We start from the raw sequence: 119,169 nt of genomic DNA, 5'->3' as shown, positions 1-119,169 counted from the left end.
CAAAGAGAAGTCACCAATACACATGCGCAGACAACAGAACAGACATCACCATTTAAACACACAATGGGACAACGGCACAATAGAAACACACCCAGCATTTCCTCCCAAGCTGACGAGTTACACTTATTATAAATTGTTACAACTTTGTGAGTTTACATTGGCCATACATATAACTTACATCAATTTAAACAGTATAACTTGGGGACAAACCTATCCAAAATTCACTTGAATAGGTTCAGGGGTTTAAAAGTTAGTATATGGCCCATAATCCAGGGGCAAGAGGCCAGCAGCCAGTCCTCTCCAAAACCCAGTGGCGAGGTTGGTTTCGCCACACATCTCCCCCCCCCCCCAGGGAAGACTAACCAGGTACCTGACCTCACGCCGGTCGGTACCTGAGTTAGTCTGGCAGCCCACCCACAACCCAATACTGGACCTGTTGCATTTGGTAGCCTGTCTCTGTCCAGTGAGTCCACCAAGGTTATGTTGGAAGCTGGTACTCCCGGTCTCTGTGTTGCTCCCTGGCTTGGAGTGGAGGTTGCTTTGTGGGCAGGTGTCAGCGGTACTCTGCCCTGGTGCCAGCGCTACCACGGAAGAAGCCTGGTTGGAGCCTGGTTGTTGGAGGGGGAGACCGACTGTCTCTACCCCCTGTGCTGTAAGTGCAGAGACCACGGTCCCATCTGCACTGTTGTGGGGCTTACTGTCTCCCCCTGGTGCGTTAAGCTGCCGCTGGGGAGAGGGGGTAACGAGCTCCTCTCCCATACATCCTTCCAGCCGCTGGGGAGGGCGACCGACCGTCTCCGCTCCCAATACAGTGTCCTGCTGCTGGGGAATGGAGACTGGGCTCCCAATTCCCAAAAAATCATGCTGCTGCTGGGGGGCAGGAACAACTACCTCTGCCCCCTGTAACTCAGCCTGCCGCTAGGGAGGGAGGACGCTGCTCTCCTCTCCCTGCATTTCACACTGCCTTCCCGGCATATCACTCTGCTGCTGGGGGGCAGGAACTACTACCTCTGCCCCCTGTAACTCAGCCTGCTGCTGGGGAGGGAGGACGCTGCTCTCCTCTCCCTGCATTTCACACTGCCTTCCCGGCATATCACTCTGCTGCTGGGGGGCAGGAACAACTACCTCTGCCCCCTGTAACTCAGCCTGCCGCTGGGGAGGGAGGACGCTGCTCTCCTCTCCCTGCACTTCACACTGCCGCTGGGGAATGGAGACTGGGCTCCCAATTCCCTGCAGGACCGGCGGAGAGACCTCGGTCCCATCTCTACCGGCCACCTGGGGTCCTTCCCAGTAACACTCTACAATATCTGCCCAGCTGAATGGGTCTGGATCTGGGTCTGTCACCCTACCGTCCTGCTGAGCCTTCTCAATGGAGTGGAAGAGATCTTGATAGTCCTGCTCCAGTTCCCACTCCAGGGTTGCTAGGTGAGCCAGGTCTTGCTCTACTTCATGGGGGTCATCCCACTCATGCCTAGCCTCCCTCTCATAAAAAATGTCCTGAAGTCTGGACTGTGCAGGGCTCCCGAAGTCAGGCTCTGCAAAGGACTCCCATAACAAGCCAGGACCATAAAACTCCTCTCCCTCTGGCTTGTCATGTTCGGCTGTCCAGGGTATATACTGTGCCATATACCACCAAAGCGCCTGGTAGGCATCCTACAGCCATAGCTCCTGCCATACCCGGTGCTCTAGTTCCTTCACCCATTCCTCCAGGGGCTGCTCTCCCAGGAAGGGCATCCGCAGGGCCACTTGCTTCTGCAACCGCTGCTCTTCACTGGGGAGACTCTCACCCCGCTGGTACTGTAGATTATCCAGGGCCTGGTACCAGATGCCTTTCCTTAATGCATCCCGGCCATCCAGGTCCTCCTCCTCGTATAACACTGCTGGTTCCATCCTGCTGCTGTCAGGGATGCTGTACTGGGACATGCGTTGTCCTTAAATTGTAGAGTCCACAGAAATGGTGTCTCCTGTAGCTGTCCTTCTGGCTGTAGGAACGATTCCGCTGCTTGCCACCAATGTAACGGACCGTTTCCGCAGACAAGGGGTTAAAATCTGTTTAGGCGATATGCCCCTTTCTGAGAGACAGGCACAGCTACTGCAGAACACCAACTCCCGAACTGGATACAAATTAGCACTCCAAACTGGAACCTCACGAATAGCTGCTAGCAGACGAACAGGGATCAGCTTACACTTCTGGCAATCGGTCTTCTAACAGCATACAGTGAATCCCCCCAATAACGAGACAAGGCTCCGTGTTGAGGGTCAAGCAGTGGTCTGACTGTACTTCACGTACAGCCTCTTTTATTCATAAACCACAAACATAGTACTGCCCACAGGGGTTTGAAATACAACCAATCAGTAATTTACAACACATACAATGTAAGTACAGCCCATCTGGTGTACACGCCCCTAGGGGACCAGAATGAAGACTGTGACATAGGACAGATAAACAGCACTTAGGACACACAGACACAACACATCCCCACAATGCATCATGGTTTCCTCCTCTCTGCCCTCGAGACACCCGAGGCGTAATCCAATTATCTCTCAAGACAAAGAGAAGTCACCAATACACATGTAGATACAACAGAACAGACATCACCCTTTAAACACACAATGGGACAATGGCACAATAGAAACACCCACAGCATTTCCTCCCAAGCTGACAAGTTACACTTATTATAAATTGTTACAACTTTGTGAGTTTACATTGGCCATACAAATAACTTACATCAATTTAAACAGTATAACTTGGGGACAAACCCATCCAAAATTCACTTGAATAGGTTCAGGGGTTTAAAAGTTAGTATATGGCCCATAATCCAGGGGCAAGAGGCGGATAAACAGGCCTCTCCAAAACCCAGTGGCGAGGTTGGTTTCGCCACAACCTGTCACTATGGAATCCATACAACCCTTCATTGTGTGTACCTGTCACAATAAACTCCATACACCTCATCACTGTGTGCACCTGTCACTACAGACTCCATACACCTCATCACTGTCTGTACCTGTCACATACACCCCAGCAGTGTGTGTACCTGTCACATACACCCCAGCACTGTGTGTACCTATCACAATAGACTCCATACACCTCATCACTGTGTGTACCTGTCACTACAGACTCCATACACCTCATCACTGTGTGTACTTGTCATTATAGACTCCATGCACCTCATCACTGTGTGTATTTGTCACTACAGACTCCATACACCTCATCACTGCGTGTATCTGTCACTATAGACTCCATACACCTCATCACTGCGTGTATCTGTCACTATAGACTCCATACACCTCATCACTGTCTGTACCTGTCACTATAGACTCCATACACCTCATCACTGTGTGCACCTGTCACTACAGACTCCATACACCTCATCACTGTGTGTACTTGTCACTATAGACTCCATACACCTCATCACTGTGTGTACCTGTCACTATAGACTCCATACACCTCATCACTGTCTGTACCTATCACATACACCTCATCACTGTGTGTACCTGTCACTATAAACTCCATACACCTCAGCACTGTGTGTACCTGTCACTACAGACTCCATACACCTCATCAATGTGTGTACCTGTCACTATAGACTCCATACACCTCATCACTGTCTGTACCTGTCACTACAGACTCCATACACGTCATCAATGTGTGTACCTGTCACTACAGACTCTATACACCTCATCACTGTGTGTACCTGTCACTATAGACTCTATACACCTCATCACTGTGTGTACCTGTCACTATAGACTCCATACACCTCAGCACTGTGTGTACCTGTAACTATAGACTCCATACACCTCATCACTGTGTGTACCTGTCACTATAGACTCCATACACCTCATCACTGTGTGTACCTGTCACTATAGACTCCATACACCTCATCACTGTCTGTACCTGTCCATACACCTCATCACTGAGTGTACCTGTAACTATAGACTCCATACACCTCATCACTGTGTGTACCTGTCACTATAGACTCCATACACCTTATCACTGTGTGTACCTGTCACTATAGACTCCATACACCTCATCAATGTGTGTACCTGTCACTATAGACTCCATACACCTCATCAATGTGTGTACCTGTCACTATTGACTCCATACACCTCATCACTGTCTGTACCTGTCACTACAGACTCCATACACGTCATCAATGTGTGTACCTGTCACTATATACTCCATACACCTCATCACTGTGTGTACCTGTCACTATAGACTCCATACACCTCATCACTGTGTGTACCTGTCACTACAGACTCCATACACCTCATCACTGTGTGTACCTGTCACTATAGACTCCATACACCTCATCACTGTCTGTACCTGTCCATACACCTCATCACTGAGTGTACCTGTAACTATAGACTCCATACACCTCATCACTGTGTGTACCTGTCACTATAGACTCCATACACCTCATCACTTTGTGTACCTGTCACTATAGACTCCATACACCTCATCACTGAGTGTACCTGTAACTATAGACTCCATACACCTCATCACTGTGTGTACCTGTCACTATAGACTCCATACACCTTATCACTGTGTGTACCTGTAACTATAGACTCCATACACCTCATCACTGTGTGTACCTGTCACTATAGACTCCATACACCTTATCACTGTGTGTACCTGTCACTATAGACTCCATACACCTCATTACTGTGTGTACCTGTCACTATAGACTCCATACACCTCATCACTGTGTGTACCTGTCACTATAGACTCCATACACCTTATCACTGTGTGTACCTGTCACTATAGACTCCATACACCTCATCACTGTGTGTACCTGTCACTATAGACTCCATACACCTCATCACTGTGTGTACCTGTCACTACAGACTCCATACACCTCATCACTGTGTGTACCTGTCACTACAGACTCCATACACCTCATCACTGTCTGTACCTGTCACTACAGACTCCATACACCTCATCACTGTGTGTACCTGTCACTATAGACTCCATACACCTCATCACTGTGTGTACCTGTCACTATAGACTCTATACACCTCATCACTGTGTGTACCTGTCACTACAGACTCCATACACCTCATCACTGTGTGTACCTGTCACTATAGACTCCATACACCTTGTCACTGTGTGTACCTGTCTCTACAGACTCCATACACCTCATCACTGTCTGTACCTGTCACTATAGACTCCATACACCTCTTCACTGTGTGTACCTGTCACTATAGACTCTATACACCTCGTCACTGTGTGTACCTGTAACTACAGACTCCATACACCTCATCACTGTCTGTACCTGTCACTATAGACTCCATACACCTCGTCACTGTGTGTACCTGTCACTACAGACTCCATACACCTCCTCACTGTGTGTACCTGTCACTACAGACTCCATACACCTCATCAATGTGTGTACCTGTCACTGGAGACTCCATACACCTCCTCACTGTGTGTACCTGTCACTATAGACTCCATACACCTCATCACTGTGTGTACCTGTCACTATAGACTCCATACACCTCATCACTGTCTGTACCTGTCACATACACCCCAGCAGTGTGTGTACCTGTCACATACACCCCAGCACTGTGTGTACCTATCAAAATAGACTCCATACACCTCATCACTGTGTGTACCTGTCACTACAGACTCCATACACCTCATCACTGTGTGTACCTGTCACTACAGACTCCATACACCTCAGTACTGTGTGTACCTGTCACTATAGACTCCATACACCTCATCACTGTGTGTACCTGTCACTATAGAATCCATACACCTCATCACTGTGTGTACCTGTCACTATAGACTCCATACACCTCATCACTGTGTGTACCTGTCACTATAGTCTCCATACACCTCATCACTGTGTGTACCTTTCACATACACCCCAGCACTGTGTGTACCTGTCACTAAAGACTCCATACACCTTATCACTGTGTGTACCTGTCACTATAGACTCCATACACCCCAGCACTGTGTGTACTTGTCACTACAGACTCCATACACCTCATCACTATGTGTACCTGTCACTATAGACTCCATACACCCCAGCACTGTGTGTACCTGTCACTATAGACTCTATACACCTCATCACTGTGTGTACCTGTCACTATAGACTCCATACACCTCATCACTGTGTGTACCTGTCACTATAGACTCCATACACCTTGTCACTGTGTGTACCTGTCTCTACAGACTCCATACACCTCATCACTGTCTGTACCTGTCACTATAGACTCCATACACCTCGTCACTGTGTGTACCTGTCACTACAGACTCCATACACCTCATCACCGTCAGTACCTGTCACTATAGACTCCATACACCTCGTCACTGTGTGTACCTGTCACTATAGACTCTATACACCTCGTCACTGTGTGTACCTGTCACTACAGACTCCATACACCTCATCAATGTGTGTACCTGTCACTGGAGACTCCATACACCTCCTCACTGTGTGTACCTGTCACTATAGACTCCATACACCTCATCACTGTGTGTACCTGTCACTATAGACTCCATACACCTCATCACTGTCTGTACCTGTCACATACACCCCAGCAGTGTGTGTACCTGTCACATACACCCCAGCACTGTGTGTACCTATCAAAAGGGATCAGCTTACACTTCTGGCAATCGGTCTTCTAACAGCATACAGTGAATCCCCCCAATAACGAGACAAGGCTCCGTGTTGAGGGTCAAGCAGTGGTCTGACTGTACTTCACGTACAGCCTCTTTTATTCATAAACCACAAACATAGTACTGCCCACAGGGGTTTGAAATACAACCAATCAGTAATTTACAACACATACAATGTAAGTACAGCCCATCTGGTGTACACGCCCCTAGGGGACCAGAATGAAGACTGTGACATAGGACAGATAAACAGCACTTAGGACACACAGACACAACACATCCCCACAATGCATCATGGTTTCCTCCTCTCTGCCCTCGAGACACCCGAGGCGTAATCCAATTATCTCTCAAGACAAAGAGAAGTCACCAATACACATGCGCAGACAACAGAACAGACATCACCCTTTAAACACACAATGGGACAATGGCACAATAGAAACACCCCCAGCATTTCCTCCCAAGCTGACAAGTTACACTTATTATAAATTGTTACAACTTTGTGAGTTTACATTGGCCATACAAATAACTTACATCAATTTAAACAGTATAACTTGGGGACAAACCCATCCAAAATTCACTTGAATAGGTTCAGGGGTTTAAAAGTTAGTATATGGCCCATAATCCAGGGGCAAGAGGCTGATAAACAGGCCTCTCCAAAACCCAGTGGCGAGGTTGGTTTCGCCACAACCTGTCACTATGGAATCCATACAACCCTTCATTGTGTGTACCTGTCACAATAAACTCCATACACCTCATCACTGTGTGCACCTGTCACTACAGACTCCATACACCTCATCAATGTGTGTACCTGTCACTATAGACTCCATACACCTCATCACTGTGTGTACCTGTCACTATAGACTCCATACACCTCATCACTGTGTGTACCTGTCACTATAGACTCCATACACCTCATCACTGTGTGTACCTGTCACATACACCCCAGCAGTGTGTGTACCTGTCACATACACCCCAGCACTGTGTGTACCTATCACAATAGACTCCATACACCTCATCACTGTGTGTACCTGTCACTACAGACTCCATACACCTCATCACTGTCTGTACCTGTCACTATAGACTCCATACACCTCATCACTGTGTGTACCTGTCACTATAGAATCCATACACCTCATCACTGTGTGTACCTGTCACTATAGACAACATGCACCTCATCACTGTGTGTATTTGTCACTACAGACTCCATACACCTCATCACTGCGTGTATCTGTCACTATAGACTCCATACACCTCATCACTGTCTGTACCTGTCACTATAGACTCCATACACCTCAGCACTGTGTGCACCTGTCACTAGACTCCATACACCTCATCACTGTGTGTACTTGTCACTATAGACTCCATACACCTCATCACTGTGTGTACCTGTCACTATAGACTCCATACACCTCATCACTGTCTGTACCTATCACATACACCTCATCACTGTGTGTACCTGTCACTATGGAATCCATACAACCCTTCATTGTGTGTACCTGTCACTACAGACTCCATACACCTCATCACTGTGTGTACCTGTCACTATAGACTCCATACACCTCATCACTGTGTGTACCTGTCACTATAGTCTCCATACACCTCATCACTGTGTGTACCTGTCACTACAGACTCCATACACCCCAGCACTGTGTGTACCTGTCACTACAGACTCCATACACCCCAGCACTGTGTGTACCTGTCACTATAGACTCCATACACCTCATCACTGTGTGTACTTGTCACTTCAGACTCCATACACCCCAGCACTGTGTGTACCTGTCACTATAGACTCCATACACCTCATCACTGTGTGTACATGTCACTACAGACTCCATACACCCCAGCACTGTGTGTACCTGTCACTATAGACTCCATACACCTCATCACTGTGTGTACCTGTCACTACAGACTCCATACACCTCATCACTGTGTGTACCTGTCACTATAGACTCCATACACCCCAGCACTGTGTGTACCTGTCACTACAGACTCCATACACCTCATCAATGTGTGTACCTGTCACGACAGACTCCATTCACCCCAGCACTGTGTGTACCTGTCACTATAGACTCCATACACCTCATCACTGTGTGTACCTGTCACTACAGACTCCATACACCTCATCACCGTCTGTACCTGTCACTATAGACTCCATACACCTCGTCACTGTGTGTACCTGTCACTATAGACTCTATACACCTCGTCACTGTGTGTACCTGTCACTACAGACTCCATACACCTCATCAATGTGTGTACCTGTCACTGGAGACTCCATACACCTCCTCACTGTGTGTACCTGTCACTATAGACTCCATACACCTCATCACTGTGTGTACCTGTCACTATAGACTCCATACACCTCATCACTGTCTGTACCTGTCACATACACCCCAGCAGTGTGTGTACCTGTCACATACACCCCAGCACTGTGTGTACCTATCAAAAGGGATCAGCTTACACTTCTGGCAATCGGTCTTCTAACAGCATACAGTGAATCCCCCCAATAACGAGACAAGGCTCCGTGTTGAGGGTCAAGCAGTGGTCTGACTGTACTTCACGTACAGCCTCTTTTATTCATAAACCACAAACATAGTACTGCCCACAGGGGTTTGAAATACAACCAATCAGTAATTTACAACACATACAATGTAAGTACAGCCCATCTGGTGTACACGCCCCTAGGGGACCAGAATGAAGACTGTGACATAGGACAGATAAACAGCACTTAGGACACACAGACACAACACATCCCCACAATGCATCATGGTTTCCTCCTCTCTGCCCTCGAGACACCCGAGGCGTAATCCAATTATCTCTCAAGACAAAGAGAAGTCACCAATACACATGCGCAGACAACAGAACAGACATCACCCTTTAAACACACAATGGGACAATGGCACAATAGAAACACCCCCAGCATTTCCTCCCAAGCTGACAAGTTACACTTATTATAAATTGTTACAACTTTGTGAGTTTACATTGGCCATACAAATAACTTACATCAATTTAAACAGTATAACTTGGGGACAAACCCATCCAAAATTCACTTGAATAGGTTCAGGGGTTTAAAAGTTAGTATATGGCCCATAATCCAGGGGCAAGAGGCTGATAAACAGGCCTCTCCAAAACCCAGTGGCGAGGTTGGTTTCGCCACAACCTGTCACTATGGAATCCATACAACCCTTCATTGTGTGTACCTGTCACAATAAACTCCATACACCTCATCACTGTGTGCACCTGTCACTACAGACTCCATACACCTCATCAATGTGTGTACCTGTCACTATAGACTCCATACACCTCATCACTGTGTGTACCTGTCACTATAGACTCCATACACCTCATCACTGTGTGTACCTGTCACTATAGACTCCATACACCTCATCACTGTGTGTACCTGTCACATACACCCCAGCAGTGTGTGTACCTGTCACATACACCCCAGCACTGTGTGTACCTATCACAATAGACTCCATACACCTCATCACTGTGTGCACATGTCACTACAGACTCCATACACCTCATCAATGTGTGTACCTGTCACTATAGACTCCATACACCTCATCACTGTGTGTACCTATCACAATAGACTCCATACACCTCATCACTGTGTGTACCTGTCACTACAGACTCCATACACCTCATCACTGTCTGTACCTGTCACTATAGACTCCATACACCTCATCACTGTGTGTACCTGTCACTATAGACTCCATACACCTCATCACTGTGTGTACCTGTCACTATAGAATCCATACACCTCATCACTGTGTGTACCTGTCACTATAGACACCATGCACCTCATCACTGTGTGTATTTGTCACTACAGACTCCATACACCTCATCACTGCGTGTATCTGTCACTATAGACTCCATACACCTCATCACTGTCTGTACCTGTCACTATAGACTCCATACACCTCATCACTGTCTGTACCTGTCACTATAGACTCCATACACCTCATCACTGTGTGTACTTGTCACTATAGACTCCATACACCTCATCACTGTGTGTACCTGTCACTATAGACTCCATACACCTCATCACTGTGTGTACCTGTCACTATAGAATCCATACACCTCATCACTGTGTGTACCTGTCACTATAGACACCATGCACCTCATCACTGTGTGTATTTGTCACTACAGACTCCATACACCTCATCACTGCGTGTATCTGTCACTATAGACTCCATACACCTCATCACTGTCTGTACCTGTCACTATAGACTCCATACACCTCATCACTGTCTGTACCTGTCACTATAGACTCCATACACCTCATCACTGTGTGCACCTGTCACTAGACTCCATACACCTCATCACTGTGTGTACTTGTCACTATAGACTCCATACACCTCATCACTGTGTGTACCTATCACATACACCTCATCACTGTGTGTACCTGTCACTATGGAATCCATACAACCCTTCATTGTGTGTACCTGTCACTACAGACTCCATACACCTCATCACTGTGTGTACCTGTCACTATAGACTCCATACACCTCATCACTGTGTGTACCTGTCACTATAGACTCTATACACCTCAGCACTGTGTGTACCTGTCACTATAGTCTCCATACACCTCATCACTGTGTGTACCTGTCACTACAGACTCCATACACCCCAGCACTGTGTGTACCTGTCACTATAGACTCCATACACCCCAGCACTGTGTGTACCTGTCACTATAGACTCCATACACCCCAGCACTGTGTGTACCTGTCACTACAGACTCCATACACCCCAGCACTGTGTGTACCTGTCACTATAGACTCCATACACCTCATCACTGTGTGTACTTGTCACTTCAGACTCCATACACCCCAGCACTGTGTGTACCTGTCACTATAGACTCCATACACCTCATCACTGTGTGTACCTGTCACTACAGACTCCATACACCTCATCACTGTGTGTACCTGTCACTATAGACTCCATACACCCCAGCACTGTGTGTACCTGTCACTACAGACTCCATACACCTCATCAATGTGTGTACCTGTCACAACAGACTCCATACACACCAGCACTGTGTGTACCTGTCACTATAGACTCCATACACCCCATCACTGTGTGTACCTGTCACTATAGACTCCATACACCCCAGCACTGTGTGTACCTGTCACTATAGACTCCATACACCCCAGCACTGTGTGTACCTGTCACTATAGACTCCATACACCTCATCACTGTGTGTACCTGTCACTATAGACTCCATACACCCCAGCACTGTGTGTACCTGTCACGACAGACTCCATACACCCCAGCACTGTGTGTACCTGTCACTATAGACTCCATACACCCCAGCACTGTGTGTACCTGTCAGCCCACACAGCTGATGCTCTGTATGTGTGTACTGGACGCTCCTCTGCCTGCCGGTCCGGGTTCTGCGCAGGGAATGGTTAATATTTAGCCCGGCCCTTGGGTTTATTTCCATCTCTGGAGCCAAGACTGAATTCAGGGCAGTCCGTCCCAGCAGAGTGCACGGCGCACTCCTCAACCAGCAGAGCTAGCACTCTACCGACTGCACAACCTGAATGAACCTCCAGGTCCTGACAGCCCCAGCTATAAGAGACGGTCTACAGCAGAACTTACCAAGTGGACAGCTGTGAGAGGTAACGAGACAGCACCTCAATCCCGAACTCTCTCCTGTAATGCTGCGGTCTTATTACTGACCCTGAACTCTCTCCTGTAATGCTGCGCTCTCATCACTGACCCTGAACTCTCTCCTGTAATGCTGCGCTCTTATCACTGACCCTGAACTCTCTCCTGTAATGCTGCGGTCTCATCCCTGACCCTGAACTCTCTCCTGTAATGCTGCAGTCTCATCCCTGACCCTGAACTCTCTCCTGTAATGCTGCGCTCTCATCACTGACCCTGAACTCTCTCCTGTAATGCTGCGCTCTCATCACTGACCCTGAACTCTCTCCTGTAATGCTGCGCTCTCATCACTGACCCTGAACTCTCTCCTTTAATGCTGCGCTCTCATCACTGACCCTGAACTCTCTCCTGTAATGCTGCACTCTCATCACTGACCCTGAACTCTCTCCTGTAATGCTGCGCTCTCATCACTGACCCTGAACTCTCTCCTGTAATGCTGCGCTCTCATCACTGACCCTGAACTCTCTCCTGTAATGCTGCGCTCTCATCACTGACCCTGAACTCTCTCCTGTAATGCTGCGCTCTCATCACTGACCCTGAACTCTCTCCTGTAATGCTGCGCTCTCATCACTGACCCTGAACTCTCTCCTGTAATGCTGCGCTCTCATCACTGACCCTGAACTCTCTCCTGTAATGCTGCGCTCTCATCACTGACCCTGAACTCTCTCCTTTAATGCTGCGCTCTCATCACTGACCCTGAACTCTCTCCTGTAATGCTGCGCTCTCATCCCTGACCCTGAACTCTCTCCTGTAATGCTGCGCTCTCATCCCTGACCCTGAACTCTCTCCTGTAATGCTGCGCTCTCATCACTGACCCTGAACTCTCTCCTGTAATGCTGCGCTCTCATCACTGACCCTGAACTCTCTCCTGTAATGCTGCGCTCTCATCCCTGACCCTGAACTCTCTCCTGTAATGCTGCGCTCTCATCACTGACCCTGAACTCTCTCCTTTAATGCTGCGCTCTCATCACTGACCCTGAACTCTCTCCTGTAATGCTGCGCTCTCATCCCTGACCCTGAACTCTCTCCTGTAATGCTGCGCTCTCATCCCTGACCCTGAACTCTCTCCTGTAATGCTGCGCTCTCATCACTGACCCTGAACTCTCTCCTGTAATGCTGCGCTCTCATCACTGACCCTGAACTCTCCCTTGTAATGCTGCGCTCTCATCACTGACCCTGAACTCTCTCCTGTAATGCTGCGCTCTCATCAATGACCCTGAACTCTCTCCTGTAATGCTGCGCTCTCATCACTGACCCTGAACTCTCTCCTGTAATGCTGCGCTCTCATCACTGACCCTGAACTCTTTCCTGTAATGCTGCGCTCTCATCACTGACCCTGAACTCTCTCCTGTAATGCTGCGCTCTCATCCCTGACCCTGAACTCTCTCCTGTAATGCTGCGCTCTCATCACTGACCATGAACTCTTTCCTGTAATGCTGCGCTCTCATCACTGACCCTGAACTCTCTCCTGTAATGCTGCGCTCTCATCCCTGACCCTGATCTTCTTCCAATATGTGTCCTAACAATCTCTCTCGTGCTGTCTTATCTGTGTTCCTGGTGTCTCTGTAACACCTTCACAGTGCTGTCTCTTTTTATTTACTCTGACAGTCCTGTTTTACATCTGCAGTCTCTCTTGTTTTCCATCCTGTCCGGTGCTCTCTGCATTGCTTTCCTCTGCGCTCTCATTCATTTCTCACACATTTCACAACATCCAGCTCTGTATAAACCCTTCTAGAACGTGGCTGCAGTCTGCGCTGTCTGATACCACTCGTCTGTCTCTGATACCACTCGCCTGTCTCCTGCGCTGTCTGATACCACTCGCCTGTCTCCTGCGCTGTCTCCGATACCTGTCCACTGTCTCCTGCGCTGTCTCTGATACCACTCGCCTGTCTCCTGCGCTGTCTCTGATACCTGTCCACTGTCTCCTGCGCTGTCTCTGATACCTGTCCACTGTCTCCTATGCTGTCTCTGATACCACTCGCCTGTCTCCTGCGCTGTCTCTGATACCTGTCCACTGTCTCCTGCACTGTCTCTGATACCACTCGTCTGTCTTCTGCGCTGTCTCTGATACCTGTCCACTGTCTCCTATGCTGTCTCTGATACCACTCGTCTGTCTCTGATACCACTCGTCTGTCTCTGATACCACTCGTCTGTCTCCTGCGCTGTCTCTGATACCTGTCCACTGTCTCCTATGCTGTCTCTGATACCACTCGTCTGTCTCTGATACCACTCGTCTGTCTCTGATACCACTCGCCTGTCTCCTGCGCTGTCTCCGATACCTTTCCACTGTCTCCTGCGCTGTCTCTGATACCTGTCCACTGTCTCCTATGCTGTCTCTGATACCACTCGCCTGTCTCCTGCGCTGTCTCTGATACCTGTCCACTGTCTCCTGCGCTGTCTCTGATACCTGTCCACTGTCTCCTATGCTGTCTCTGATACCACTCTCCTGTCTCTGATACCACTCGCCTGTCTCCTGCGCTGTCTCTGATACCTGTCCACTGTCTCTGATACCACTCGCCTGTCTCCTGCGCTGTCTCTGATACCTGTCTACTGTCTCCTGCGCTGTCTCTGATACCTGTCCACTGTCTCCTGCGCTGTCTCTGATACCACTCGTCTGTCTTCTGCGCTGTCTCTGATACCTGTCCACTGTCTCCTATGCTGTCTCTGATACCACTCGTCTGTCTCTGATACCACTCGTCTGTCTCTGATACCACTTGTCTGTCTCTGATACCACTCATCTGTCTCTGATACCACTCGTCTGTCTCTGATACCACTCGTCTGTCTCTGATACCACTCGTCTGTCTCTGATACCACTCGTCTGTCTCTGATACCACTCTTCTGTCTCTGATACCACTCTTCTGTCTCTGAAACCACTCTTCTGTCTCTGATACCACTCTTCTGTCTCTGATACCACTCTTCTGTCTCTGATACCACTCGTCTGTCTCTGATACAACTCGTCTGTCTCTGAAACCACTCTTCTGTCTCTGAAACCACTCTTCTGTCTCTGATACCACTCGCCTGTCTCTGATACCACTCGCCTGTCTCCTGCGCTGTCTCCGATACCTGTCCACTGTCTCCTGCGCTGTCTCTGATACCACTCGCCTGTCTCCTGCGCTGTCTCTGATACCACTCGCCTGTCTCCTGCGCTGTCTCTGATACCTGTCCACTGTCTCCTGCGCTGTCTCTGATACCTGTCCACTGTCTCCTATGCTGTCTCTGATACCACTCTCATGTCTCTGATACCACTCGCCTGTCTCCTGCGCTGTCTCTGATACCTGTCCACTGTCTCTGATACCACTCGCCTGTCTCCTGCGCTGTCTCTGATACCTGTCCACTGTCTCTGATACCACTCGCCTGTCTCCTGCGCTGTCTCTGATACCTGTCCACTGTCTCCTGCGCTGTCTCTGATACCTGTCCACTGTCTCCTATGCTGTCTCTGATACCTGTCCACTGTCTCCTATGCTGTCTCTGATACCACTCGTCTGTCTCCTGCGCTGTCTCTGATACCTGTCCACTGTCTCCTGCGCTGTCTCTGATACCTGTCCACTGTCTCCTGCGCTGTCTCTGATACCTGTCCACTGTCTCCTATGCTGTCTCTGATACCACTCGTCTGTCTCTGATACCACTCGTCTGTCTCTGATACCACTCTTCTGTCTCTGATACCACTCGTCTGTCTCTGATACCACTCGTCTGTCTCTGAAACCACTCTTCTGTCTCTGAAACCACTCTTCTGTCTCTGAAACCACTCTTCTGTCTCTGAAACCACTCTTCTGTCTCTGATACCACTCGTCTGTCTCTGAAACCACTCGTCTGTCTCTGATACCACTCGTCTGTCTCTGAAACCACTCTCCTGTCTCTGATACCACTCTCCTGTCTCTGATACCACTCTCCTGTCTCTGATACCACTCTTCTGTCTCTGATACCACTCTTCTGTCTCTGATACCACTCTTCTGTCTCTGATACCACTCTCCTGTCTCTGATACCACTCTCCTGTCTCTGATACCACTCTCCTGTCTCTGATACCACTCTTCTGTCTCTGATACCACTCTCCTGTCTCTGATACCACTCTTCTGTCTCTGATACCACTCTTCTGTCTCTGATACCACTCTCCTGTCTCTGATACCACTCTCCTGTCTCTGATACCACTCGTCTGTCTCTGATACCACTCTTCTGTCTCCTGCGCTGTCTCTGATACCACTCTCCTGTCTCTGATACCACTCTTCTGTCTCTGATACCACTCTCCTGTCTCTGATACCACTCGTCTGTCTCTGATACCACTCTTCTGTCTCTGATACCACTCTTCTGTCTCTGATACCTCTCGTCTGTCTCTGATACCACTCTCCTGTCTCTGATACCACTCTTCTGTCTCTGATACCACTCTTCTGTCTCTGATACCACTCTTCTGTCTCTGATACCACTCTTCTGTCTCCTGCGCTGTCTCTGATACAAGTCTGTCTCTGATACCACTCTTCTGTCTCTGATACCACTCTTCTGTCTCTGATACCACTCGTCTGTCTCTGATACCACTCGTCTGTCTCTGATACCACTCGTCTGTCTCTGATACCACTCGTCTGTCTCTGATACCACTCTTCTGTCTCCTGCGCTGTCTCTGATTCCACTCACCTGTCTCCTGCACTGTCTCTGATTCCACTCACCTGTCTCCTGCGCTGTCTCTGATTCCACTCGTCTGTCTCTGATACCACTCGTCTGTCTCCGATACCACTCTTCTGTCTCTGATACCACTCTTCTGTCTCTGATACCACTCTCCTGTCTCTGATACCACTCGTCTGTCTCTGATACCACTCGTCTGTCTCTGATACCACTCTTCTGTCTCTGATACCACTCTCCTGTCTCTGATACCAGTCGTCTGTCTCTGATACCACTCTCCTGTCTCTGATACCACTCTCCTGTCTCTGATACCACTCTTCTGTCTCTGATACCACTCTTCTGTCTCTGATACCACTCTTCTGTCTCTGATACCACTCTCCTGTCTCTGATACCACTCTTCTGTCTCTGATACCACTCTCCTGTCTCTGATACCACTCTCCTGTCTCTGATACCACTCTCCTGTCTCTGATACCACTCGCCTGTCTCTGATACCTCTCTTCTGTCTCTGATACCACTCGCCTGTCTCTGATACCACTCTTCTGTCTCTGATACCACTCTCCTGTCTCTGATACCACTCTTCTGTCTCTGATACCACTCGTCTGTCTCTGATACCACTCTTCTGTCTCCTGCGCTGTCTCTGATACCACTCTCCTGTCTCTGATACCACTCTCCTGTCTCTGATACCACTCTCCTGTCTCTGATACCACTCTCCTGTCTCTGATACCACTCTTCTGTCTCTGATACCACTCTCCTGTCTCTGATACCACTCTCCTGTCTCTGATACCACTCTCCTGTCTCTGATACCACTCTTCTGTCTCTGATACCACTCTTCTGTCTCTGATACCACTCGTCTGTCTCTGATACCACTCTCCTGTCTCTGATACCACTCTCCTGTCTCTGATACCACTCTCCTGTCTCTGATACCACTCTCCTGTCTCTGATACCACTCTCCTGTCTCTGATACCACTCTTCTGTCTCTGATACCACTCTCCTGTCTCTGATACCACTCTCCTGTCTCTGATACCACTCTCCTGTCTCTGATACCACTCTCCTGTCTCTGATACCACTCTTCTGTCTCTGATACCACTCTTCTGTCTCTGATACCACTCTTCTGTCTATGATACCACTCTCCTGTCTCTGATACCAGTCGTCTGTCTCTGATACCACTCTCCTGTCTCTGATACCACTCTTCTGTCTCTGATACCACTCTCCTGTCTCTGATACCACTCTCCTGTCTCTGATACCAGTCGTCTGTCTCTGATACCACTCTCCTGTCTCTGATACCACTCTCCTGTCTCTGATACCACTCTTCTGTCTCTGATACCACTCTTCTGTCTCTGATACCACTCTTCTGTCTCTGATACCACTCTCCTGTCTCTGATACCACTCTCCTGTCTCTGATACCACTCGCCTGTCTCTGATACCACTCTTCTGTCTCTGATACCACTCTTCTGTCTCTGATACCACTCTCCTGTCTCTGATACCACTCGCCTGTCTCTGATACCACTCTTCTGTCTCTGATACCACTCTCCTGTCTCTGATACCACTCTTCTGTCTCTGATACCACTCGTCTGTCTCTGATACCACTCTTCTGTCTCCTGCGCTGTCTCTGATACCACTCTCCTGTCTCTGATACCACTCTCCTGTCTCTGATACCACTCTTCTGTCTCTGATACCACTCTCCTGTCTCTGATACCACTCTCCTGTCTCTGATACCACTCTCCTGTCTCTGAAACCACTCTTCTGTCTCTGAAACCACTCTTCTGTCTCTGATACCACTCGCCTGTCTCTGATACCACTCGCCTGTCTCCTGCGCTGTCTCTGATACCACTCGCCTGTCTCCTGCGCTGTCTCTGATACCTGTCCACTGTCTCCTGCGCTGTCTCTGATACCTGTCCACTGTCTCCTATGCTGTCTCTGATACCACTCTCCTGTCTCTGATACCACTCGCCTGTCTCCTGCGCTGTCTCTGATACCTGTCCACTGTCTCTGATACCACTCGCCTGTCTCCTGCGCTGTCTCTGATACCTGTCCACTGTCTCTGATACCACTCGCCTGTCTCCTGCGCTGTCTCTGATACCTGTCCACTGTCTCCTGCGCTGTCTCTGATACCTGTCCACTGTCTCCTATGCTGTCTCTGATACCTGTCCACTGTCTCCTATGCTGTCTCTGATACCACTCGTCTGTCTCCTGCGCTGTCTCTGATACCTGTCCACTGTCTCCTGCGCTGTCTCTGATACCTGTCCACTGTCTCCTGCGCTGTCTCTGATACCTGTCCACTGTCTCCTATGCTGTCTCTGATACCACTCGTCTGTCTCTGATACCACTCGTCTGTCTCTGATACCACTCGTCTGTCTGATACCACTTTTCTGTCTCTGATACCACTCGTCTGTCTCTGATACCACTCTTCTGTCTCTGATACCACTCGTCTGTCTCTGATACCACTCGTCTGTCTCTGAAACCACTCTTCTGTCTCTGAAACCACTCTTCTGTCTCTGAAACCACTCTTCTGTCTCTGAAACCACTCTTCTGTCTCTGATACCACTCGTCTGTCTCTGAAACCACTCGTCTGTCTCTGATACCACTCTTCTGTCTCTGATACCACTCTTTTGTCTCTGAAACCACTCTTCTGTCTCTGAAACCACTCTTCTGTCTCTGATACCACTCTTCTGTCTCTGATACCACTCTTTTGTCTCTGAAACCACTCTTCTGTCTCTGATACCACTCGTCTGTCTCTGAAACCACTCTCCTGTCTCTGATACCACTCTCCTGTCTCTGATACCACTCTTCTGTCTCTGATACCACTCTCCTGTCTCTGATACCACTCTCCTGTCTCTGATACCACTCGTCTGTCTCTGATACCACTCTTCTGTCTCCTGCGCTGTCTCTGATACCACTCTCCTGTCTCTGATACCACTCTCCTGTCTCTGATACCACTCTCCTGTCTCTGATACCACTCGTCTGTCTCTGATACCACTCTTCTGTCTCTGATACCACTGTTCTGTCTCTGATACCACTCTTCTGTCTCTGATACCACTCTTCTGTCTCTGATACCACTCGTCTGTCTCTGATACCACTCTTCTGTCTCTGATACCACTCTTCTGTCTCTGATACCACTCTTCTGTCTCCTGCGCTGTCTCTGATACAAGTCTGTCTCTGATACCACTCTTCTGTCTCTGATACCACTCTTCTGTCTCTGATACCACTCGTCTGTCTCTGATACCACTCTTCTGTCTCTGATACCACTCTTCTGTCTCTGATACCACTCTTCTGTCTCTGATACCACTCGTCTGTCTCTGATACCACTCGTCTGTCTCTGATACCACTCGTCTGTCTCTGATACCACTCGTCTGTCTCTGATACCACTCTTCTGTCTCCTGCGCTGTCTCTGATACAAGTCTGTCTCTGATACCACTCTCCTGTCTCTGATACCACTCTCCTGTCTCTGATACCACTCTTCTGTCTCCTGCGCTGTCTCTGATTCCACTCACCTGTCTCCTGCACTGTCTCTGATTCCACTCACCTGTCTCCTGCGCTGTCTCTGATTCCACTCGTCTGTCTCTGATACCACTCGTCTGTCTCTGATACCACTCGTCTGTCTCTGATACCACTCTTCTGTCTCTGATACCACTCTTCTGTCTCTGATACCACTCCCCTGTCTCTGATACCACTCGTCTGTCTCTGATACCACTCGTCTGTCTCTGATACCACTCTTCTGTCTCTGATACCACTCTCCTGTCTCTGATACCAGTCGTCTGTCTCTGATACCACTCTCCTGTCTCTGATACCACTCTCCTGTCTCTGATACCACTCTTCTGTCTCTGATACCACTCTTCTGTCTCTGATACCACTCTTCTGTCTCTGATACCACTCTCCTGTCTCTGATACCACTCTCCTGTCTCTGATACCACTCTTCTGTCTCTGATACCACTCTCCTGTCTCTGATACCACTCTCCTGTCTCTGATACCACTCTCCTGTCTCTGATACCACTCTCCTGTCTCTGATACCACTCGCCTGTCTCTGATACCACTCTTCTGTCTCTGATACCACTCGCCTGTCTCTGATACCACTCTTCTGTCTCTGATACCACTCTCCTGTCTCTGATACCACTCTTCTGTCTCTGATACCACTCGTCTGTCTCTGATACCACTCTTCTGTCTCCTGCGCTGTCTCTGATACCACTCTCCTGTCTCTGATACCACTCTCCTGTCTCTGATACCACTCTCCTGTCTCTGATACCACTCTCCTGTCTCTGATACCACTCTTCTGTCTCTGATACCACTCTCCTGTCTCTGATACCACTCTCCTGTCTCTGATACCACTCTCCTGTCTCTGATACCACTCGTCTGTCTCTGATACCACTCTTCTGTCTCTGATACCACTCTTCTGTCTCTGATACCACTCGTCTGTCTCTGATACCACTCTCCTGTCTCTGATACCACTCTTCTGTCTCTGATACCACTCTTCTGTCTCTGATACCACTCTCCTGTCTCTGATACCACTCTCCTGTCTCTGATACCACTCTCCTGTCTCTGATACCACTCTCCTGTCTCTGATACCACTCTTCTGTCTCCTGCGCTGTCTCTGATACCACTCTCCTGTCTCTGATACCACTCTCCTGTCTCTGATACCACTCTTCTGTCTCTGATACCACTCTTCTGTCTCTGATACCACTCTTCTGTCTCTGATACCACTCTCCTGTCTCTGATACCACTCTCCTGTCTCTGATACCAGTCGTCTGTCTCTGATACCACTCTCCTGTCTCTGATACCACTCTCCTGTCTCTGATACCACTCTTCTGTCTCTGATACCACTCTCCTGTCTCTGATACCACTCTTCTGTCTCTGATACCACTCTCCTGTCTCTGATACCACTCTCCTGTCTCTGATACCACTCTCCTGTCTCTGATACCACTCTTCTGTCTCTGATACCACTCTTCTGTCTCTGATACCACTCTCCTGTCTCTGATACCACTCTTCTGTCTCTGATACCACTCTTCTGTCTCTGATACCACTCTCCTGTCTCTGATACCACTCTCCTGTCTCTGATACCACTCGCCTGTCTCTGATACCACTCTCCTGTCTCTGATACCACTCGCCTGTCTCTGATACCACTCTTCTGTCTCTGATACCACTCTCCTGTCTCTGATACCACTCTTCTGTCTCTGATACCACTCTTCTGTCTCTGATACCACTCTCCTGTCTCTGATACCACTCTTCTGTCTCTGATACCACTCGTCTGTCTCTGATACCACTCTTCTGTCTCCTGCGCTGTCTCTGATACCACTCTCCTGTCTCTGATACCACTCTCCTGTCTCTGATACCACTCTTCTGTCTCTGATACCACTCTCCTGTCTCTGATACCACTCTTCTGTCTCTGATACCACTCTCCTGTCTCTGATACCACTCTCCTGTCTCTGATACCACTCTCCTGTCTCTGATACCACTCGTCTGTCTCTGATACCACTCTTCTGTCTCTGATACCACTCTTCTGTCTCTGATACCACTCGTCTGTCTCTGATACCACTCTCCTGTCTCTGATACCACTCTTCTGTCTCTGATACCACTCTTCTGTCTCTGATACCACTCTTCTGTCTCTGATACCACTCTTCTGTCTCTGATACCACTCTCCTGTCTCTGATACCACTCGTCTGTCTCTGATACCACTCTCCTGTCTCTGATACCACTCTTCTGTCTCTGATACCACTCTTCTGTCTCTGATACCACTCTCCTGTCTCTGATACCACTCTCCTGTCTCTGATACCACTCTCCTGTCTCTGATACCACTCTCCTGTCTCTGATACCACTCTCCTGTCTCTGATACCACTCGTCTGTCTCTGATACCACTCTTCTGTCTCTGATACCACTCTTCTGTCTCCTGCGCTGTCTCTGATACCACTCTCCTGTCTCTGATACCACTCTCCTGTCTCTGATACCACTCGCCTGTCTCTGATACCACTCTCCTGTCTCTGATACCACTCTCCTGTCTCTGATACCACTCGTCTGTCTCTGATACCACTCTTCTGTCTCCTGCGCTGTCTCTGATACAAGTCTGTCTCTGATACCACTCTCCTGTCTCTGATACCACTCTTCTGTCTCTGATACCACTCTTCTGTCTCCTGCGCAGTCTCTGATTCCACTCACCTGTCTCCTGCGCTGTCTCTGATTCCACTCACCTGTCTCCTGCGCTGTCTCTGATTCCACTCACCTGTCTCCTGCGCTGTCTCTGATTCCACTCACCTGTCTCCTGCGCTGTCTCTGATTCCACTCACCTGTCTCCTGCGCTGTCTCTGATTCCACTCACCTGTCTCCTGCGCTGTCTCTGATACCACTTGTCTGTCTCCTGCGCTGTCTCTGATACCACTTGTCTGTCTCCTGTGCTGTCTCTCTCAGGTGTTCTCTTGTTGGCTCCTGAACTCTGTCCTGCTGGTTCTCATTATAAGTGCACTCTCCTATCAGTTGTCTCTTCTCTCCTCATGCTGTCTACCCCTGTGCACACTCTCTGGTGTTTTGCAGCACTCTCGTGCCATGTCTCACTTCCTAATCGCTTACAGTATGTAAATATTTCTATGTAAAGTAGACAGCGCATTAATCACTATTACCCCCATCTGCCTCTGTCTCTCTCCCATGACCAATTCTAATGATCTGTCACAAAATGAGACAGACGCAGGAGCTGTCTCATTTGAAAAAGTGACTAGACAAAGAAATAAAGACTGCAAGGCAACTGACACCACAGTCCTGCCGCCCGTCTCGCCTCTCGACCAGGGCCCTGGACAAGTCTACCGAACATTACTTCCCCCATGCCCCCCAACCCTATCTGCACCTAACAGTACTGCCCCAATCCCTATCTGCACCTAGAAGTACTGCCCCCATCCCTATCTGCACCTAACAGTACTGCCGCTATGTCTTCAACCATATCTGCACCTAGAAGTACTGCCCCCATGTCCCCCAACCCTATCTGCACCTAACAGTACTGCCGCCATGCCCCCCAACCCTATCTGCACCTAACAGTACTGCCCCAATCCCTATCTGCACCTAACAGTACTGCCCCCATCCCTAACTGCACCTAACAGTACTACCCCCATCCCTAACTGCACCTAACAGTACTGCCCCCATCCCCCCAACCCTATCTGCACCTAACAGTACTGCCCTAATTCCTATCTTCACCTAACAGTACTGGCCCCATACCTATCTGCACCTAACAGTACTGCCCCAATCCCTATCTGCACCTAGAAGTACTGCCCCCATCCCTATCTGCACCTAACAGTACTGCCGCCATGTCCCCAACCCTATCTGCACCTAACAGTACTGCCGCCATGCCCCCCAACCCTATCTGCACCTAACAGTACTGCCCCAATCCCTATCTGCACCTAACAGTACTGCCCCATCCCTAACTGCACCTAGCAGTACTGCCTCCATGCCCCCAACCCTATCCGCACCTAACAGTACTGCCCCAATCCCTATCTGCACCTAGAAGTACTGCCCCCTTGCCCCCCAACCCTATCTGCACCCAACAGTACTGCCCCATCCCTATCTGCACCTAGAAGTACTGCCCCCATGTCCCCCAACCCTTTGTGCACCTATCAGTAATGCTACCATGCCCCTCAACCCTTTCTGCACCTATTAGTACTGCCCCCATGTCCCCAACCCTTTCTTACCTAGCAGTACTGCCCCATGCCCTCCAACCCTATCTGCACCTAGCAGTACTGCCCCCATGCCCTCCAACCCTATCTGCACTTAGCAGTACTGCCCCCATGCCCTCCAACACTACCTGCACCCAGCAGTACTGCCCTATGGATAGACTGGGCTTGTAAATCTCAGCATCTTTTTTATATAATTGCACTCAGTGCAGGGCTACAGGTGAGAGACATGCCCTCCAGCTCGGGCGGGAGACACGCCCTCAAGCAGGGGCACAAGGCAACGGGCACGCCCTCTAGTCGGGGCGTGAGGCACACCCTCAAGTGGGGCCGCGAGGCGAGAGGCACGCCCTCGAACCTGGGCAATACTGTTGGGCATTTAGGCATACATGTTCCCTATGGTATCCTGCGGCACATTTGCCCACAGATGTTGCAGCTGGGTCTGTAGATCCTGCACATTCGTAGGTTAGTGAAGGAAGTTGGAGGAAATATTTCTGGGAAACCCTTGTGTGTGGGCGAGCATTATCCTGCTGAAAAATGGAAGCCCTGCCAAGAGAGGAACACATGTGGCGGCAGGAAGTCCTGCACATATCACTGAGCTGTGAGTGTCCTCGTATCACTACTAGGGGTGACCGACTGTCGTATGCGATGGCTCCCCCGATCATCACACCAGCAGTTGTCAGCTCTGCCAAGAGAGGAACACATGTGGTGTCAGGATGTCCTGCACATATCACTGAGCTGTTAGTGTCCTCATATCACTACTAGGGGTGACCGACTGTCGTATGTGATGGCTCTCCCGATCATCACACCAGCAGTTGTCAGCCCTGCCATGAGGGGGACATGTGGCGGCAGGATGTCCTCTACATATCACTGAGCTGTCAGTGTCCTCGTATCTCTACTAGGGGTGACCGACTGTCATATGCGATGGCTCCCCCGATCATCACACCAGCAGTTGTCAGCTCTGCCATGAGAGGACCACATGTGGTGTCAGGATGTCCTGCAGATATCACTGAGCTGTCAGTGTCCTCGTATCTCTACTAGGGGTGACCGACTGTCATATGCGATGGCTCCCCCGATCATCACACCAGCAGTTGTCAGCTCTGCCATGAGAGGACCACATGTGGTGTCAGGATGTCCTGCACATATCACTGAGCTGTCAGTGTCCTCGTATCACTACTAGGGGTGACTGACTGTCGTATGCGATGGCTCCCCCGATCATCACACCAGCAGTTGTCAACCCTGCTATGACGAGGACATGTGGTGGCAGGATGTCCTGCACATATCACTGAGCTGTGAGTGTCCTCGTATCACTACTAGGGGTGACTGACTGACGTATGCGATGGCTCCCCCGATCATCACACCAGCAGTTGTCGGCCCTGCTATGACGAGGACATGTGGTGGCAGGATGTCCTGCACATATCACTGAGCTGTGAGTTTCCTCGTATCACTACTAGGGGTGACTGACTGCCGTATGCGATGGCTCCCCCGATCATCACACCAGCAGTTGTCGGCCCTGCCATGATGGGGACATGTGGTGGCAGGATTTCCTGCACATATCACTGAGCTGTGAGTGTCCTCGTATTACTACTAGGGGTGACCGGCTGTCGTATGCGATGGCTCCCCCGATCATCACACCAGCAGTTGTCAACCCTGCCATGAGGGGGACATGTGGCGGCAGGATGTCCTCTACATATCACTGAGCTGTGAGTGTCCTCGTATTACTACTAGGGGTGACTGACTGACGTATGCGATGGCTCCCCCGATCATCACACCAGCAGTTGTCAACCCTGCCATGAGGGGGACATGTGGCGGCAGGATGTCCTCTACATATCACTGAGCTGTGAGTGTCCTCGTATTACTACTAGGGGTGACTGACTGACGTATGCGATGGCTCCCCCGATCATCACACCAGCAGTTGTCGGCCCTGCTATGATGAGGACATGTGGTGGCAGGATGTCCTGCACATATCACTGAGCTGTGAGTGTCCTCGTATCACTACTAGGGGTGACTGACTGACGTATGCGATGGCTCCCCCGATCATCACACCAGCAGTTGTCGGCCCTGCTATGACGAGGACATGTGGCGGCAGGATGTCCTCTACATATCACTGAGCTGGGAGTGTCCTCTTATTACTACTAGGGGTGACCGACTGTCGTATGCGATGGCTCCCCCGATCATCACACCAGCAGTTGTCGGCCCTGCTATGACGAGGACATGTGGTGGCAGGATGTCCTCTACATATCACTGAGCTGTTAGTGTCCTCATATCACTACTAGGGGTGACTGACTGCCGTATGCGATGGCTCCCCCGATCATCACACCAGCAGTTGTCGGCCCTGCTATGACGAGGACATGTGGTGGCAGGATGTCCTGCACATATCACTGAGCTGTGAGTTTCCTCGTATCACTACTAGGGGTGACCGACTGTCGTATGCGATGGCTCCCCCGATCATCACACCAGCAGTTGTCGGCCCTGCTATGACGAGGACATGTGGCGGCAGGATGTCCTCTACATATCACTGAGCTGGGAGTGTCCTCTTATTACTACTAGGGGTGACCGACTGTCGTATGCGATGGCTCCCCCGATCATCACACCAGCAGTTGTCGGCCCTGCTATGACGAGGACATGTGGTGGCAGGATGTCCTCTACATATCACTGAGCTGTTAGTGTCCTCATATCACTACTAGCGGTGACTGACTGCCGTATGCGATGGCTCCCCCGATCATCACACCAGCAGTTGTCGGCCCTGCTATGACGAGGACATGTGGTGGCAGGATGTCCTGCACATATCACTGAGCTGTGAGTTTCCTCGTATCACTACTAGGGGTGACCGACTGTCGTATGCGATGGCTCCCCCGATCATCACACCAGCAGTTGTCGGCCCTGCTATGACGAGGACATGTGGCGGCAGGATGTCCTCTACATATCACTGAGTTGGGAGTGTCCTCTTATTACTACTAGGGGTGACCGACTGTCGTATGCGATGGCTCCCCCGATCATCACACCAGCAGTTGTCGGCCCTGCTATGACGAGGACATGTGGTGGCAGGATGTCCTCTACATATCACTGAGCTGTGAGTGTCCTCGTATCACTACTAGTGGTGACACACCAGCAGTTAGGGGTAGTGTGTTGCTCCACAGTAGGATAGAAGCTCTCTCCTCAAGGCCTCCAAACTACAACTCGACCATCGTGGGAACCCAAACAGAACCTGGATTCATGACTAAAGACAATATGGTTCCAGTTCAAGTTTCTCCTTCACGATTCCACGGCAAAAGAAGCCAATAGTGGCTGGCTGTCAATGGCAGGACACATAATGGGTGCTGTGACACCAATTTTCTCTCTGCTAAGTACCTGGAAATGGTCCGGGCAGAGAGAGGGGTGTAATGGATGGTGGACAGTGAAACTGTGGAGCTGCTGGCTGGCATTTCTATCTGGGATGGATTTTTGTCAGTGAGTGTAATATGTCCAGCTGGTTATACATCTTCTTGTATGTACTCTCATACATCGGCAACAACATGCTTAATATATGGCTTCTGTGAACCAATTATTGTAAATACATATTTTTATAGATTTCAAGAAACAAGAGAAAAAATTATGAATAAATAAAGTAATTAATACAATTGGTCCATTTATCAATTCTTAAATGATGATGGAGGCATCATGTTTATAAGATAACACATATTACTGGTGTCTGTACAATCATACATTGTGCCTGTAAATAAAGCAGTGATATGTAGATGAGCTTTCTAAGCAGATCTCAGTGTGGTGAAGCTATAGTACATAGAGTATATGATATGTAGATGCTAGGACACAGCTCTGCCCTCAGCATGTCTTTCCTATACTTATAAGATAACACATATTACTGGTGTCTATATAATCATACATTGTGCTTGTGAATAAAGCAGTTATATGTAGATGAGCTTTCTGAGCAGATGTCAGTGTGGTGAAGCTATAGTACATAGAGTATATGAGATATATATATATCAGCTTTCTGAGCAGATCTCAGTGTGGTGAAGCTATAGTACATAGTGTATATGATATGTAGATGAGCTTTCTGAGCAGATGTCAGTGTGGTGAAGCTATAGTACATAGAGTATATGAGATATATATATATCAGCTTTCTGAGCAGATCTCAGTGTGGTGAAGCTATAGTACATAGTGTATATGATATGTAGATGAGCTTTCTGAGCAGATGTCAGTGTGGTGAAGCTATAGTACATAGTGTATATGATATGTAGATGCTAGGACACAGCTCTGCCCTCAACATGTCTTTCCTATACTTATAAGATAACACATATTACTGGTGTCTGTATGATCATACATTGTGCCTGTGAATAAAGCAGTGATATGTAGATGAGCTTCTGAGCAGTTCTCAGTGTGGTGAAGCTATAGTACATAGTGATATGATATTGCTAGCACACAGCTCCAGGATAGATCTCTGCCCTCAGCCTGTCTAGTCAATCAAGGGAAGGGGGGAGTGTGCAAAGCACAGGGGGTGTTACAACGCAGTGCTCAAATGATTCAGCCCCGCCTCCTGGTGCTCCAATTGCTCATTTGCAGTGTGAACCCTGCACATAGGGGGAGGCGGTAAGACGATATATATTTTTAATTCCTCATTTTATACTGCACTATAACGCAATGGACTGATCGATACAATGCTGCGAGGGCCCCGCAAATAATACAAGGGAATTGCACATTAATCTCTATTTTGATAATGTATGAACGGACTAATTGTATTAATTACTCTTTATTATTTATTTATTCTTGTTTCTTGAATTCTATAGAAAATATGTATTTACTATAAATGGTGCACAGAAGCCAAATATTATCCATGTTGTTGCCGATGAATGAGAGCACCAACTGTATGTTCTAGAGCAGGGATGCCCAACCTGTGGCACTCCAGCTGTAGCAAAGCTACAATTCCCAGTGTGCCCGGACAGCCTACAGCGATTAGCCTACAGCAGGGCATGGTGGGAGTTGTAGTTTTACAACAGCTGAAGGGCCGCAGGTTGAGCATCCCTGTTCTAGAAAGTACATACACTTTAATTGATATTGGGCAATCCATCGGTTAAAGCACCTTTTTCCCCCTTTAATGTGACATATAAACTGTACAACTCAATTGAAAAACAAACTGAAATCTTTTAGGTGGAGGGAAAAAAAATAATAATAATAATCTGGTTGCATAAGTGTACACACCCTTAAACTAATACTTTGTTGAAGCCCCTTTTGATGTTATTGCAGCACTCAGTCTTTTTGGGTCTGAGTCTATCAGCATGGGCATATTTTGACTCTTCTTTGTAAAAACCCCAAATCTGTCAGATTGCGAGGGCATCTCCTGGGCACAGCCCTCTTCACATCACCGCACAGATTGCGAGGGCATCTCCTGGGCACAGCCCTCTTCACATCACCCCACAGATTGTGAGGGCATCTCCTGGGCACAGCCCTCTTCAGATCACCCCACAGATTGCGAGGGCATCTCCTGGGCACAGCCCTCTTCAGATCACCCCACAGATTGCGAGGGCATCTCCTGGGCACAGCCCTCTTCAGATCACCCCACAGATTGTAAAGGGCATCTCCTGGGCACGGCCCTCTTCAGATCACCCCACAGATTGTGAGGGCATCTCCTGGGCACAGCCCTCTTCAGATCACCCCACAGATTGTGAGGGCATCTCCTGGGCACGGCCCTCTTCAGATCACCCCTCAGATTGCGAGGGCATCTCCTGGGCACAGCCCTCTTCAGATCACCCCACAGATTTTTAATCAGATTCAGGTCTGGGCTCTGGCTGGGCCATTCTAAAACTGTAATCTTCTTCTGGTGAAGCCATCCCTTGGTGATTTGGATGTATGCGTTGGGTCGTTGTCATGCTGAGAGATGAAGTTCCTCTTCATGTTCAGCTTTCTAGCAGAAGCCTGAAGGTTTTGGGCCAATATTGACCGGTATTTGGAACTGTTCAGAATTCCCTCCAGCTTAACTAAGGCCCCAGTTCCAGCTGAAGAAGAACAGCCCCTTGGCATGATGCTGCCCCCACCATGCTTCACTGTGGGGATGGGGTTATTTTGGGGATGGGCAGGGTTGTTTTTGGGCCAAACATATCTTTTGGAATTATGGCCAAAAAGTTCCACCTTGGTTTCATCAGAACATAACACCTTTTCCCACATGCTTTTGGGAGACTTCAGATGTGTTTTTGCAAAATGTCGCCCGGCTTGGATGTTTTTCTTGGTAAGAAGAGGCTTTTGTCTTGCCGCTCTACCCCATAGCCCAGACATATGAAGAATACGGGAGATTCTTGTCACATGGACCACACAGCCAGGACTGGCCAGATATTCCTCCCTCTATAATGTTGCTGTAGGCCTCTTGGTCGCCTCCCAGACCAGTTTTCTTCTCGTCTTTTCATCAGTTTTGGAGGGACGTCCAGTTCTTGGTGATGTCACTGTTGGGCCATATCTTCTCCACTTGATGATGACGGTCTCCACTGTGTTCCATGGTAGATCTAATGCCTTGGACATTCTCTTGTCCCCTTCTCCTGACTGATACCTTCTAACAATGAGACCCCTCTGATGCTTTGGAAGCTCTCTGTGGACCGTGGCTTCTGCTGTGGGATGTGACTAAGAAAACTTCAGGAAAGACCAACTAGAGCAGCTGAGCTTTATCTGGGGTTAGTCAGAGGCCCTTTACATGACGGCCGGTGTATGCCGACTGCGATCTAACAGGATTGTGAATGTGATTGTTTAATTCTGAACACAGCTACATCCCCAGTTATAAGAGGGTGTGCACACTTATGCAACCACATTATTATTATTTTGTTTTGTTTTCTTCCTTCCACCTAAAAGATTTCAGTTTGTTTTTCAATTGAGTTGTACAGTTTATAGGTCACATTAAAGGTGGAAAAAGTTCAGAAATGATTTATCTTTGTCTCATTTTTTTACATCACAGAAACCTGACATTATAACAGGGGCGTGTAGACTTTTTATATCCAGTTATACATCTTCTTGTATACAGTGATATGGACCATGCTGGTATAACCTGGGCTTCTCCTGTATATATTATATATAGGTTTTACATGCTCTGGTATATTGTAGGTTCCCGGATCTTGGTCCTGAGTATTGATTCCACTTTCTCTCCATAAATACAGTGGTTGATACTATAATTACTCCTCTGATCAATGGTGCTTCCTGCTCTTCACACGTCATTATCTCATTGGAGATTCTCGCTGTAATTAGTGCTGTTCTGAACACTTTTTAATTAATAATTGAGGAGATAAACCATTATCTGTCATCTTCTCGGAGCTCCTGCAAATTTCAAGTAGGGCTCAGAATGGCAGTGTGATGCCGGACTGTCATGTCCCTCCATATGCTCCTCCTGTCACTGCATCATAACGACTGAGGCTCCAGACTTGCCCTATACAATCATCATCCACAAGTGTGAACTCGTGCCCCTACACATCACATATGATTAGATGCACACATATACACGCGTGTGACCATCTCCAGCGGTCACTCAGGTGGGAGTCCGTCACAACCGGCAGTCACTCAGGTGGGAGTCCATCACAACCGGCAGTCAATCAGGTGGGAGTCCGTCACAACCGGCAGTCACTCAGGTGGGAGTCCGTCACACCCGGCGGTCACTCAGGTCGGGCTCCCATACACCGAGCAGTCACTCAGGTGGGAGTCCGTCACAACCGGCAGTCCCTCATGTGGGAGTCCATCACACCCGGAAGTCACTCAGGTCGGGCTCCCATACACTGAACCGTCACTCAGGTGGGAGTCCGTCACAACCGGCAGTCACTCAGGTGGGAGTCCGTCACAACCGGCAGTCACTCAGGTGGGAGTCCGTCACAACCGGCAGTCACTCAGGTGGGAGTCCATCACAACCGGCAGTCACTCAAGTGGGAGTCCATCACAACCGGCGGTCCCTCAGGTGGGAGTCCGTCACACCCGGCGGTCACTCAGGTCAAGCTCCCATACAAAAAGCCGTCACTCAGGTGGGAGTCCGTCACACCCAGCGTTCGCTCAGGTGGGAGTCCGTCACACCCGGAGGTCGCTAAGGTGGGAGTCCGTCACACCCGGCAGTCACTCAGGTGGGAGTCCATCACAACCAGCGGTCCTTCAGGGGGGAGTCTGTCACACCTGGCGGTCACTCAGGTCAGGCTCCCATACACCGAGCCGTCACTCAGGTGGGAGTCCGTCACACCCGGCGGTCACTCAGGTGGGAGTCCATCACACCCGGCAGTCACTCAGGTGGGAGTCCATCACACCTGGCAGTCACTCAGGTGGGGGTCTATCACACACGGCAGTCACTCAGGTCGGACTCCCATATACCGAACTGTCACTCAGGTGGGAGTCCGTCACAACCGGCAGTTACTCAGGTGGGTGTCCATCACAACCGGCGGTCCTTCAGGTGGGAGTCCATCACACCCGGCGGTCACTCAGGTCAGGCTTCCATACACCGAGCCGTCACTCAGGTGGGAGTATGTCACACCCGGCGGTCCCTTAGGTGGGAGTCCATCACACCCGGCGGTCACTCAGGTCAGGCTCCCATACACCGAGCCGTCACTCAGGTGGGAGTCCGTCACACCCGGCGGTCCCTCAGGTGGGAGTCCGTCACAACCGGCAGTCACTCAGGTGGGAGTCCATCACAACCGGCGGTCCCTCAGGTGGGAGTCCATCACACCCGGCGGTCACTCAGGTCAAGCTCCCATACACCGAGCCATCACTCAGGTGGGAGTCTGTCACACTCGGCGGTCGCTCAGGTGGGAGGCCGTCACACCCGGCGGTCACTCAGGTCAAGCTCCCAAACACAGAGCCGTCACTCAGGTGGGAGTCCATCTAGGGTCGTTGCGGGTATCGAAATTTCGATACCCAATCGATACTTTTGTCCCGGTATCGATACGATACAGGGATTTCCATATTTTCAATACTGGGCAGCGCTTCTGCGGGAGTCCGTCACAACCGGCAGTCACTCAGGTGGGAGTCCATCACAACCGGCGGTCCCTCAGGTGGGAGTCCGTCACACCCGGCGGTCCCTCAGGTGGGAGTCCGTCACACCCGGCAGTCACTCAGGTGGGAGTCCGTCACACCCGGCAGTCACTCAGGTCAGGCTCCCATACACGAGCCGTCACTCAGGTGGGAGTCCGTCACATCTGGCAGTCACTCAGGTCAGGCTCCCATACACCGAGCCGTCACTCAGGTGGCGGTCCGTCACACCCGGCAGTCACTCAGGTTGGACTCCGTTACTTGATCAGTCCTTGGCCTTCACATCCAGTATTTACACGCGCATATCCCTTGTTTTGTAAGTCTGCCCCACAGCAGCAGAAATCGGGAGAAGTATTAGGCATACTGGATTTCATTTAAACATGGAGGCGTAGCAGCCACTGATGCCCTTTCCGCACTGAACTAAGCACGCACATGTATGGACTGAAAACTGTAAGTGGCCCTAGAAAGACACTCTAAGAGGGTCTGCATATTGCCATTGGGTCTAAACTGGCAGCAGATGGGGCCAATACGAGTAGGCGTGGTAAGCAAACCATCAGCCAAAGAGACACTGCTGGTAGGTGGGGAAATGCAAAAACAAAGTGGAACACCCCTTTAAATTGGCTCAGTCAGCAGGATGAACGCTATTAAACATGGCATACTGCCTGGTAGGGCTGCTCATGCTGATTAAAATAATATCTTTCTTTTGTCTCTACGCTAAACAGCTGAAGAGATATCTGCATTTTTAGTCATATGCAAATGATCAAGTTGGAGCACCAGTGGACGGGGCTGAATCCTTGGAGTACCAGTGGGCGGGGCTGAATCATTGGAGCACCAGTGGGTGGGGCTGAATCCTTGGAGCACCAGTTGGTGGGGCTCAATCCTTGGAGTACCAGTGGGCGGGGCTGAATCCGTGGAGTACCAGTGGGCGGGGCTGAATCATTGGAGCACCAGTGGGTGGGGCTGAATCCTTGGAGCACTGCTCTTGTGCTCTGCACACTTCTTCTTCCCCTTGGACTTGGTCTCTACATACAAGGCTGACCACTTACTAAGAAAGCAAATACATATTACTGGTATCGTTCTCATTGTATATTGTGCTTGTGAATAAACCAGTAATGTGGAGATTAGCTTTCTGAGCGCTGCCCTTCTCATTATGGTAAGGCTATAGTAGGTAATGTATATGAGATGTATATGCTAGGATGTACATGCTGATGTCTGGCCCTGTCAATCAAGAGGAAGGGGAGTGTGCAGAGTACAGGGGGGCTCCAACATAATCATCTGCAGCTGTTCAGTAAACAGCCAAAATAATTTGTTTTCATCAGCATGATCAACCCTACCAGGCAGTACGTATAGCTGGATAGGGCTGACCGTTCCCGACCCTAAGGCCTCATGCACACGACGTTGTTTTATTCCGTGTCCGTTGCGCCGTTTTTGTGATTTTCTGCGGACCCATTGATTTTTAATGGGTCCGTTGAAAACTCGGCTAATGCACCGTTTGCCGTCCGTGATCCGTGGTTCCAGTCCGTCAAAAAAATATAACCTGTCCTATTATTTTCGGGGAAAACGGTTCGCAGACTCATTCAAGTCAATTAGACCGCTAAAAAACGTGGAGGCACACAAGATTGTCATCCGCGTCCGTTTTTTCCCTATCATTTGCATGGCAAACCTGTCTATATATACAGTCCTGTAGTGATATATGGAGCGCCGGTATCATATATACAGTCCTGTAGTGATATATGGAGCGCCGGTATCATATATACAGTCCTGTAGTGATATATGGAGCACCGGTATTATATATACATACAGTCCTGTAGTGATATATGGAGCACCGGTATCATATATACAGTCCTGTAGTGATATATGGAGCGCCGGTATCATATATACAGTCCTGTAGTGATATATGGAGCGCCGGTATCATATATACAGTCCTGTAGGGATATATGGAGCGCCGGTATCATATATACAGTCCTGTAGTGATATATGGAGCGCCGGTATCATATATACAGTCCTGTAGTGATATATGGAATGCCGGTATCATATATACAGTCCTGTAGTGATATATGGAATGCCGGTATCATATATACAGTCCTGTAGTGATATATGGAGCGCCGGTATCATATATATATATATACAGTCCTGTAGTGATATATGGAGCGCCGGTATTATATATATATACAGTCCTGTAGTGATATATGGAGCACCGGTATCATATATACAGTCCTGTAGTGATATATGGAATGCCGGTATCATATATACAGTCCTGTAGTGATATATGGAATGGCGGTATCATATATACAGTCCTGTAGTGATATATGGAATGGCGGTATCATATATACAGTCCTGTAGTGATATATGGAGCGCCGGTATCATATATACAGTCCTGTAGTGATATATGGAGCGCCGGTATCATATATACAGTCCTGTAGTGATATATGGAGCGCCGGTATCATATATACAGTCCTGTAGTGATATATGGAGCGCCGGTATCATATATACAGTCCTGTAGTGATATATGGAGCACCGGTATCATCTATACAGTCCTGTAGTGATATATGGAATGCCGGTATCATATATACAGTCCTGTAGTGATATATGGAGCACCGGTATCATATATACAGTCCTGTAGTGATATATGGAATGCCGGTATCATATATACAGTCCTGTAGTGATATATGGAGCGCCGGTATTATATATATACAGTGGGGGAAATAATTATTTGACCCCTCACTGATTTTGTAAGTTTGTCCAATGACAAAGAAATGAAAAGTCTCAGAACAGTATCATTTCAATGGTAGGTTTATTGTAACAGTGGCAGATAGCACATCAAAAGGAAAATCGAAAAAATAACTTTAAATAAAAGATAGCAACTGATTTGCATTTCATTGAGTGAAATAAGTATTTGAACCCCTACCAACCATTAAGAGTTCTGGCTCCCACAGAGTGGTTAGACACTTCTACTCAATTAGTCACCCTCATTAAGGACACCTGTCTTAACTAGTCACCTGTATAAAAGACACCTGTCCACAGAATCAATCAATCAAGCAGACTCCAAACTCTCCAACATGGGAAAGACCAAAGAGCTGTCCAAGGATGTCAGAGACAAAATTGTAGACCTGCACAAGGCTGGAATGGGCTACAAAACCATTAGCAAGAAGCTGGGAGAGAAGGTGACAACTGTTGGTGCGATTGTTCGAAAATGGAAGGAGCACAAAATGACCATCAATCGACCTCGCTCTGGGGCTCCACGCAAGATCTCACCTCGTGGGGTGTCAATGGTTCTGAGAAAGGTGAAAAAGCATCCTAGAACTACACGGGAGGAGTTAGTTAATGACCTCAAATTAGCAGGGACCACAGTCACCAAGAAAACCATTGGAAACACATTACACCGCAATGGATTAAAATCCTGCAGGGCTCGCAAGGTCCCCCTGCTCAGGAAGGCACATGTGCAGGCCCGTCTGAAGTTTGCCAATGAACACCTGAATGATTCAGAGAGTGACTGGGAGAAGGTGCTGTGGTCTGATGAGACCAAAATAGAGCTCTTTGGCATTAACTCAACTCGCTGTGTTTGGAGGAAGAAAAATGCTGCCTATGACCCCCAAAACACCGTCCCCACCGTCAAGCATGGGGGTGGAAACATTTTGCTTTGGGGGTGTTTTTCTGCTAAGGGCACAGGACAACTTATTCGCATAAACGGGAAAATGGACGGAGCCATGTATCGTGAAATCCTGAGCGACAACCTCCTTCCCTCTGCCAGGAAACTGAAAATGGGTCGTGGATGGGTGTTCCAGCACGACAATGACCCAAAACATACAGCAAAGGCAACAAAGGAGTGGCTCAAGAAGAAGCACATTAAGGTCATGGAGTGGCCTAGTCAGTCTCCGGACCTTAATCCAATCGAAAACCTATGGAGGGAGCTCAAGCTCAGAGTTGCACAGAGACAGCCTCGAAACCTTAGGGATTTAGAGATGATCTGCAAAGAGGAGTGGACCAACATTCCTCCTAAAATGTGCGCAAACTTGGTCATCAATTACAAGAAACGTTTGACCTCTGTGCTTGCAAACAAGGGTTTTTCCACCAAGTATTAAGTCTTTTTTTGTTAGAGGGTTCAAATACTTATTTCACTCAATGAAATGCAAATCAGTTGCTATCTTTTATTTAAAGTTATTTTTTCGATTTTCCTTTTGATGTGCTATCTGCCACTGTTACAATAAACCTACCATTGAAATGATACTGTTCTGAGACTTTTCATTTCTTTGTCATTGGACAAACTTACAAAATCAGTGAGGGGTCAAATAATTATTTCCCCCACTGTATATATATATATATATATACAGTCCTGTAGTGATATATGGAGCACCGGTATTATATATATATACAGTCCTGTAGTGATATATGGAGCACCGGTATCATATATACAGTCCTGTAGTGATATATGGAGTGCTGGTATTATATATATACACAGTACAGACCAAAAGTTTGGACACACCTTCTCATTCAAAGAGTTTTCTTTATTTTCATGACTATGAAGGCATCAAAACTATGAATTAACACATGTGGAATTATATACATAACAAACAAGTGTGAAACAACTGAAAATATGTCATATTCTAGGTTCTTCAAAGTAGCCACCTTTTGCTTTGATTACTGCTTTGCACACTCTTGGCATTCTCTTGATGAGCTTCAAGAGGTAGTCCCCTGAAATGGTCTTCACTTCACAGGTGTGCCCTGTCAGGTTTAATAAGTGGGATTTCTTGCCTTATAAATGGGGTTGGGACCATCAGTGGCGTTGAGGAGAAGTCAGGTGGATGCACAGCTGATAGTCCTACTGAATAGACTGTTAGAATTTGTATTATGGCAAGAAAAAAGCAGCTAAGTAAAGAAAAACGAGTGGCCATCATTACTTTAAGAAATGAAGGTCAGTCAGTCAGCCGAAAAATTGGGAAAACTTTGAAAGTAAGGGCTATTTGACCATGAAGGAGAGTGATGGGGTTCTGCGCCAGATGACCTGGCCTCCACAGTCACCGGACCTGAACCCTATCGAGATAGTTTGGGGTGAGCTGGACCGCAGAGTGAAGCCAAAAGGGCCAACAAGTGCTAAGCATCTCTGGGAACTCCTTCAAGACTGTTGGAAGACCATTTCAGGGGACTACCTCTTGAAGCTCATCAAGAGAATGCCAAGAGTGTGCAAAGCAGTAATCAAAGCAAAAGGTGGCTACTTTGAAGAACCTAGAATATGACATATTTTCAGTTGTTTCACACTTGTTTGTTATGTATATAATTCCACATGTGTTAATTCATAGTTTTGATGCCTTCATAGTCATGAAAATAAAGAAAACTCTTTGAATGAGAAGGTGTGTCCAAACTTTTGTTCTGTACTGTATATATATATATATATATATATATATAGTGACAGGACCAGGGGGAAAGTGGTAGAAGGAGTCTACATTTCACCTAGGTTCCTGTCCTATATGTTCTAAAAAGCAGCCAGGGAATTGACAGCAAGGAAAGCTAGGTTTTCTCTTTGCAAGGGTTTTGTTAAAAAACCTGGTTAGAAGGGCCTGGCTGCTCGGAGCAGGGAGAGTCGGGTGGGTCCCTGCTCTAATTAGCCACTCCAGGTATTCAGGGTAACTGTGGCTAATCACCTTGGAACCTGAGGGTGCTATAAAAGGGCAGACGGCTCACGAGCCGAGGTCTCTGCTCCTGGGAAGAACCTGCTGGGTGAGTGGAAAACAACCGTGTGTTTGGGTGATGGCGCTGGGCACAAGGCTCAGTTTCATGTAGTTACGGACTACTGCCTGTCTAGACGTAGTTCACACGGCCGGGTATTTCATTTGTTTTGAACTGTTTTGTTTAATATTTATTTTTCTGCAAAAGTCAATAAAACTGGCTGAGGCCAGTGGCACCATACTTGCTTGGACTGGACTGTGTTTTATGTGCCTATAGCGCCCGTCTATCCCAGGAGACGGCGGTCCTGTGAGCTAATCCCGCTACATATGGTGGAGGATGCGGGCATAAAAATCCAGCAAGTTTTATGTCCTGGGTTAAGTCTGCTGTTCTGAAAAAAACAAACAGTGCAGATATGGAGTAAGTTCTGAAACAGCTGGTCCAGGCTAACATACATCTCCAAAAGGCGAATGCTAACCAGCAGGAAACCAATCGGTGGTTCATGGAGACTACGCAAGCTGGTTTCAGAGAACAGCAATCACTTAATAAAAGTCTGGTGGAGCAGATAGCGGTGCTGGCTGAAAGGCCCCATGTCCAGGAGGAATCCATCTCTGTGGGGAGGAGAGTGCAAGCTTCCCTTCAAAAAATGGTAGCAGGGGATGATGTGGAGACCTACCTCACCATTTCTGAAAGAGCCGCTGAAAGAGAGAAACTCCCAGCCGAACAGTGGGCAGCCACCCTTGCTCCATTTCTGAGTGGGGAGCCACAGAAAGCCTACTATGATTTGAGTGAGCAGGATGCCAGACAGTACCCAAAACTGAAAGCAGAAATTCTCGCTCGCTTAGGTGTAACATCTGCGGTCAGAGCCCAGCGAGTGCACAACTGGACTTTCCAATTGGATAAACCAGCGAGGTCGCAAATGTATGATCTTTTTCACCTGGCTAAAAAATGGCTACAGCCAGAGGTATCTACAGCCACTCAGGTGGTGGAAAGAGTGGTCCTGGACCGGTTTGTTCGTGCTCTACCAGTTCGGATACAGCGCTGTGTGGGACAAGCGGACCCCAGGGATGTGGATCAGCTCGTCGCCCTAGTGGAGCGGTATCTGAACACCGAGGAGTATCTCCAAGACCTCTCTCCTACTTGGCCGGCCCCAGGGAGCCAGAAGTCTACTGATCGCGGTAAGACTGTTCCTAATCTAAAGGGGGCGAGGGAGGGCCGTAAAGTAGGAACTGAGACTGACCTATTAGCCAGACCTCTTAAGCCAGTTAGCCCTAGACAGCCTTGGGCGGTCAAAAACATTGTTTGCTGGCGATGTCAAGGACTGGGCCACGTGGCTGACAACTGTCCTTTGGCTGATGAGCCTATGGAGTGTGACAGTGGGCGGAGGAGGTCATTGTTTGCAGGATCTGCCTACTCTGCCTTGCCGACCCCAGATATGGAGCGACAAACTTGCAGCTTGGTGATTGAAGGACACTCAGTTCAAGCTCTGTTGGACTCTGGTAGTCTAGTGACTCTTGTGCATGGCAGCCTGGTGGACACTAGGAAGCTGCAAAAGAGACAGATGGGGGTCCTCTGCATACATGGGGATACAAAAAAGTACCCCACTGCTATAGTCTCTTTTGAAACCCTGTGCGGGAAACTAACCCATGAAGTGGGGGTTGTAAACAGTCTATTGCATGGTGTGATTTTCCTCTGTTTTGGCAAATGTGGAATATGCTTGATAAGTGTTTAAGTGGGTCTGCTGTAGATCCCATTCCCCTGGCTGAACCTGAAAATGTGCAAACAGTAGGGGTGACCCAGAGTGAAACCGAGAATTTTCCCTTAGCAGTGCTTGCAGGTGATACTGATGATGTCCCGGAAATTGGTCTCCCTGACTTGCCAGTCTCCAATGATAACTTTGGGACAGCTCAACTCAGGGACCCTACATTAACCCACGCATGGCAAAGTGTGAAAGTAGTCAATGGGGTGCCTCAAGAAACTGGGGTAGAGAAAATATTTCCCCATTTTTCTATAGAGAATGAACTCTTATATAGAGTTGATGAGCAAAATGGACAAGTTGTCGAGCAACTTGTGGTCCCAAAATCGCATCGCCAAAAAGTGATGGATCTAGCCCATTCACATGTGCTAGGGGGGCACTTGGCTTATGAAAAAACCAAAGACCGGATTTTGCAGAGGTTTTATTGGCCCGGGGTACATAAAGAGATAAAAGAATACTGTGATTCATGCCCAGAGTGTCAATTACACAACCCGGTAGCGACCTTTAGGAGTCTGTTAGTGCCACTCCCGATTATTGAAACTCCCTTTGAGAGGATTGCAATGGATTTGGTGGGACCTCTTGTTAAGTCTGCCAGAGGTCACCAATACATTTTGGTTGTCCTTGATTATGCTACCCGCTATCCTGAAGCAATACCTCTAAGGAAAACCTCTGCAAAAGTGATAGCCAAGGAGTTGTTCCAGATGTTTACTAGAGTGGGCATACCTAAAGAAGTACTCACTGACCAGGGGACGCCCTTTATGTCAAAGGTTACAAAAGAGTTGTGTAAACTGTTGAAAATAACTCACTTGCGTACCTCAGTTTATCACCCCCAAACGGATGGACTAGTCGAAAGGTTCAACAAAACCTTAAAAGGGATGCTTAGAAAAGTGGTGGCACAGGATGGGAAAGACTGGGATTGTCTTTTACCATACCTTATGTTTTCTGTACGGGAGGTGCCTCAAGCATCTACCGGATTTTCTCCCTTCGAGCTAGTGTATGGTCGGCACCCTCGGGGTCTTTTGGATATTGCCAAAGAGACCTGGGAGAGTGAGGCTACACCCTACAAAAGTGTCATTGAACACTTGTCCCAAATGCCCATTGTAAAAGAACACTTGCTGCAGGCCCAGGAGAGTCAGTCCCGGGTGTACAACAGGTCGGCTAAAGTAAGAAACTTCAACCCTGGGATAGGGTATTATTCCTTGTCCCCACAGTAGAAAGTACATTTTTGGCCAAATGGCAAGGACCTTATGAAATAGTTGAGAAGGTCGGAGAGGTGAATTACCGGGTTCACCAACCAGGTAGACGTAAGCCCTACCAAATTTATAATTTGAACCTAATCAAGAGGTGTTAGCAGCTTATAGCAGTAGAAAAAAGGGATGTAGCCTTGAGATACCAGAGGTAAAAATTGCAGACACTTTGGCGGTATCTCAAACCCAAGAGGCAAAGGAGTTTGTACAGAAAAATAAAGATGTCTTTTCTGAGCTACCTGGTCGAACAGATATAATTAAACATGATATTGTAACCGAACCAGGGGTCAGAGTCAACCAAAAGCCTTATAGAATACCTGAGGCTAGACGTAAAGCTGTCTCCCAAGAAGTCCAAACAATGCTTCAGTTAGGGGTTATAGAGGAGTCCCATAGTGACTGGTCTAGTCCTATAGTCTTGGTTCCCAAACCTGATGGCACCATACATTTCAGTAATGACTTCAGGAAACTGAACACTATCTCAAAGTTTGATGCTTACCCAATGCCTCGAGTGGATGAGCTGATTGATAGGCTTGGTAATGCTAGGTTCTTTACCACATTAGATCTTACAAAAGGTTACTGGCAAGTACCGTTGACTGAGGGGGCCAAAGAAAAAACTGCTTTTAGTGTCCCTGATGGCCATTTTCAGTATGTAGTCCTTCCCTTTGGTTTGCATGGGGCCCCGGCCACATTTCAGAGGATGATGGACAAAATTTTAAGACCACATCGTAGATACGCAGCTGCCTATTTAGACGATGTGATAATCCATAGCACGGATTGGGAAAGTCATCTACCCAGGGTAGAAGCCGTCCTGAATTCTATTAGGGAAGCGGGTTTGACAGCGAATTTGAAAAAATGTGCCATTGGGCAAGAAGAGGCAAAATACTTGGGGTACACGATTGGGCGAGGAGTTATAAAACCTCAAATAAACAAAGTGGAAGCCATCCAGAGCTGGCCAAGGCCTTTGAACAAAAAACAAGGCAGAGCATTTCTAGGTTTAACTGGTTATTATAGGCGTTTTATTGAAAATTTTGCCAGCATTGCAAGCCCTTTAACAGACCTTACAAAAGGGAAGGATTCAACCATGGTCAAATGGACCACGGAAGCGGAATAGGCCTTTCAGGACCTGAAGCAGGCTCTATGTGCCCACCCAGTGTTAGTCACACCAGATTTTAAAAAGGAGTTCATTGTGCAAACAGATGCCTCGGATGTTGGTAGAGGGGCTGTGTTGTCGCAAGTAAGGGCTGGGGAAGAGCATCCAGTAGTGTACCTGAGTAAAAAGTTAAATGAACATGAAAAAAAATACTCCATTGTAGAAAAGGAGTGTTTGGCAATTAAGTGGGCCGTAGAAGCTCTCAGGTATTATTTGGTAGGGAGAACATTCAAACTGGTAACTGACCATGCCCCCCTTAAATGGATGTGCCAAAACCGTGAGAAAAACAGGCGAGTGACCCGATGGTTCATGTCTCTTCAAGATTATAGTTTTACAGTTGAACATAGGCCCGGGCGTCAGCTTGGAAACGCTGATGCCCTGTCCAGGATGTACTGTTTAAGGGCACAGAGTGTTCCTACCCCAAGGTCGAAACAGGGGGGGAGGATATGTGACAGGACCAGGGGGAAAGTGGTAGAAGGAGTCTACATTTCACCTAGGTTCCTGTCCTATACGTTCTAAAAAGCAGCCAGGGAATTGACAGCAAGGAAAGCTAGGTTTTCTCTTTGCAAGGGTTTTGTTAAAGAACCTGGTAAGAAGGGCCTGGCTGCTCGGAGCAGGGAGAGTCGGGTGGGTCCCTGCTCTAATTAGCCACTCCAGGTATTCAGGGTAACTGTGGCTAATCATCTTGGAACCTGAGGGTGCTATAAAAGGGCAGACGGCTCACGAGCCGAGGTCTCTGCTCCTGGGAAGAACCTGCTGGGTGAGTGGAAAACAACCGTGTGTTTGGGTGATGGCGCTGGGCACAAGGCTCAGTTTCATGTAGTTACGGACTACTGCCTGTCTAGACGTAGTTCACACGGCCAGGTATTTCATTTGTTTTGAACTGTTTTGTTTAATATTTCTTTTTCTGCAAAAGTCAATAAAACTGGCTGAGGCCAGTGGCACCATACTTGCTTGGACTGGACTGTGTTTTATGTGCCTACAGCGCCCGTCTATCCCAGGAGACGGCGGTCCCGTGAGCTAATCGCATTACAATACATACACTCACCTAAAGACTTATTAGGAACACCTGTTCTATTTCTCATTAATGCAATTATCTAGTCAACCAATCACATGGCAGTTGCTTCGATGCATTTAGGGGGGTGCTCCTGGTCAAGACAATCTCCTGAACTCCAAACTGAATGTCAGAATGGGAAAGAAAGGTGATTTAAGCCATTTTGAGCGTGGCATGGTTGTTGGTGCCAGACGGGCCGGTCTGAGTATTTCACAATCTGCTCAGTTACTGGGATTTTCACGCACAACCATTTCTAGGGTTTACAAAGAATGGTGTGAAAAGGGAAAAACATCCAGTATGCGGCCGTCCTGTGGGCAAAAATGCCTTGTGGATGCTGGAGGTCAGAGGAGAATGGGCCGACTGATTCAAGCTGATAGAAGAGCAACGTTGGCTGAAATAACCACTCGTTACAACCGAGGTCTGCAGCAAAGCATTTGTGAAGCCACAACACGCACAACCTTGAGGCGGATGGGCTACAACAGCAGAAGACCCCACCGGGTACCACTCATCTCCACTACAAATAGGAAAAAGAGGCTACAATTTGCACGAGCTCAGCAAAATTGGACTGTTGAAGACTGGAAAAATGTTGCCTGGTCTGATGAGTCTCGATTTCTGTTGAGACATTCAAATAGTAGAGTCCGAATTTGGGGTAAACAGAATGAGAACATGTCTCCATCCTCTGATGGCTACTTCCAGCAGGATAATGCACCATGTCACAAAGCTCCAATCATCTCACATTGGTTTCTTGAACATGACAATGAGGTCACTGGACTAAAATGGCCCCACAGTCACCAGATCTCAACCCAATAGAGCATCTTTGGGATGTGGTGGAACGGGAGCTTCGTGCCCTGGATGTGCATCCCTCAAATCTCCATCAACTGCAAGATGCTATCCTATCAATATGGGCCAACATTTCTAAAGAATGCTATCAGCACCTTGTGGAATCAATGCCACGTAGAATTAAGGCAAAAGGGGGTCCAACACCGTATTAGTATGGGGGCACTAATAATTCTTTAGGTGAGTGTATATACTACAGAGGACAGTATTCTATATATATATACAGTCCTGTAGTGATATATGGAGAGCCGGTATTTATATATATATATATATATATACAGTCCTGTAGTGATATATGGAGTGCTGGTATTATATATATATACCTACAGTACAGACCAAAAGTTTGGACACACCTTCTCATTCAAAGAGTTTTCTTTATTTTCATGACTATGAAGGCATCAAAACTATGAATTAACACATGTGGAATTATATACATAACAAACAAGTGTGAAACAACTGAAAATATGTCATATTCTAGGTTCTTCAAAGTAGCCACCTTTTGCTTTGATTACTGCTTTGCACACTCTTGGCATTCTCTTGATGAGCTTCAAGAGGTAGTCCCCTGAAATGGTCTTCACTTCACAGGTGTGCCCTGTCAGGTTTAATAAGTGGGATTTCTTGCCTTATAAATGGGGTTGGGACCATCAGTGGCGTTGAGGAGAAGTCAGGTGGATACACAGCTGATAGTCCTACTGAATAGACTGTTAGAATTTGTATTATGGCAAGAAAAAAGCAGCTAAGTAAAGAAAAACGAGTGGCCATCATTACTTTAAGAAATGAAGGTCAGTCAGTCAGCCGAAAAATTGGGAAAACTTTGAAAGTAAGGGCTATTTGACCATGAAGGAGAGTGATGGGGTGCTGCGCCAGATGACCTGGCCTCCACAGTCACCGGACCTGAACCCAATCGAGATGGTTTGGGGTGAGCTGGACCGCAGAGTGAAGGCAAAAGGGCCAACAAGTGCTAAGCATCTCTGGGAACTCCTTCAAGACTGTTGGAAGACCATTTCAGGGGACTACCTCTTGAAGCTCATCAAGAGAATGCCAAGAGTGTGCAAAGCAGTAATCAAAGCGAAAGGTGGCTACTTTGAAGAACCTAGAATATGACATATTTTCAGTTGTTTCACACTTGTTTGTTATGTATATAATTCCACATGTGTTAATTCATAGTTTTGATGCCTTCATAGTCATGAAAATAAAGAAAACTCTTTGAATGAGAAGGTGTGTCCAAACTTTTGGTCTGTACTGTATATATATAATACCAGCACTCCATATATCACTACAGGACTGTATATATATATAGAATACTGTCCTCTGTAGTATATACACTCACCTAAAGAATTATTAGTGCCCCCATACTAATACGGTGTTGGACCCCCTTTTGCCTTAATTCTACGTGGCATTGATTCCACAAGGTGCTGATAGCATTCTTTAGAAATGTTGGCCCATATTGATAGGAGAGCATCTTGCAGTTGATGGAGATTTGAGGGATGCACATCCAGGGCACGAAGCTTTTGGTCTGTACTGTACAGTATATATATATACAGTCCTGTAGTGATATATGGAGCGCTGGTATTATATATATATACACAGTCCTGTAGTGATATATGGAGCGCCGGTATTATATATATATATATATACAGTCCTGTAGTGATATATGGAGCGCCGGTATCATATATACAGTCCTGTAGGGAAATATGGAGCGCCGGTATCATATATACAGTCCTGTAGTGATCTATGGAGCGCCGGTATCATATATACAGTCCTGTAGGGAAATATGGAGCGCCGGTATCATATATACAGTCCTGTAGTGATATATGGAGCGCCGGTATCATATATACAGTCCTGTAGTGATATATGGAGCGCCGGTATCATATATACAGTCCTGTAGTGATATATGGAGCGCCGGTATCATATATACAGTCCTGTAGTGATATATGGAGCGCCGGTATCATCTATACAGTCCTGTAGTGATATATGGAGCGCCGGTATCATATATACAGTCCTGTAGTGATATATGGAGCGCCGGTATCATATATACAGTCCTGTAGTGATATATGGAGCGCCGGTATCATATATACAGTCCTGTAGTGATATATGGAGCGCCGGTATCATATATACAGTCCTGTAGTGATATATGGAGCGCCGGTATCATATATACAGTCCTGTAGTGATATATGGAGCGCCGGTATCATATATACAGTCCTGTAGGGAAATATGGAGCGCCGGTATCATATATACAGTCCTGTAGTGATATATGGAGCGCCGGTATCATATATACAGTCCTGTAGTGATATATGGAGCGCCGGTATCATATATACAGTCCTGTAGTGATATATGGAGCGCCGGTATCATATATACAGTCCTGTAGTGATATATGGAGCGCCGGTATCATATATACAGTCCTGTAGTGAGTGATATATGGAGCGCCGGTATCATATATACAGTCCTGTAGTGATATATGGAGCGCCGGTATCATATATACAGTCCTGTAGGGAAATATGGAGCGCCGGTATCATATATACAGTCCTGTAGGGAAATATGGAGCGCCGGTATCATATATACAGTCCTGTAGTGATCTATGGAGCGCCGGTATCATATATACAGTCCTGTAGTGATATATGGAGCGCCGGTATCATATATACAGTCCTGTAGTGATATATGGAGCGCCGGTATCATATATACAGTCCTGTAGTGATATATGGAGCGCCGGTATCATATATACAGTCCTGTAGTGATCTATGGAGCGCCGGTATCATATATACAGTCCTGTAGTGATATATGGAGCGCCGGTATCATATATACAGTCCTGTAGTGATATATGGAGCGCCGGTATCATATATACAGTCCTGTAGGGATATATGGAGCGCCGGTATCATATATACAGTCCTGTAGTGATATATGGAGCGCCGGTATCATATATACAGTCCTGTAGTGATATATGGAGCGCCGGTATCATATATACAGTCCTGTAGTGATATATGGAGCGCCGGTATCATATATACAGTCCTGTAGTGATATATGGAGCGCCGGTATCATATATACAGTCCTGTAGGGATATATGGAGCGCCGGTATCATATATACAGTCCTGTAGGGATATATGGAGCGCTGGTATTATATATATATACACAGTCCTGTAGTGATATATGGAGCGCCGGTATCATATATACAGTCCTGTAGTGATATATGGAGCGCCGGTATCATATATACAGTCCTGTAGTGATATATGGAGCGCCGGTATCATATATACAGTCCTGTAGTGATATATGGAGCGCCGGTATCATATATACAGTCCTGTAGTGATATATGGAGCGCCGGTATCATATATACAGTCCTGTAGTGATATATGGAGCGCCGGTATCATATATACAGTCCTGTAGTGATATATGGAGCGCCGGTATCATATATACAGTCCTGTAGTGATATATGGAGCGCCGGTATCATATATACAGTCCTGTAGTGAGTGATATATGGAGCGCCGGTATCATATATACAGTCCTGTAGTGATATATGGAGCGCCGGTATCATATATACAGTCCTGTAGTGAGTGATATATGGAGCGCCGGTATCATATATACAGTCCTGTAGTGATATATGGAGCGCCGGTATCATATATACAGTCCTGTAGTGATATATGGAGCGCCGGTATCATATATACAGTCCTGTAGTGATATATGGAGCGCCGGTATCATCTATACAGTCCTGTAGTGATATATGGAGCGCCGGTATCATCTATACAGTCCTGTAGTGATATATGGAGCGCCGGTATCATATATACAGTCCTGTAGTGATATATGGAGCGCCGGTATCATATATACAGTCCTGTAGTGATATATGGAGCGCCGGTATCATATATACAGTCCTGTAGTGATATATGGAGCGCCGGTATCATATATACAGTCCTGTAGTGATATATGGAGCGCCGGTATCATATATACAGTCCTGTAGTGATATATGGAGCGCCGGTATCATATATACAGTCCTGTAGTGATATATGGAGCGCCGGTATCATATATACAGTCCTGTAGTGATATATGGAGCGCCGGTATCATATATACAGTCCTGTAGTGATATATGGAGCGCCGGTATCATATATACAGTCCTGTAGTGATATATGGAGCGCCGGTATCATATATACAGTCCTGTAGTGATATATGGAGCGCCGGTATCATATATACAGTCCTGTAGTGATATATGGAGCGCCGGTATCATATATACAGTCCTGTAGTGATATATGGAGCGCCGGTATCATATATACAGTCCTGTAGTGATATATGGAGCGCCGGTATCATATATACAGTCCTGTAGTGATATATGGAGCGCCGGTATCATATATACAGTCCTGTAGTGATATATGGAGCGCCGGTATCATATATACAGTCCTGTAGTGATCTATTTTCATCACGTTTGTGCCCACCTACCTTGGCAAGGTGACCTCAGTCTATGTAATACCTGTACCCTGCACATATACGGCACTGTGTTACCTATGTGTGTATTTCATGAGAGGAAGAGCACACCCAGCTGTGTCACTGAATCCACACCTGGATGCCCAGTATAACTGCTGGAATGTGTGTGACTTCCACTGCGGGGCGATATTAATTGGGGGGAGGCTGCACTGTCCTGACTGCATACATTGCACACTATGACCTCATGCTTCACACAGTCAGGTGACAGCGTGGCCGGAGAAAATCAGGGATCGCGACTGTGTGAGTGATGGCTAGACCTGGAGAGGAGCTGTGGAGCAGGAGTGATAAGTGAATTCATTTATTTTATCTCTGATCGGGGGACTGATGGGGGTCTGGCATGGAAGACTGATGGGGGTCTGGCATGGAAGACTGATGGGGGTCTGGCATGGAAGACTGTTGGGGGTCTGGCATGGAAGTCTGATGGAGGTCTGGCATGGAAGACTGATAGGGGTCTGGCATGGAAGACTGATGGGGGTCTGGCATGGAAGACTGATGGAGGTCTGGCATGGAAGACTGATGGAGGTCTGGCATGGAAGTCTGATGGAGGTCTGGCATGGAAGTCTGATGGAGGTCTGGCATGGAAGTCTGATGGGGGTCTGGCATGGAAGACTGATGGGGGTCTGGCATGGAAGTCTGATGGAGGTCTGGCATGGAAGTCTGATGGGGGTCTGGCATGGAAGACTGATGGGGGTCTGGCATGGAAGACTGATGGGGGTCTGGCATGGAAGTCTGATGGGGGTCTGGCATGGAAGACTGATGGAGGTCTGGCATGGAAGACTGATGGGGGTCTGGCATGGAAGTCTGATGGAGGTCTGGCATGGAAGTCTGATGGAGGTCTGGCATGGAAGTCTGATGGGGGTCTGGCATGGAAGACTGATGGGGGTCTGGCATGGAAGTCTGATGGGGGTCTGGCATGGAAGACTGATGGAGGTCTGGCATGGAAGACTGATGGGGGTCTGGCATGAAAGACTGATGGGGGTCTGGCATGAAAGACTGATGGGGGTCTGGCATGGAAGACTGATGGGGGTCTGGCATGGAAGACTGATGGGGGTCTGGCATGGAAGACTGATGGGGGTCTGGCATGGAAGACTGATGGGGGTCTGGCATGGAAGACTGATGGGGGTCTGACATGGTGATCTGATGTCCTGATATGGGGGTCTGATGAAAAATATTTTTCTTATATTCCTGCTCTAAAAAATGGGGTGCGTCTTATGAATTGAAAAATATGGTACTCAGGAATGTCCCTGAATTCTGTTTTTACCTGTTTAAGAGTTTAGGTGAGGGTTTCCTAAAGTGCTTTACATAAATTGTTCTGTCCATCCACCATTCTGCTGGATCCACATGGTCAAGCGTTTCATCCAGTCTTGGACTGGACGTGGTGCAGAACCGCAGGTGACACTTATTCATTGCTCTACCAGCCGCCGCATGAATGTATGTTTGGGCACCAGTGCCCCTTCTAATGATGAGCATCCTGGGGCCACATACAGTCACTATTCATGACTTTATAGGGAGAAATCCTGGTGATGTCCTGGGCCCCCGGCCTCAGAAACTACTCAGAAGCTCAGCATTGCAGGCCTGGATGTCACCAATGACCTGTAAGCCAGCCTACGGTAAGTGTAGGGTGCTACATACCGCTATAGGGCTGTAGTAATAGTGCACGGCTATCACGCCTACAGCCCTATAGTACATAGCACCCTACACTTACCAGGCTCCATATACTCTATAGGGTTGTATAAATAATTCTGCTGCTCCATGTCTCATTACATTACAGGACAGTTTCAGCTCTGCTATCTTGGTGGTTTCCTCCATAAAGTGCTCGCTTCAGCTCCTTGCACATCATTTCTATAGGATTAAGGTCCGGACTGTGACTCAGCCATTCCAGAACTTTCTCTTTCTTTATCCATTCTTTAGTAGAAGGTCTTGTGCCCTCAGGATAGTCTTGCTGCATGCCCCACGTTCTCCTGAGATTCCGCTCATGGACAGATGTCCTGACATTTTCCTTTAAAATTTGCTGGTATAATTCAGAATTCATATTTCCATCAGTAATGACAAGCTGTCCTAGCCCAGATGCATCAGAACAGGCCAAAACCATGATACTGCCACCACCGTGTGCCACTGAGAGGATGACGTCTTTATGTAGGATGCAGGGTTCTCCTTTCTCCAGACATAACGCTTCTCATTTACACCAGAAAGTTCTATTCTGGTCTCATCCATCCACAGAACATTGTCCCAATTGCCTTTTGGCTTCTCCAGGTGATTTACAAACTGCAGATGGGCAGAAATGTTCTTTATGGAGAGCAGCGGCTTTCTCCTTGCAATCCTGCCATGCACACCGTTGTTGGTCAGTGTCGTCCTGATGGTGAACTTATGAACATTAACTCATGTGAGAAAAGCTTTCAAGTAGCTTAGAGGTTTCCTTGGGCTCCTTTTGTGACCTTGTGCTCTATTACTTGCCTTGCTCTTGTGTGGATTGGTGAAGTCCAGGCTCATTAGAGATGGTTTTGTGACTTTTTACAGCATGATGAGCATCAACAACTCTTCTTCTGGAGTCCTCAATAGATTTGAGTGGACACCTGGATGTTTGGGTTCGGCCGAACTTCACAAAAAAGTTTGAGACCCGAACTTGACCCCGAACCCCATTGAAGTCAATGGGTACCCAAACTTTGGAGCACTAAAATGGCTCTGTCATGCCCCACTCTGACGATGTGCGGAGGTCGGCCAGGATTGCAGCACGAGTCTAGTATTTGTTTTGGTGCCGTGCTGGATCCGCCTCTCATCAGGTGCACTGGGTGGAGTCATTAGTTTAAATGGTCTCCAGCTAAGTGCTCTGAGCGGATTATACTGATCATTATGGTCTGAGAAGTTTGGAAGGAAGGTTGGCTGTTTGTTCCTGCTCTCTGCAGATAAGTGTCTTTTCTTGTTTGGTTGTTTATGTCATCTTACCCATCCAGGTTCTGTGCGAGCAGGCTGCTCCTTTCTCCCCACTTCACCATCTCAGGGAGTTCAGGGTTCTGTTAGTATAGGCTGGAGGACACAGCAAATCTACCATCAAGGTTTGTCTGTGGGCTGAGCAGTGCAGGGAAAGAGGTCAGGGATAAACTAGGAGGTGACCCTTCCCCGTCTCTCGTCCAGAGCCTGGTTGGTGTGTTATCTTTTATACTGAGTGCACGTCCGCCGTGACAGGCTCTAAAGAAGTCATAGAAAGGGCTAGAGGGCTGCAAATGGCAGCAACATGTGGTTAAGAGCATGGCAAGTGTGATGTGGATTGGGAAATTACTTAACCCCTTAGGGACGCATGACGTACCGGTACGGCATGTTTCCCGAGTCCTTAAGGACCCATAACGTACCGGTACGTCATCTATAGTTTCGATCACCGCCCGCCTAAATGCGCGGGGGGGTCCCGTGACCCCCCCCCCCCGTGTCGGCGATCGCCGCAAACCGCAGGTCAATTCAGACCTGCGGTTTGCGGCTTTTTATTGTGCGGGCGGTGGTAGTCGGCGGTGCCATCGGGTCCCCATGGGGCTGTGGGGGGGACCCGATGGCATGGAAGGCAGCGTGATGCCTTCCTGAGGCATCTACGCTGCCTTCCGGTGACGAGCCAGTGAGATCCAGCCCCCTGGATCTCACAGGCCCTGGAAGCTGTATGAGTAATACACACAGTATTACTCATACAGCCAATGCATTCCAATACAGAAGTATTGGAATGCATTGTAAAGGGATTAGACCCCCAAAAGTTCAAGTCCCAAAGTAGGACAAAAAATAAGGTGAAAAAAAAAGTTGAAAAAATAAAGTCGTCCCCCCCCAAAAAATTTAAAGTTTCAAGTAAAAATAAACAATAAACGTCATTTTCCCCAAATAAAGTAAAAAAAAAAAGGTAAAAAATATAAGTATAGATATTAGGTATCGCCGTGTCCGTATCGACCGGCTCTATAAACATATCACATGACCTAACCCTCAGATGAACACCGTAAAAAATAAAAACTGTGCTTTTTTTGTCACCTTACATCACAAAAAGTACAACAGCAAGCGATCAAAAAGTCGTTTGCCCACCAAAATAGTACCAATCTAACCGTCACCTCATCCCGCTAAAAATGAGACACCTAAAAAAACTATGGCTCAGATTATGGAGACACTAAAACATAATTGTTTTTGTTTTAAAAAAGCTGTTATTGTGTAAAACTTACATAAATAAAAAAAAAGTATACATATTTTGTATCGCTGCGTTCGTATCGACCGTCTATAAAAATATCACATGACCTAACCCCTCAGATGAACACCGTAAAAAAATTAAAATAAAAACTGTGCTAAATAAACCCTTTTTTTGTCACCTTACATCACAAAAAGTGTAATAGCAAGCGATCAAAAAGTCATATGCACCCCAGTCATATGCTAATCAAACCGTCATCTCATCCCGCAAAAAATGAGACCCTACTTAAGATAATCGCCCAAAAACTGAAAAAACTATGGCTCTCAGAATATGGAGACACTAAAACATGATTTTTTTTTCTTCAAAAAAGAAATCATTGTGTAAAACTTACATAAATAAAAAAAAAAGTATACATATTAGGTATCGCCGCATCCGTGACAACCTGCTCTATAAAAATATCACACGATCTAACCTGTCAGATGAATGTTGTAAATAACAAAAAATAAAAAACTGTGCCAAAACAGCTATTTCTTGTTATCTTGCCGCACAAATAGTGTAATATAGAGCAACCAAAAATCATATGTACCCTAAACTAGTACCAACAATACTGCTACCTTATCCCGTAGTTTCTAAAATGGGGCCATTTTTTTTGGAGTTTCTACTCTAGGGGTGCATCAGGGGGGCTTCAAATGGGACATGGTGTCAAAAAAACCAGTCCAGCAAAATCTGCCTTCCAAAACCTTATGGCGTTCCTTTCCTTCTGCGCCCTGCCGTGTGCCCGTACAGCGGTTTACGACCACATATGGGGTGTTTCTGTAAACTACAGAATTAGGGCCATAAATAATGAGTTTGGTTTGGCTGTTAACCCTTGCTTTGTAACTGGAAAAAAATTATTAAAATGGAAAATCTGCCAAAAAAGTGAAATTTTGAAATTGTATCTCTATTTTCCATTAATTCTTGTGGAACAACTAAAGGGTTAACAAAGTTTGTAAAATCTGTTTTGAATATCTTGAGGGGTGTAGTTTATAGAATGGGGTCATTTTTGGGTGGTTTCTATTATGTAAGCCTCGCAAAGTGACTTCAGACCTGAACTGGTCCCTAAAAATTGGGTTTTTGAAAATTTCTGAAAAATTTCAAGATTTTCTTCTAAACTTCTAAGCCTCTAACGTCCCCAAAAAATAAAATGTTATTCCCAAAATGATCCAAACATGAAGTAGACATATGGGGAATGTAAATGGGGGAGGTAGTACTATGTATTATAGAAGTAGAGAAATTGAAACTTGGAAATTTGCCAATTTTTCCAAATTTTTGGTAAATTTAGTATTTTTTTATGCAAAAAAATTTACTTTTTGGACCCAATTTTAGCAGTGTCATGAAGTACAATATGTGACGAAAAAACAATCTTAATGGACGTGAGCTTGTCCACGTTGGCTGTAGACAGGCGGCTGCGCTTGTCTGTGATGACGCCCTCCAGCCGTGCTAAACACACGTTCAGACAATACACCGGCTGCAGGGCAGGCCAGCACCTCCAAGGGGTAAAGGGCAAGCTCAGGCCATGTGCCCAATTTGGAGACCCAGAAGTTGCAGGGGCAGACCCCTGTCAGTCAGTTCGTGTAGGGGTGTGCACACTTACTGCCCCACCATGTCGCACGTCACTGTGATGTTCACGATCCAATTGGATATCTGCTCTATCAAGTTTCGATGTTCTTTTATGCGCCTACCATGGTGATCACGGGTGACGGGGAATCAGGGTTCCACGCCAGAGAGGGAGCCTGAGAAAGAGAGACCACATCCAAGGGAGGTCAATGCATGAAATGTGATGGAGTGAAAATGTGGGAGAAGTTATTAAAGCGAAAGGATCGAATGAAAGCAGGGGGCGCGCGGCAATTAGAGACGAATTTTAGAAATTTAAGTCCCTGTCACCTATGCAGAGCAGGGGTTTATTTACGGCAAAACTGGGTTCATGTCACCCACCAATTGAACAGATTTTACAAAAATTAGTTCCCTGTCACCTATGCAGAGCAGGGGTTTGTATACGGCAAAAATGGTAAAATGTCACCTGACAATGTAACATGATGTTTTAAAATTTCGGTCCCTGTCACCTATGTAGAGCAGGGGTTCATTCACGGCAAAACTGGTAAAATGTCACCCAAGAATGTAACAGACACTTTTGCACCCTGCTCCCTCTTCTACTGTGCTGGTGGCTCTGTGCGACCACCGCCTCTTCCTCCGAACTACATAGGTCACTCGCATGACCTTGATTCCATGTGGGGTCGAGGACCTCATCGTCCTCCACATCATCTTCCATCCAGTCTTCACCCCTGCCCTCCTTGTCGGTCTGCACACTGCAGAAAGCCCCAGCAGTTGGCACCTGTGTTTCGTCCTCATCCGAGACGTGCTGCGATGGTCCTCCCATGTACTCATCTTGAAAGATAAGTGGTTGGCCATCGGTGCACTCAATCTCTTCCACTTCTGGGGCAGGGATAGGTGGACGGCCCTGGGAAACCCTGCTCACAGAGTCATCAAAAAGCAGAAGAGACTGCTGCATGACTTGGGGCTCAGACTGCTTGTCTGATTTGCAAGGGGGTGAAGTGAAAGACTGATGGACATCGGCTGCAGGTGCCAACTGTGGTCTTTCAGCAGGAGACTGGGTGGGAGACAATGTGAAGGAACTGGATCCACTGTCAGCCACCCAATCTACTATCGCCTGTACTTGTTCAGGCCTCACCATTCGTAGAGCCGCATTAGGCTCGACCAAATACCGCTGCAGGTTCTGTCGCCTACTCGCACCTGAGGAAGGGGTTTCACTTCTGCGTGTAGCTGGCACAGATCGACCACCGCTGCAGGTTCTGTCGCCTACTCGCACCTGAGGAAGGGTTTCACTTGTGTGTGTAGCTGGCACAGATCGACCACCGCTGCAGGTTCTGTCGCCTACTCGCACCTGAGGAAGGGTTTCACTTGTGTGTGTAGCTGGCACAGATCGACCACCGCTGCAGGTTCTGTCGCCTACTCGCACCTGAGGAAGGGGTTTCACTTGTGCGTGTAGCTGGTACAGATCGACCACGTCCTCTCCCTGCAACAGGAGCTCCACCAGCAGCGCCACGACCTGGGCCACGTCCCTTATTTGACGCTCTCCTCATTCTTTGCGTTCACCAACCAAACTAACAGATGGTTTGTCAGGTGACAATGTAACCGCAAGTAGTCAACAATGTCACTGACAGTAAGTCAGCGCCGGTGTCATAAAGAGGAAACATTTCTTGAGGTCACACAACAGTGAGACAGGTGAATATTATACAATTACTTCACGGTCACAAAAAATGTGAATCCGTCAACCAACAATGTAACTGGAGTATTGACCGGTTGGACTGTGACAAATGCAGCAAATGTAGTGTCCTGCACAAAATGGGTGTTTTTTTAAAACCAGAATATAACAGCAGTATCTAACACTTGTATTGGACTGTCAGAAATGCAGAAAAGGTACTTTATGGAAAAAAAAAATATATATATTTTTTTCACCCACAATCAGTGATGACCAGTTCGCCCGCAAACACATGTGAGCTGCCATCTTAACTGACAAGTCCGGTGATGCACAGGTGAGCCCTTACCTGTGCCTGTGCGCGAGCCGGTCTGAAATGAAATGCGGGTACCGGAAGCAGGCAGTTCCGAGAACAGACGTCGGGGGCCTTCATCGGGCTGTTCTCGGAACTGCCTGCTCCCGGAGACCCGGCCATCACTGCCCACAATTAAACAGATGGATTTAACAGATTTTATTTCACTATCACAAATGCAGTGCAGGGCGCAAATGTACTTTTTAGCAAAAAAAAATATAATTTGTCCCCACAGAATCTAACAAATGGATTTACTTGGATTGTACTTTACAGAAAAAAATGTGAATATGTCACCCCCTGGGTCCCCGAACTCACAGGCGGATTCCCTATATTATTTTCCCTTCCCCTGGCACATATGCAGTGCAGGTGCACTTAAAAAATGGGTACATGTTGCCCACTGAACTAAAAGAACTGGGTTAAATTATTGTCCCTGGCACAGATGCTGTGCTGGTGCACTGAACTTGCACAAAATGGCCGCCGATGCCCACCTGTCACTGGGCTCAGGGCAGGGTACAAAAATGTTGCATTGCACCCACACAAAAAATTGCTGTAGATCGCAGAGTTAACAACAAGTTGTGATCACAGATTCTGTCCTATTCTCTCCCTCACAGCAGCAGCAGCCTCTCCCTACACTGGTAACAGCAGAGTGACGTGCAGCGCTACCTGACTCCAGCTTATATAGAGGCTGGGTCACATGGTGCTCCGGCCAATCACAGCCATGCCAATAGTAGGCATGGCTGTGATGGCTTCTGAGGTCAGACAGTTAACCGCTTGTTGATTGGCTGCTCTGCAGCCTTTCAAAAAGCGCCAAGAAATCGCCGAACACAAACTTTTACTGAAATGTTCGGGTTCGGGGTCTAAAAATCCTAAAGTTCGGAACGAATCCGAACTTTACAGTCCTCAGAGATCTCCTTTATTCCTGCCATAATCCACTTCCACAGAGATGTGAAGATCCGACTTTCATAGATCCCTGCTTCTCACACCTGATTGTCACCCCATTGATTGAAGACACCTCCACATTATCTGCTGACCCTAAAGGTTCACATACTTAGGCCTCATGCACACGACCGTTGTGTGCATCCGTGGCCGTTGTGCTGTTTTCCGTTTTTTTTCGCTGACCCATTTGTAACGGATCCGCTTCCGTTAATGGACGCTTCCTAGCTTGCGCCGAGGACCACAAGCACCGCACTGGACACCACAACCACCGCAGACTCCACAACCGCCGTAGCTTAACTGGAGCCGCGCCGTCTTCCTTCCACCCTGAATGAACCTCCAGCATTCAGGACCGTGTGGGAAAGATCTCTCCTCCAGGGAATATGCAGAGCATAGCAATCCCCAGCGTGATTCAGCAATTCCCTCCAATAACGAGACGAGGCTGCGTTTTGAAGGGTTCAAACAGGAACTCTCTGTACTTCACGTACAGCCTCTTTTATTCACAAACCAAAAACATAGTACTGCCCACAGGGGTTTGAAATACAACCAATCAATATATTACAACACATCCCCACAAAATCCTCCCCTCTGTCCGTGATAGAATTACTGTAACGGACCGTTTCCGCAGACAAGGGGTTAAAATCTGTTTAGGCGATATGCCCCTTTCTGAGAGACAGGCACAGCTACTGCAGAACACCAACTCCCGAACTGGATACAAAGTAGCACTCCAAACTGGAACCTCACGAATAGCTGCTAGCAGACGAACAGGAAAAGCATACAATCCTGGCAATCGGTCTTCTAACAGCATACAGCGAATCCCCCCAATAACGAGACAAGGCTCCGTGTTGAGGGTCAAACAGTGGTCTGACTGTACTTGAAGTACAGCCTCTTTTATTCACAAAAAAACAAACATAGTACTGCCCACAGGGGTTTGAAATACAACCAATTAGTATATTACAAGACATACAATGTAACTACAGCAACCAATCGTTCACGCCCCCAGAGGACCAGAATGAAGACTGTAACATAGGACAACATATCCCCACAATGCATCATGGTTTCCTCCTCTCTGTCCAGACAACCTGAAGAGCAATCCAATTATCTCTGAGGACAAAAGGAGATCGCCAATACACATGTGAGGACAACAGAACAGACATCACCATTTTAAACACACAATGGGACAATAGAAACACACCCAGCATATTCCCTCCCCTTATCCTGAGAGGAGACTCAATTATACATACAGTTAAACATACTTTCTACCCAACTTTCATAACTCTAAAACCATACATCACATTCACATAAAAATTACATATTCACAATCAATCCATTCAGGGGAACAACATATTAAAAAATGGCATGAATCAGACCAGGGGTTCAAAAGTTAGTAAAATATCTTTTGGGCCCTGGCTGGCACATGGCTATCTGGCTCAAACCAGTTTTACAGAGCCCTCTTTCCTGGAGACAATGGGAAATAATCAAATTATATCCAGGGATAGAGGCAGACTCCATTGAGCACATGGTTGCAAAAAGACATAAAATACAATAAAATACACAAGGTTACATTTACTACATAAAATAAAGACATGCAACATATCCCCAGATAGCTTAGGTCTGAGCGCATATTATTAAATGGCGCTCAGACCACACACATACAGTTCAATTGCCATGGAGCTTAAGTTTTGCATGGGCTGATGATAGGGCCCATAATCCTGGGGCAGGAGGCCAGCAGCCAGTCCTCTCCAAAGCCCAGTGGCGAGGTTGGTTTCGCCACACATCTCCCCCCCCCAGGGAAGACTAACCAGGTACCTGACCTCACGCCGGTCGGTACCTGAGTTAGTCTGGCAGCCTACCCTCAACCCAATACTGGACCTGTTGCATTTGGTAGCCTGTCTCTGTCCAGTGAGTCCACCAGGGTTATGTTGGAAGCTGGTACTCCTGGTCTCTGTGTTGCTCCCTGGCTTAGAGTGGAGGTTGCTTTGTGGGCAGGTATCAGCGGTACTCTGCCCTGGTGCCAGCTCTACCACGGAAGAAGCCTGGTTGGAGTCTGGTTGTTGGAGGGGGAGACCGACTGTCTCTACCCCCTGTGCTGTAAGTGCAGAGACCACGGTCCCATCTGCACTGTTGTGGGGCTTACTGTCTCCCCCTGGTGCGTTAATCTGCCGCTGGGGAGAGGGGGTAACAAGCTCCTCTCCCATACATACTTCCAGCCGCTGGGGAGGGCGACCGACCGTCTCCGCTCCGAATACAGTGTCCTGCTGCTGGGGAAAGGAGACTGGGCTCTCTATTCCCAAAAAATCATGCTGCTGCTGGGGGACAGGACCGACTGTCTCTGCTCCCAATACAGTGTCCTGCTGCTGGGGAAAGGAGACTGGGCTCTCTATTCCCAAAAAATCATGCTGCTGCTGGGGGGCAGGAACAACTACCTCTGCCCCCTGTAACTCAGCCTGCTGCTGGAGAGGGAGGACGCTGCTCTCCTCTCCCTGCACTTCACCCTGCCGCTGGGGAATGGAGACTGGGCTCCCAATTCCCTGCAATTCACACTGCCGCTGGGGAATGGAGACTGGGTCTGTCACCTTACTGTCCTGCTGAGCCTTGTCACTGGCGTGGAACAGCTGCTGGTAGCCCTGTTCCAGCTCCATCTCCCGGGTCACCAGGTGGACCAGGTCCTGCTCAATATCATGAGTGTCGTCCCAGTCATACCTGCTCTCCCTCCATTCCAAGAGATCATGGAACCGGGCTTGTGTAGGGCTCCCAAACTCCAGCTCTGAAAAGGTCTCCCATAACAAGCCAGGACCATCAAACTCCTCTCCCTCCGGCTTGTCATGCTCAGCTGTCCTGGGTAGGTACTGTGCCCCATACCACCAGAGCGCCTGGTAGGCATCTTCCAGCCACAGCTCCCGCCATGCTAGGAGTTCCAATTCCTTTACCCATTCCTCCCGGGGCTGCTCTCCCAGGAAGGGCATCCGCAGGGCTACTCGCTTCTGCAACCGCTGGTCTTCCGTGGGGAGTCTCTCGTCCTGCATATACTCCACGATACCCAGTACCTGGTACCAGATGCCTTTGCGGACTGCATCTCGGTCATCCATGACACCTTCATCGTACTCCACTGCTGTTTCCATTCTGATGCTGTCAGGGTCGCTGTACTGGGACATGCGTTGCCCTCAAATTGTAATTCCAGGGAATGATGTTTCTTTGTAGCTGTCTTTCTGGCTGTAGGAACGATCCCGCCGCTGCCACCAATGTAACGGACCGTTTCCGCAGACAAGGGGTTAAAATCTGTTTAGGCGATATGCCCCTTTCTGAGAGACAGGCACAGCTACTGCAGAACACCAACTCCCGAACTGGATACAAAGTAGCACTCCAAACTGGAACCTCACGAATAGCTGCTAGCAGACGAACAGGAAAAGCATACAATCCTGGCAATCGGTCTTCTAACAGCATACAGCGAATCCCCCCAATAACGAGACAAGGCTCCGTGTTGAGGGTCAAACAGTGGTCTGACTGTACTTGAAGTACAGCCTCTTTTATTCACAAAAAAACAAACATAGTACTGCCCACAGGGGTTTGAAATACAACCAATTAGTATATTACAAGACATACAATGTAACTACAGCAACCAATCGTTCACGCCCCCAGAGGACCAGAATGAAGACTGTAACATAGGACAACATATCCCCACAATGCATCATGGTTTCCTCCTCTCTGTCCAGACAACCTGAAGAGCAATCCAATTATCTCTGAGGACAAAAGGAGATCGCCAATACACATGTGAGGACAACAGAACAGACATCACCATTTTAAACACACAATGGGACAATAGAAACACACCCAGCATATTCCCTCCCCTTATCCTAAGAGGTGACTCAATTATACATACAGTTAAACATACTTTCTACCCAACTTTCATAACTCTAAAACCATACATCACATTCACATAAAAATTACATATTCACAATCAATCCATTCAGGGGAACAACATATTAAAAAATGGCATGAATCAGACCAGGGGTTCAAAAGTTAGTAAAATATCTTTTGGGCCCTGGCTGGCACATGGCTATCTGGCTCAAACCAGTTTTACAGAGCCCTCTTTCCTGGAGACAATGGGAAATAATCAAATTATATCCAGGGATAGAGGCAGACTCCATTGAGCACATGGTTGCAAAAAGATATAAAATACAATAAAATACACAAGGTTACATTTACTACATAAAATAAAGACATGCAACATATCCCCAGATAGCTTAGGTCTGAGCGCATATTATTAAATGGCGCTCAGACCACACACATACAGTTCAATTGCCATGGAGCTTAAGTTTTGCATGGGCTGATGATAGGGCCCATAATCCTGGGGCAAGAGGCCAGCAGCCAGTCCTCTCCAAAGCCCAGTGGCGAGGTTGGTTTCGCCACAATTACCTCACACTGGGTTGATGCAATCACCACAGACAGACGAATACACAATATCCTCTGTCCTGGAGACAACCGAGGAGTAATTCAATTATCTCTCAGGACAAAGGACATGGCCAATACACATGTGGGAACAATAGGAGAGGAATCCCCACCCGAATACACAAAATCCTCCCTTCTGTCTGGGATATAATTATGGATTAACATAACTATCACAGACAGTAAAAATACAGTTTTTAAACATACAATGTAACTTTAAAACCATACATTCCATCTCCATAAAAATTACATATTTAAACTCAGCTTACATCAAACATAAACACTTCCAAAAATCACACAAATCCCTCTAGCGGATCAAAAGTTTAGTGGAAGTCCTTTATGACCGACCGCAAGCACAATTTCCTGCCCAAAACAGTTCCATAGATTCTTTAGTATACACCGCTGACCGCGTTCGGTCCTAAGAACAGTCCAGACATGCGGCATAGTTCTGTTCTTGAAGGGTAATATGTCCCGGGGCCATAGTCGTAGGGCAGGAGGCTAGCCATAAGTCCTCTACAATGTCCAGTGGCAAATGGCAGTTTGTCACACCATTGACTTTCAATGGGTCCGTGGGAAAATCGGAAAATGCACCATTTTGCAGCCGCATCTGTGTTTCCTGTCCGTCAAAAAAATATGACCTGTCCTATTTTTTTGACGGACAACGGTTCACGGACCCATTCAAGTCAATGGGTCCGTGAAAGAACACGAATGCACACAAGATTGGCATCCGCGTCCGTGATCCGTGGCCGTAGGTTACTTTCATACAGACGGATCCGAAGATCCGTCTGCATAAAAGCTTTTTCAGAGATGAGTTTTCACTTCGTGAAAACTCAAATCCGACAGTATATTCTAACACAGAGGCGTTCCCATAGTGATGGGGACGCTTCTAGTTAGAATATACTGAGAACTGTGTACATGACTGCCCCCTGCTGCCTGGCAGCCCCCCCCCCTGTAGTTAACACATTGGTGGCCAGTGGGCCCCCCTCCCTCCCCTGTAGTTAACTCTTTGTTGTCCAGTGCGGCCGGCCCCCCTTCCCTCCCCTGTAGTTAACTCGTTGGTGGCCAGTGGGCCCTCCCCCCTCCCTCCTAATTAAAATCTCCCCCCTATCATTGGTGGCAGCGGAGAGTACCGATCGGAGTCCCAGTTTAATCACTGGGGCTCCGATCGGTAACCATGGCAACCAGGACGCTACTGCAGTCCCGGTTGCCATGGTTACTTAGCAATTTGTAGAAGCATTATACTTACCTGCGAGGCTGCGATGTCTGTGTCCGGTCGGGCGCTCCTCCTACTGGTAAGTGACAGATCATTAAGCAATGCGCCGCACAGACCTGTCACTTACCAGTAGGAGGAGCTCCCGGCCGGAAGCAGACATCGCATGTCGTAGGTAAGTATAATGCTTCTACAAATTGCTAAGTAACCATGGCAACCGGGACTGCAGTAGCGTCCTGGTTGCCATGGTTACCGATCGGAGCCCCAGCGATTAAACTGGGACTCCGATCGGTACTCTCCGCTGCCACCAATGATAGGGGGGAGATTTTAATTAGGAGGGGGAGGGAGGGCCCACTGGCCACCAACGAGTTAACTACAGGGGAGGGAGGGGGGGCCGGCCGCACTGGACTACAAAGAGTTAACTACAGGGGAGGGAGGGGGGCCCACTGGCCACCAATGAGTTAACTACAGGGGAGGGAGGGGGGGGGGGCCCACTGGCCACCAATGAGTTAACTACAGGGGAGGGAGGGGGGCCGACCGCACTGGACAACAAAGAGTTAACTACAGGGGGGAGGGGGGGCCGGCCGCACTGGCCACCAATGAGTTAAAAACAGGGGGGGGGGGGTCATGTACACAGTTCTCAGTATATTGTAACCTGAAGCGTCCCCATCACCATGGGAACGCCTCTGTGTTAGAATATACTGTTGGATTTGAGTTTCACGATCTAACTCATATCCGACAGTATATTCTAACATAGAGGCGTTCCCATGGTGATGGGGACGCTTCAAGTTAAAATATACCATCGGATTGGAGAAAACTCCGATCTGATGGTATAAAAGGGACTCCTGACTTTACATTGAAAGTCAATGGGGGACGGATCCGTTTGCAATGGCACCATATTGTGTCAACATCAAACGGATCCGTCCCCATTGACTTGCATTGTAATTCAGGACGGATCCGTTTGGCTCCGCACGGCCTGGCGGACACCAAAACGACTTTTTTTTCATGTCCGTGGATCCTCCAAAAATCAAGGAAGACCCACGGACGAAAAAACGATCACGGAACAACGGATCCCGTTTTTGCGGACCGTAAAAAAAACCGGTCGTGTGCATGAGGCCTTATACTGCTCACAGAAATGTGATATTGGATCATTTTCGTCCAGGTCTAATATTTGACTCATTTCTTTGATTTTGGTTCTTTATCTAACTTTCGGGACTTGTGTGAAACTCTGATGTAGTTTTAGGTCAAATTTATGCAGAAATATAGAAGATTCTGAAGGGTTCACAAACATTCGAGCACCACTGTGTAAAGTCCTATAGAGAGCAGCAGAATTATGTAAGACCCTATAGAGTATATGGAGCCTGGTAAGTGTAGGGTGCTATGTACTATAGGGCTGTAGGTGTGATAGCCGTGCACTATTACTACAGCCCTATAGCGGTATGTAGCACCCTACACTTACCGTAGGCTGGCTTACAGGTCATTGGTGACATCCAGGCCTGCAATGCTGAGCTTCTGAGTAGTTTCCGAGGCCGGGGCCCAGGACATCACCAGGATTTCTCCCTATAAAGTCATGAATAATGACCCCAGGATGCTGAAATGCCGAAACTTACGTTCAGAAGGCGGGCCGCAGGGCAGAGCACAGCTTGCCGAGAGGGTGAGGCCTTCCCAAAAGGGGCATGGTGATTACAAAAAGAAATTCCTCAGAGGTCAACCCACAAATGGTGATAGGTTTGCTACTTGGCATGTTGTGGAGAAGCGTGCCTCCATATGACCTGCCCAATTCTTCTGGATTTACATTCTTTGCACCTTTCTGTTCCATGAAATGGTTCTCATGGTCTTCTTTATCTCCACAGAGACCCTGCCATTCCTGATCATGATGACGTAGTATTCCTAAATCATGAGCCACCATGCACAGCCATCCCACGGACCCGAGCAGCACTGAGCACCCCACCAGGAGGAGGAGGAGACATGGAGGTGCCAAGAGCCTAACGTATGGTCAAGAAGCGGAATTTACAGGAAACTGGACAGAATTCCTCCCGAAGCACATCTCCTTTATCTAACATGTCTAACGTCACTCTAGATGCTTGCAATGTTGACTCTGACCTGGATGGCGTGCTTCCTCCATCCCTCTACGCCGTTGTGTTCGTAGTGGGACTCCCAGCCAATCTTCTGGCCCTCTGGGCCGCCTGGCTGCAGGTACGGAAAGGGAAAGAACTTGGAGTCTACCTTCTAAACCTCAGCCTGTCGGATCTGCTGCTCATTTGTGCACTACCACCCTGGACGGACTACTACTTACGGAGAGATGTATGGGGGTATGGGCCGGGGGCCTGCCGCCTTTTCGGCTTCATCTTCTACACTAACCTGTATGTGGGTGCTGCCTTCCTGTCCTGTGTCTCAGCTGACCGCTACCTGGCTGTGGCACATCCTTTGAGGTTCCCTGGTGCCCGGCCCATCCGCTCTGCTGCGGCTGTCTCAGCACTGGTGTGGGTGCTAGAACTGGCAGCCAATGCCCCCCCGCTGTTCAGAGACGCTATCACCAGAGACCGCTACAACCACACCTTCTGCTACGAGAGCTATCCCCTATCTGGGAAGGGAGATGCATTGGCCAATGTGGGGAGGGTATTAGCTGGATTTTTATTGCCCTGGGCGATAATGCTTTTGTGCTATGCCGGGTTACTTCGTGCTCTGCGGGGCAGTGCGTCCTGTGAGCGCAGGGAAAAGAGACGGGTGCGTCGGCTGGCCCTGGGGCTGCCCTGCGTGGCTCTGCTCTGCTATGGGCCCTATCATGCCCTGCTTCTCCTGCGCAGCCTAGTCTTCCTGATCGGAGGAGGTTCGGTGGCAGCAGGTGAGAGCTGTGCCTTAGAAGAGCGCCTCTTCCCAGCTTACCATGCCTCTCTGGCAATGGCCACCCTGAACTGCTTGGCTGATCCGGCCCTTTACTGCTTGGCATGTCCAGGAGCGAGGGCGGAGGTGCTGAAAGCACTGGGCAGAGTGGTGGCATGGGCAATGGGAAAGGACAGGACTGGTTGGCAGGAAAGGGGTGGTAGAGGAGTCAGTGGTCGGGGTCAGGAGGTGGGAATGATGGAGATGGGTGGCAGAGGGGGCAGCTGCATTGTGTGAGCTGACCATCTACAAAACAATAAAGATATGGCCTCCTCTAATAAAGCCTGGATCTATTCCATAGAAAGAGCGATGATCTGCAGGTGGATATGGAAGGTCTCGCAGCTCCGTCTGCCATCTGTGTGCTGAGTCAGTGTGTGTTACGTAGACACATCCAGAACGCAGTGCAATCGAGTTACGCAGGAACAGCAGAGAGGAGGAGTGTGGGGTGCACAGCTGTTCCTGAAGAAGGAGCGTGCTGTACCAGGCACAATGCTCACAAATAATCCCAAAACCTCCTGCGCACCTGTCGTCCCAGACCCCCGCAAATATCAGCTACTCCTGAGACCCCTCACAAAATGAATGTGACAGTCTCTGTCATGGCGGAGTACGTATGAGGCGTCTAAAGAGACTCCCTCTAAGGCAAGGAAGGTCTATGAGGCTGCCCCAGCTCATAGGGGCTGCCCCGAGGGGCTCAGCGCACATTCGTCCTGCTCACCTTCTGAGGATGCCACCTTCAGACGTCACTTATTCAAGTCACTCCTGGAAAACACAAGGGGGACATTTATCAATAATGGCGTCATTTGCGGCAAAAAAATACTACAGTTACAAATCAAAACTGGTGATTTGTTTCACCTCATACCAAAAGGTCAACTTCATTATCCGCCTATTTCTCCTGATTTGCGACATTTTAACACCAACAGCAATAAAATGCGACTTTTTTAAACCAAAATGCGCCATTTCAGCCACCCCCCCGCCAGACTACACTTAATTGCAACTTTTTACACAAAACACCACCACATAAGCTGCTTAATTGTCTGCAACAATTGGAGCCATTTCTGCCGATAAGAGGATGATAAATGGGGCGCGATATGCGCCAATCTGATAGCCCCGCCCACTTTGACAGTTATAACTCATTTCTGGCGTGGCGCATTATTTTATGGTGAAAATTCTGGAGAAAACAATTGATATATTTGGTGTAAATCAAAACGCCATTCTTTTTGGTGCATTTTACGCCATAATTCTGGTGCAAAGGGCTTAATAAATCTCCCCCAAAATGTCAAGATGGCTGCTCTAGGCAGACACTGTATAGAAGGTGGGGCTCCTCTCCGCTATCTACCTCATCTTCCCACTGGCTGACATCACTCCAGCCCTTGCTCTTCCTCGCTGGGTCATCTGGTGACACCTGGGAAACATCTGCATCATATGTCAGCCTGGGAATGTGCTGTCCCTGCCGCAACCCAAAAGAGAGATCCTATCCGGTCCATCAATTCTCCTGTCCCTGTAAGGATCAGGTCGGGCACGCCCCTCTGTCCCTGTACAGATCAGGTCGGGCACGCCCCTCTGTCCCTGTAAGGATCAGGTCGGGCATGCCGCTCTGTCCCTGTAAGGATCAGGCTGGCGCGCCCCTCTGTCCCTGTAAGGATCAGGTCGGGCACGCCCCTCTGTTTCTGTAAGGATCAGGTCGGGCACGCCCCTCTGTCCCTGTACGGATCAGGCCGGCGCGCCCCTCTGTCCCTGTAAGGATCAGGCCAGCGCGCCCCTCTGTCCCTGTACGGATCAGGCCGGCGCGCCCCTCTGTCCCTGTAAGGATCAGGCCGGCGCGCCCCTCTGTCCCTGTAAGGATCAGGTCGGGCACGCCCCTCTGTCCCTGTAAGGATCAGGTCGGGCATGCCTCTCTGTCCCTGTAAGGATCAGGTCGGGCATGCCGCTCTGTCCCTGTAAGGATCAGGCCAGCGGGCCCCTCTGTCCCTGTAAGGATCAGGTCGGGCACGCCCCTCTGTCCCTGTACGGATCAGGCCGGCGCGCCCCTCTGTCCCTGTAAGGATCAGGCCAGCGGACCCGTCTGTCCCTGTAAGGATCAGGCCGGCGCGCCCCTCTGTCCCTGTACGGATCAGGTCGGGTGCGCCCCTCTGTCCCTGTAAGGATCAGGCCGGGTGCGCCCCTCTGTCCCTGTAAGGATCAGGCCGGGCATGCCGCTCTGTCCCTGTAAGGATCAGGTCGGGCATGCCGCTCTGTCCCTGTAAGGATCAGGCCGGCGGGCCCCTCTGTCCCTGTAAGGATCAGGCCGGCGCGCCCCTCTGTCCCTGTAAGGATCAGGCCGGCGCGCCCCTCTGTCCCTGTAAGGATCAGGCCGGCGCGCCCCTCTGTCCCTGTAAGGATCAGGTCAGGTGCGCCCCTCTGTCCCTGTAAGGATCAGGCCAGGTGCGCCCCTCTGTCCCTGTAAGGATCAGGCCGGCGCGCCCCTCTGTCCCTGTACAGATCAGGTCGGGCACGCCCCTCTGTCCCTGTAAGGATCAGGTCGGGCATGCCGCTCTGTCCCTGTAAGGATCAGGCTGGCGCGCCCCTCTGTCCCTGTAAGGATCAGGTCGGGCACGCCCCTCTGTTTCTGTAAGGATCAGGTCGGGCACGCCCCTCTGTCCCTGTACGGATCAGGCCGGCGCGCCCCTCTGTCCCTGTAAGGATCAGGCCAGCGCGCCCCTCTGTCCCTGTACGGATCAGGCCGGCGCGCCCCTCTGTCCCTGTAAGGATCAGGCCGGCGCGCCCCTCTGTCCCTGTAAGGATCAGGCCGGCGCGCCCCTCTGTCCCTGTAAGGATCAGGTCGGGCACGCCCCTCTGTCCCTGTAAGGATCAGGTCGGGCATGCCGCTCTGTCCCTGTAAGGATCAGGTCGGGCATGCCGCTCTGTCCCTGTAAGGATCAGGCCAGCGGGCCCCTCTGTCCCTGTAAGGATCAGGCCGGCGCGCCCCTCTGTCCCTGTACGGATCAGGCCGGCGCGCCCCTCTGTCCCTGTACGGATCAGGTCAGGTGCGCCCCTCTGTCTCTGTAAGGATCAGGCCGGCGCGCCCCTCTGTCCCTGTAAGGATCAGGCCGGCGCGCCCCTCTGTCTCTGTAAGGATCAGGCTGGCGCGCCGCTCTGTCCCTGTAAGGATCAGGTCGGGTGCGCCCCTCTGTCCCTGTAAGGATCAGGCCGGCGCGCCCCTCTGTCCCTGTAAGGATCAGGTCAGGTGCGCCCCTCTGTCCCTGTAAGGATCAGGCTGGCGCGCCGCTCTGTCCCTGTAAGGATCAGGTCGGGTGCGCCCCTCTGTCCCTGTAAGGATCAGGCCGGCGCGCCCCTCTGTCCCTGTAAGGATCAGGTCAGGTGCGCCCCTCTGTCCCTGTAAGGATCAGGCCGGGTGCGCCCCTCTGTCCCTGTAAGGATCAGGCCGGCGCGCCCCTCTGTCCCTGTAAGGATCAGGCTGGCGTGCCGCTCTGTCCCTGTAAGGATCAGGTCAGGTGCGCCCCTCTGTCCCTGTAAGGATCAGGCCGGGTGCGCCCCTCTGTCCCTGTAAGGATCAGGCCGGGTGCGCCCCTCTGTCCCTGTAAGGATCAGGTTGGGTACGCCCCCTGGCTGACAACCCCACTGGCTGACATCACTCCAGCCCTTGCTCTTCCTCGCTGGGTCATCTGGTGACACCTGGGAAACATCTGCATCATATGTCAGCCTGGGAATGTGCTGTCCCTGCCGCAACCCAAAAGAGAGATCCTATCCGGTCCATCAATTCTCCTGTCCCTGTAAGGATCAGGTCGGGCATCCCGCTCTGTCCCTGTACGGATCAGGCCGGCACGCCCCTCTCTCCCTGTAAGGATCAGGTCGGGCACGTCCCTCTGTCCCTGTAAGGATCAGGCCAGCGCGCCCCTCTGTCCCTGTAAGGATCAGGTCGGGCACGTCCCTCTGTCCCTGTACGGATCAGGTTGGGCACGCCCCTCTGTCCTTGTACGGATCAGGCTGGCACGCCCCTCTGTCCCTGTACAGATCAGGCCGGCTTGCCCCTCTGTCTCTGTACGGATCAGGTCGGGTGCGCCTCCCTGATCCCCCGCCGGTATGGATCTGGTCTGGCGCGCCCCCCCTTCCCCGTACCAATCAGGTCGGGTGCGCCCCTCTGTCCGTGTACAGATCAGGTTGGGTACGCCCCCTGTCCGAATCTGGTTGGGCGCGCCCCTCTGTCCCTGTACGGATCAGGTTGCGCTCTTTCCCTTCTCATCCCCGCAGTGTGTCTACACTGATTACTGCTGCTCTACAATTTACAGGGTGGGCGTTGCTGGTGGCACAAACTGGGTGCAAAATATTTAACTCTGAACTTACGTATCTCTGGATATACTCACACTGCACCATCTACTGTACGCCCACTACTGCAAAACAACCGCAAAGCCAAAATACTCAATACAACCCTAAGCGAGGTGTGTAGTTTCCAAAATGGGGGTGACTTTTTGGGACTTTTCACTGTGTTGGTCGCCCAGGGGCTCTGCAGATGCCACATGAGACACGAAAACCATTGCAGGAAATCCATGCTCCAGAAGCGTAATGGCCCTCATGACCACGGGGGGATTCGTAGGGGTATCCACTGTACTGATCCCAAAAACCACTGTGCCCCTTTCGTCCTGAGCAGCGCTCCAAAACCGCAGAGCAGAACCGCATACGGGGAGAAACTGCAGAACGGACTGTCTGTCGCGTTTTCCTCTGTAAATTTCATAATCTTTTAAGAATAAGAACAAAACGCATCAACCAAAATGTTCCCCTAAGCCTAATACACAGCGCAACGTGTCACTAAACACGGCCTCGCGCTCGCCTACATAGAAGACATGGAACATGTCAGACTGGGAAACGCGGCTGTGTCCTTATGGAAAGGCGTCCAGACCAAGCCGCTTGACTGAAAGAAAACATGAGCTCAGCTACAAGAATGGGTCAGGGGACATTCAGCCCTCAAGGGGAGCCGCTCCTATAAAAGGGCCGCTACGGCACATCCGGTGGATGGCTGAGATGGGAATCCCCGTGTCCCAGCTGTGGATGTGCAGTCATGGAGTGAATCCAGACTATTACTCAGGGGTTATACAAAGGGTCAACGCGGAGGGCACAGTGAGCGCAGCCGCCGCCACATCCTTATCTACATTCCTCACATGTCACTCATACACCCCAGTAATGACTCCAAGGACACAGAAAATATGTCTCCAAAAAAAGAGCCAGCTCCGCAACCACCACATGATGTCCCAGAAAAAAGGGGGCGAGAGAAGAATAAAGGGGGAGCGGGTCACTGCAAGGTGGAGGAAGGGAGAAGCTGCGGAGTAGGGCTGCAGCTATCCATTATTATAGTAATCAAGTATTCTAATAAGAAAATAATTAAAAGAACGTTTTCTTTTCTAAAAACTCATCATCTCCCCCCAGTGCCATCAGTCCTATGTGCCATCAGCTCCCCCCAGTGCCATCAGCACCCCCAGTGCCATCAGTCCTATGTGCCATCAGCTCCCCCCAGTGCCATCATCAGACCCTGTAACACCAGTTTTTCGCACCATCATCTCCCCCCAGTGCCATCAGTCCTATGTGCCATCAGCTCCCTCCATGCCATCATCTCCCCCCAGTGCCATCAGTTCTATGTGCCATCAGCTCCCTCCATGCCATCAGCTCCCCCCAGTGCCATCAACTACCCCAGTGCCATCAGCTCCCCTAGTGCCATCAGTCCTCTGTACAATCAGCTCCCCCCAGTGCCATCAGTCCTCTGTGCCATCAGCATCCCCCAGTGCCATCAGTCCTCTGTGTCATCAGATCCCCCCAATGCCATCAGTCCTGTGTGCCATCAGCTCCCCCAATGCTATCAGCCCCCCCATGCCATCAGCTCCCCAAAGTGCCATCAGCTTCCCCCAGTGCCTCCAGATCCCCTCAATGCCATCAATCCTCTGTGCCATCAGCTCCCCCAGTAAATTTCAAAGGCGACCGCGGCACTCACGAGTGTTCATTATTCCAAAATTTAATCACCAAAAAAAGCGTTGTTTCGACCAGTGTGGTCTTTTTCAAGCAAAAAGACCACACTGGTCGAAATGGCGCTTTTTTTTGGGTGATTAAATTTTGGAATAATGATGACTATGCTCCTCCTTTTTTCCATCAGCTCCCCCAGTGCCATCAGTTCTCTATGCCATCAGCTCATCAAAGTGCCATCAGTGCTCTGTCCCATCAGCTCCCCCATGCCAGTCCTCTGTGCCATCAGCTCCCCCAGTGCCATAAGTCCTCTGTGCCATCAGCTTCCCCATGCCAGTCCTCTGTGCCATCAGCTCCCCCAGTGCCATAAGTCCTCTGTGCCATCAGCTCCCCCAGTGCCATAAGTCCTCTGTGCCATCAGCTTCCCCATGACAGTCCTCTGTGCCATCAGCTCCCCCCAGTGCCATCAGTCCTCTGTGCTATCAGCTCCCATCAATGCCATCAACTTCCCCAGTGCCATCAGCTCCCCTAGTGCCATCAGTCCTCTATGTCATCAGCTCCCCCATGCCATCAGCTCCCCCCCAGTGCCATCAGTCCCCTGTGCCCTCAGCTCCCCCTAGTGCCATCAGTCCCCTGTGCCCTCAGCTCCCCCGTGCCATCAGTCCTCTGTGCCATCAGCTCCCCCAGTGCCATCGGTCCAATGTGCCATCAGCTCCCCCATGCCATTAGTCCTCTGTGCAATTAGCTCCCCCCAGTGCCATTAACCCCCCCAGTGCCATCAGCTCCCCCATGCCATTAGTCCTCTGTGCAATTAGCTCCCCCCAGTGCCATTAACCCCCCCCCCAGTGCCATCAGCTCCCCCATGCCATTAGTCCTCTGTGCAATCAGCTCCCCCCACAGCCATCAGTCCTCTGTGCCATAAGCTCCCCCCACAGCCATCAGTCCTCTGTGCCATCAGCTTCCCCCAGTGCCATTAACCCCCCCAGTGCCATCAGCTCCCCCGTGCCATCAGTCCTCTGTGCCATCAGCTCCCCCAGTGCCATCGGTCCAATGTGCCATCAGCTCCCCCATGCCATCAGTCCTCTGTGCCATAAGCTCCCCCCACAGCCATCAGTCCTCTGTGCCATCAGCTTCCCCCAGTGCCATTAACCCCCCCAGTGCCATCAGCTCCCCCCATGCCATCAGTCCTCTGGGCCATCAGCTCCCCCAATGTCATCACCCCCTATGCCATAAGCCCTCTGTGCTAATAGTTACTCCCCCGGTGCCACTATCTCCCGCTCCTAGCCATCAGTTCTCAGCACCAGTTAAATACCTGTAGGGGCGCTGCCGACACTCCACGGCTCTGCTTGCCTCCTCTTCGCGGTCTGGTCAGGTCATAGTGCGAGCTTACATGCACTATGTCCTGATGATGTGTGTACGTCAGGATCCAGTGCAGCGCGGTGTCGGCGGGAGACCACAGAGCCTGAGTAATAGCAAGCGCTTCACTGACGCTCCGTGGTCACGTGGCACAATCTAATCCTCAATGCCAAAAATTAGCATTGAGGATTTTTTTGTGTCGAGTTACTCAAATTAATAGAGTAATCGTTGCTGCTCTACTGCAGAGGTCTCTACTGTAAGAGCGGTCACACTGGGGAGGTCTGTAATGTAAGAGGTCACACTGCGGAGGTCTCTACTGTAAGAGCAGTCACACTGGGGAGGTCTGTAATGTAAGAGGTCACACTGCGGAGGTCTCTACTGTAAGAGCAGTCACACTGGGGAGGTCTGTAATGTAAGAGGTCACACTGCGGAGGTCTGTACTGTAAGAGCGGTCACACTGCGGAGGTCTGTACTGTAAGAGCGGTCACACTGCGGAGGTCTCTACTGTAAGAGTGGTCACACTGCGGAGGTCTCTACTGTAAGAGCGCTCACACTGCGGAGGTCTGTACTGTAAGAGCGCTCACACTGCGGAGGTCTGTACTGTAAGAGCGGTCACACTGCGGAGGTCTGTACTGTAAGAGCGGTCACACTGCGGAGGTCTGTACTGTAAGAGCGGTCACACTGCGGAGGTCTGTACTGTAAGAGCGGTCACACTGCGGAGGTCTGTACTGTAAGAGCGCTCACACTGCGGAGGTCTGTACTGTAAGAGCGGTCACACTGCGGAGGTCTGTACTGTAAGAGCGGTCACACTGCGGAGGTCTGTACTGTAAGAGCGGTCACACTGCGGAGGTCTGTACTGTAAGAGCGGTCACACTGCGGAGGTCTGTGCTGTAAGAGCGGTCACACTGCGGAGGTCTGTACTGTAAGAGCGGTCACACTGCGGAGGTCTGTACTGTAAGAGCGCTCACACTGCGGAGGTCTGTACTGTAAGAGCGGTCACACTGCGGAGGTCTGTACTGTAAGAGCGGTCACACTGCGGAGGTCTGTACTGTAAGAGCGGTCACACTGCGGAGGTCTGTACTGTAAGAGCGGTCACACTGCGGAGGTCTGTACTGTAAGAGCGGTCACACTGCGGAGGTCTGTACTGTAAGAGCGCTCACACTGCGGAGGTCTGTACTGTAAGAGCGGTCACACTGCGGAGGTCTGTACTGTAAGAGCGCTCACACTGCGGAGGTCTGTACTGTAAGAGCGGTCACACTGCGGAGGTCTGTACTGTAAGAGGTCACACTGCGGAGGTCTCTACTGTAAGAGCGCTCACACTGCGGAGGTCTGTACTGTAAGAGCGGTCACACTGCGGAGGTCTGTACTGTAAGAGTGGTCACACTGCGGAGGTCTCTACTGTAAGAGCGGTCACACTGCGGAGGTCTGTACTGTAAGAGCGGTCACACTGCGGAGGTCTGTACTGTAAGAGCGGTCACACTGCGGAGGTCTGTACTGTAAGAGCGGTCACACTGCGGAGGTCTGTACTGTAAGAGCGGTCACACTGCGGAGGTCTGTACTGTAAGAGCGGTCACACTGCGGAGGTCTGTACTGTAAGAGCGGTCACACTGCGGAGGTCTGTACTGTAAGAGCGGTCACACTGCGGAGGTCTGTACTGTAAGAGCGGTCACACTGCGGAGGTCTGTACTGTAAGAGCGGTCACACTGCGGAGGTCTGTACTGTAAGAGCGGTCACACTGCGGAGGTCTGTACTGTAAGAGCGGTCACACTGCGGAGGTCTGTACTGTAAGAGCGGTCACACTGCGGAGGTCTGTACTGTAAGAGCGGTCACACTGCGGAGGTCTGTACTGTAAGAGCGGTCACACTGCGGAGGTCTGTACTGTAAGAGAGGTCACACTGCGGAGGTCTGTACTGTAAGAGCGGTCACACTGCGGAGGTCTGTACTGTAAGAGCGGTCACACTGCGGAGGTCTGTACTGTAAGAGCGGTCACACTGCGGAGGTCTGTACTGTAAGAGAGGTCACACTGCGGAGGTCTGTACTGTAAGAGCGGTCACACTGCGGAGGTCTGTACTGTAAGAGCGGTCACACTGCGGAGGTCTGTACTGTAAGAGCGGTCACACTGCGGAGGTCTGTACTGTAAGAGCGGTCACACTGCGGAGGTCTCTACTGTAAGAGCGGTCACACTGCGGAGGTCTGTACTGTAAGAGCGGTCACACTGCGGAGGTCTGTACTGTAAGAGCGGTCACACTGCGGAGGTCTCTACTGTAAGAGCGGTCACACTGCGGAGGTCTGTACTGTAAGAGCTTTGGTTTCTACGGGTTGCGGCACAGGTCCCTTGTGCGGAGAGCGGCTGCGGTGGATCCAGACGAGGTACTTGACTACGGCCTGTAGTGCACCGGACTGAGCTGGTGACAGATATGTAGCACTAGTATTAGCAGATGGACTATGCTGGAGCCTGGCCAGTGGTCAGGGCTGTTCCTCCAGTAACCATTACTGGCAGGCTGTGACATGTTTACATATTTATTACGGTCATTTAATATAATTGACGTCATCAGCTCGGCGGTCCGTCAAAGGCAGGAAGTTGTTTCTAATCTGAGAGTTAAAAAAGTTAATCTTTCTGTAAAGTCACCTTAGTCCACTCAGCAGCCGGGGCCCCCCAGGACAAACTGCACCCTTCTAAAGGGACCACAAGAGCTACAGAGGGCAGGAAACAATGGAGAATGAGTAAGTGCGCTACCTTCTCTGCTGGTGGGAACTGCTCTACGGGATGAAACCAAGAAGGGTCAGACATGGCTGCTGTCAGCCGCATTACAGACCTCCTGACATCCAGGACTGCACAGATGTCACCGTGGGAGGTGGCCGCTGCAGGGCCACCCCTTCGGGTCTGCTCTCATTGGCACACCGGCTGAGGGTTCTGCTCGTACTCCTTTAGGGTCACCACTAAGGATACAGCTCCACATGGCGCCCAAAGAGTTCATAACACGGGGCCAAGGTTGAGCCAGATCTCCATGAGATGTCTGCTGCGATGTTGTGCTCGCAGGTTACGGTTTTGTCTCCAGCGATGGTGACACCAGCAGAAGCTCCACCGCCTCTGACAAGAGCTGCACATCTGGGAAGTGTTAGAGGAGAGCAACATTCATCAGAAGAATGACCTGCCATAGCCTGCCGGCCAGGACCCGCACGTGGTGCCAAGATGGCAGCGGGAGACCCAGCGCTGCGTCTTCTACATAAATATTCGCTTTCATCTTCAGCCGTGTAAATGTCAGCGTGCTCACAATCCAGGAATTTCTAATGTAATCCGCCACGCCGCTATCGCCTAATAAAGACGCAGATTTCTGCTCCCCCCACTTTCTTGAGATCCAGAGAGCCAACATGGGGGCCTAATGGGGGTAGGAAGGGCCACAACAGCCAAACAAGTTAACTCAGTGGATTCCCGAAGTCCCAGAAGACAACTATACAGCGCCTTACAAAAGTATTCACCCCCCCTAGTGCTTACACCCTGGACTCCTGATAGGACAGAGCAGAGACTAAAGGATAAAACCTGACATGTCGAGAGTCCATATGTATTCACCCCCTGTGCTCTGGACCCCAAAATAAGGTCACAGTGTCACATGACCGGTCACATGACGTCAGCATAAATACCAATGAAGGGCGCTGTGAATCCAACACGACTGAGCGAGAACATGACCCAAGGACCCTCCAAGATGAGACCAAAAAGTGGAGAAGAACAGATCATGAGCCGGTTAGAAAGAATCCCCAGAGCGCCAGGAGAAGAAGCCACCACAGCGCCAGGAGAAGGGGCCACAAGAGCACCAGGAGAAGGGGCCACCAGAGCGCCAGGAGAAGGGGCCACAAGAGCGCCAGGAGAAGGGGCCACAAGAGCGCCAGGAGAAGGGGCCACCACAGCACCAGGAGAAGGGGCCACAAGAGCACCAGGAGAAGGGGCCACCAGAGCGCCAGGAGAAGGGGCCACCAGAGCGCCAGGAGAACGGGCCACCAGAGTGCCAGGAGAAGGGGCCACAAGAGCGCCAGGAGAAGAAGCCACCACAGCGCCAGGAGAAGAAGCCACCACAGCGCCAGGAGAAGGGGCCACAAGAGCGCCAGGAGAAGGGGCCACAAGAGCGCCAGGAGAAGGGGCCACCAGAGCGCCAGGAGAAGGGGCCACAAGAGCGCCAGGAGAAGGGGCCACCACAGCGCCAGAAGGGGCCACAAGAGTGCCAGGAGAAGGGGCCACCAGAGCGCCAAGAGAAGGGGCCACCAGAGCGCCAGGAGAAGGGGCCACCAGAGCGCCAGGAGAAGGGGCCACCAGAGCGCCAGGAGAAGAAGCCACCACAGCGCCAGGAGAAGGGGCCACAAGAGCACCAGGAGAAGGGGCCACCAGAGCGCCAGGAGAAGGGGCCACAAGAGCGCCAGGAGAAGGGGCCACAAGAGCGCCAGGAGAAGGGGCCACCACAGCACCAGGAGAAGGGGCCACAAGAGCACCAGGAGAAGGGGCCACCAGAGCGCCAGGAGAACGGGCCACCAGAGTGCCAGGAGAAGGGGCCACAAGAGCGCCAGGAGAAGAAGCCACCACAGCGCCAGGAGAAGAAGCCACCACAGCGCCAGAAGGGGCCACAAGAGTGCCAGGAGAAGGGGCCACCAGAGCGCCAAGAGAAGGGGCCACCAGAGTGCCAGGAGAAGGGGCCACCAGAGTGCCAGGAGAAGGGGCCACAAGAGCGCCAGGAGAAGGGGCCACAAGAGCGCCAGGAGAAGGGGCCACAAGAGCGCCAGGAGAAGGGGCCACCAGAGCGCCAGGAGAAGGGGCCACCAGAGCGCCAGGAGAAGGGGCCACAAGAGCGCCAGGAGAAGGGGCCACAAGAGCGCCAGGAGAAGAGGCCACAAGAGCGCCAGGAGAAGGGGCCACAAGAGCGCCAGGAGAAGGGGCCACAAGAGCGCCAGGAGAAGGGGCCACAAGAGCGCCAGGAGAAGGTGCCACCACAGCGCCAGAAGGGGCCACAAGAGCACCAGGAGAAGGGGCCACCACAGCGCCAGGAGAAGGGGCCACCACAGCGCCAGGAGAAGGGGCCACCACAGCGCCAGGAGAAGGGGCCACCACAGCGCCAGGAGAAGGGGCCACCACAGCGCCAGGAGAAGGGGCCACCACAGCGCCAGGAGAAGGGGCCACAAGAGCGCCAGGAGAAGGGGCCACAAGAGCGCCAGGAGAAGGGGCCACCACAGCACCAGGAGAAGGGGCCACCAGAGCACCAGGAGAAGGGCCAACAGAAGAGCACCAGGAGAAGGGGCCACCACAGCGCCAGGAGAAGGGGCCACAAGAGCACCAGGAGAAGGGGCCACCACAGCGCCAGGAGAAGGGGCCACCACAGCGCCAGGAGAAGGGGCCACCACAGCGCCAGGAGAAGGGGCCACCACAGCACCAGGAGAAGGGGCCACCACAGCACCAGGAGAAGGGGCCACAAGAGCACCAGGAGAAGGGGCCACCAGAGCACCAGGAGAAGGGGCCACCAGAGAGCCAGGAGCCACCAGAGCGCCAGGAGAAAAGGCCACAAGAGAGCCAGGAGAAGGGGCCACAAGAGCACCAGGAGAAGGGGCCACCAGAGCGCCAGGAGAAGGGGCCACCAGAGCGCCAGGAGAAGGGGCCACCAGAGCGCCAGGAGAAGGGGCCACCACAGCACCAGGAGAAGGGGCCACAAGAGCGCCAGGAGAAGGGGCCACAAGAGCACCAGGAGAAGGGGCCACCACAGCGCCAGGAGAAGGGGCCACCACAGCGCTAGGAGAAGGGGCCACCACAGCGCCAGGAGAAGGGGCCACCACAGCGCCAGGAGAAGGGGCCACCACAGCGCCAGGAGAAGGGGCCACCAGAGTGCCAGGAGAAGGGGCCACAAGAGCGCCAGGAGAAGGGGCCACCACAGCACCAGGAGAAGGGGCCACAAGAGCACCAGGAGAAGGGGCCACCGCAGCGCCAGGAGAAGGGGCCACAAGAGCACCAGGAGAAGGGGCCACCACAGCGCCAGGAGAAGGGGCCACCACAGCACCAGGAGAAGGAGCCACAAGAGCACCAGGAGAAGGGGCCACCAGAGAGCCAGGAGCCACCAGAGCGCCAGGAGAAAAGGCCACAAGAGAGCCAGGAGAAGGGGCCACAAGAGAGCCAGGAGAAGGGGCCACAAGAGCACCAGGAGAAGGGGCCACCAGAGCGCCAGGAGAAGGGGCCACCAGAGCGCCAGGAGAAGGGGCCACCAGGAGAAGAGACCACCAGAGCTCCAAGAGAAGGGGCCACTAGAACGCCAGGAGAAGGGGCCACCAGAGCACCAGGAGAAGGGGCACCAGAGCATCAGTTGAAGGGGTACCAGAACGCCAAGAGAAGGGACCACCAGAGCACAAGGAGAAGGGACCACCAGAGCTCCAAGAGAAGGGGCTGCCAGAGCCCCAAGAGAAGGGGCCGCGAGAGCCCCAAGAGAAGGGGCCGCCAGAGCGCCAAGAGAAAGGGCCGCCAGAGCGCCAAGAGAAGGGGCCACCAGAGCGCCAAGAGAAGGGGCCACCAGAGCGCCAAAAGAAAGGGGCCGCCAGAGCGCCAAGAGAAAGGGGCCGCCAAAATGCCAAAAGAATGGGCCGCCAGAGCCCCAAGAGAAGGGGCCACAGAATGGGTAAGGAGGACACAAAAAAAACCACTAAAACCTGTCCATAGGACGCTATAAGGATCTGTCCATAGGACGCTATAAGCCGTACCCCCCACAGAGGAGATAGAAGGATCCGTCCATAGGACGCTATAAGCCGTACCCTCCACAGAGGAGATGGAAGGATCCGTCCATAGGACGCTATAAGCCGTACCCTCCACAGAGGAGATGGAAGGATCCGTCCATAGGACGCTATAAGCCGTACCCCCCACAGAGGAGACGGTAGGATCCGTCCATAGGACGCTATACGCTGTACCCTCCGCAGAGGAGATGGAAGGATCCGTCCATAGGACGCTATAAGCCGTACCCTCCACAGAGGAGATGGAAGGATCCGTCCATAGGACGCTATAAGCCGTACCCCCCACAGAGGAGATGGAAGGATTCGTCCATAGGACGCTATAAGCCGTACCCCCCACAGAGGAGATGGAAGGATCCGTCCATAGGACGCTATAAGCCGTACCCCCCACAGAGGAGATGGAAGGATCCGTACATAGGACGCTATAAGCCGTACCCCCCACAGAGGAGATGGAAGGATCCGTCCATAGGACGCTATAAGCCGTACCCCCCACAGAGGAGATGGAAGGATCCGTCCATAGGACGCTATAAGCCGTACCCCCCACAGAGGAGATGGAAGGATCCGTACATAGGACGCTATAAGCCGTACCCCCCACAGAGGAGATGGAAGGATCCGTCCATAGGACGCTATAAGCCGTACCCCCCACAGAGGAGATGGAAGGATCCGTCCATAGGACGCTATAAGTCGTACCCCCCACAGAGGAGATGGAAGGATCCGTCCATAGGACGCTATAAGCCGTACCCACCACAGAGGAGATGGAAGGATCCGTCCATAGGACGCTATAAGCCTTACCCTCCACAGAGGAGATGGAAGGATCCGTCCATAGGACGCTATAAGCCGTACCCCCCCACAGAGGAGATGGAAGGACCTGTCCATAGGACGCTATAAGCCGTACCCCACACAGAGGAGATGGAAGGATCCGTCCATAGGACGCTATAAGCCGTACCCCCCACAGCAGGAGATGGAAGGATCCGTCCATAGGACGCTATACGCTGTACCCTCCACAGAGGAGATGGAAGGATCCGTCCATAGGACGCTATAAGCCGTACCCCCCACAGAGGAGATGGAAGGATCCGTCCATAGGACGCTATAAGCCGTACCCCTCCACAGAGGAGATGGAAGGATCCATCCATAGGACGCTATAAGCCGTACCCTCCACACAGGAGATGAAAGGATCCGTCCATAGGACGCTATAAGCCGTACCCTCCACAGAGGAGATGGAAGGATCCATCCATAGGACGCTATAAGCCGTACCCTCCACAGAGGAGATGGAAGGATCCGTCCATAGGACGCTATAAGTCGTACCCCCCACAGAGGAGATGGAAGGATCCGTCCATAGGACGCTATAAGCCGTACCCCCACAGAGGAGATGGAAGGATCCATCCATAGGACGCTATAAGCCTTACCCTCCACAGAGGAGATGGAAGGATCCGTCCATAGGACGCTATACGCTGTACCCTCCACAGAGGAGATGGAAGGATCCGTCCATAGGACGCTATAAGCCGTACCCCCCACAGAGGAGATGGAAGGATCCGTCCATAGGACGCTATAAGCCGTACCCCTCCACAGAGGAGATGGAAGGATCCATCCATAGGACGCTATAAGCCGTACCCTCCACACAGGAGATGAAAGGATCCGTCCATAGGACGCTATAAGCCGTACCCTCCACAGAGGAGATGGAAGGATCCATCCATAGGACGCTATAAGCCGTACCCTCCACAGAGGAGATGGAAGGATCCGTCCATAGGACGCTATAAGTCGTACCCCCCACAGAGGAGATGGAAGGATCCGTCCATAGGACGCTATAAGCCGTACCCCCACAGAGGAGATGGAAGGATCCATCCATAGGACGCTATAAGCCTTACCCTCCACAGAGGAGATGGAAGGATCCATCCATAGGACGCTATAAGCCGTACCCCCCACAGAGGAGATGGAAGGATCCGTCCATAGGACGCTATAAGCCGTACCCTCCTCAGAGGAGATGGAAGGATCCGTCCATAGGACGCTATAAGCCGTACCCTCCACAGTGGAGATGGAAGGATCCGTCCATAGGACGCTATAAGGCGTACCCCCCACAGAGGAGATGGAAGGATCCGTCCATAGGACGCTATAAGCCGTACCCCCCACAGAGGAGATGGAAGGATCCGTACATAGGACGCTATAAGCCGTACCCCCCACAGAGGAGATGGAAGGATCCGTCCATAGGACGCTATAAGCCGTACCCCCCACAGAGGAGATGGAAGGATCAGTCCATAGGACGCTATAAGCCGTACCCTGCACAGAGGAGATGGAAGGATCCGTCCATAGGACGCTATAAGCCGTACCCTCCACAGAGAAGATGGAAGGATCCGTCCATAGGACGCTATAAGCCGTACCCTCCACAGAGGAGATGGAAGGATCCGTCCATAGGACGCTATAAGCCGTACCCCCCACAGAGGAGATGGAAGGATCCGTCCATAGGACGCTATAAGCCGTACCCTCCACAGAGGAGATGGAAGGATCAGTCCATAGGACGCTATAAGCCGTACCCCCCCACAGAGGAGATGGAAGGATCAGTCCATAGGACGCTATAAGCCGTACCCCCCACAGAGGAGATGGAAGGATCAGTCCATAGGACGCTATAAGCCGTACCCTCCACAGAGGAGATGGAAGGATCCGTCCATAGGACGCTATAAGCCGTACCCTCCACAGAGGAGATGGAAGGATCAGTCCATAGGACGCTATAAGCCGTACCCCCCCACAGAGGAGATGGAAGGATCCGTCCATAGGACGCTATAAGCCGTACCCCCCACAGAGGAGATGGAAGGATCCGTCCATAGGACGCTATAAGCCGTACCCCCCACAGGGGAGATGGAAGGATCTGTCCATAGGACGCTATAAGCCGTACCCTCCACAGAGGAGATGGAAGGATCAGTCCATAGGACGCTATAAGCCGTACCCCCCACAGAGGAGATGGAAGGATCCGTCCATAGGACGCTATAAGCCGTACCCCCCACAGGGGAGATGGAAGGATCTGTCCATAGGACGCTATAAGCCGTACCCCCCACAGAGGAGATGGAAGGATCCGTCCATAGGACGCTATAAGCCGTACCCTCCACAGAGGAGATGGAAGGATCCGTCCATAGGACGCCATAAGCCGTACCCTCCACAGAGGAGACGGAAGGATCCGTCCATAGGACGCTATAAGCCGTACCCCCCACAGAGGAGATGGAAGGATCTGTCCATAGGACGCTATAAGCCGTACCCTCCACAGAGGAGATGGAAGGATCTGTCCATAGGACGCTATAAGCCGTACCCCCCCACAGAGGAGATGGAAGGATCTGTCCATAGGACGCTATAAGCCGTACCCCCCCACAGAGGAGGTGGAAGGATCTGTCCATAGGACGCTATAAGCCGTACCCTCCACAGAGGAGATGGAAGGATCCGTCTATAGGACGCTATAAGCTGTACCCTCCACAGAGGAGATGGAAGGATCCGTCCATAGGACACTATAAGCCGTACCCTCCACAGAGGAGATGGAAGGATCCGTCCATAGGACGCTATAAGCCGTACCCCCCACAGAGGAGATGGAAGGATCCGTCCATAGGACGCTATAAGCCGTACCCCCCACAGAGGAGATGGAAGGATCCGTACATAGGACGCTATAAGCCGTACCCCCCACAGAGGAGATGGAAGGATCCGTCCATAGGACGCTATAAGCCGTACCCCCCACAGAGGAGATGGAAGGATCCGTCCATAGGACGCTATAAGTCGTACCCCCCACAGAGGAGATGGAAGGATCCGTCCATAGGACGCTATAAGCCGTACCCACCACAGAGGAGATGGAAGGATCCGTCCATAGGACGCTATAAGCCGTACCCTCCACAGAGGAGATGGAAGGATCCGTCCATAGGACGCTATAAGCCGTACCCCCCCACAGAGGAGATGGAAGGACCTGTCCATAGGACGCTATAAGCCGTACCCCACACAGAGGAGATGGAAGGATCCGTCCATAGGACGCTATAAGCCGTACCCCCCACAGCAGGAGATGGAAGGATCCGTCCATAGGACGCTATACGCTGTACCCTCCACAGAGGAGATGGAAGGATCCGTCCATAGGACGCTATAAGCCGTACCCCCCACAGAGGAGATGGAAGGATCCGTCCATAGGACGCTATAAGCCGTACCCCTCCACAGAGGAGATGGAAGGATCCATCCATAGGACGCTATAAGCCGTACCCTCCACACAGGAGATGAAAGGATCCGTCCATAGGACGCTATAAGCCGTACCCTCCACAGAGGAGATGGAAGGATCCATCCATAGGACGCTATAAGCCGTACCCTCCACAGAGGAGATGGAAGGATCCGTCCATAGGACGCTATAAGCCGTACCCCCCACAGAGGAGATGGAAGGATCCGTCCATAGGACGCTATAAGCCGTACCCCCACAGAGGAGATGGAAGGATCCATCCATAGGACGCTATAAGCCTTACCCTCCACAGAGGAGATGGAAGGATCCATCCATAGGACGCTATAAGCCGTACCCCCCACAGAGGAGATGGAAGGATCCGTCCATAGGACGCTATAAGCCGTACCCTCCTCAGAGGAGATGGAAGGATCCGTCCATAGGACGCTATAAGCCGTACCCTCCACAGTGGAGATGGAAGGATCCGTCCATAGGACGCTATAAGGCGTACCCCCCACAGAGGAGATGGAAGGATCCGTCCATAGGACGCTATAAGCCGTACCCCCCACAGAGGAGATGGAAGGATCCGTACATAGGACGCTATAAGCCGTACCCCCCACAGAGGAGATGGAAGGATCCGTCCATAGGACGCTATAAGCCGTACCCCCCACAGAGGAGATGGAAGGATCAGTCCATAGGACGCTATAAGCCGTACCCTGCACAGAGGAGATGGAAGGATCCGTCCATAGGACGCTATAAGCCGTACCCTCCACAGAGAAGATGGAAGGATCCGTCCATAGGACGCTATAAGCCGTACCCTCCACAGAGGAGATGGAAGGATCCGTCCATAGGACGCTATAAGCCGTACCCCCCACAGAGGAGATGGAAGGATCCGTCCATAGGACGCTATAAGCCGTACCCTCCACAGAGGAGATGGAAGGATCAGTCCATAGGACGCTATAAGCCGTACCCCCCCACAGAGGAGATGGAAGGATCAGTCCATAGGACGCTATAAGCCGTACCCCCCACAGAGGAGATGGAAGGATCAGTCCATAGGACGCTATAAGCCGTACCCTCCACAGAGGAGATGGAAGGATCCGTCCATAGGACGCTATAAGCCGTACCCTCCACAGAGGAGATGGAAGGATCAGTCCATAGGACGCTATAAGCCGTACCCCCCCACAGAGGAGATGGAAGGATCCGTCCATAGGACGCTATAAGCCGTACCCCCCACAGAGGAGATGGAAGGATCCGTCCATAGGACGCTATAAGCCGTACCCCCCACAGGGGAGATGGAAGGATCTGTCCATAGGACGCTATAAGCCGTACCCTCCACAGAGGAGATGGAAGGATCAGTCCATAGGACGCTATAAGCCGTACCCCCCACAGAGGAGATGGAAGGATCCGTCCATAGGACGCTATAAGCCGTACCCCCCACAGGGGAGATGGAAGGATCTGTCCATAGGACGCTATAAGCCGTACCCCCCACAGAGGAGATGGAAGGATCCGTCCATAGGACGCTATAAGCCGTACCCTCCACAGAGGAGATGGAAGGATCCGTCCATAGGACGCTATAAGCCGTACCCCCCACAGAGGAGATGGAAGGATCAGTCCATAGGACGCTATAAGCCGTACCCCCCACAGAGGAGATGGAAGGATCCGTCCATAGGACGCTATAAGCCGTACCCCCCACAGGGGAGATGGAAGGATCTGTCCATAGGACGCTATAAGCCGTACCCCCCACAGAGGAGATGGAAGGATCCGTCCATAGGACGCTATAAGCCGTACCCTCCACAGAGGAGATGGAAGGATCCGTCCATAGGACGCCATAAGCCGTACCCTCCACAGAGGAGACGGAAGGATCCGTCCATAGGACGCTATAAGCCGTACCCCCCACAGAGGAGATGGAAGGATCTGTCCATAGGACGCTATAAGCCGTACCCTCCACAGAGGAGATGGAAGGATCCGTCCATAGGACGCTATAAGCCGTACCCCCCACAGAGGAGATGTAAGTATCCGTCCATAGGACGCTATAAGCCGTACCCCCCACAGAGGAGATGGAAGGATCCATCCATAGGACGCTGTAAGCCGTACCCTCCACAGAGGAGATGGAAGGATCCGTCCATAGGACGCTATAAGCCGTACCCCCCACAGGGGAGATGGAAGGATCTGTCCATAGGACGCTATAAGCCGTACCCCCCACAGAGGAGATGGAAGGATCCGTCCATAGGACGCTATAAGCCGTACCCTCCACAGAGGAGATGGAAGGATCCGTCCATAGGACGCCATAAGCCGTACCCTCCACAGAGGAGACGGAAGGATCCGTCCATAGGACGCTATAAGCCGTACCCCCCACAGAGGAGATGGAAGGATCTGTCCATAGGACGCTATAAGCCGTACCCTCCACAGAGGAGATGGAAGGATCCGTCCATAGGACGCTATAAGCCGTACCCCCCACAGAGGAGACGGAAGGATCCGTCCATAGGACGCTATAAGCCGTACCCTCCACAGAGGAGATGGAAGGATCCATCCATAGGACGCTATAAGCCGTACCCTCCACAGAGGAGATGGAAGGATCTGTCCATAGGACGCTATAAGCCGTACCCTCCACAGAGGAGATGGAAGGATCCGTCCATAGGACGCTATAAGCCGTACCCCCCACAGAGGAGATGGAAGGATCTGTCCATAGGACGCTATAAGCCGTACCCCTCCACAGAGGAGATGGAAGGATCTGTCCATAGGACGCTATAAGCCGTACCCTCCACAGAGGAGATGGAAGGATATGTCCATAGGACGCTATAAGCCGTACCCTCCACAGAGGAGATGGAAGGATCCGTCCATAGGACGCTATAAGCCGTACCCCCCACAGAGGAGATGGAAGGATCTGTCCATAGGACGCTATAAGCCGTACCCCCCCACAGAGGAGATGGAAGGATCTGTCCATAGGACGCTATAAGCCGTACCCCCCCACAGAGGAGGTGGAAGGATCTGTCCATAGGACGCTATAAGCCGTACCCTCCACAGAGGAGATGGAAGGATCCGTCTATAGGACGCTATAAGCTGTACCCTCCACAGAGGAGATGGAAGGATCCGTCCATAGGACACTATAAGCCGTACCCTCCACAGAGGAGATGGAAGGATCCGTCCATAGGACGCTATAAGCCGTACCCTCCACAGAGGAGACGGAAGGATCCGTCCATAGGACGCTATAAGCCGTACCCCCCACAGAGGAGATGGAAGGATCCGTCCATAGGACGCTATAAGCCGTACCCTCCACAGAGGAGACGGAAGGATCCGTCCATAGGACGCTATAAGCCGTACCCCCCACAGAGGAGATGGAAGGATCTGTCCATAGGACGCTATAAGCCGTACCCTCCACAGAGGAGATGGAAGGATCCATCCATAGGACGCTATAAGCCGTACCCTCCACAGAGGAGATGGAAGGATCTGTCCATAGGACGCTATAAGCCGTACCCTCCACAGAGGAGATGGAAGGATCCGTCCATAGGACGCTATAAGCCGTACCCTCCACAGAGGAGATGGAAGGATTCGTCCATAGGACACTATAAGCCGTACCCCCCCACAGAGGAGATGGAAGGATCCATCCATAGGACGCTATAAGCCGTACCCTCCACAGAGGAGATGGAAGGATCTGTCCATAGGACGCTATAAGCCGTACCCTCCACAGAGGAGATGGAAGGATCCGTCCATAGGACGCTATAAGCCGTACCCCCCACAGAGGAGATGGAAGGATCTGTCCATAGGACGCTATAAGCCGTACCCCTCCACAGAGGAGGTGGAAGGATCTGTCCATAGGACGCTATAAGCCGTACCCTCCACAGAGGAGATGGAAGGATATGTCCATAGGACGCTATAAGCCGTACCCTCCACAGAGGAGATGGAAGGATCCGTCCATAGGACGCTATAAGCCGTACCCCCCACAGAGGAGATGGAAGGATCTGTCCATAGGACGCTATAAGCCGTACCCCCCCACAGAGGAGATGGAAGGATCTGTCCATAGGACGCTATAAGCCGTACCCCCCCACAGAGGAGGTGGAAGGATCTGTCCATAGGACGCTATAAGCCGTACCCTCCACAGAGGAGATGGAAGGATCCGTCTATAGGACGCTATAAGCCGTACCCTCCACAGAGGAGGTGGAAGGATCTGTCCATAGGACGCTATAAGCCGTACCCTCCACAGAGGAGATGGAAGGATCCGTCTATAGGACGCTATAAGCCGTACCCTCCACAGAGGAGGTGGAAGGATCTGACCATAGGACGCTATAAGCCTTAAAACATGGATACCGGCCACGTGCATTCTGCATTTTGAAGAATGGAAAGGGCGGCCCACAATAGAACGCGGAGTGCTGTCTGCATCTTTTGCGCCACCATTGAACTTAATGGGTCCGCATTCGACCTGCAAAAAATGTGGATTGGATGCGGACTAAAAATACGTTTATTTGCATATCCCCTAAATCAGAATCCCAGGATAACCTTGAAATACATAATTTTACTGTCTTGCACACACATTTCCAAACAGATCTTTTTGTTCATTTTCAGGTCATAGAGATTCCATCAGATAAAACGGACAAAGTCTCTCACAAACATGTCAAGCAGTCTTCACTGCATTCCCAGGTTATAATATTTATATCAGACAACATGGAGTCCACCTGGTCACTGAAGACTAGGCAGTAAATGCTTCCAGGAGGACAATGGCCCTAAAGATACAGCTGGACTGGGCCCAGACCTCCATCTAATGGAGAATCTTCAGGTCAGCCCACAAACCCCATTTTTAACCACCTCCCGACCGCCTAACGCAGGGATGCCTCCTGCGGGTGGCCGGGTTATTCCTCGTCGACGCATCTACGCGTCATCTCGCGAGACGCGAGATTTCCTGTGAACGCGCGTTCACAGGATCGCGAGGTAAGCAAGTCGATCTACAGCCTGCCAGTGGCGATCGTTCGCTGGCAGGCTGGAGATGTGATTTTTTTAACCCCAGAAAGGTATATTAGACGCTGTTTTGATAACAGAGTCTAATATACCTGCTACCTGGTCCACTGGGGGTCCCTTTTGTTTGGATCGACCACCAGAGGACACAGGTAGCTCTGTAAGTAGCACCAAGCACCACTACACTACACCTCCCCCCTGTCACTTATTAACCCCTTATTAACCCCTGATCACCCCATATAGACTCCCTGATCACTCCCCTGTAAGGCTCCATTCAGACGTCCGTATGTGTTTTGCGGATCCACGGATCCGCAAAACACGGACACCGGCAATGTGCTTTCCGCATTTTGCGGATCTGCACATTGCCAGAACTATATAGAAAATGCCTTTTCTTGTCCGCAATTGCAAACAAAAATAGGACATGTTCTATATTTTTGCGGAACGGAAGTGCGGACCCGGAAGTGCAGATCCGCAATTCCGGATCCGAGCGGGACAAAGTCTGTCCCCATATAAATGAATGGGTCCACAATTCAGTTCCACAAAATGCGGAACAGAATTGCGGACGTGTGAATGGGGCCTAAGTGTCCCTTATCACCGCCAGTTAGTTAGCCACTTGTTAGGTAGTTAGCGCCCACCGCACCGCGGTCACTGATTAGTCGCTAATCAGCACTAGTACTATATAGTATCTGTAAGTGATCAGGACTGATCACAATAGGATCTATATCAGTACATTAGGGCAGGGCCGGCTCCAGGATCATGTGGGCCCTTGGGCGATAAAGTCTCAGTGGGCCCCCTTACACAGTGGTAACTCTCTGAGTACAGATAATACAGTAGATATCACCTGCAGTCCTATGTAACAGCATAGATAACACAGTCATGGCTATCTGAGTACAGAAAATGTAGTAGTGTTACCTGTAGTCCTATGTAAACCACAGATAACACTAGTGTAGATCATGTAGTAGTGTTACCTGCGTCCTCCCTGTGCCTCTCCCACAGACTCCATGCTGGCGGCGCTGCCTCCTCTTCCATCTTCATCTTGCCCCGCACAGAATGTCCTGATGCAGCTGCGTCAAGACAAAGGGAACACTGTGGGCATGGTGATGGTGACAGACACACACACACACACACACGGGGACAGGGACAGACACACACGGGGACAGACACACACACACAGGGACAGACACACACACACACGGGGACAGACACACACACACACGGGGACAGGGACAGACACACACAGGGACAGACACGCGCACACACACACAGGGACAGAAACACACACACACGGGGACAGGGACAGACACACACGGGGACAGACACACACACAGGGACAGAAACACACACACACACAGGGACAGAAACACACACACACAGGGACAGGGACAGACACACACGGGGACAGACACACACACACAGGGACAGACACGCGCACACACACAGGGACAGACACGCGCACACACACAGGGACAGAAACACACACACACACAGGGACAGAAACACACACACACACACACAGGGACAGAAACACACACACACAGGGACAGACACGCGCACACACACAGGGACAGAAACACACACACACACACAGGGACAGAAACACACACACACACACAGGGACAGAAACACACACACAGGGACAGAAACACACACACACAGGGACAGACACACACGGGGACAGAAACACACAGACACACACACAGGGACAGGGACAGACACACACACACACACAGGGACAGAAACACACACACACAGGGACAGACACGCGCACACACACAGGGACAGAAACACACACACACACACAGGGACAGAAACACACACACACACACAGGGACAGAAACACACACACAGGGACAGAAACACACACACACAGGGACAGACACACACGGGGACAGAAACACACAGACACACACACAGGGACAGGGACAGACACACACGGGGACAGACACACACACACAGGGACAGAAACACACACACACACACACACACACAGGGACAGAAACACACACACACACACACACAGGGACAGAAACACACACACACACACACAGGGACAGAAACACACACACACAGGGACAGACACACACACACACGGGGACAGAAACACACAGACACACACACAGGGACAGGGACAGACACACACGGGGACAGACACACACACACAGGGACAGACACACACGGGGACAGACACACACACACAGGGACAGACACGCGCACACACACAGGGACAGAAACACACACACACACAGGGACAGAAACACACACACACACAGAAACACACACACACAGGGACAGACACACACACATAAAGACACAGGGACAGAAACACACACACACAGGGACAGAAACACACACACACAGGGACAGACACACACACACAGGGACAGAAACACACACAAAGGGACAGACACACACACACACACACACAGAAACACACACACACAGGGACAGAAACACATACACACACAGAAACACACACACACAGGGACAGAAACACACACACACAGAGACAGAAACACACACACACAGGGACAGAAACACACACACACACACACAGGGACAGAAACACACACACACACACACAGAAACACACACACAGGGACAGAAACACACACACACACAGAAACACACACACACAGGGACAGACACACACACACAGAAACACACACACACAGGGACAGACACACACACACACACAGAAACACACACACACAGGGACAGAAACACACACACACACACACAGAAACACACACACACAGGGACAGAAACACACACACACACAGAAACACACACACACAGGGACAGACACACACACACACACAGAAACACACAGGGACAGAAACACACACACACAGGGACAGAAACACACACACACAGGGACAGAAACACACACACACACAGAAACACACACACACAGGGACAGACACACACACACACACAGGGACAGAAACACACACACACAGGGACAGACACACACATCATGGCCCTCAGAATACACCCGGATCTGTATGATAAACCCCCTTAATTGCACCAGATTCCACTCCACTTGAACCCCACTGCCCCTGAGTGCTCCACCTGCCCCCTCACATCTGACCTCCACCTGCTTCCCCTCACATCTGACCTCCACCTGCTTCCCCTCATATCTGAGCTCCACCTGCCCCCTCATATCTGTGCTCCACCTGCCCCCTCATATCTGTGCTCCACCTGCTTCCCCTCACATCTGACCTCCACCTGCTTCCCCTCACATCTGACCTCCACCTGCTTCCCCTCACATCTGACCTCCACCTGCTTCCCCTCACATCTGACCTCCACCTGCTTCCCCTCACATCTGACCTCCACCTGCTTCCCCTCACATCTGACCTCCACCTGCTTCCCCTCACATCTGTGCTCCACCTGCTTCCCCTCACATCTGACCTCCACCTGCTTCCCCTCACATCTGACCTCCACCTGCTTCCCCTCACATCTGACCTCCACCTGCTTCCCCTCACATCTGTGCTCCGCCTGCTTCCCCTCACATCTGACCTCCGCCTGCTTCCCCTCACATCTGACCTCCACCTGCTTCCCCTCACATCTAACCTCCACCTGCTTTCCCTCACATCTGACCTCCACCTGCTTCCCCTCACATCTGACCTCCACCTGCTTCCCCTCACATCTGACCTCCGCCTGCTTCCCCTCACATCTGACCTCCGCCTGCTTTCCCTCATATCTGTGCTCCACATGCTTCCCCTCACATCTGACCTCCGCCTGCTTCCCCTCATATCTGACCTCCACCTGCTTCCCCTCACATCTGACCTCCACCTGCTTCCCCTCACATCTGACCTCCACCTGCTTCCCCTCACATCTGACCTCCACCTGCTTCCCCTCACATCTGACCTCCACCTGCTTCCCCTCACATCTGACCTCCACCTGCTTCCCCTCATATCAGACCTCCACCTGCTTCCCCTCACATCTGACCTCCACCTGCTTCCCCTCACATCTGACCTCCGCCTGCTTCCCCTCACATCTGACCTCCGCCTGCTTCCCCTCACATCTGACCTCCGCCTGCTTCCCCTCACATCTGACCTCCGCCTGCTTCCCCTCACATCTGACCTCCACCTGCTTCCCCTCACATCTGACCTCCGCCTGCTTCCCCTCACATCTGACCTCCGCCTGCTTCCCCTCACATCTGACCTCCGCCTGCTTCCCCTCACATCTGACCTCCGCCTGCTTCCCCTCACATCTGACCTCCGCCTGCTTCCCCTCACATCTGACCTCCGCCTGCTTCCCCTCACATCTGACCTCCGCCTGCTTCCCCTCACATCTGACCTCCGCCTGCTTCCCCTCACATCTGACCTCCGCCTGCTTCCCCTCACATCTGACCTCCGCCTGCTTCCCCTCACATCTGACCTCCGCCTGCTTCCCCTCACATCTGACCTCCGCCTGCTTCCCCCTCACATCTGAGCTCCGCCTGCTTCCCCTCACATCTGACCTCCACCTGCTTCCCCTCACATCTGACCTCCACCTGCTTCCCCTCACATCTGACCTCCACCTGCTTCCCCTCACATCTGACCTCCACCTGCTTCCCCTCACATCTGACCTCCACCTGCTTCCCCTCACATCTGAGCTCCACCTGCTTCCCCTCACATCTGAGCTCCACCTGCTTCCCCTCACATCTGAGCTCCACCTGCTTCCCCTCACATCTGACCTCCACCTGCTTCCCCTCACATCTGACCTCCACCTGCTTCCCCTCACATCTGATCTCCACCTGCTTTCCCTCACATCTGACCTCCACCTGCTTTCCCTCACATCTGACCTCCACCTGCTTCCCCTCACATCTGTGCTCCATATGCTTCCCCTCACATCTGACCTCCACCTGCTTCCCCTCACATCTGTGCTCCACATGCTTCCCCTCACATCTGACCTCCACCTGCTTCCCCTCACATCTGACCTCCACCTGCTTCCCCTCACATCTGACCTCCACCTGCTTCCCCTCACATCTGACCTCCACCTGCTTCCCCTCACATCTGACCTCCACCTGCTTCCCCTCACATCTGACCTCCACCTGCTTCCCCTCATATCTGACCTCCGCCTGCTTCCCCTCACATCTGACCTCCACCTGCTTCCCCTCACATCTGTGCTCCATATGCTTCCCCTCACATCTGACCTCCACCTGCTTCCCCTCACATCTGACCTCCACCTGCTTCCCCTCACATCTGACCTCCACCTGCTTCCCCTCACATCTGACCTCCACCTGCTTCCCCTCACATCTGTGCTCCATATGCTTCCCCTCACATCTGACCTCCACCTGCTTCCCCTCACATCTGACCTCCACCTGCTTCCCCTCACATCTGACCTCCACCTGCTTCCCCTCACATCTGACCTCCACCTGCTTCCCCTCACATCTGACCTCCACCTGCTTCCCCTCACATCTGACCTCCACCTGCTTCCCCTCACATCTGACCTCCACCTGCTTCCCCTCATATCTGACCTCCGCCTGCTTCCCCTCACATCTGACCTCCACCTGCTTCCCCTCACATCTGTGCTCCATATGCTTCCCCTCACATCTGACCTCCACCTGCTTCCCCTCACATCTGACCTCCACCTGCTTCCCCTCACATCTGACCTCCACCTGCTTCCCCTCACATCTGACCTCCACCTGCTTCCCCTCACATCTGACCTCCACCTGCTTCCCCTCACAAGTTCTGGTTCTCCAGCAGCACATCCTCCCTCACTCTGCCTCTTGCAGGCACAGCCCCTCCTCCTTCCACAAGCTGCTGCTGCTGTCAGGGTTTGTCATGTGACCATGAAGGAGCATGTGACCAGTGATGTCACAGAACTCCTTCTAACAACTACATTCTAGCATAGGATCGATCATCTACCGAAACTCCATCTACCCTGTTCTACCCATCTACCCCAGCAGTGCACATGGCGAGAATTGTCTGCATTGCTGGGGTAAGCTGCCCTAGAATTCAAAACAGGCAGGACACAGCTGCAGGAGTGAGTGGGCACAGTGGGCCCCCTCCAGGAGCAGGGGGCCTCGGCATTTGCCCGGGTTTGCCGGGTGGTGGCACCGGCCCTGCATTAGGGTCACCTTAGGCTCTACAAAAAACGCAGTGTTCGCCCGATCAGGCCTGATCTTGTGCGCACACTTGCGTTCAGTCCGCCCCACCGCAGTGACAGAAATGTTATTTTTTTCTGATCACTGCAAAAACACCGTAAAATCGCTGCGGCGCTATAAAGATCACTTTTGAGCTTTTTGGATCTTTATTAGCGATCGCAGCTTTTTTTTTTTTTTTCACATTTTTTGGCAGAGATTTTTTCATCCACATTGATCGATGCAAATGAAGAAATCTGTGCCGTTCATTTTTTCTTTCAGCCCAGAGGCTGAACGGGAAAAATAATCTCATTACCTGTATGCTCAATATAGGGGCTCATGCACACGACCGTGCTGTTTTTTGCGGTCCGCAAAGCGCGGATGCGCAAAAAACAGAAGGCGCCCGTGTTGACTTCCGCAATTTACAGAACGGGCGCCGGCAATATAAATGCCTATTCTTGTCCGCAAAGCGCGGACAAGTATAGGACATGTTATATTTTTTTAGCGGGGCTGCGGAACGGAGCCACGGATGCGGACAGCACACGGAGTGCTGTCCGCATCTTTTGCGGCCCCATGTATGGCCCCAAACAACGGTCGTGTGCATGAGGCCTAAGGAGAATAGCAGAAACTCCTAATGCTGGCCATACATGTAATGATTGCGGAGACCCTCAAATGCCAGGGCAGTACAAACACCCCATAAATGACCCCATTTCGGAAAGAAGACACCTCAAGGTATTCGCTGAGGGCCATATTGAGTCCATGAATGATTGAACTTTTTGTCACAAGTTAGCGGAAAGGGAGACTTTGTGAGAAAAAAAATAATAAATCTATTTCCGCTAACTTGTGCCAAAAAAAAAATCTTCTATGAACTCGCCATGCCCCTCACGTAATACCTTGGGGTGTCTTCTTTCCAAAATGGGGTCACATGTGGGGTATTTATACTGCCCTGGAATTTTAGGGGCCCTAAAGCGTGAGAAGAAGTCTGGAATCCAAATGCCGAAAAATGCCCTCCTAAAAGGTACTCGTTGGACTTTCGGCCCCTTTGCGCATCTAGACTGCAAAAAAGTGGCACACATGTGGTATCGCCGTACTCAGGAGAAGTAGGGCAATGTGTTTTGGGGTGTCTTGTTACATATACCCATGCTGGGTGAGAGAAATATCTCTGTAAATTGACAACTTTGTATAAAAAAAATGGGAAAAGTTGTCTTTTACAGAGATATTTCTCTCACCCAGCATGGGTATATGTAAAAATACACCCCAAAACACATTGCCCAACTTCTTCTGAGTACGGCAATACCACATGTGTGACACTTTTTTGCAGTCTAGGTGCGTAAAGGGGCCCAAATTCCAATGAGTACTTTTAGGATTTCACAGGGCTTTTTTTAAGCATTTGGATTCCAAACTACTTCTCACGCTTTAGGGCCCCTAAAATGCCAGGGCAGTATAAATACCCCACAAGTGACCCCATTTTAGAAAGAAGACACCCCAAGGTATTTCGAGAGGGGCATAGCGAGTTCGTGTAAAATTTTATTTTTTGTCACAAGTTAGTGGAATATGAGACTTTGTAAGAGAAAAAAAAAACTAGAAACATTTTCTAGGAACTCGCCATGCCCCTCACGGAATACCTTGGGGTGTCTTCTTTCCAAAATGGGGTCACTTTTGGGGTATTTATACTGCCCTGGCATTTTAGGGGCCCTAAAGTGTGAGAAGTAGTTTGGAATCCAAATGCGTAAAAAATCCTAAAAGTACTCATTGGAATTTGGGCCCCTTGGCGCACCTAGGCTACAAAAAAGTGTCACACATGTGGTATCGCCGTACTCAGGAGAAGTAGGGCAATGTGTTTTGGGGTGTATTTTTACATATACCCATGCTGTGTGTGAGAAATAACTCTGTAAATGACAACTTTAAAAAAAAAAAATTATACAAAGTTGTCAATTTGCTGAGATATTTCTCTCACCCAGCATGGGTATATTTAAAAATACACCCCAAAACACATTGCCCTACTTCTTCTGAGTACGGTGATACCACGTGTGACACTTTTTTGCAGCCTAGGTGCGTAAAGGGGCCGAAAGTCCAACGAGTACCTTTTAGGCTTTACAGGGTTGCTCACAATTTAGCCGCGCCCAAAATGCCAGAACAGTAAACACACCCCACAAATGACCCCATTTCGGAAAGTAGACACCCCAAGGTATTCACTGAGGGGCATAGTGAGTCCGTGGGAGATTTTTTTTTTTTTTGCCATAAGTTAGCAGAAATGGAAACTTTATATATATATTTTTTTCTCAGAAAGTGTCATTTTCCGCTAACTTGTGAAAAAAATCATACATGAACTCACCATGCCCCTCCGCGAATACTTTGGGGTGTCTTCTTTCTAAAATTGGGTCATTTGGGGGGTATTTATACTATCCTGGCATTCTAGCACCTCAAGAAACATGACAGGTGCTCAGAAAGTCAGAGCTGCTTCAAAATGCGGAAATTCACATTTTTGTACCATAGTTTGTAAACGCTATAACTTTTGCGCAAACCAATAAATATACACTTAATGGATTTTTTTTTATCAAAGACATGTAGCACAATAAATTCTGACACAAACTTGTATAGGATTGTAATTATATTTGAACAATTTAACCAGAGAAAGTTAAAAATACACTTTTTTTTGGAAAATTGCGGCCTATTTTGATTAATATCGGAAAAACTAAAAATCTTAGCAGCAATCAAATACCACCGAAAGAAAGCTGTATTTGTGAGAAGAAAAGGAGGTAAAATTCATTTGGGTGGTAAGTTGTATGACCGAGCAAGTTGTATGACCCAGACGAAGGTACGCCGAAACGCGCGTTGGGGTTGGCGCCATCCTGGAGGAGACTCAGCATGGGTAATTGTCCTGTTTCCTGCATTGTATGAATTTCATGTATGCATTTTTTTGATTAATCATGTTTAAGGGATAGGGACCCTTGTCCACTGTATGTCTCCTCCAGCGATGTTGCTTTTTTATCTCCTGCACTGATTCTTTTAATCATGTATGTTATTAAATTATCATTAGTACCAGCGGTCTGGCATTGTTCTATATAGGTTATATATGTATATATTGTACTGCCAAAGGCTTGGGCATTACTTGAATAAGGATTTATTCTATGGTTGAGGTATATATTTTGGTTGGAATAAACCGTGAAAGTTGTGTAGTGCAGAATTGTAAAAAGTGGTCTGGTCATTAAGGGGGTTTAATACTAGGGGGGCTGAGGGGGTTAATAAACCTTTCTCTCGACCCATCCTGTGCAGCTAACTAGAGACCAGTCTCCAATCTCCCCTTCATCTCCTGGAGCATCTGGTCTACTCTCACCTCATCCGATATCTCTCCACCAACTCTCTCCTTGATCCATTACAATCAGGATTTCACATCCAACATTCTACAGAAACGGCCCTCATTAAAGTGACCAATGACCTCCTGACCGCTAGATTCAATGGTGACTACTCTCTCTAATTCTCCTCAATCTCTCTGCTACATTCAACCCTGTAGACCACCATCTACTCCTCACCATGCTCCAATCTATCGGTCTTAGGGTCACCCTTCTTTCTTGGTTCTCTTCCTAACTCTCGGGCCGCTCTTTCAGTGTATAATTTGACGGCTCTACCTCCCCTCCTCTCCCTCTTGCTGCTGGGGACCTGAGCGCCCAGTCCTAGGTCCTTTACACTTTTCTCTCTATACAGCCCTTACTGGACAGACTGTCAGCAGATTTGGTTTCCAGCACCATCTCAATGCCGACAACACCCAGATATACACTTCTTCTCATCACTCCTGCTGTACTACAGAACACCAGTGGACATGAGGTTACAGAGGACAGACAGACACTGGAGGACATGATGTTACAGAGGACAGACACTGGAGGACATGATGTTACAGAGGACAGACAGACACTGGAGGACATGATGTTACAGAGGACAGACAGACACTGGAGGACATGATGTTACAGAGGACAGACACTGGAGGACATGATGTTACAGAGGACAGACAGACACTGGAGGACATGATGTTACAGAGGACAGACAGACACTGGAGGACATGATGTTACAGAGGACAGACACTGGAGGACATGATGTTACAGAGGACAGACAGACACTGGAGGACATGATGTTACAGAGGACAGACAGACACTGGAGGACATGATGTTACAGAGGACAGACAGACACTGGAGGACATGATGTTACAGAGGACAGACACTGGAGGACATGAGGTTACAGAGGACAGACACTGGAGGACATGATGTTACAGAGGACAGACAGTCACTGGAGGACATGATGTTACAGAGGACAGACAGACACTGGAGGACATGATGTTACAGAGGACAGACAGACACTGGAGGACATGATGTTACAGAGGACAGACAGACACTGGAGGACATGATGTTACAGAGGACAGTCACTGGAGGACATGATGTTACAGAGGACAGACAGTCACTGGAGGACATGATGTTACAGAGGACAGACAGACACTGGAGGACATGATGTTACAGAGGACAGACAGACACTGGAGGACATGATGTTACAGAGGACAGACAGACACTGGAGGACATGATGTTACAGAGGACAGACAGACACTGGAGGACATGATGTTACAGAGGACAGACACTGGAGGACATGATGTTACAGAGGACAGACAGACACTGGAGGACATGATGTTACAGAGGACAGACAGTCACTGGAGGACATGATGTTACAGAGGACAGACACTGGAGGACATGATGTTACAGAGGACAGACACTGGAGGACATGATGTTACAGAGGACAGACAGACACTGGAGGACATGATGTTACAGAGGACAGACAGTCTCTGGAGGACATGATGTTACAGAGGAAAGACAGTCACTGGAGGACATGATGTTACAGAGGACAGACAGACACTGGAGGACATGATGTTACAGAGGACAGACACTGGAGGACATGATGTTACAGAGGACAGACAGACACTGGAGGACATGATGTTACAGAGGACAGACAGTCACTGGAGGACATGATGTTACAGAGGACAGTCTCTGGATGACATGATGTTACAGAGGACAGACAGTCTCTGGAGGACATGATGTTACAGAGGACAGACAGTCACTGGAGGACATGATGTTACAGAGGACAGACAGTCTTTACAGAGGACATGATGTTACAGAGGACAGACAGACACTGGAGGACATGATGTTACAGAGGACAGACAGTCACTGGAGGACATGATGTTACAGAGGACAGACAGTCTTTACAGAGGACAGACAGTCTCCGGAGGACATGATGTTACAGAGGACAGACAGTCACTGGAGGACATGATGTTACAGAGGACAGACAGTCACTGGAGGACATGATGTTACAGAGGACAGACACTGGAGGATATGATGTTACAGAGGACAGACAGTCACTGGAGGACATGATGTTACAGAGGACAGACAGACACTGGAGGACATGATGTTACAGAGGACAGACACTGGAGGACATGATGTTACAGAGGACAGACAGTCACTGGAGGACATGATGTTACAGAGGACAGACACTGGAGGACATGATGTTACAGAGGACAGACAGACACTGGAGGACATGATGTTACAGAGGACAGACAGACACTGGAGGACATGATGTTACAGAGGACAGACACTGGAGGACATGATGTTACAGAGGACAGACACTGGAGGACATGATGTTACAGAGGACAGACACTGGAGGACATGATGTTACAGAGGACAGACAGACACTGGAGGACATGATGTTACAGAGGACAGACAGACACTGGAGGACATGATGTTACAGAGGACAGACAGTCACTGGAGGACATGATGTTACAGAGGACAGACAGACACTGGAGGACATGATGTTACAGAGGACAGACAGTCACTGGAGGACATGATGTTACAGAGGACAGACAGACACTGGAGGACATGATGTTACAGAGGACAGACAGACACTGGAGGACATGATGTTACAGAGGACAGACAGTCTCCGGAGGACATGATGTTACAGAGGACAGACAGTCTCTGGAGGACATGATGTTACAGAGGACAGACAGTCACTGGAGGACATGATGTTACAGAGGACAGACAGACACTGGAGGACATGATGTTACAGAGGACAGACAGTCTCCGGAGGACATGATGTTACAGAGGACAGACAGTCTCTGGAGGACATGATGTTACAGAGGACAGACAGACACTGGAGGACATGATGTTACAGAGGACAGACAGACACTGGAGGACATGATGTTACAGAGGACAGACAGACACTGGAGGACATGATGTTACAGAGGACAGACAGACACTGGAGGACATGATGTTACAGAGGACAGACAGTCTCTGGAGGACATGATGTTACAGAGGACAGACAGACACTGGAGGACATGATGTTACAGAGGACAGACAGACACTGGAGGACATGATGTTACAGAGGACAGTCTCTGGAGGACATGATGTTACAGAGGACAGACAGTCACTGGAGGACATAATGTTACAGAGGACAGTCTCTGGAGGACATGATGTTACAGAGGACAGACAGTCACTGGAGGACATGATGTTACAGAGGACAGACACTGGAGGACATGATGTTACAGAGGACAGACAGTCACTGGAGGACATGATGTTACAGAGGACAGACAGACACTGGAGGACATGATGTTACAGAGGACAGACAGTCTCCGGAGGACATGATGTTACAGAGGACAGACAGTCTCTGGAGGACATGATGTTACAGAGGACAGACAGACACTGGAGGACATGATGTTACAGAGGACAGACAGTCACTGGAGGACATGATGTTACAGAGGACAGACAGTCACTGGAGGACATGATGTTACAGAGGACAGACAGTCACTGGAGGACATGATGTTACAGAGGACAGACAGTCACTGGAGGACATGATGTTACAGAGGACAGACAGACACTGGAGGACATGATGTTACAGAGGACAGACAGACACTGGAGGACATGATGTTACAGAGGACAGACAGTCACTGGAGGACATGATGTTACAGAGGACAGACAGTCTCTGGAGGACATGATGTTACAGAGGACAGACAGTCACTGGAGGACATGATGTTACAGAGGACAGACAGACAGTCACTGGAGGACATGATGTTACAGAGGACAGACAGACACTGGAGAACATGATGTTACAGAGGACAGACAGTCTTTACAGAGGACAGACAGTCTCCGGAGGACATGATGTTACAGAGGACAGACAGTCACTGGAGGACATGATGTTACAGAGGACAGACAGACAGTCACTGGAGGACATGATGTTACAGAGGACAGACAGACACTGGAGGACATGATGTTACAGAGGACAGACACTGGAGGACATGATGTTACAGAGGACAGACAGTCTCTGGAGGACATGATGTTACAGAGGACAGACAGTCTCTGGAGGACATGATGTTACAGAGGACAGACAGTCTCTGGAGGACATGATGTTACAGAGGACAGACAGACAGTCTCTGGAGGACATGATGTTACAGAGGACAGACAGACAGACACTGGAGGACATGATGTTACAGAGGACAGACAGTCTCTGGAGGACATGATGTTACAGAGGACAGACAGTCTCCGGAGGACATGATGTTACAGAGGACAGACAGTCACTGGAGGACATGATGTTACAGAGGACAGACAGTCTCTGGAGGACATGATGTTACAGAGGACAGACAGTCACTGGAGGACATGATGTTACAGAGTACAGACAGTCACTGGAGGACATGATGTTACAGAGGACAGACAGACACTGGAGGACATGATGTTACAGAGGACAGACAGTCACTGAAGGACATGATGTTACAGAGGACAGACAGTCACTGGAGGACATGATGTTACAGAGGACAGACAGACACTGGAGGACATGATGTTACAGAGGACAGACAGTCACTGGAGGACATGATGTTACAGAGGACAGACAGACACTGGAGGACATGATGTTACAGAGGACAGACAGACACTGGAGGACATGATGTTACAGAGGACAGACAGTCACTGGAGGACATGATGTTACAGAGGACAGACAGTCACTGGAGGACATGATGTTACAGAGGACAGACAGACACTGGAGGACATGATGTTACAGAGGACAGACACTGGAGGACATGATGTTACAGAGGACAGACAGACACTGGAGGACATGATGTTACAGAGGACAGACAGACACTGAAGGACATGATGTTACAGAGGACAGACAGACACTGGAGGACATGATGTTACAGAGGACAGACAGTCACTGGAGGACATGATGTTACAGAGGACAGACAGACACTGGAGGACATGATGTTACAGAGGACAGACAGTCACTGGAGGACATGATGTTACAGAGGACAGACAGACACTGGAGGACATGATGTTACAGAGGACAGACAGACACTGGAGGACATGATGTTACAGAGGACAGACAGACACTGGAGGACATGATGTTACAGAGGACAGACAGTCTCTGGAGGACATGATGTTACAGAGGACAGACAGTCTCCGGAGGACATGATGTTACAGAGGACAGACAGTCACTGGAGGACATGATGTTACAGAGGACAGACACTGGAGGACATGATGTTACAGAGGACAGACACTGGAGGACATGATGTTACAGAGGACAGACACTGGAGGACATGATGTTACAGAGGACAGACAGACACTGGAGGACATGATGTTACAGAGGACAGACAGACACTGGAGGACATGATGTTACAGAGGACAGACAGTCACTGGAGGACATGATGTTACAGAGGACAGACAGACACTGGAGGACATGATGTTACAGAGGACAGACAGTCACTGGAGGACATGATGTTACAGAGGACAGACAGACACTGTAGGACATGATGTTACAGAGGACAGACAGTCACTGGAGGACATGATGTTACAGAGGACAGACAGTCTCTGGAGGACATGATGTTACAGAGGACAGACAGACACTGGAGGACATGATGTTACAGAGGACAGACAGACACCGGAGGACATGATGTTACAGAGGACAGACAGTCACCGGAGGACATGATGTTACAGAGGACAGACAGACACTGGAGGACATGATGTTACAGAGGACAGACAGTCTCTGGAGGACATGATGTTACAGAGGACAGACAGTCACCGGAGGACATGATGTTACAGAGGACAGACAGACACTGGAGGACATGATGTTACAGAGGACAGACAGTCTCTGGAGGACATGATGTTACAGAGGACAGACAGTCAGTGGAGGACATGATGTTACAGAGGACAGACAGACACTGGAGGACATGATGTTACAGAGGACAGACAGACACTGGAGGACATGATGTTACAGAGGACAGACAGTCTCTGGAGGACATGATGTTACAGACGACAGTCACTGGAGGACATGATGTTACAGAGGACAGACAGTCTCTGGAGGACATGATGTTACAGAGGACAGACAGTCACTGGAGGACATGATGTTACAGGGGACAGACAGTCACTGGAGGACATGATGTTACAGAGGACAGACAGTCACTGGAGGACATGGTACTAATGACCCTGGTACTAATAACAGGAATGATACAACCCGCTCCTCCAAAAGGAAGGATGAACGGGAGTCTCCCTGAGGCCTAATACAAAACAAGGAAATGCAACACACAGAAAAGTCAAAATAAAGTACAAAAGGGAAAGGAAACACTTAACTTCCAAGAAGCTATGGCAGGACCAGGAACTCTGCCGAGATCCAAACACCAGCTATCCACAGGTCCAACTGAAGCTATAAACCGCACAGCATTGTGGGAGAAGCAACTATAAATAGGGAAAGTTAAATGACCACAACAGCAACACCTGGAGGTTAAGGGTGCGGCCAGTACCAGAAACACAGACGCCTATTGATCCACAAGGTAAACATGTCAAATTAAACCCTGTGTTGCCTGTCTCAAAGATCTCCTGCCACTCACTGTCGCCGGGATGTCCGTATGTCTCGGTACGTCCGTGACAGGACCCCCCTTCCACGGGTGACCTCCGGGCACCCAGGACCGACCTCAACTGGGTGAGACCTGTGAAAAGATTTCACCAAACAACTGGCATTCACGTTAGATGCCGGTACCCACATCCTCTCCTCAGGTCCATAACCCTTCCAGTGAACAAGATCCTGAAGAGATCTACGGAGAACCCGAGAGTCAATTATCTTGGCGATCTGAAATTCCAAACTACCGTCCACCATGACAGGAGCGGGTGGCAAGGAGGACAGCTCCAAAGGTTCAACATATCTCTTCAACGAAGATATACCGTGCCCTTCTCTTTTCCTCCAGAAACCTGTATGCAACAAGCTGAGACATGGGTGTGAAAGGGCGCAGGCTGAGGGGTGTTGGACTGGGGGCCATGAGAACTGGCCGTATAAACACACATGTTTGACACGGTTGGAGCCCCCCCCATGGAAGCCTGCGCAAAGGCCGTAGGAGGATAGAGAGGGAATAAGGTTACTAGCCCTGGAAGAGGACAACACAATGGTTTAGGTTGGAGTTCTATATCAGCTTGATCCACTTACAGTTTATGAACTCAGGGGTTGGTGGGGGAGAGCAAAATTGGCTCACTTCGAAAAGGGGCTGGCGGCGTGTGGTCTATTGTATTGTATTGTTTAATACCAATAAGTAAGAAGGCTGGTATCGGAAAACGGAAGGTGGACTGGCTATTTAAAGGATGATCCGCTATCCCTTCAACAACTGCATACAAAGTACTGCATCTCAGCTTTATATATCTCTAAATGGGAAGAAATGAGTTTATGAATTAACTCTATTAACTTTACTAACCTAACTGACTAATTAAGGGATTGTTGCAACTTTAGGCCATTAACTGCACCTGAATGACCATTTACCACGCAGCTCGTTAACCAACTAACTGACTATAACACACTAAGGCCTCATGCACACAACAGTATTTTTTCACGGTCCGCAAAATGGGGTTCCGTTGTTCCGTGATCCGTTTTTTTTTTTCCGTGTGTCTTCCTTGATTTTTGGAGGATCACCAGACATGAAAAGTGAAAAAAAAAATCTAAGTCAAGTTTGCCTTGAAAATGATAGGAAAAAAACGGACACGGATCACGGACGCAGATGACATTCTTGTGTGCCTCCGTGTTTTTTCACGGACCCATTGACTTGAATGGGTCCGCGAACCGTTGTCCGTGAAAAAAATAGGACCGGTCATATTTTTTTGACAGACAGGAAACACGGATCACGGACGCGGATGACAAACGGTGCATTTTCTGAGTTTTCAATGGACTCATTGAAAGTCAATGGGTCCGCAGAAAATCACGGAAAACGGAATAACGGACACGGAACCCAACAACGGTCGTGTGCATGAGGCCTAAGGCAGAGATGGACGTATAGTGGATATATGGTCGCAGGAGAGAATGGAAACAGCTGACTATTAACTATTTATAAGAATGCGGACTAATGAATTGTTGTTTTGTACTTATATGTTGTTTTTTCTCTTCTGACGGTTTACTCTGATAGAATATAGCATAGGTGGCCAAGGTGAGGTAGGCGGAGAATAGGGGAAAAGGGGGTTTGAGGGAAGTGGGGGAAAGCTAAAAGATGGCTAGGCAGGGGGCGGGCAAAAAGGCCAAGTGGAGTTAAATACTTCAACTTCCTCTATGATAAAAAAAACTGAAAGAACCAAGCAACTACTCTTAACTAACATGCGTGCACAAAGCAGCCCCTCCAAAAAAAAAATAAAAAAAAAATAAAGAGGAGGGGCTTCTTTGTCAAGAGGGTGAATCCATCCTAGATTCGGCTTGAGGGTGTCCGAGGTGAGCTTCCAGTCTGGGGAAGGGGAGGGAAAAGATATTAGAGGAGACGAGCAGGTTCCCAGCTTGCAGGATATATTCCAAGAAATAAAAAAAATGTAGCTTGGCAATACAGGACCTCTCTCTCCAGACCGGAAAAATTAGGGAATCTGTGGGGCTCCTCAGAGGGAACGTTCAAAAGTATAAAGAAAGGTTGATAGAAATAGAGAAAAGAACGTCTGACTCTGAGGACCTCCTGTAGACAATTACGGAAGAAAAGGACACCTTGAAGGAGGAAAATAGAGAATTGAAAAATAGAATACTGGACTTAGAAACCAGGTCCAGGGGGTTTAATCTGAGATGCCTGGGAATCCCAGAGGGGGTGGAGGGGCAAGACCCCTCCGCTTTTATACAAACTTGGTTGTTGGAACAGCTGGGCCAGGACATCTCGGATTATAAAAACTTTATGGAGCGAGCCTATAGACTCCCGTCAAAAAAGCCTCCACCCGGAACGAGACCAAGACCTATAATCCTTAATCTGTTATCGGTTAGGGATAAGGATGAGATAATGCGTAGCTCAAGGAGCAGAGGGAAACTGGAATATTTAGGCGCAACTGTAATGTTATTTCCTGATTATGCAAAAGAAACGGTAAAGGAAAGGAGTTGATTTATAGATGTGAAAAAAACCTACGTCTAAATAATGTCAAATATTTATTGATGTTTCTAGCTAAATTGAGGGTTGAATGGGAAAATAAAAACTGGTTCTTTGATACAGCGGAAGCGGCCAGAACATGGGCTAGAGAAATGTTAAGGAGTTGAGGGGTACCGGGCTGGGGGTCGGCTGGGAGGGGGAAATGCTAAGATAGAGGACCAGGATTGGAGTATCCTGGCTATTTCAGAACGGGGGGGCGGGACTTCAATGTGCCGCTTGTTCTTTATTTTTTTTGTGTTTTGTTCCTCTTCTCTCTTTCCCCGTCCCCCCTGGGGGGTCTTCCAAGTACACTCTTGAGATGGGCAGATATATAAATAGCCTTCTATGAGAATTATCTCTTGGAATATCAGGGGTTTGAGTAGGGGTGTAAAGAGAGTGGCAGTTTTTCATGCAATACATAGATTTTTACCTGCGATAGTCTGGTTACAAGAGACGCATCTGACAGGTGAAAGGATAAATGGACTGGTCAGATCGTGGAGACAGCACTCCTTTCACTCAGTCTACTCATCATAGGCCAGAGGGGTGAGTGCACTAATACACCGGGATGTGGAAACACACATAGATGGGGAGGGGCCATGTGTTTGGATCGACTGTCTCTTGGAAGGAAGACCATGGGTAATTGCAAATGTCTATATACCGCCACCGTTCAAGTTGGAGGTCTTATTAAAAATTCACAATTTTTTACTTAAGGTAGGGGATAAACCACTTTTAGTTATGGGTGACTTTAATAACGTTATGGAGAGTAAAATGGATAGATGTAGAGTTGGGAACACTCAAATTTTTAGCACGGGATCAAAATTAAAAAATATTATAGAGGAACTGGGCTGGATAGATATTTGGAGGGTAATGCACCCGAAATTAAAAAAAATATTAATGTTTTTTCAAAGACTCATAGAAGTCTATCACAAATTGACTTAGTCTTCACTAATAATACAGGTTCGTCCGAAATTGAAAAGGTCAAATATGGACAGCGTGGGATTTCAGATCATAACCCAATTATAATAAATATAAAAACAAATAATAAAAAAAAGAAGAGGGATGCACATAAACTTTGGGTGGATAAATATAATGGGCATAGACGATAAGATTTTGAAAGAGATAACTGGGTTTTTTGACTGGAATGAAGGTTCAGCAGCAACCAATATAGTATGGGAGGCTGCAAAGGCATATATTAGAGGGATTTTCACAAAATACACAGTAGTATATAAAAAAAAAGGGGTAAGGAAAAAAATATTGGACATGGAACAAGAGGCGGAAAGATATGAAAATAAGTATATTGTAAGCCCCACAGATAAAAACTATAAGGAATGGATAGAGGCAGTGTCCAAACTGGAAGATGAGCGGCTCCTACTGGCACAACGACTGAAAGAAAACTATGTGAGGGATAATTAGATTTATGCACATATACCGGGTAAACAGTTAGCGGCCTTGGTGGGGACCCAGAGGAAAAAAACAACAACTATATTCACTGTTTAGCAGATAAATCAGGCCACAAAACTACTGAACAAGTGGCTAAAATAGAACTGCTTAAAGAATATTTTTAAGATATGTATAGTAGTAAGATAAATAAGAACTCGACACAAATACAATACTTTCTGGAGGTTACTACTATCTCTACGCTAACAAAAGAGCAAAGTGAAAAATTGGAGGCCCCCCTAAATGCCCTGGAAGCGGATAAAATACTGTCTAGCATCACCAAAAATAAGGCCCCAGGAATAGACGGCATCCCGTTTGAAGTGTACGCTCAATATAAAGAAATATTAACCCCCAAATTACTGACAATGTGGGAGGACTCGAGGAAGGCAGGGAAGCTGCCAGACTCATTGAGAGAAGCCCTAATTACACGGATTCTAAAACCGGGAAAGACCCAGCCCTTCCGGACTCATATCGTCCCATTTCACTAATTAATACCGACAATAAAATTCTGGCCAGGATTTTGGCAGCTAGACTTAGACGTATGGTCTCGGGACTTGTTCATTAGGATCAGACGGGATTTATGTCAGGCAAAACTACAACCGATAACATTATGCGCTACTTTGTGAACACCCCAGCTTGAACCCACGAATTGCGGCGAACGACTAATTGTTACCATAGACGCCTCAAAGGCATTTGATACTGTAGAATGGCCCTTTTTGATTATAACATTGAAGAAAATGGGTTTTGGTGATAATTTTATATCATGCTTAAAGAGGACCTTTCACCTGTATAAACTATGTGAACTGAGTATGCTGCCATATAGAGCGGCGCCCGGGGATCTCACTGCACTTACTATTATCCCCGGGCACCGCTCCGTTCTCCCGTTATAGGCTCCGGTACCTTTGCTTCTTAAGTTATAGTAGGCGGTGTCTTCTCTTGTCCTGTGGGCGTCTCCTTCTCCTAGGCTGCAGCGCTGGCCAATCGCATCGCAGAGCTCACAGCCTAGGAGGTTTTTTTCTCCCAGGCTGTAAGCTGTGCGCTGCGATTGGCCAGCGCTGCAGCCTAGGAGAAGGAGACGCCCACAGGACAAGGGAAGACACCGCCTACTATAACTTAAAAAGCAAAGGTACCGGAGCCTATAACGGGAGAACGGAGCGGCGCCCGGGGATAATAGTAGGTGCAGTGAGATCCCCGGGCGCCGCTCTATATGGCAGCATACTCAGTTCACATAGTTTATACAGGTAAAAGGTCCTCTTTAAGGCTGAGAATATTGATATTGGTAGGGGGTTAGACAGGGATGTCCCATTTCCCCTCTAAAAACGGTGCCAAAACAGCAATTTTTGGGCAAATTTTCCATTTTAATCCATTTTTTTCCAGTAACAAAGCAAGGGTTAACAACCAAACAAAACTTAATATTTATTACCCTGATTCTGCAGCTTACAGAAACACCCCATATGTGGCCGTAAACTGCTGTATGACCAAACGGCAGGGCGCAGAAGGAAAGGAACGCCGTATGGTTTCTGGAAGGCAGATTTTGCTGGACTGGTTTATTTACACCATGTCCTATTTGAAGCCCCCTGATGCCCCCCTAGAGTATAAACTCCATAAAAGTGACCCCATCTAAGAAACTACACCCCTCAAGGAATTCAAAACTGATTTTACAAACGTTATTAACCCTTTAGGTGTTCCTCAACAGTTTATGGCAAATGGAGATGAAATTTCAGAATTTCTATTTTTGTACCCTCATATGTACCCTAAAAATAGTCCCAACAAAACTGCCACCTTATCCCATAGTTTCCAAAATGAGGTCACTTTTATGGAGTTTCTACTCCACATATGGGGTGTTTCTGCAAACTACAGAATCAGGGCCATAAATATTGAGTTTTGTTTGGCTGTTAACCCTTGCTTTGTTACTGGAAAAAATGGATTAAAATGCAAAATTTGCCCAAAAATCTAAATTCTGAAATTTTTGGGTGGTTTCTATTATGTAAGCCTCACAAAGTGACTTCAGACCTCAACTGGTCCTTAAAAAGTGGGTTTCTAAAAAATTTCAAGATTTGCTTCTAAACTTCTAAGCCTTGTAACGTCCCCAAAAAATAAAATATGATTCCCAAAACGATCCAAACATGAAGTGGACATATGGGAAATGTAAAGTAAAAACTATTTTTGGAGATATTACTATGTATTAACCCCTTAAGGACGCAGGGCGTACCGGTACGCCCTATTTCCCGAGTCCTTAAGGACTCAGGGCGTACCGGTACGTCCTAACTTTAAATGCAGATTCCGGCGCCGCGGGGGTTAATGGGAACGGGATGCCGGCTGAAATCATTCAGCCGGCATCCTGTGACAACGCCAGGGTCATGTGACCCCCCCTATCGGCGATCGCCGCAAACCGCAGGTCAATTCAGACCTGCGGTTTGCTGCGCTTTTTGCAGTTTCTGATCCCGATCAGAAACTTTAGTGTCCCTCAAACGTAGATTTTACACCCCCCCTGCATGATTTTTTGCCGGCGGGTGGTGCAGGGGGGGGGAGTTGTGGGCGGTGGCGGTGGTGCGGGAGGCGGGCGGTGCGGCAGGCGGGATCGCGATCCCCCGCCCACCTCCCCTTGAAAATTCATTGGTGTAGAGTGGGTATACCAGGGTGCCAGCACATTGCTGGCACCCTGGTATAAACGGCTGACATCGGTGATGCGATGTCAGCCGTTTAACCCTTTCCATACAGCGGTCCGTACGGACCGCTGTATGGAAAAAGTTAACAGTAAGAGGGAGTGTAACAGACCGTTTCAGCAGACAAGGGGTTAAAATCCGTTTAGGGGATGTGCCCCTTTCTGAGAGACAGGCACAGCTACTGCAGAACACCAAACTCCCGAACTGGATACAAAATAGCACTCCAAACTGGAACCTCACGAATAGCTGCTAGCAGACGAACAGGAATCAGCTTACACTCCTGGCAATCAGTCTCTAACAGCATACAGCGGATCCCCCCAATAACGAGACAAGGCTCCGTGTTGAGGGTCAAGCAGTGGTCTGAGGTCCTGGCACACCAAGCCTGTTTTTTATTACAGTTGTTGCAATTACAGGTCCGCCCACAGGGAGGTATAAAACAACCAAGCCCATCTGGTGTACACGCCCCTAGGGGACCAGAATGAAGACTGTGACATAGGACAGATATGCAGCACTGTAGGATACACAGAGACAATACATCCCCACAATGCATCATGGTTTCCTCCTCTCTGCCCTGGAGACACCCGAGGCGTAATCCAATTATCTCTCAAGACAAAGAGAAATCACCAATACACATGTGGATATAACAGGACAGACATCACCATTTAAACACACAATGGGACAATGGCACAATAGAAACACACCCAGCATATTCCTCCCAAGCTGACAAGTTACACTTATTATAAATTGTTACAACTTTGTGAGTTTACATTGGCCATACATATAACTTACATCAATTTAAACAGTATAACTTGGGGACAAACCTATCCAAAATTCACTTGAATAGGTTCAGGGGTTTAAAAGTTAGTATGGGCCATAATCCTGAGGCAAGAGGCTGATAAACAGGCCTCTCCAAAACCCAGTGGCAAGGTTGGTTTCGCCACACATCTCCCCCCCCAGGGAAGACTAACCAGATACCTGACCTCACGCCGGTCGGTACCTGAGTTAGTCTGGCAGCCCACCCACAACCCAATACTGGACCTGTTGCATTTGGTAGCCTGTCTCTGTCCAGTGAGTCCACCAAGGTTATGTTGGAAGCTGGTACTCCCGATCTCTGTGTTGCTCCCTGGCTTAGAGTCTGGTTGTTGGAGGGGGAGACCGACTGTCTCTACCCCCTGTGCTGTAAGTGCAGAGACCACGGTCCCATCTGCACTGTTGTGGGGCTTACTGTCTCCCCCTGGTGCGTTAAGCTGCCGCTGGGGAGAGGGGGTAACGAGCTCCTCTCCCATACATACTTCCAGCCGCTGGGGAGGGCGACCGACCGTCTCCGCTCCCAATACAGTGTCCTGCTGCTGGGGAAAGGAGACTGGGCTCTCTATTCCCTGCTGGACACTCTGCCGCTGGGGAATGGAGACTGGGCTCCCAATTCCCAAAAAATCACTCTGCTGCTGGGGGGCAGGAACAACTACCTCTGCCCCCTGTAACTCAGCCTGCCGCTGGGGAGGGAGGAGGCTGCTCTCCTCTCCCTGCATTTCACACTGCCTTCCTGGCATATCACTCTGCTGCTGGGGGGCAGGAACAACTACCTCTGCCCCCTGTAACTCAGCCTGCCACTGGGGAGGGAGGACGCTGCTCTCCTCTCCCTGCATTTCACACTGCCTTCCCGGCATATCACTCTGCTGCTGGGGGGCAGGAACAACTACCTCTGCCCCCTGTAACTCAGCCTGCCGCTGGGGAGGGAGGACGCTGCTCTCCTCTCCCTGCATTTCACACTGCCTTCCCGGCATATCACTCTGCTGCTGGGGGGCAGGAACAACTACCTCTGCCCCCTGTAACTCAGCCTGCCGCTGGGGAGGGAGGACACTGCTCTCCTCTCCCTGCATTTCACACTGCCTTCCCGGCATATCACTCTGCTGCTGGGGGGCAGGAACAACTACCTCTGCCCCCTGTAACTCAGCCTGCCACTGGGGAGGGAGGACGCTGCTCTCCTCTCCCTGCACTTCACACTGCCGCTGGGGAATGGAGACTGGGCTCCCAATTCCCTGCAATTCACACTGCCGCTGGGGAATGGAGACTGGGCTCCCGATTCCCTGCTGGACACTCTGCCGCTGGGGAGAGGAGACTGAGCTCCCTCTGTCCCGCAACTGTAACTTCCGATGGAGGTCCACCCAACGTGGCAGCTGACCGTCACCTTCTGCCCGGTATAGTAGGGTCTTGAACACTAGACTCCTCACAAACTTCATGTATTTCTCAGCTGGATTGGGTCCGAAGAAGTTCAGCCGCAACCACATCATACGGTCAAATTCCTCCACAGAGTATCTGTACTCCACTGCTGGTTCCATCCTGGTGCTTTTAGGGTCGCTGTACTGAGACATGTGTTGCCCTTAAGTTGTAAAATCCAAAGAAATGGTGTCTCCTGTAGCTGTCCTTCTGGCTGTAGGAACGATCCCGCTGCTTGCCACCAATGTAACGGTCCGTTTCAGCAGACAAGGGGTTAAAATCCGTTTAGGCGATATGCCCCTGTCTGAGAGACAGGCACAGCTACTGCAGGACACCAACCTCCCGAACTGGATACAAAGTAGCACTCCAAACTGGAACCTCACGAATAGCTGCTAGCAGACGAACAGGAATCAGCTTACACTCCTGGCAATCAGTCTCTAACAGCATACAGCGGATCCCCCCAATAACGAGACAAGGCTCCGTGTTGAGGGTCAAGCAGTGGTCTGGGGTCCTGGCACACCCAGCCTGTTTTTTATTACAGTTGTTGCAATTACAGGTCCGCCCACAGGGAGGTATAAAACAACCAAGCCCATCTGGTGTACACGCCCCTAGGGGACCAGAATGAAGACTGTGACATAGGACAGATATGCAGCACTGTAGGATACACAGAGACAATACATCCCCACAATGCATCATGGTTTCCTCCTCTCTGCCCTGGAGACACCCGAGGCGTAATCCAATTATCTCTCAAGACAAAGAGAAATCACCAATACACATGTGGATATAACAGGACAGACATCACCATTTAAACACACAATGGGACAATGGCACAATAGAAACACACCCAGCATATTCCTCCCAAGCTGACAAGTTACACTTATTATAAATTGTTACAACTTTGTGAGTTTACATTGGCCATACATATAACTTACATCAATTTAAACAGTATAACTTGGGGACAAACCTATCCAAAATTCACTTGAATAGGTTCAGGGGTTTAAAAGTTAGTATGGGCCATAATCCTGAGGCAAGAGGCTGATAAACAGGCCTCTCCAAAACCCAGTGGCAAGGTTGGTTTCGCCACAGGGAGCTCCCTCCCTCTCCCATCGGGGGGCTGCAGTGCCTTTGCAGCCCCCCGATGGAGAGGGAGAGAGCCCCCAGACAGCCCCGTCCTTACCCTTCCCTGTCTGCGAAGTTCTGACCAGTACTGAGCAGACGGGGAAGGTTTCCATGGCAACAGGACGCCGTCTCAGGCATCCTGCTGTCCATGGTGCTGAACAGATCTGTGCTAAAGGCAGAGATCTGTTCAGACAAAGTGTAAGTAAAATACAGTACAGTACAATATATATTGTACTGTACTGTATTATACAGACATCAGACCCACTGGATCTTCAAGAACCAAGTGGGTCTGGGTCAAAAAAAAAGTGCAAAAAAGTAAAAATCAAAAAACACATTTATCACTGATTAAAAATGAAAGAAATAAAATTCCCTACACATGTTTGGTATCGCCGCGTCCGTAACGACCTGATCTATAAAACGGTCATGTTACTTTCCACGCACGGTGAACGCCATAAAAATAAAAACTATTAGGAAATTGAAATTTTGCCCACCTTACTTCCCAAAAAAGGTAATAAAAGTGATCAAAAAAGTCGCATGTACGCCAAAATAGTACCAATCAAACCGTCATCTCATCCCGCAAAAATCATACCCTACCCAAGATAATCGCCCAAAAACTGAAAAAACTATGGCTCTCAGACTACGGAAACACTAAAACATGATTTTTTTTGTTTCAAAAATGAAATCATTGTGTAAAACTTAAATAAATAAAAAAAAAGTATACATATTAGGTATCGCCGCGTCCGTATCGACCGGCTCTATAAAAATATCACATGAACTAACCCCTCAGGTGATTACCGTAAAAAAATAAAAACGGTGTAAAAAAGCATTTTTTTGTCATCTTACGTCACAAAAAGTGTAATAGCAAGCGATCAAAAAGTCATGTGCACCCCAAAATAGTGCCAATCTATCCGTCATCTCATCCCGCAAAAAATGAGACCCTACATAAGATAATCGCCCAAAAACTGAAAAAACTATGGCTCTTAGACTATGGAGACACTAAAAAATTTTTTTGTTTTAAAAATGAAATCATAGTGTAAAACTTACATAAATAAAAAAAATTGTATACATATTAGGTATCGCCGCGTCCGTGACAACCTGCTCTATAAAATTACCACATGATCTAACCTGTCAGATGAATGTTGTAAATAACAAAAAAAAAACGTGCCAAAAAATCTATTTCTTGTTACCTTGCCGCACAAAAAAGTGTAAAATTAGAGCAACCAAAAATCATATGTACCCTAAACTAGTACCAACAAAACTGCCACCCTATCCCGTAGTTTCTAAAATGGGGTCACTTTTTTGGAGTTTTATACTCTGGGGGTGCATCAGGGGAGCTTCAAATGGGACATGGTGTCAAAAAAACCAGTCCAGCAAAATCTGCCTTCCAAAAACCGTATGGCATTCCTTTCCTTCTGCACCCTGCCGCGTGCCCGTACAGCAGTTTACGGCCACATATGGGGTGTTTCTGTAAACTACAGAATCAGGGCCATAAATAATGAGTTTTGTTTGGCTGTTAACCCTTGCTTTGTAACTGGAAAAAAAATATTAAAATGGAAAATCTGCCAAAAAAGTGAAATTTTTTAATTGTATCTCTATTTTCCATTAAATCTTGTGCAACACCTAAAGGGTTAACAAAGTTTGTAAAATCAGTTTTAAATACCTTGAGGGGTGTAGTTTCTTAGATGGGGTCACTTTTATGGAGTTTCTACTCTAGGGGTGCATCAGGGGGGCTTCAAATGGGACATGGTGTCAAAAAACCAGTCTAGCAAAATCTGGCTTCCAAAAACCATACGGCGCACCTTTCCCTCTACGCCCTACTGTGTGCCCGTACAGTAGTTTACGGCCACCTATGGGGTGTTTCTGTAAACGGCAGAGTCAGGGCAATAAAGATACAGTCTTGTTTGGCTGTTAACCCTTGCTTTGTTAGTGGAAAAAATTTGTTAAAATGGAAAATTAGGCAAAAAAATGAAATTCTCAAACTTCATCCCCATTTACCAATAACTCTTGTGCAAGACCTAAAGGGTTAACGAAGTTTGTAAAATCAGTTTTGAATACCTTGAGGGGTGTAGTTTATAGAATGGGGTCATTTTTGGGCGGTTTCTATTATGTAAGCCTCGCAAAGTGACTTCAGACCTGTAGTGGTCCCTAAAAATTGGGTTTTTGTAAATTTCTGAAAAATTTCAAGATTTGCTTCGAAACTTTTAAGCCTTGTAACATCCCCAAAAAATAAAATATCATTCCCAAAATGCTACAAACATGAAGTAGACATATGGGGAATGTAAAGTCATCACAATTTTTGGGGGTATTACTATGTATTACAGAAGTAGAGAAACTGAAACTTTGAAATTTGCAAATTTTTTGGTAAATATGGTATTTTTTTATGTAAAAAAATTAACTTTTTTGACCAAATTTTAGCAGTGTCATGAAGTACAATATGTGACGAAAAAACAATCCTTAAGGTGAAATAGGGCTGAGTCCTTAAGGGGTTAAAGAAGTAGAGAAATTGAAACTTAAAAATTAGCAAATTTTTGGTAAATTTGATATTTTTTTAAAAATAAAAATGATTTTTTTTTACTCCATTTTACCAGTGTCATGAAGTACAATATGTGACGAAAAAACAATCTCAGAATGGCCTGGATAAGTCAAAGCCTTTTAAAGTTATTCACACAAAGTGACACTGGTCAGATTTGCAAAAAATGGCCTGGTCCTTAAGGTGAAAATGAGCCCGGTCCCTAAGGGGTTAATAGTGGCCCCTGCCCCCTTAACAGTGACCTCCACAGTGCCTGCCCCTTTAATAGTGGCCCCTGCCTCCTTAACAGTGACCTCCACAGCCCCCTGCCTCTTTAACGCTAGGGCTACACAACGACACATTTTATCGCATCAATGTTGTGCAACAATTTTTATGACCGGCTATGGTATCGCACTGCGACATGCCGCGTCTGCCTCCATCCAAGATGGATTTTTTTGTGACTGTCACAGTGCAACACCATAGACCAGGCATGCTCAACCTGCGGCCCTCCAGCTGTTGCAAAACTACAACTCCCATCATTCCCTGACAACCTACAACTATCATCCTACAGAAGGGCATTGTGGGAGTTGTAGCTTTACAACAGCTGGAGGGCCGCAGGTTGAGCATCCCTGCCATAGACTATTAAAAAAATTGTTGTGCAACATCAATGTAGTTGTGCCC

General features: G+C 49.5%; 1 protein-coding gene across 1 annotated transcript; it reads left to right on the top strand.

The window, feature by feature from the left end:
• The first annotated feature begins 12,103 nt into the window (after nucleotides 1-12,103).
• GPR4 (G protein-coupled receptor 4) lies at nucleotides 12,104-67,146 on the top strand. The gene is made up of 2 exons (XM_040405935.1): nucleotides 12,104-12,237; nucleotides 65,868-67,146. The coding sequence occupies exon 2, from the start codon at nucleotides 66,007-66,009 to the stop codon at nucleotides 67,132-67,134; it is 1,128 nt and encodes a 375-aa protein (XP_040261869.1). The 5' UTR covers nucleotides 12,104-12,237; nucleotides 65,868-66,006; the 3' UTR covers nucleotides 67,135-67,146.
• Nucleotides 67,147-119,169: the final 52,023 nt, after the last annotated feature.

Source organism: Bufo bufo, chromosome 8 (assembly GCF_905171765.1).
Source record: "Bufo bufo chromosome 8, aBufBuf1.1, whole genome shotgun sequence".
NCBI classification, from domain to species: domain Eukaryota; kingdom Metazoa; phylum Chordata; class Amphibia; order Anura; family Bufonidae; genus Bufo; species Bufo bufo.
Note: the sequence above shows the minus strand (reverse complement) of the source record. Positions and strands in the feature narration are given on the sequence as shown.

Excerpts from the sequence above, each read along its gene's own strand:
- GPR4 (XM_040405935.1), top strand. The coding sequence starts at position 66,007 with ATGGTCAAGAAGCGGAATTTACAGGAAACTGGACAGAATTCCTCCCGA.